General features: G+C 40.1%; 5 protein-coding genes across 6 annotated transcripts; 2 read left to right on the top strand and 3 right to left on the bottom strand.

The window, feature by feature from the left end:
* Nucleotides 1–433: 433 nt before the first annotated feature.
* On the bottom strand, nt 434–21279 carry LOC149309352 (ribose-5-phosphate isomerase-like). The gene is made up of 9 exons (XM_089532278.1): nt 20885–21279; nt 19606–19666; nt 17463–17518; nt 12964–13023; nt 9200–9264; nt 7385–7453; nt 5890–6031; nt 2919–3018; nt 434–1862 (listed from the first exon to the last, which is right to left on the bottom strand). The coding sequence occupies exons 1-9, from the start codon at nt 21080–21082 to the stop codon at nt 1765–1767; spliced, it is 849 nt and encodes a 282-aa protein (XP_089388404.1). The 5' UTR covers nt 21083–21279; the 3' UTR covers nt 434–1764.
* Nucleotides 21280–24931: 3652 nt separating this feature from the next.
* On the top strand, nt 24932–65372 carry EIF2AK3 (eukaryotic translation initiation factor 2 alpha kinase 3). Of its 2 annotated transcripts, XM_089532279.1 has the most exons (17): nt 24932–25267; nt 34726–34855; nt 42575–42769; nt 43660–43790; nt 44339–44573; nt 44786–44945; nt 47473–47610; nt 49076–49198; nt 49755–49975; nt 52395–52507; nt 54086–54208; nt 54959–55108; nt 55581–56355; nt 57750–57917; nt 59787–59888; nt 61558–61620; nt 64362–65372. In XM_089532279.1, exons 1-17 carry the CDS (start codon nt 25020–25022, stop codon nt 64524–64526), a joined length of 3240 nt encoding a protein of 1079 aa, XP_089388405.1. In that variant the 5' UTR covers nt 24932–25019; the 3' UTR covers nt 64527–65372. The 2 variants fall into 2 exon arrangements, with proteins under 2 accessions (XP_089388405.1, XP_089388406.1); XM_089532280.1 differs by lacking the exons at nt 24932–25267; nt 34726–34855 and adding an exon at nt 40850–40916.
* A 955-nt stretch (nt 65373–66327) lies between these two features.
* Nucleotides 66328–70712, bottom strand: LOC149309354 (histamine H2 receptor-like). Its single transcript, XM_089532225.1, has 3 exons — nt 70434–70712; nt 68207–68383; nt 66328–67000 (listed from the first exon to the last, which is right to left on the bottom strand). The coding sequence occupies exons 1-3, from the start codon at nt 70709–70711 to the stop codon at nt 66328–66330; spliced, it is 1128 nt and encodes a 375-aa protein (XP_089388351.1). The 5' UTR covers nt 70712.
* Nucleotides 70713–82732: 12020 nt separating this feature from the next.
* On the bottom strand, nt 82733–98338 carry LOC149309355 (uncharacterized). The gene is made up of 8 exons (XM_089531234.1): nt 98262–98338; nt 94289–94338; nt 91963–92061; nt 90925–91201; nt 87153–87299; nt 86650–86779; nt 85383–85588; nt 82733–82905 (listed from the first exon to the last, which is right to left on the bottom strand). Exons 1-7 carry the CDS (start codon nt 98296–98298, stop codon nt 85420–85422), a joined length of 909 nt encoding a protein of 302 aa, XP_089387360.1. The 5' UTR covers nt 98299–98338; the 3' UTR covers nt 82733–82905; nt 85383–85419.
* Nucleotides 98339–124435: 26097 nt separating this feature from the next.
* LOC149309356 (forkhead box protein I3-like) lies at nt 124436–137511 on the top strand. The gene is made up of 2 exons (XM_089531235.1): nt 124436–124684; nt 136118–137511. The coding sequence occupies exons 1-2, from the start codon at nt 124510–124512 to the stop codon at nt 136684–136686; spliced, it is 744 nt and encodes a 247-aa protein (XP_089387361.1). The 5' UTR covers nt 124436–124509; the 3' UTR covers nt 136687–137511.
* The last annotated feature ends 6668 nt before the right edge of the window (nt 137512–144179 follow it).

The following is a 144179-nucleotide window of genomic DNA, read 5'->3' on the forward strand; positions in this document are numbered from 1 at the left end:
TGTTTGGAAGAGGCCAGAACAACCACAGCCCAGGATGGGCCTGCAGTGTTTTGCAGTTTCTCGCTGATTCCACATCACACCAGGTTTGCTTTGGGTTGCCATAAAGGTTAGCAATTATGGCTAATCTCCAGAAGCACTGAATAGGGAACAGTAAAACATGGGGCTGAACAATTGCAATGCCCATTAATTCTTCACAGAAGTGTTTTTTTACGTTATCTGATATGGGAGAGCAGCAGCATTCCCACCACCACTATGTGCCAAGGACTGAATTATATTTGTACCTGTTGACTATAACTGCTTCTTTCTTTCCTGGAAACTTGCAACAGATTGGACCACCATTTTGAGCAAAGCTTTTTTATGCAACTTGTGACCTTCCAAAAGCCTCTGGCTGGCTGGTGTTAACACATGCCAATGGATGACACAGACCACAGGGTTGATTTGGCAAGGCAGGTTTTCTTTATTCTCAACTAGAAAGGCATATAACCACAAAACAGATACACAAAAAGCTGACATTACAGCTTTTATTTCCGCGCCTAAAACAAACGTGATGAGTCATTTCTGACATACAGTACCATGCAAAGCACTTTGAAATGGAATATGACATGTTTGACAAGTGCCTTGCTCTTGCTACATTAGAAGAATCTATCCAGGAACTTTAATTCTTGTTTGAGTCAGATATAACAGTCTAGGGCTCACCATCATGCAAAGAACCAGCAACTTTCAATGTTAAATAGGCCCAAAGTGTTGTGCCAGTTAAGGCAGTTTAGCCAAAAGGACATTGTGCAAATACCCTGGACCTGAATTTTCTCCTTTCCTCTATTGGGAAGGGCCAATTAAAAGTTTGAAACACTTAAGTTACATACCAAACTTTTGATCAATTCATGCATTATGCACAATTGCTTGGGGACACTGTGGTAGGGCCTCTTCCATGCCACTTTGGAAACATTTGAAAGTGTGGTTTATGCATATGGTATGGACACAATGGTTCATCCAATGTGAGTTGACTAGGGCCAATAACACGGTTATAGGGTGCAAAGCACAGTGATCCCCTTCCTTCAAACATTACCCATACAACATGGGAATATTAATAATGCTGTGCAAGATTACCAGTCATTTCTAAGAAGAACTTAATATTCCATTCCCACCACGGAGGTCAACTGCACAAGTAGCAGCTGCATTATAATGACACTAACTGGACATTCTCTGTTATTAAAAACAGTTTATGGTAAAAATCATTAGAAGGCATAAATTATAGAACCAAAAAGATTCCAGTAAGGCATCTGTGATTACCAACTACATACAGCTCTTTTGCATAAATGCATCTTCATCAACTGTGCCAACAAGAAATTACACACAGAATCAGTTGTGAACTGTGGGTCAACAATCCCACTGCTTCAGTGAGTATACTCTAGTTGAGATTACTAATAGGATTCAGGCCACTATCTTTCTCTCACCAGATACACTTCACACAGCCAGTTGGTTCAAGTATTGTATAAAGCATCCTTTTTGGTAAATGTTTCATATAAAAACCCAAGTGAAAAAAGCTTAAAATGTTGACTGACTATTTTAAAAACAAATCACATGAAAAAAGTAAAAAATAGATTTTAAGACAACATTCACTTTCATTATTTGTGAAATCTGCTGGACCTTCCATTTCATTCATCAAGATCCCGACAGACACGCTTTAAGGCAAGATGTCAGATTGGCACCATAATGATTATAACAGGATGAAGGCAGAGTAGATTTGGGGAAGCTGAATGGCAGTCAGTGGACCGGCTTTTCGCGTACACTGACAGAGCCATCTTCCATGCCAAAGTAAACTCGCTCTGCCATGTTGATGAAGAGACCAGTTTCCACCACACCTAGAACAGAAAAGCCAGTTACTCTTGATTACTATTAAAATACTCTGTATACGCACTGCAAGGCTATCTGATAGAACTAATATAAAATAAACCAAGTTCAAATGTCAAGAGCTTTGAGGGAAAAAACATTACACAAAAGTGTTTTATATTCCGTGAAGATCATCCTCCGTAAAGCGGGAAAAACTACTGTTGTGGACTATGATTTCCAGAACTCATCATCTAGCATGTCCAACATGAGCTGAGAGAGTTAAAAAAAGAAGGCTTTGCCCTCAAATTCGACTGAGGAAGCAGACAGGTAGAGGTTTTTAATGTACAAATGCAAGATTATAATCTAAAATGTCATTTGTACATAAAGTTCTATCAGTAACCAAAGCCCATCAATTTCCAAAATAAATAGAGAATGAATGAATGAGTGTGTGTGTGTGTATTTTAAAAAAACACCCAATAATATTTTAAATATGCATCTCATTTGTATTAAATGGCATCTGTACATTTTTGATTACAAATTCACATTAAAGAGAAAGGGAGGAGTGTTGGTACTTCTCAACTTGTGCCTTGTTCTTATACTTCCTGCTTTGAAGAAAATACCAACGCAAAACAATATTGCCATCTGCTGGTTCTTGTAATATTTGCAAAAGCAATATGCAATAATGACATTCTAACCTTCTCCCAAGTTTAAGAACTCATTGTATAATGATCACTTTACTAAGACTCTCTACAGCCATCAAAAAAGGCAAAATTAGATCTCTTTGCAAAAAGGGTATTAAAGGTTCCCCATCTTTCGAAAATGTCACTAGTGGCTTTTCTCTAATTTATCTATCTCAGACAAGTCCATCGGCTTCAACAGCCAATCTTCACTCGGTATTACTTAATTTTTCCTGGGCATATTAACCATATCCTCATATGTGAGGAAAATGATTGGACTTGATCACTCTAAAATTTTACTTAATATGCTTTGAACCCTATAATATGCCAATCTTTCCAAATATGTATGTCCTTCTTTTGGAATGTAACTGACGAGTCAGGGACAAAAAAAAAATGTCATATGGAGATTACCTGGTGTCATCTTGATTGCCATGTTTACTTCATTCCAGTCATGGACTTTGTCAAACTTCCAGTCTAATAAGAAGTTCCCATTGTCCGTCACCACTGGGCCCTAATGAGTAAAAAGACATCTCATGCTTTAAAACCATAACTCAAATTAGGCCCATGCACCCATTTACCTGCAAGTGAGAACTGACCAAAACTCAAGTCTGCACACAAACTATAAATACAATGCTGGAATAAAGGATGAAATGCAACCAGTATTCACATTAGTTAATGCCTTCATCATTTCATACACAGCAACACACACACACCTTAGTTCTGTTTGTATATCCTCAAGTAACACCAAACTGATTAAACACACTAACACCTGGAGTCATTTCTTGACAGCTATTTAGCAAAGCATGTGGCAAGTTGGCAGTCTGGTGTGAAAAGATCTGGAGTAACTTTTGGTTAGGATGAGTTAGGTAAACAAAGATCAAGTGGTTAATTAACCATATACCAAGGTCTCAATATGACAATCTACAGGCATAAATTCCCTTTCTGGTATGAGATATGCCACCTATCTACCCCCCCCCCCCCAATCAGACATCTCATGTTATATGTTTTACTTTAGATATTACAACTGCTCAAAGTTATGAACAGCTGTGCCATGCTACAGATATGTTAATAGCCATGACTATTTTATCCTGGTTATGTTTCAATGATCTTGTGGGAACACAGAAGATTACCTGATTGTGGTTGCACCACTGGTTCATCTAGCCAAGGATTTACTGACTAACTGTCAGCAATGGTTTACTGGGTTTCATGCAAGATTCTTTCCTGGTCTCCCATACAAGTACCAACCAGGCCCAACCCTGCTTAGTTTCTGAAATCAGAAAAGACTGGGTGTGTTTAAGGTGGGAAAGTGATTGTAAATCTGATAACTGTGAATTTCCCATAAACCATTGTAAATATTAATAAAAACCAGGGTGTGTAACATTACAATTTCCTGCATGAAGATACTGAAAAAGCAGCAGCTTTATATGAATGGTCCTTCAGTTTTCTGACTTTCATATAAACCGTGACCTATTAAAAATATTCATAATCCAAGCATTTACTGGATATATTCTTTAATAAGAGACCAAGAGATGTGACCTCTAGTTTTTAAAAAACTTCTGGTTAAATAATTTTGAAATTAGTCCAGCTATTGTAAATTATCACTTTGTACACACTGAGCTTTACATAGAGCTGCTACAGACTGCACTTTTTCTTCCAAAGCTTATGCATAAGTGATTTGTTAGTCTTTAAGGTAGCATAAGCTTTTCATTATCTATTATTTATTTATTTATTACCTGCCTCTCCCCATGAATCGAAGGGAGGAGGGAAACAATAGATTAATACACAACACACAGCATCAGTTAAAACACATAACGACAATTCAGAAGAACAAATAAGACAAATACATATTTTAATCCATATTTGTAAACTATTTGCAAATAATTTGGATAGACCTGCTGGGAAATACTCTTTAAAATTCAGACAGTGTATTACAACGTCAAATTTCTTCCATCAGGTTGTTTCACAGTATAGGGCCATGATAGCAAAGATGGCACACAATGCCATATCCCCTGGCCCATGGCGGGGGGAGGAGGAGGAAGGGGCACCTTTCCCGGCCTCCAACTGCCAGGTGCCTCTCTAGAAGCAGATGGAGCCAGGGGATGGCACAGGGGGGTGGAGGAAGAGTTGCACGCATGTTATTCCCCCTGCCCACCAGCCTTCAACTGTCTCTGGAGAGGCAGCTGGAGGCCCTGGAGGGCAGGGGAAGAAGTCCTGCCCTGGAAGGTGGAAGACAGAAGTCCTGCCCCCCAGAGGGCAGAATTCCTGCTCTAGAACCAAATTTACAACACCCAGTGCCACAAGATATTTTAGTTTGGACACTCAGCCCCTAAAAGGTTCACCATCACTGGTATAGGGACAGATGAAGAAAAAGATCTCTCTGGAAACTACCTGTTTCACAGCAACTTGTGTTCAAGTTATAGTTGCCCTTCATACCCACAGATTCTTTATCTACAGATTCAACCATCCACAGTTTGAAAATATTCGAAGAAAAAAATTCCAAAAGCCAATTTTGATTTTGCTATTTTATATAAGGAGCACCATTTCACTATGGCACTGTGTTTAATGCAACTTGAGCATCCACAAATTTTGGTATCCATGAAGGGTCCTGGAACCAAACCCCAGCAGATATATCCACTGTATTTTGAGAAGAAATAATGGCAACCACTAGTTGCCACAAGGAGTTCTGCTGGCAGCAGGTTCAGTGAGCAAGTTTAGCCATACTGCTTCACTAAAGAGGTCAATATTTCACCACCTACAAATTGGAGCCGGGGGGGGGGGGGGAATTATAATTGTAGTTAAAAACAGCACCTCAGTTGTAGTTTAAAACAGCACTTTGATTTAACACAGTGCAGCATTTCAAGAGTCACTAACATAGTTTAGTGCATGTATAATGACAGGAAATTATTATGGTATATTTATTTCTTGCTCAGGCAGTGAACACGGTCCTCTTTCCCATTTCTATTTTCACAACAGACTCTTGAGGTAAATTATATTGCAAAGCTGACTGGTGCAAGGACACTGAGTGAACTTTATGGAAAAACATTGTTTTGAACCCTGGTTTTCCCAGCCCTAGTCCAAGCCACACCACACTGGCAAATAGCCTTTACTAGCCTGAAGGATCTGAAGCATATCTTTGCAACCAGCTGCCTTGATGAATGAGCCAAGGACTAATAACCAGAAGAACAAGTTCCCTTCTGTGGAACCCCCTGAAATAAAACCCATATTGTAATCTCAAGATTGCAGGTTTAATATACTAATAGCAAAATTGTACACAGTAGTTGCTCGCACATTGGTATCGTTTAATTTATCAATCTTCCTCTGTACAGGACACAGAAGACTTTCAGAAAATGAAGATTTTCTCCACTTCATACTGTGTACTTACAGCTTTATTAACGGCCATCCTCAGTTCTGCAACACCTCCAAACCTCCTGGCCAGAGCTCTGGTGATTGGCACATAGGCCATCGGAATTACTTCAATTGGAATTCCTTTCTTCCATTGCTCTCCAAGGTTTTCAGACTTTTTCCTAAAGAAGCACATTTTTAAAAGTACATAAACATTATAGCAAACACAAATACACTGGCCTAAATTCAATTGTTAGTCTCAACCAGAGACCCATTTAATCAACAAGAATTTAGCAAGACAATACTTAAATAACTTTGACTGTTTCAATGAATCTGCTCTAGTTGGTGATAACAGGTAAATCTGATCTCACTGAGCTAGGAATATGCAAACTAACAGATAACCAAGGCAGGGTTATTTATTTTGACCCCAGTGACACATATTATTATTATTATTATTAACCTTTATTTATAAAGCGCTGTAAATTTACACAGCGCTGTACATACAATCATTTTAATTAGACGGTTCCCTGCCCTCAGGCTTACACACACAGTACTGAGCATCCACAGAGTGAAGCTTGACTGTAAATGCAGCATTTCATAGTTGTATGTCTGCCAATTCAATCTTTTGACAAGTGGGGGTTGATAACCTGCCAAAATGTCTATTCTGATTTGAGTGTATGGGCCCTTCATCCCAGGGCATGGAGATGAATATGCAAGGCAGTAAAGATTGCAAAAAGGATCAGGCAAGTTTTAAAATATGAAGGCAGCTGAACAAGCCACTCTGTGGAAAAAGGATGGACAAACTTCGGGAATCCAGGGGCCAATTTTCTACCTTGGGGCTGGCCAACCCCCCCACCACCATCACCACCACCAAGCCAAACTGGAAGTGGCCAGAAATTGTGTTCAGATTTGCCTTTCCCCATTATCTGCCTAATCTAGATCTGATGGAGAAGATTTAAGTCTATGAAAGTTTATGTTAGGAACTTCTTTCTCTTAGCTAATCTCAAAGGTGCTACAAGATCCCTTTGAATACTGATATTCCAGACTAAGGGGTAAAGCAGCCAGAGGGACTGTGGCAACCAGATGCCGCAGTCCCAAGGATGCCTGCTGCCACAGTTGTAAACGGGCTGCGAAAAAGAGCAGTAAGAAACTACTCTTTTTGCAGCTGGTTTTGGGCCACATTTGCCAGCCCTGGCTCGGCCTCCAAGCAATCTGGGGGCATGCATCATGTAAACATCCCTGCTCCTGGATCAGCCCGATGCTGGCCCTTTTGGGCCATCTGTTTGAGGCCAAACATGGCTATGTCTTTGAATTCCACAAATGATGGCAGCCAATCACAAAAAGCCACCCATTTTAAACAAGCATTTGCTGCGTGTTTAATTTTTAAAAAACAGATTACTGCTCAAATTTGTCACACTAGAATGATCCAGGGGAAGAGAGGCTACTGAAATGGACATGTGCAGCCTGTCCATCTTGATCTACAGTCCTCTTCCTCCACCCTTTGGGTGGAAACAACAGCTGCCAGGACGTTTTACCTGTAATCAGCAATGACTATGAAGCTTTTTGCATAGCCAGCAACAATCTTCTCCTGGGTCAGGCAGCCCCTGGTGGAAAGAGAGCAAGAGAGAGTTAGAGAGAAGATCGCAAGCCCAGTTATAGACTATTTGGATGGCTCAATCCACAGTAACCCCAATCCATGTCATTTTAATAATTTCTGTCCCCTGAAAAAATGCATGTTTAAACCACCTGCATATATTCAACTGCAATAATAAAGCAGGGAGGATGTCTGTCAGCTGCTTGTTAAAATGGTGATAATCCATGGTTTTATCACAGGAGTGATGAATGCAGGCATTTACAGAGCAGAATGATTTCGCCAGGCGGAAGAAATGACAGGACTTAATGAAGGCAAAGAGATCTGTATTCTTCTATGTGCTCCAAAGAACTCTGGCTACAATCCTGCCTGAATAGGGTATTTACATCACACTGAAGTCAAAGGCTGTGCACAGGATTGCAGCCAGTATTTCTAGGAGCTACAATGTGATATTTTCCATCCAGACTTACAAAATACTGCTGCAGCCCTATAAAACTACATGGTCTATGACCATAGTAAATATTGTTTATTTCTTTATAAATAAATTGCTTTTTATTCAGAAGCATGCATCTACACAGAGACACTCCATTTTGTGAATAAACCACTGATTTTAGAAGTAATGTAATAAAAAAAATATTTTGGTAGGAGCTCCAGCTATCATTTTCAAGTAAAAAAAGCAGTAATATTGTACACCAATTCCCATTTGGCACCAATGCAATAATTCAGATTTTGGTTTTGTTTTTTTTACAGAGTTTTGTAGAATAAGAAAGCATGGACATTTATTTTTATAATTATCAGAATGAAAATAGGGGAAAGTGATCAAAGACCAGCTATCACCTGCCAATTGGTTTCACTATTTCTGTAGGAAACAGGACAAAAACAACACACATAGAGTAGAATACAAAGGCTTAAATCCCACTAACTGTAGAGACTTGCCACAGGTCAGAATAGATTGAACAAGACTATGAATGGACAACTTTGCTGTATTCAGGGGCCAATTATTTACCTCAGGCTTGTATAGACTGTCAAAAATGCCAAACAAAACAAAAGTGGCCAAAAGCCTACTTCTGGTTTTGAAAAACTAGGTTTTGGCTAATGTTAAATTAAGTCAGACTGGGGCTGGAATATATTTAAAAGGTGAACTAAACCTGAAGGCTTCCACAAGAAAACAATTTGCATTCTCTCCCCCTTAAAAACAGGTAATTGAGGGGAATTGGAAGATGTCAAAAGCCACCAAACAGCATGTGGCAATACTTTGCTCTAGTGCACTCTAAAGTATCTAGGTGGAGCCATGACTCATATACATATGACTTATGGCTAGAACACCCCAGGCTTGATCCCAAATATCAGATGCTTTCCTATTTGATTGCCTGCCTTTTAACCAATGAAAGATTTTAAGTGTAAAGACACTGCTACGTTAACCAAAATTGCACCTTACAATTTAAGTGTGGAATATATACTTTTAGCCCATCTTCCTCCTTTTCTTCCTCATTCACTGATGCAAAAAACATGACAAAAGTGACATCAAAAGACAAAACAAAAAATTGCCCTTAACAATACTACCACCAAATAAATTTTTTCTCTCATCCATTTACCAACTAAATGCCTGACTTACAAGCCTACAGATTTTGTCTTGCAGCACTACAGCTGTTACCTCCCCTAGTTATCGGTGCAACTACAACACAAATCTGACTCTACCTAGCTTTTCCTTCATCATTTTGATCAAAACTATTACAACATGGAATTAATTATTTCTTACCCTCCTCCTTTGATTAGATTGAGGTCCATGTCAACTTCATCAGCCCCATCAATGGCAACATTCAACTATGCAAAAGGAAGACAGGATTTACAACAGTTACATTCCTAACTTTTAGAAGAAGGTACTGCCAGAGTCACAGTTACAAACCTATTGAATGTAATCTCACAGTAATACCCAAAAAGTGCAGTAAAAAAACAACAACAGCAACAACGTGTAGAAATTAGATAAGGCAATTCAACTCATGCTTCAAAAGCCATGGGGGGAAAACCAGAACTTACATTGGTGGTGTTGAAAAGACTAAGAGCTAGTACAGGCCAGCATTAAAAGCTTCCTTGCAGGTGTATGCATGATGCTGCCCGGAAGCCACCCGCCAGCCTAGCCACAGGCTGGCTTCACAGCAGTCTGGCGGCGTAGTGTTTAGATGCTGCACGAGAACCAAAAAGCCACAGAAGTGGCAGAAAGGGCAGCTTTTTTCCGCCTCCCCAAAGCAGCAGCATTTTGGGGAAGATGCAGGGCTGCTTAAACGTTTTAGTAATCCCATCTGCAAGCAACAAGGCCTGGTTGTGACCAGTATCTTCACAACAAGAACATATGCCAAAGTTGGTAGGAAGCATCACATACAAAAACACTATCTCAGCCTACAATGGTCCCAATCCTTTAGGAAAAAATCAACCCTGCTTGGAGCAAGTTGAGGGACAACTACCACAACTGATCAAACCACTTACCAATAGTACATTCATATTTATCAGGATTTAGTTCTCTCTTTCTATCTTTATCAAATCTACCACTGGTCCAAACAGGAGTTCAGCCATTTCTACTGCACCATCTGACCCATACGAAAATGAGAAACAGATCAGGAAGGTCATCACATCAGCATACTAAGGGCACTTCTCTCTAAATCACCAAAGACTGCTTCAAGGGATGGGCAACTTTGGTATGATGCCTTTGTATCAGAAGTGACTAAAAGACCCCACTTCCCTAATGAAGAAATATAGCTGAGTTCCTCACAACCAACCACTATGGAGGCTGGAAGGAAGGAAGGCCAAAACAATACTCATGCAGACTCAGGGCAGGCAGCCTCTTCTGCTGGTGGGGAGTTTGTGCTAAAAGGAGACTTTGATTAATTTCTCACAGAAAACTAGTTCTTCTCACCCAGCAAATCATTTTAGAATTACTATCACAAAGCACAAAAATGGCATGCTACACATCTTGAGTTTTAACAGGATGCCCATGAGACACACATTCTGCACAGGAAAATTCTAATTCTCTGATGCTACCCAACAAGATAGCCCATCCCTTCTGCTGCCCACAAAGCAGCCCTACAAGGCCTTTTGAGTCCAGTAAAGTTGTACTTAAAAGACTCTTCCAGAACTGAACCCTCCTGCTGTCACTTTCCAAAACCTTCTTTTAGCACATGAACTACCTACTTCAGCAAACAACTAATAAACCAAATCTAGATGATTCAAAACAGCCACTGGCTGGATACAAGTACATACAAGCTGGACCTGCACATGATGGCAAGGCAGCTAAAAAGCAACTCAGTAATCTGCCCACCTAAAAGGTTCCAGTGTCTTGAGATTAATCTCATTCATTCAGCTTTGGCTGCCTGAGTCACAGTCTTCAAGAGAAAACCCCAGCTCCTACAGAAGTGACATCAGCACCAATGCAGTACATATCCTTGACCACAGCCCAAGGACAAGGGGGTTAAGCACTCCTGGAGAGGGAGGAGTGGAATGGAAGTAAAGTGCTTCAGCTTCATGTCACCACAAGGCCAAGGAATTAATCCTAGGCTCTTAAGTAACTAATTGTGCTGCAGTACAGGACTACACCTACTTGTCTCTTTACCATGGTTATCCTACTACTTTACCAGAACTGACTCCCAAAGTTCCCTACTGTTCTCAGGACATTTTACTTGGCAGTGTTTGGCACGATGGAATGGTAACCAGTTCACCTTTTCCTTAAGACAATACATTGGGATTGTTCTAAGGCAGCCATCCCCAACCTAATCCAAAAACTACTAGAAGGGTTAGCCTATTACTCCTCTTACATAAACCAGCAAGATGGGATTATAGTCAAGAGGGACCCAGGCTGGGGACAGCTGCATTAAGGACTTTCCTCAAGATGTTTTAGTGCTTTGTACACCCCGAATTTCTATTAAAGGTTATTTCTGCATAAGTTTCATTATACTTGTTTAACTGGACTCAATGACACAACTGGATTTCCTGGCATCCTCTTCTCCTTTTCTTAATAACTATGCAATTATCTGTCACTAGAAACAACACAATTATGATTACTCCAGAGGTTCAAACTGTTACAGAAATGAAGTAGTGGAATTTGGGATCAGTTTCTTGGTTGCAGATTTTGGCATCAAGGGAGGACTTGCTTAGATGCACTGATATCACCTTAAGCCAGTTCAAACTCAATGTTTTACATGAAGGCAACCCACACACTGAGCTCAGTGCTACTGAGTACTGAAAGGATGGATGCTAATTTGATGTGTACTAAAGTGGGCAATTAACTCAGGTCTGAGTGTCTTACACCGCAGACCCAAAACTGTTTTGGAATTGTAAAATATACTCATAATAACCCACTGCACCTTCTTGTGGGGTATAGGGGAACAATTTTGTCATGACCTTCTTTTCCAGCTGTTTTAGGCTCAGGACGGACATTGTGCTAAACATAGAAGTGAACAAAACTGACTTCTGTTTATGAAAAGCAGCTCCTTGGGCCTAAAAAACTACAACTCTTGAGAATGAGGTTTGAATCCCGCTTGAGCATAAAAACCTAGTGGGCAACCTTGACCAAGTCACACTCTCTTAGCCTCAAAGGATGGCAATGGTAAACCCCTTCTGAAGAAACTTGCCAAGAAAACCCTATGACAGGTTCACCTTAGGGTCACTACAAGTAAAAAAAGTATTGGAGGCACACAGGAGGACAAAAGCAAGGCAAAATTGTTTCCATGTGCTCTAGAGGATGCTTGGAGGCATTCTGAGGGAAAACAATGTTGCAGCATTAGGGAAGGGTCCTTGGAGGCCATAGAAACAGTCTGGAGGGCTCTCATTGTCCCCACCATGAGATATATATATACCTGAACCAACTAGTAGGTGTTTACAATGTGAAAAGGCTACTATAATTACACATCTGAACCCAGACTATTGCCGTCTAAGAATCCATTATGCACTTGGAATTATCATTCTTCACTACCAATTAAACCAGGGATGAACTGAAAACAATGTCACACTATCACAGGGTTCAACATAAGTGCTTAATCACAAAGACTCAAAGACATGAAGCCCCCTCCAAAATATCCACATGGATTGCATGGATGGAAAGGACTGCAGCTCTAGTCGTTCACCATGTAAACCCATTGCAAACTGATCTTTACCTGACCATTACACAGCCAAAAGAGGCCTACACAGAAGCCTATACTGTCAGCAAAAGTGGTCTATGCATGATTGAGAGTCTTTGTTGTTGTGTTCAAATCGTTCCTAACCTATGGCGACTCTATCATGGTGTTTTCTTGGCAAGATTTGTTCAGAGTTTTGTCATTGCCTTCCCTGAGGCTGAGAGCATGTGATTTGCCAAAGGTCACCCAGTGGGTTTTGTGGCCTAGTTGGGAATTGGAACCGGATCTCCAGAATCATAGGCAATACTCAAACCACTATGCCACATAGGCTCACTTTAGTGGGAATAGCTAAAAGTACAGAATTGTCTGTGCACTGGACATATGGCAGCACACCTAAAACCCCCCAAAATTTCCTTACCTCAGGGTGTCTATCCAGGTCACTTAAAGTTAAGTCATTCTGCAGAATCAACTGACGTGCCTACAAGGAAATTAAAAAGCCAAATAATTTATCAGTCTTCAGGAAGGAGGGAGGATTTCATTTATTACTTCCAAACACTTACTGCATCAATACGATTTGCAAAAGTGCTGACTTACCATTCAGCAATACATTCAATGGGTTTAGTGGGTACCAGAAACTGGATTTAGGCTTTGTATCAGCAGTTGAACCTTGCAATACCCTATTTTTAATTAGTGCTGGAATGAGCACTAATCGTTCAAAAGCATGTGCTGCTTTTTTTTAATGAAAGGAAAGAAAAACATTAAGAAAAGGATTATCGGGGGGGGGGGGAATCTCAGTCAGAAAAATATTAGAAGTATTCAGCTTTTCATGCTTTAACTTCCATTAACTTCTGTTGGTACTGTATTACCATTACCTTGGCAGAAGAAAAACTAATGATTTATCTTTAATGTCACATTATTACATACATAGGAAGGGCTACAGCTCAACAGGTAAAGAATATACAGTCCGTTGATTTTTTCAAGGTTCAAAGTCCCAAGATCCCACCTTCAGCCTCTGCAACTAGTGCTGGGAAAGACATCTGTATGAAACTGTGGAGAGCAGCTGCCGCTCAATGCTGACAATACTAAGCTAAAGGGACCAACTTTTTATAAAGTTATTTCCTATGTTCTTGTAAAACATTTTCATCTTAACTTAAATTTGTCTTTCAGCAGAATTTTAAGAAATATGTACATAAAATGCTGTACAAATAAGCATGTGAATACATGTTTACTTAGAAGTGGATATAAAATAATCTGCTATGCAAGAAGTTAGTATTGCATGAAGATTAGTAAACAGTGGTATTTCTTTTCATGCACGGCTGGATTCCTATATAGGGTGTATTCAGATAATTGTATCTTTATGGATTAAGTTGAGATAGAAATATACTTCATGGCTCCACCCTCAACCAACACATTGCTCCTTTCACAACAGCAAGGGGGGGCAGGAAGTCTTCCATTAACTATAGCATCCCATTACATTTGAAGCAGAAAACTATAGTTGACAGATTCTGAATATACTTGACTGTGAAGTGAATGTTAATCCAGGGCTTCTTATCCCGACTTGTTCAGAAACCATTAATCAATTTTCTAGTTGAAATGATATGTCCTGGCCTGTTTCAGCTTGTGGAAAAGGAGGAGTGAAGTGGTTGAATGCCCACTCAGTGTCTCATTCAGATCTTGCCTTGTCATCTGACCAAGCCAAGTAATTGAGTAGGACACGCATGACTGCAACATTGCATGACAGTAGGGCAATGTGGACCACATAAGCAACTCATTTTCAAACACAATTTGCATCTCTGGAAACTCAATGAGAGACATGTTAGTGACAACTATACCATGCCTAAGAAAACAAATGTCAGCATCACCTAACCCAATAAATTCTCTATGCTCAAAGTGGGCTGCCAGCTGTTCTTGGTTGGTAACTTGGGAGATGGAACTCTGGTCCCAGAAGCCCTCTTGTAGGGTCAAGATGTAATAAGAAACAGAAAGCTGCACAGGCCACCTTTCCAGTAAGATGTTTTTAAACAGGGGCCTTTATCTGGGGATCAGGGTAGTTTCTTCTTCCAAGCAAATTCATAGATGCTTTAACATATAAAAATTAGTTACAATAATTATATCAAAAGACACAAACAACAATACATGCACAATGTTGTGTTGCAAAGTGTTCTGCAAATATTATTAATAATCAGTGTCATACAACTTGTTGTTGTGTGACTTCAAGTTATTTCCAACTTATGGTGACCCTAGAACCTATTGTGGGGTTTTCTTGGCAAGTTTCTTCAGAGGGAGTTTGCCCTTGCCATCCTCTTAAATAAATACAGGACATTTAAGAAGTTTTATTTGTTTATCATCTAAGTGGCAGAAAGCAGGCAACAAATAAGAATGGTGGGCCTTCTAGGGGAGGCCACTCAATAACAAAACCATTTCTCTTATTGAAGGTAAAGGAGCAAACCTTTGCCCAGTGACCTAAAGGGGGAAAAGCGGAAGCATGGGAACTTCAGAAAAGAGATGTGGACATGGGGATGCACACCATTTCAGAAGACACTTTCATTTTCATTTGATATTTGGAGCCAATGAAACTAACAAGAGTACTGTACTCATGCACAGGGACCTTTCAAATTCAACACAGCTGTCCAAGGGTTTTATTTATCTATGCCCATAGATTACACAAATGGGTCACCTGGTATCAACAATACCAAGTTCCACAAGTTTTACAAGGCAGTTTTCTGAGAACATAGCCACTCCTGTGCTGTTTGTATTATTCCTTCAATGTTTCATGCATGCAGATATTTTCTGTTGATTAAACCAACTGTTATGACACAGCATTCTGTACAGTTACACCACTGTTCAAAAGACAGTTAACTGCTCATGTTGTCATGTTACTCATTAAGGCTACAGAAATATACTCTTCAAAACCATGAATGCCTCCGCATAGGTGGTGAATTATGGAAACACACACATATACAGTTGGCCCTTCTTATACACGGATTTTTTATACACGGATTCAAGCATACATAGTTTGAAAAGTATAAATTTCAAATATCAAACCTTGATTTTCCATTTTTTATAAGGGACACCATTTTGCTAAGTCATTATATTTAATGGGACTTGAGCATACACGGATTTTGTTATACACAGGGGGGCTTGGAACCAAACCCCAGCATATAACAAGGGTCCACTATATATACACACATACACACACAACGTAGAAGGAGATATCCCTGCTTTTTATTATAACCACATTTTCATATTTCCATTGACTTTTGTTGTGCATCATTGCTGAGTAAATTGAGTAGGTTTGATCTAATTATAGAACTACTTTTGGAACTGTCTGAGCTTCCAGGACAGAGTTTGGAAAGTCAGTGCTAGTATTTTAAGAATCAATCTTCATAAAATTGTCAGACATAAATAACAACCCAAACTTTTATATGTGTGTAACAGAACTTTCACCATTTCGGAAAGCTAATGCTTTTAAGTGTCAGATTGACATCTGATAAGCCAAATGATCAAGTCTTCATTGACCACATAGAATCAATGTTCTCCAAATCTTTCCACACATGACCAAGATATAGCAAACATTCTCCCAGAATTATCTACTCTGAAATAAACTAAGATCAGAATGAACTGCATTCTGTTCTCCTTGCAAGTCCCCACACTTCCCTCAACAAGACAACTCCGTTAAGAGGACCTATGCTAGGTCCTTGGAGTAAACCAACAAAATTTATTTATTTATATCCCAAATTATTAATAATATCATTATCATTATTATTACATTTATTTATAACCCACTTTCCCCCCCAAAATGGAGATACAAAGTAGCTTACAAATTCAAAAACGTACAGTTAAAAACATACAAAAGTGGGCATTAAAATAGAATTAAACTAGTGTAGAACTAAAAACCCACCACTCGTTAAAATAATGAAATGCAATTTAAAAGATAAAAGCGTTTTAAAACACTACATATTAAAACAATTAAAAATCCTAAAACATTAAAACAATAAAAAATAAGACTATATACAGACCCTTAAAACCTCCAAATCCAGCTCCACAGAGCATTAATAGCCCAACCTCAACGATCTGTAACCATCTGCAGTGGCAGCACAGAAATGTTTTAACTTGCCACTAGAAGGACAGCAAGGATAAGGCCATTCTGGCCTCTCTGGTGAGGAAGTTCCAAAAACTCACAATATGGCTATACCAAGACTTTATGACTAGCTTAGTTGTTAACAAACAGTTGCTAGCTTGTGGCCACACATAGATTCTACCATTAGTACCGTCTTCTGAGCTCTGCTCTTTCTGAAATATGCTAAGATGTAGTATAACTTGCAGAATTAAGATTAGAAGAGAAACAGTTAAGGGAAAGAAGGCATGCACTCAAGGTGGTTCCTTTCCATCTATGCTGTATTTTTTCACAACTTAGGGCTCCCTCCAATGGTGATATCTGTCAAAGTGTAGTGTTAATGCAGGTTGAGTATCCCTTATCTGAAAAACTCAAAAAATCCAAAATCCTTTTCATGGGTAGCTGAGATACTGACACCTTTGCTTTCTGAGAAGCCAATATACACAAACTTTCTTTCATGCACAAGATTATTATAAATATTGTATAAAATTGCCTTCAGGCTATGTGTATAAGGTGCATGTGAAACACACATTAATTTCATGTTTAAACCTGGGTCCCATATCCAAGATCAGGTGCATGTGAAACACACATTAATTTCATGTTTAAACCTGGGTCCCATATCCAAGATCTCATTATGTATATTCACATATTCCAAAATCCTGAAAAATCAAAAACACTTCTGGTCCCAAGCACTTCAGATAAGGGATAATCAATCGGTACCTCTTTAATGATGTATGAATTTTCTTTGCCAAGTAATGGTTAAAAGATGGACAAGTAGGGATGTAAGGGGAAGATTTTACCTGAAAAGATGTAGGGATACAAACTATGTTGAGCTTTTCTTGCTTCACTCGCTCCGCTGTAGAGGGAAAATTATTGGGTTTAGTATCTTTTCAAATCAGTATGAACTGTGCATGAGCAATTCATATTAAAAATATTCTTGCTCAGAGTATTCCATTCAAAATATTACCTTTAAGCTTAATTCTGCTTATGAGGCAGGGAGACAATATTCTCTACAAAACCACTATATTTGTGTGCTTAGCATTTTACCATTTCCATTGGATCAAAACTGTTTCCCCACCCCAATCTTTGATGAAAAGTTTTATTACTTGTGCTACTTCCAGGCAACAAATGAAGCAAAAAGTATGTCATCTTAGCAAAGCAGCATTCATTCTTCAAAATTTCATAAGATGTACCAAAGTTAAGAGGGCACACTATGAACCATGATAAGTCAAATTATTTTTGTAACTGACATGTTCAACCTTCACTTACATGTTCAAGGCTGAAAAATCTACCACATCAAATAATTAGACAATCTGACAATCGTGATCAGAAGCCAATCTGGAAAGGCTAATGATGTCTTTAATATAGCACAGTGCTGTTTTGTTTGTACTAGCATTTCCCCTTAATTCTGTATTTTGTCAATATTAAAACTCATCACTTATCAGTTTAATGTACTGCTTACAAAGAGAACTATTGGGTGGAAAAATCAATAAAATAATAAATGATGAAAAGATGTATTTCATGAATTGTAATGACATTTGGAAAGTTCCATGTCATATTGGGTTTGGGCAAGATAGGAAGTTAACTGGGTGTAATACACATACAGAAAAGGTGCAAAAGAGGTTCCACAAATTATCAAACCTGGTACAGCAAGATGACCCCCTACTACTACAGCTTTAAGGGTGGAGGAAGAGGAGAGGAGCTGTCAATTGTGACTGTGTTTATGGAATCCTTTTAGTTTCTATTATCAATCAAGACTGGGTACTTTCTATTGGGCATTAAAAAAAATTCTCAACAAACTGTAACACAAAGAATAACTGTTTAACACGATCCAGAGGAGTAGAATTAAAAGATATAGCCGTGCTAGTCTGTAGAATCAGTATGTAGCGAGATCTTGTAGCACCTTTGAGACTAACTGAAGGAAAGAAATTGGCAGCTTGAGCTTTCATAGGCTTCACTCTACTTCCTCAGATGCATTTGAGGAAGTAGACCGAAGTCTACGAAAGCTCATGCTGCCAATTTCTTTCAGTTAGTCTCAAAGGTGCTACAAGATCTCCCTCCCTACAATCCAGAGGAGTTAGTGAACCGGATGGGATTAAACTCAGGGCAGAACTATTTCATTAGCAACTTAAAATTGCTTAAGGAGTTTTATAATAGACCTTGGCCTGTTACAGACTGCCAAAATAAAGCTGCTTCAGGTCTCTTTGGAAGTATGCTATTTAAATGATGCATGGGTCCTAAGAGTCCGGAGGTCGCACCAAAACCACACTCCATTCCTAAGCACTGGAGTGCAGCTTTGGTGCAGCTTCCGGATTCTTAGGGTGCATGCATCATTTAAACAGAATACCTCCAAAGAGACCCGAAGCAGCTTTATTTTGGCAGTCTGTGGCCCACCTAATTTATCAACAGTTGAGTTTTAATCCTTTATAACTAATGTTTCTGTGGAAGGAATGTCAGATAGGACTCAGGTTTTTAACTGTATATGCAGGTATTCAACATTTGTAATTAATATGCAATTCCAATTGGATTAGCTGTGGAAAGATTATGTGCGCTGGAGGAACACAAACAAGCATGCCCTTCTGTATCTATATATACTATATCATGCCCCAACCCAAATCTCCATAGACTCCATTCAAGTACATGTAACCAATACAAGAATGCCCCAAATGAACTTGTATTAGTTGAGACTGCAAAGCATTACCTACGGTACATAAAATCAGAGCGTTAATGGTATAGTTTGCGACTATGAGTGCTTGTTTAGGGTCCATGATATAAATTACCAGGTCTTAAACTGACCCATCATACAACTTCTACACTTACAGAGGTTGACCTACACTTGGGCTTGCTATCTGGCGGATAGATAGGGATACTTAAAAAGGGCAAAATGCCAAACACTGAGTAAATGCAACCATTTCTGGCATAGCGAACTGCAAAAATACATACCTAGCCTATGTACGGCATGAACGATTGTAGAGCCACTTCCAATTCCAAGGACATGGTTATTCTACAAACAAGGGAAACAGAAACATTTTGCTCCAATCAATATAAAAACTAAGCATTTGTTACTGGGCACATTTTTCATGTATCAGAACCCAAAATCCAGTGTCATCTCCCATCTAAAGAATGCAAACTTGCTGATAGTGCTTTAAGAAAAATGAAATGAATGCAACTGGATGTATTGCCTAAATCTATCTTCCCATAAAGACAGGTTAAAAGGTAAGCATGAAATTTCCACTCAGTGATACAGCATCAACGCATCTGGTTAAATACTGTACTTACTAAAGCAAGTTAAGTTAGTATGTTGCTTGTCCAATGAAGGAAGGAATGATATGCATTTCACAGTTACCTTTCATAATTTACTATATCCTTAGATATTATTAGATCTGTGCCTATGAATGGCTCAATCCGACATGATTCTGAGTGGAGCTCAACAAACTCCCAGAATTCCACAGCCTTGAACCGTGGAAGTTAAATGCCCAAAACACACAGCAGAAGTAATCCAGTTTGAGGCCGCTTTGAGTGCCCTGGCTCACTGCTAGGGAATTCTGGGAACTGTAGCTTTGAGAGACATTTAGCCTCCTCTGTCAATGAGCTCAGGTGATACAATAAACTACAACTCCCAGGATTCCCTAGCACTGACCCAGGGCAGATTAAAGCGGTCTCAAACTGGGTTATTTCCACAGTGTCTTTTGGACCCTAATAAGTGGGCTCAAACCGGGTTATTTTTGCACACACAGGTCCAAAACACACTGCAGAAATAACCCAGTTTGAGACCGCTTTGACTGCCCTGGTTCGGTGCTAGGGAATCCTGGGAGTTGTAGTTTATTGTGGCACCAGAGCAATCTGACAGAGAAGGCTAACTGTCTCGCAAAACTACAACTCCCAGGATTCCCTAGCACTGACCCAGGGCAGATTAAAGCGGTCTCAAACTGGGTTATTTCCACAGTGTCTTTTGGACCCTAAGTCAAATGAAACTACAGACACAAGTCTGAAACACACTGATGAATAAACTCAGTTTGAGACCGCTTTAACTGCCTTGGGTCAGTGCTAGGGAATCCTGGGAGTTGTAGTTTATTGTGGTCTCAGAGCCCCTCTAAGAGAGAAGGCTAAGTGTCTCACAAACACTACAGTTCCCAGAACTCCCCAGCATTGAGCCAGGGCAATTAAAGCGGGATGAAAGCGGGTTATTTCTCCCGTGTGGACGCAGCCCCCATGGCCTCACCTGCACATGGTTATCCACAGCCGCCCGAGCAGCCAGCTTCTTGGCCTCCTCGGTCATGATGGTGCCCTTGCTTCTGCTGCCGAGGTGCCTCCTCTTCTGGAGGTGGGCTCTCCCTGGGACCCCCGTCCCCCGGACCCTCCCTCCGCCTGAGGCCGCCCTGAAGACTAGGAGAGCCACTGGCTCCTTCCCCTGAGGCATGCCGATTAAGGCCCCGCCCGACAACCGGCCCCCTTTCCGCCTCAGGCAAAAGAGCAACCGCCCCGCAGAACCAGACTGGGGAACCTGCTAATAATGATTAACTAAACCCTCCTCTTCGCTCTGAAGGCTCGCCTTGCTCCCCGAGGCGCCTGGGAGTTGTAGTCCGGCGGGGCAGCCTCAGCGCATAGAAACGCATTGGCGCTGGTTGGCCTCAGGACTACAGTTCCCACAATGCACCGCGGCTGCTCTCAGGGCGGCCCTGGTAACCACCTGAGGGAGGCTTGACTTCTGTGGCCATAAAGGACGCTTATGTCGCCTCTTTGGGCGGCATCTGCACTGGAAAAATAACCCAGTTCGACACTGTTTTAACTGCCATGGCTGGATGGGAAAGAATCATGGGTTTTGTAGTTTTTTTGTGGCACCAGAGCTCTCTGACAGAGAAGGTTAAATGGCTCATAAAACTATAAATCCTGGAATTCCATGGCAGTTAAAGCGGTATCAAACCAGGTTATTTCTGCAGTGTACATACAGCCCAGTCCTTTAGAGCAGTGGTCCCCAAACTCTGCTCTTTTTAAGGGGATTTTGGACTTCAGCTCCCAGAATCCCACACTATTGGCCAACATGACTGAGGCTTCTGGGAGTTGAAGTCCAAAAACATCTCTTAAAGAGCACAGTTTGGGGACCACTGCTTTATTTTATTTATAGCCTTTATAACATACAAATAAAACATAGCTAATAGTATTATTGACATGCTAATCATTTCTAGTAAATAGTTATGTTTGTGACCACTGCTTTAGAAGCTACTTTGGGGGCATCTAATGGATAAGTGCCATCAAAAATGAGCACCCATAGAGTCCTATGCACTGTTTGGAAGCTTTTCTGTGGAAGACATTTTGGATTGTAGTTTGTGCATTGATTGTTTATAGATCATTAACAGAATCAGCTAATAGTTTGAGATTATAACTCTGCAGACCAGGGTTCGAATCTTGGGCAAGTCACACTCTCTCAGCCTCAGAGGAAGGCCAGGGCAAACCCCCTCTAAACAAACAAGTTGCCACAAAAACCCAGTGAGAGATTTGCCTTAGGGTTGCCATAAATCAAAAAGGACTTTAAAAGACACACACACACAAATCCCACAAAGCAGTAGGATAGAAGCAGCCAAGTTTTTTGCACATGGATAACTCCAAAACACTACTCTTCTCGTGGGAACAATATGACTGTAAATGAATAAATAAATGACGTCGACAATGACAACGCAACACTTTCTCTTCACTGAGCCCAGTGGTACGAAACGCATTGTTAGATTTACAGGTTTTGTGTTTCTTCCTCCATCGCACTGTTCTGGAAGGGTCCTGGAGAACACAAAATACTTCAGAAGCATCACTTTTGAAACGCTTTTGTGGCCCTAATAAAAATATTATCCATCTCTGCAGGGTTTTTCTGTTGGTTTTTTTTTTTTTTTGGCAATTATTATTGTTATTATTAAGCATCATACAGTTACTTTGCTCTTTATGAGTAGTCAGGAGGCGCTCAAGTGATACGTACATGAATGCATTATTGGGTTATTGGGTTACTTGGACCATATTAATCTGTAGGCTTCCAGAAAGAGTTCTGGCTTCTTCTGCTCTAGAACCCATTTATTTGTCTTTTTGGCTGTCCATGGGATCCTCAGTACTCTTTTCCAGCACATAATGCATTAATTTTCTTCCTATCAGCTTTTTTCACTGTCCAGCTCTCACAAGTGTGAATGTTTGGGAATACAATTTTGGCTTGGACTATCTTCACTTTAGTGCTCAGAGTTATGTCTTTATTATCTTACCCAGTTCTTTCATAGCTGCCCTTCCTAACCATAGTCTTCTTCTGATTTCTTGACTACAGTCTCCTTTTTGATCAATGTTTCAATTTATTTATTTCATGTTTACACCACTTTTTTCCCCAGAAAGGGACCCAAGGCAATATTAAAAGGTAGGGGATAAAAAGGTACGGAGCCAAGGTAACCTTAAAATTCCCTTTTGAGGACCAATATGGACTTCTATGCAGTTGTACACCCGGCTTAACATAATGCTTTAAACCTGATTAATGATTACAGCACTTTATCCTGTAAGATGGCAACAATAATAGAATTGCATATGGTAAACTGAAAATGGAAGGAAAGTGACTTGACCTAAGGGCCAAACGGATGGCCTAGGCACCCATGTTTCTCCGCTTGTTTATTATGTACTGTATTTTGAAAAGTTGTATGTAGCTGAGAAGAGTTTCCTTGGATCAGTTGACCTTCAGTGGCTGCACTTGCATGCCATGGCAATCTGTGGCTACCCTGGTTTACTATGGACAAGTAAAGTGTTAGCATACATTGCTCAGTCCCTCCTGTTTGCAGCAGGAATGAATGACTCAACTATCCACAAGCGGTGGTTGATCAGTGATTTTGTGAAACTGTGCCATCTGGACACAGGCCTGTTCCCTTCGTTCAAACAAACCACAGGAAGAATTCAGGGTTTGTGTTGGGTTTGTTTGTTGTAACTACAGGATCCTAATGGTCAAATATTTGTTGTTTCTGTGTGCCTTCAAGTAATTCCTGATTACTTGATAGGATCCTAAGGAGCCTATCAGATTTTCTTGGCAAGATTTGTCCAGAGGAGGTTTGCTATTGCCTTCCCTTGAGGCTGAGGGTATGTGACTTGGGTTCGAGGAGGGACTCGAACTCTGGTCTCACATAGAGTCCAACACTCAAACCACTGGCTCTCATGGTCAAAGAACCATGCAGCAAAATCTTGTTTTGTTAAGGTCACTTTCGCATTGGCATCAACTTTGTGACTCGCTTCTCCGACATCCGCAGCCTGTTGATCCAGAAGTTACGTTTTAATGAAGTGAATTGCGTTTAGGACTCAAACCTACACAGTCGCATTTGCATAAACGCATATTAATATGATTTGTTTCTAATTCCTTTTTAGACGTGTCCCAATTTTTGTGACAACTTGACTCACAAACTTTTAAACCAAGTTGTTACAATGCAGTATATGCTGATTTTTCAAGTACTGTACAAAGTCTTATGGTAATGAATGGGGCTTTTGTTCCTTCTGTGACAAATAGGGCTGTTGAAATCATAAACTCTGAGTCACACTTGACATCTTTACAGCTGCTGGAGAACAACCATTAAGGTGTTAATATAAACACACTAAGGCTGCATCCAGACTGGAGAAATAACCCGGTTTGGCAGCGCTTTAACTCTTTGTCTGGCCCTTTGCTATGGAATTCTGGGAGTTGGAGTTTGTTGTGGGCTCTGGGCCCACAACAAACTCCAACTCCCAGAATTCCATAGCCTTAAGCCACATAATGAGTTAAAGCGCTACCAAACCGGGTTATTTCTCCAGTCTGGATGCAGCCAAAAGTATGTCGCGGCCCCTTTAAGAAAGCCCCGCCCCCAACCCGCCTCGGAATGTTGTCGACACTCAAAAAACGGCCACGTCGGAAGGATCGGCGTCGCCCAATCAGGAAGGGGCGGGAAAAGGCAGCAGCCAATCGCCGCGCTCCACCCAGCCTCCTTCAATGCTTTTCAATCAAAGGCAGAGTCTCTGCTTCAAACCCAATCGCAGAGGGGCTTGGAAACGCAACCTTTGATTGAAAGTTGGAAGCCTCGTCGCCATTGGCTCAGAGGGGCGTGTTGACAAACATCACGCGTTGGGATAAGGGGGAGGGGCGGATTGGGCAGGGTAGGTTGAGAACGGGGCCGCCGGTACGTGGCCCCAAAGGGGGCGGGGTTAGTAAGTGAGGGACAAGTTAGGCTGCGGCGGGAGCATGCGCAGTGAGTGCCGAGCTGAGGCTGGAAGGGAGGGAAGGAGCAGAACGGTTTTGGGCGGCGGTGGGGCAGGTGCGGGGTTCGAGAGGCTCCCATGAATTAAGGGCCTGCGACCGGGGCGCGAGGGGGAAGGGCCGCCTCATGCCAGGGCCGCGTGGCCCCAGCCCTCGGCCCGCCCTGGTGCTCCTGGGGCTGCTGCTCCTGCCGCTCTGCCTTCCATTAAGGGAGCCAGAGGAAGCAGAGGGGAGCCTGGGGCTTGTTGGTGCTGCCGCCCTCCCGGTGCTGGCCGACGTGACCGTGGAGGACGATGAGGCCAGCGGGGTGCCGGAGGAAGGAGGAGGAGGAGGCGGAGGTGGGGAAGCTCCGGCCCGGAGCACCAGCAGCTGCAGGTGAGGACAGTACGACGCGGCGGCTCCTTTCCCTCCGCCTGGGTCTTTTCAGCTGCTGCTGAACTACAACTACGGAGGGCAGAAGGGGACACACTGCAGTCTAGCTCAGTGCTAGGGAATGCTGGGAACTGTAGTTCGTTATGGCACCAGAGACAGAAGGCTGAATATCTCCCAAAACTACAGCTCCCAGAATTCTCAACAGCTGCATTGTTTCTCTTCTGTGTGTTTTTGGACCAAAATTAATAAATTGGGGGAAAAAACAATAGCCAATATGTTTTATTTATTTATTTGTTTGTTGAGAGTGTGTATTGTTCCAGTATATTCATCTCGTGTGAGGTTGATTGCTGCAACAGAAAGGAAGGGTAGAAGAATAAAGTGTATTTATAATAATGTAATAATATAATAATATCCCACCTCTTCGTATGATTGAGGCGGCTTCCAACATAAAACCAAACATACACTCGTCCCTCCATATTTGTGGCTTTGATATTTGCAGATTTGATTGATATGTTCTCTCTAGGAATATCTAGGTCCTCCGGTGCAACTCTATGGTAAGCTTTAACTAAAGGTTGCACTGAAAGACCTAGAGAGAATACTCTACTAGGCCTTTGTAGCTCCTCCAGTGCAACTCAATGGTCAGTGTCTGTTGGATGTTGACAACAGAGTATCCCTGGAGGACCTAGAGGTTCCTAGAGAGGACACTCCACTAGGCCTTTGTAGCTCCTCCAGTGCAACTCAATGGTCAGTGTCTGTTGGATGTTGACCAGAGAGTTGCACTGGAGGACCTAGAGATACCTAGAGAGGACACTCCACTAGGCCTTTGTAGCTCCTCCAGTGCAACTCTATGGTCAGTGTCTGTTGGATGTTGACCACAGAGTATCCCTGGAGGACCTAGAGATACCTAAAGAGGACACTCCACTAGGCCTTTGTAGCTCCTCCAGTGCAACTCAATGGTCAGTGTCTGTTGGATGTTGACCACAGAGTATCCCTGGAGGACCTAGAGGTTCCTAGAGAGGTGTCCTCTCAGGTAAAAACATGGTGGTTTTGTTGTTTGCGGTTTTTCCATATTCACGGGGGTCTTGTGCCCCTAACCCTAGCAAATATGGAGGGACAAGTGTACAATAAAGTACAGTTGGCCCATCTTATACACAGATTTTTTATACACAGATTCAAGCATCTGCGGTTTGAAAATGTTCCAAAAAGTATACATTTCAAATATCAAACCTTGATTTTCCATTGTTTATAAGGGACACTATTTTGCTATGTCATTATATTTAATGGGACTTGAGCATCCACAGATTTTGTTATAGGCGGGGGATCTTGGAACCAAACCCCAGAGTACTGTATAACAAGGGTCCGCTGTAATCCCCCTAATCCTCTCCCCAGAATGAAATCCACAATTTACAATACATCACATTATAAACGCAATTAAAATCATCAATATCGATAAAACAATTAACAAAAGTCGGGAATCATAGGCAATCTTAGGACTGTCCAAATCAGTCCAAAATAGTGAAGGAGTGGACGAATGAATTAAGGGATAGCACTGTTTCTGTGACAGATAACAGAACGGGCCAAAGAGATATCTCTTCATGTGCCATGAAACCCACTTTGGGCAAATCACACTCTCTAAGCCCCAGAGGGTCCATCAGTGATACCTTTATTGGCCAACCGAAATGCACACAATATACTTGTTAGAAGCTTTCGAAGCTCCATGGGCTTCTTCATCAGGCAAGAAGATGTTACAAACCAAACAGGAGGAGGAAAAACAATTGGAGATAGCTTTTTGTGGGTTTTTCTGGCTGTGTGGCCATGTTCTAGAAGAGTCTATTCCTGATGTTTCGCCAGCATCTGTGGCTGGCATCTTCAGAGAATGGTGACTTGGAAGAGAGTAATACTGTTTGACCCTGGGTAGGGAGGAATGATTTCCATCTTAATCTGTGTATTGTTTTGTTATTGAATGGCACCTCCCACACTGAGGCCTTGCCATCTCTTAAAGGGCACTGGGGACTTCTGAGAGTCTAAACAAATCTTGGGGTTCGAGTCCCAACTCAGCCCTGAAAACCTACTGGGTGACCTGAGGCAAGTCACACTCTCAGCCTCGAGGGAAGGCAATGGTAAAAACCTCCTCTGAATAAATCTTGCCAAGAAAACCCCTGATAGGTTTACCTTAGGTTCACCATACATTGGAATTGACTAGAAGGCACACAGCCATTATTATCACTGAGGTTGTGGGGCTATTGAGAACCATCATGGCATAGTGGTTTGAGCTTTGGCTGCAACTCAGAGTCCAATTTTCTTCTCGGCCATGAGACCCACTTTGGGCAAGTCACACTCTCTCAGCCTCAGGGGAAGGCAATGGCAAACTGCCTCTGGACAAATCTTGCCAAGAAACCCCATGGTAGGGTTACCTTACAGTTGTCATAAGGCGGAAATGACTTGAAGGCACACAACAACAACAACGAAGTCCCATCCCATCCATTTTGGCACCTTTTTCTTTTCTTCATGATGGGGTTAATGCTCGTGTTTTGAAGGATTGCTCATGTTTTGAAGGACATCTCTGTTTTTCCACTTTGGATGTTGTAGTGTTACAAGAGGAAAGAGTTTAATTTTTATTTTATGTGTATCTTTCAAAATGCTCAACATACGTGCCGCCTCTTCCAATGTCCTGTTCTTCGGGGGCAGCGACTGTCCCAGTGTTGTCTATAAGCTTCCTGCAGCCCCCAGTTTGAATTTAGTCCAAGCCCAGGTTTCTAAAGCACTGCACCATATCAGTTAGGTTTTCACTTGGCAGTCTCTGTATTCGCAGAGTGTAAGGCAAGAACTGGGTTAATTTATAGGGTTGGATCCAGGTGTAGTCATATTTAAAGAGTAGACATGAGAAGTCAGAGTCAGTGATTCATTAGATCTTTAGCTATAACTGAATCTGAATCCAACCCATTATGCTGGCCTTTGGTGTAGAACTTGAAAACCTTACTTTCTAGACTACACTTCCCAGAATCCCCCAGCCAGCACCCTACTGGCTATGCCAAAAATCACTTTCCCCTGCTTTGGATACAATATTGGGGATGGGATATATGTTCACTCCCTCTTCTCTCACTCATTTGGTATTTTCCCAGTTGCATAATTTGGAAGTATAGGACAGTATTTTTCTTTTTAACAAATGTATTAAAATACCAGAATCAGGTAGACTGGAACATATTATACAGGTCGAGTCTCCCTTATCTGAAATGCTTGGGACCAGAGGTGGTTTGGATTTTGTTTTGTTTTGGAATACCAGTATTTGCATATACATCCATAATGAGATTTCTTGAAGAGGGAGCCCAAGTCTCAACACAACATTCAATTGATTCATATACACCTTATATCCATAGCCTGATGGTAATTTTATGCAATGTTGTGCATGAAATAAAGTTTATGCAGATTGAACCATCAGAAAACAAGGGTATAATTATCTCAGCCACCCATAAAAAAGTTTTGTTTTTGGAATATTTTGGAATTCTGGATAAAGGAGGCTCAACCTGTAAGAAATATTGTGGCCTGGTTAGCTTTGCTGCAGACTATGGTCAAGTTAGCTTTGCTGTATTCCTGCTACCCTGCAAGGATGTGACAGGGCAAAAAAGTTGTTTCATTTTCAGGCTTTTGGAGAACTTACCTGGTGTAATGCCTTTACGTCTTTTTTCTTCCCAGTAGCCTCTTCTGCGGTGCATTCTGATTTAATAAATTACATATTTGGTCATACATGGTCAGTAATAAAGTGCTGAGTTAGTTAATACTATGGTGATGGGTGTGTTGGGTGTGGCAGTGAAGCAAGAAAAAGCTGGAATCATTTTAGACATTACCTCCCTCACATGCAGTTTTAATGGCTAAACTACATTATATGTTTTTAATCATTTAGAACTATTGTTGTTATCCATTGTTTTAAATTGATTTTATTGGAAGCAGCCCTGGGATCTTTGGCTATAGGGCAGAATATAAATATTTAGTAGTAAATAATGCCAACTGAGTAGCTCATGCATGCTGAAGCTTCAAGAAACAGTATAATATTCAAGCTCTGATTGTAGTCCTTTGTGATTGTAGCTTTCACTTGCTTCCAGTAGTGGTGGTGGTGTGTAGATATTGCATATGCAAGACAGCAAACAACCTTAAGGAATATGCAGGGAGACATGCCCTGAGAATATATATGTATGGAAGAGCTGGGTATGAGCTCATGCTGATGCACTCAAGGAGTATAAGGATGTATTACTAAACAAGAGTCTTAGGCCTGTTACAGACTGCCAAAATAAAGCTGCTTCGGGTCTCTTTGGAGGTATGCTATTTAAATGATGCATGGATCCTAAGAGTCCGGAGGTCGTGCCAAAGCCACACTCCATTCCTAAGCACTGGAGTGCAGCTTTGGTGCAGCTTCCGGATTCTTAGGATGCACGCATCATTTAAACAGCATACCTCCAAAGAGACCCAAAGCAGCTTTATTTTGGCAGTCTGTAACAGGCCTTATTCTTTAAATGGGAGAAATTGAATTGTTTCTTAGGCTCCAGTCACTTTAAACATTATAATAATAATTAATAATAATAATTTGTTTTATTTATATACCGCTATTCCAAAGATCATAGCGGTGAACAGCAAGTAAGCTAATTTGCCCCCAACAGTCTGGGTACTCATTTCAGCGACCTCGGAAGGATGCAAGCCTGAGTCAAGCTTGGGCCCTTTTGCTGGTCTTGAACTTGCAACCTTGTGGTTTCGAGTGAATGGCTGCAGTACAGGCATTTAACCACTGCGCCACCAGGGCTCCTTTATAGATCAATACATATAATTTTAAGAACATTATTAGCTTTTTTATTATTGTGCTCCATTCTTTTAGATCAGTATTCCCAAAGTGGGTGGTATGCCCTGCCCCGGGGGCAATGGAAGATCCAGAGGGCAGTGAGGAGGGGTGGAAGGGGACAACAGAGGGCAGTGAGAAAAAAGGGGGCAGCATGGGGGGGGGGACTTCAATCAAAGTACTGGCCTGCAAGAAAGACAAGTGGAACCAGTGGCCTTTAGGACCATGATGGGGGTGAGGAGTTAGAGCACGTGGCGGCATGGAGAAGCGGTGGCAAAAAAGAGCTTTCACGTTTGGAACCCTGCCTAAGCTTTGTGAGCTTTGCTGAGACTTGGCTGGCAGGTTAGGGCTGGGCTGCTGCTCTGGCTTACTTTCATCGCAGGCTGAGAGAAGAGATAGAAGATCTAACATTTCTGTTGGAGAAGACAACTTGAAGCTCTGTGGGGAAGGTAGAGCTCTGGAGAAGGGGTATATGGGGGTCAATTCTTTTCACTGGGGAGAAAAATGTCAAGCTGGCTGTGGCCCTCTTTGTCCATACGAAGAAGGATTCAGAGTCCCTTCCTCACCAGGTAGAAGCTTCTGCCTTTGCTCCCAGTCACCTTGGGAGCAGCAATGGAGCAGTGCCTGAGAGGCCTCTCACCCGCACCAATGAGAGGCTTCTCAGTTGCTGTTCTATCGGCTGCTCAGTCATTTGACTGGCTGCTTGGTCACTACTCCCTTCAAACCCGGTTACCCTGGGAGCAGCAACTAACTGCTCCCAGCTATAACTGAATCTGGCCAGTTGGCTTTCTTTTTGCTGTAAGGCCAGCTCAGGCAAGATGGAGGAGCAGACCTGGGCCACTGCTGCTTCTGTTGCTGTAGTTGCAAATGAGAGGCTGAGGTAGAAAAGAAGGTGGTAGTGAGCTTTCCATGGCTGAGGTAGATGCCGCTGGTGGAGTGGCTGCTGACAAACAGAAGACTTAATATAAAGAAATAGGCATTGGGGGCTGCTAGGGTTGTTGCTCAAGATGAAAGGAGGCCATAGCCTGAAAAAGTTTGGGGACCACTACTTTAGAAAATACAAATGACAGTATTTTAGATGAAAAGGCTAGAGAAAGCTGATGCATTGTCTCAGAAGTGAAGTAATTACAAGGAGTGTGGAGTTGTATTGGCACCCTGCAGGAGTTTGGAGAGCTTCTCCTACCATGCCTTGGATTTTTTCCCCCAAACTGAAACCCCTAAGGGGGACAGTTTTGTCACTCCAGGCTGTTTAGGGCCCAAGGAAGACTTCTACTTAACAAGGTAGTAAACTGAAAGTCTGGAGGACTCAAACTTGTCTTGGATGCTGCATACACTCTTGGGTAGCCACTTTGCCCATCTCTATTGTGCATGTGTACCTTTAAGTTGCCTGTCAGTTTATGGCTTCTCCATTACATTCATATGGTTTTCTTAGGCAATGAATACTCGAGAGGTAGTTTTGCCAGTTCCTTCCTATACAGCACCTGATATCTGTTGGTGATCTCTTATCTAAGAACTAACCAGAGCTGATCCTGCTTAGCTTCCAAGGTAGATGCCGCTGGCGGAATCTGATGCCTTTAGCACATTTAGGCTGGAGCCGTTTTACTTGGATTCATACCTATGGCACCGTTAGACAACTTGCCATCTTAGAAGTACATACAGTCCTAGGGCAAATTCGAAAAACAAAAATAGCGTCCCTGGCTAATTTGTATTTGTGTTCATCAACCACGAGTTGCAACAGGTTATCCTAAAAGAAAATGGCCACTGACACAAAACTGGGTGGGGAGGACTCTTCAATTTTCTTGTTTATGGTTTCTGAATTCTACATTTATCAAGTGTCTGCATCTTTATCTGCTGCTTGTTTGACTATAAGAAGAGAATCTATTAGGATCTAATGGTAGGATAGTTTTCTTGGTCCCAGGAGTGCCTGGGTCTCAGCTGCTGGTGAGAGCCTCTCTTTCTAGATTCCAACTGGCGTTGCTCTGGTCCCTGAGGGAAAAGAAGAGCCACTAGTCACAGCTCAATTGTGCCTGTGCCCAAATGGCTGGTGAGAGTTTTCCCCTCTGAATTTCATCTGACATTGTTCTGGTCTCTCTGCGGGAGACAGAGAGTGACCAGCGTCTGATGAACGTAATCAACTCCCTCACTGCTTTCCCCCTTTCATTTGTGTTTTATGTTAGACAGACTGTAAGCCTAAGGGCAGGAAATTGTCAAATTAACTGTATGTAAGCCACCTTTAGACGTTTTTGGTTGAAGGGAGGGACTAGAAATACTTGAATAAGAAATAAATAATCTTCCTGACCTGAATCAAGTGGTACTCTCCTCAACAGGGATAGCAGTGTAAGTAAGGAGGGAAGGCAAGTTTAAAAGATGGGCTCTTAATGGTGTGTTGTGGCTTTTACGTTTTATGATCTGTATAATCTTTGAGTGGGCTCATTACCAGCCTACTTCTGACTTAGAAGTCCTCTGCTACCATTACCATGAATTGGTAATAATATAAACATGGGCCTAAATTCATAATAGCTCCAGCTGGCTGGTTGAAGATCTCTTCCTCCCTCAAGTGATTCTTCCTGTCTTTCCAACTCACCCTTCAGAGACCACTCATTCTTTCACTCTGGGAGTTGTGCGGTTTTCCATACGTTGTGCAGTAACTCACTACACTCTTAGCCAGCATAGCTAGACCTGACCAAAAAATTATGTGTATGAAAAAGTGAGAAACATAACTGTTCTGAAACTTTGAAAATGAATTCAATGGTTGGTAGTCACTGCAGTAGGTCTGGATGAAGCAAATATGGCCAGTCAGTACGATAACTGGTAGGATAATTCAGAAAGGTGCTAGCAGAAGGAAACTATGAGAAGTAGGAAGACAATCTTTCTTGTGGTTCTGATGGTTTGGGTTTTGCCAGTGTTGTAATCTGACTGTACGTTTAAGTGTGTGTGTGAGTGTGTGTGAGAGAGAGTGAGAGAGAAATCAGGGCCTCAGTCACCAATGTTCTCATGGAGCAGTAACTCTGATTCCTTAGCATACTCATCAGACTAAACTCTTGTACCCTTGGACTTTACTAATATCTTGGGTATTGTCAGCTGACACCGCCAGCTAATTGGGACCCCCCCCCCCCCCACAACCAGAAAAACCTAACACTGAACCGAGGATGGTATCCAGCCCATGCCAGTTTTGCAGTCACTAGTTTTATAGCATACCTCAATCTTGCGTAAAAGCACTGCATGAAAATGTATTTGTATTTTTATGTAACATGCATATTTTCTGCAGAATTTGAGCCAAGAACTTCATTGCAAACTTCAGATAAGGGAGAGATTTCAATAATAGCTGTGTTCCAGTATCTGGGAATTCTTTGGTCAATTTGTTTAAAAATGTGGAACAAACAAAATCTTTCTACCTCCACAAACCTTCATTCAAATCAGCCCCTCAGTCTCAGCTAGTTACCAAGAGTAGTGGCTGAATAGAGAATCCCATCTTACACTCTCCTTGTTTGTTTGCTTGCTGTTCAGTCCATCTTAGATCATATATTTTCTGTCCCTTATCTACTGTGTCCAGAACATAGACCCCAGTTGTAGTTTGTATCTTACCTTGACCAAGGTTAGACACATGAGACTTGTGTACATAATGAATTATTTAATAACAATTTGAGAGAGTAATGTTCTGCAATACCTAACTTATGTGTGAAATTGTCCACAAGAAAATTATGTACATTTAATATTTAACTTTTGGTCAAGGTAATTCTTTTGTTCCTGTCCTAAATACACGAGTCTTGGTCATGATATAGCTGGAGTTGTCTTGTGACTATAATTGTTCAAGCAAAATGTAGTACATTTTGACTCCAGAACTAGCTGTTTGCTATTGGTTTGAAACAAATTGCACTAATAATAGACTACTTACTGGGAGTTTTTCCCTAAAGAACAAATATTTCAAAGCTTCAGGAAGACTGGAAATGCTTTGCAATGTAGGAATAGAATTTTAAAATGTTGTCTAAAACTAGAAATGCTAGTCAGGACATAATAAATACTTTATTTTATAAGTAGAACAAATGTCTGGCCTGCTTATTGGAAGAACATGGCACAGCAGTGTGACCCAGATGGGTATTTTCTGGAGCTTTATCTGCATTAATGATGGGAACAATATTCAAAAGTATTGCACTATAAGTATGTAACACAGGAACATTTAGGAACATCCTTTGCTGTGCCCAGAATTTGGGGAGCATATGAGAATTCCAAGGCCAATACCAAATACACAGTGTGTAAGTGGAGAAGACAATAAAAGATACCTACAAAATAGTAATTTCATAAAATCATGCTGGATTTTACATACTTGCTAAATAAACATTTAGATGTTGCAGAATGATTTAGATTTAGTTTAGATCATCTTTTAGATTGGGGCGCCCAAGTTGGGTAGTGCTTTGATCTGGTCACACTGGTTCCACTGAAAGATAAAGAGGGGGGAAAACGGCTTGGGCAGCGATGCTGATAGAGCAGGAAAAATGCAGTTGTATAAAATAGTAAATTGAGAAGTTTGATGTACATTGACAAATTGAGAACTTGTTTTATGAACAAGATGGCCAGACCCAGAAGCTGAACATTGATGCAATGTCTTCTCATTTCTGGACTTTTTCTTTCTTTGCAGATCATTGGTAATTATAAGTACTTTGGATGGACGGATTGCTGCTCTAGACCCAGAAAATGGTGGTAGAAAACAATGGGACCTAGATGTGGGATCCGGTTCTCTTGTCTCATCTAGTCTCAGTAAACCAGAGGTAAGTTTACTAGTTGGCCCTCCACTTTTGCAGCTTTAACTCTTGCTGATTTGATTATTTGGGGTTTATTAATATGTTTTCTCTAGGAATCTCTTAAGTCCTCCAGCACAGTTCTTCTGGAAGATGAACATAGAGTTGTGCTGGAGAACCTAGAAGTTCAAAGATAAAACACTTCTCTAGGCATTTGTAGGTTCTCCAGCATGATTCTGTGACCAGCTTCTGGCAGATGTTGGCCATAGAGTTGCACTGGAGGAGCTGGGGATTCCTAGAGAGGTGTTCTCTTAGTTAAAAAGAATAGTGTTTTTTAATTTGCGGTTTTTCCACATTCAGGGGGTGTCCTTCACCCCTAACCCCAGTGAATGGAGGGACTGCTGTATATCCAGTCACTTGCTTCTGTGTAAGTTTATTAAATTGATTATTTGAAGATGACCATGGGAAGAAAGCTGATTCTTACAGCCCAAAGAGAAAATAGAACATGGTTTTTTTTAAAAAATCTAATATGTTACAAGAGTATTTATGCTAATAGCTTTATCCATAATAAGGTGGAATGTCTAGAACAAAAATTGAACTTTTTTATAGTTCAAAAGCACTCAGTAACATATCAGGTCTTTCAGTTTTCTTGAATTGCAAACATAGAGTTAATATTTTTTCAGCCACCTTAAAGGACTAGTACTGGATGGCAGTCCCAAAGATGTAATAGCTTTGTAAACCAGTGACCAGGGTGATATATAAAATGGCCATATATGTGCCTTCAGTAAATGAGGGTTTTTTGTTTTTGTTTTCCTCTGACATGGTTGCAGGCTAGGCTACTGAAATTATTGTTAATAAATGTCCAGCAAATATGGAAAACAAAGCAATGGATTGGAAACACTCTGTATACATTCCAGTCCTTAAGAAAGGGGACATTGGGAATTGCAAAAAGACACTATCTGCAGCCCAAACGAAAGAGATGCCTGTGGTGGATGACAGATGAAACTCTTCAGGCACATAAGGACAGACAAAGCAAAAGTAAAAAGTGACAGAAATAGAGTCAGAACCCTAAATTAAACTATTCAGTAACTTGTGCATAGGCACAAAGAGAACATCTACAATAATTATTATATAAAAAAGAGGAAAGAGAAATCAAAAAGAGAAATAGAACATGACAACAGAAAAGTGGAACAAGAGACCTCTTCCACAAGATCCAAGAATAATTTAAATCAAGCGAAGGGATGCTCTATGATCAGCAGGGGAACACATGCCATGACAAAGTAAAAATAAAAAGACAGTGGGAACAATACACTGAAGAACAATATAAAAGAGATGAAAGGATGATAGATTCATTCAAGGAAGAACTGTTTGAAGATGAACGTACAATTTTAGAAAGTGAAGTGGGAGAAAGGCAGGATATAAATCTAATAAATAATTTAAATAAATAAATAAAAGTGGAAACTGTACTCATGGCACTTGGGAGAAATAAATCACCAGGAACAGATGGCATATCAGGCTTCAAGCTACAGAGAGAGTGACTCATCTACACTTTCTAGAATACTCCAGAGTGTCGCCAGAGTATTCTGACCTTGGTTTTGCCCCTTAGCTAGCTTATCCTGTGTACTGTATACTGTGTACAGTACTGTGTACTATGAATGAGTATCATGCTAGTGCACATAGCTTTTCCCCTTTTTCAGTAAAAATAACCAGGAATGGATATTTTATTATGACTATTTCTTTGTTAAGTTATTTCGTAACTGCAGGTTCTAGTTTTTTTGTTCTTTGTTCTGCATCCATGTTAGATAGGTTTGGAAATCAACAATAGATCTGTTTCTGGTTCAAAATTTCTCTCTCGTTTGGGTGGAACAAATCAGGTTCCTTAATTAGGCATCAGCAATAACCCACCATATAGTATAGCTAAATACTTCCTTACTAGCACACAATGAAAACAGACGATTTGTTCCAGTGGGCAACTGTGACTAGCAAAATCCAGTGTCTGTTTACTTCCAGCTCTTCCTACCTGTCATCCCTGTTCTTATTGAAACACAAGTACAACCATTTTCAATATCCTCAATATCCACGGACGGGGGGGGGGGGGTCTATTCTGGACACCCCACCCCGACGGATACCAACATCTGTGTGAGATCACAGTAAAAGTGTTGGACAGTTCTGGGTGTTAATTCTTTTTTAAAAAGGTCTGATATTTATAGACTTATGTACAGACTATGTAGTAGAGAGCTCCCTTGTATTTATAAAATACTATATTTCTCTTCCACACTTGACTGCTTGAGTTGGTTAGGGGTTGTGGCAATTTTTGATCAGTGAAGTTGAGCAAATACTTGTTTACAGTGATAGTTCATGAGGAATGTGTAAATATCTCATGGTAACCTACTTTCTATTATCAAGATGATTACACACGACTTCCTAGATGACTCATTTTTGCATTAGGAGATGAGGTAATGCTTTAGTAGAAAGGGAAAGGGGAAGGTGATGTCATTTCTTTATCTAAGTTTCATGCTTCTTCTAATTCTTATTGCCTGCTTTGAAATCCTCTTCTACTTCCTCACAAAAGACATGATTTGTTCCTCCTAATACCTGTGGGAGCATATGTCTCCAAATCTTTGCAAAGCTTGTGTTGATCTCATTGATTTATGACTTATTTCTCTTCCTTTCTTTTCCTATGTGGAAAATCAAAGATGGGCAAGCCAGGTGAATTCTCTTAGGTTTTTTTGAATGAGAAAAGTCTGATTTTTTAAAAAAAATCTTTCTGGATTGGCTTCATGGCCACTGCTGTCACCTAACTAAGAGCAGTAGTATAATCATTCCATTTTACTGTCTGGGTTTTCCACTAAATACTCTGGATGAGCTTTTAGTTATTTATAACAGGAACATCCCCATTTTTAAAAATATTCTAAAGCGACATAATCAATTATTTCTTAGAAGAACACTTGATTTTTAAAAATGTTTTAAGAAGCTGCCTGCACTGATTAATTATCTTTTCTTTGTTGGCTTTCTCTTGCAAAATATAATTTTAAATTACGTTCTGGGTAAAGGATACCTAGCAGTGATATCCGTTCAGGCTTTTGTGTCAGCCACCTGGATGACATACCTTTCCATTTTCCACTAATGTGTGCCCCGGCAAATATGGGACATGAGTTACAGTGTAGAGTGCTGTCGTTGTGCGCAGATTGTGTTTTGTCAACCTAATGTGGAATATGCAGACTGTCAGGAATGTTGTCTAAAATGTTGCGCTGACGTTTTCCAGCTTTATCTTGGCTTTACTGTAGAAGTACATTTCTTCTTCATTGTCTTTGTAACTCTCCTATCTGAGTTGCTTGTACACTTCAGAATTGCATAAATTACAGAGCTGAGTGATTGTTTGCTGGGAATCCCACCTAGTCCAGCAGATCCACCCATTCACTCACACATATACAATACTAATCTTTCCCTCTTTTCCTTTCCATATGTTGCACCAGTTCCTTCATTAGGAGCATTCTCTTCTTTGATTTGAACGATTTTCCGTTTCAGTGAGCTTTTTGTTCAGCTTCTTATCCTTAAACTGTACTTAGCTTCAACTACAGTAAAGTCTTCCATTGGCCATCTGTCAATCAGTAAGCCCTGGTTCAAGGTCTTGGGTCAATCAAGTGATGTGTCTCATGTCAAGGGAAGATTCCCCATACTTACAGACATTTCTGCTACCTGCTTTGCTTAGTTCAGAGGCACAATGTAAAAAGCCTTAGTAATTGTCAAAATTTACCCCATAATACCATCTGAAGAAGGCCCCTCAGCTTAACCCGCTTTAGTGGGAAAGTGCAAATAAAGCGGCTGAGCTTGCTGATGAAAAGAGGCTTCTGAAACAGCCCCCAGTGCCTTTATTACAATTACTAATTTCAAAGCCTTCCACAGAACTGAAATCACATTTGTCATCAATGTCAAAGCCATTGAGGGGACAATTTACAGACCCAAAGACAGTTAATTCCTTTTCAATATTGATCCAGACTTTCAGTCTCTTACCAGTTGTCTTTCTACCTCCTCCCATGAGTCATAAGCAGATGGAGCTATCCGCTACAACTATATCACTGTAGCCATCAACTTTGACTTCCTAAAAGAAGAAGGTCACATACAAGGGCAAGGGTGAGCATCCTAGTCCTGCAGTCAGGGCAAATAGTAGCTAAACATAGCTTCTACTAGCTGCTTGTGATAATTGAAAAGAATAATAAGCAGGCATCAGTGATCAAAAGTTATACCTAGAGTTGCACATGATTCCAGTTTGCTTGCTTCAGGAACTTGGGGATGCCATCTCTGTATGATCTGGTAGTTTGTTTCATTAAAAATCGGTTAAAAAAACTAACTTTAATACTCGTTGCTGTACCTAAAATATTACTGTATGTTACCTTTTGAAGAACGGAGAGAAAGTCAATCATATGTTTGGAAGTATTTTATCTTTAAAGTACGTGAAGAATCAAATTTTGTGAACACTGTGCACTTAATAAGACATTTAGACAGGAAAAGGAAGTACTTGTTCAGTTCTTACAGTTAAAGACAGATCTGTGCAACTGAGTAGTAAGAAAAATAATATATGTATAAAAGTGAATTTTGTTTGGCTCCTTTGGCAAGTGAGAACTGTTAACAATGCCACACATGGCATTGTTGGTTTATTTAGCCACTCCCGCTTCCAACAGGGACAATTCAGCATAGTGTATGCTGTATACATAGACAAAAAGCCAAGTCTCACCAATATCTTTGCTCATCTTACCATGAGAGCTGGGCCACTATTTGTGCATAATTGAAAACCCTCACATTAGAGTCTGTTGTTTGAAAACTATTCTGTTGAAAACCTTTTGAGCAAGATGTGGCATATAGTATAGTCTTGTGACTTCCATATTGAACCAAAAGAACACTTGTGATGCGTGAAGGATATTTTACAATGAAAAAGTTACCAACCTTGTCAAGAAACTGTATTTGGAGAGATCTTGTAGCACCTTTGAGACTAACTAAAAGAAAGAAGTTGGCAGCATGAGCTTTCGTATGCTTCATTGTACTTCCTCAGATGCTTTTTGATGTCAGGAACTGCAAGGCTTGTGTGTATTTATAGCCCAAAAACTGTACCACGATAATGCAAAGAATTGTATTCCTCTTGCAGCCTGGTTACACTATCAAAGAATTTTCCAGCCTTGGGCCCATAGATTTTGTTGTGCAGCAACTCCAGTAATCTCTGACTATTGGCCAGACTAGCTGGACAGAATGAGAAATGTAATCTAGCAACATCTGATGATATGCTCAGTTGGGATCGGCTGTAATTTACGTGTTTATATTGCTACATGTCTGAAATGCAATCAGTCTAAGCAATCATCCATTTGGACGCATCAGAATACTGAATATCTCCACTGCTGAAAACTTCACCAGTGTTCATCACAACATAAAATTGAAAAATAATCTAGAAATTGAAAGTTGACTCACTATTCAGATGAAGAGAATGGAAATGCTGATGACTAATTTGAGGATGCAAGTAGAAACGGAGTAAAAGTTGACAGTGCTTTGAAAGCAGGCCTGCTGCTTAGTTGTTTCAACTGTCTTTAAAAACTGACTGTTTAAAATAGTTACAGTTACTTCGTATTTCCTTTCCAGTCTGTTTTTTTAATGATGTAATCACAGGCTGTGAAAGCCAAACAAGAATGGATTCATTCATGTTTATGGAAATCTTACTTAAGTGGATCTTTAAAAAAAAACACAACGTAATTTATTATAAGACATTACTTTGGAATAAGTAAACTGATGTTTCTTATTAGCCTGAGTCTTATAATCAGTCTGAATTTTATAATTCCAGCCTGCCATAATTTCAGTATTTTTTTCTTACACAGTTATTTTTTTAAAAAAATCCTGACAATATTTCTTTAATCAATTGTGAGATCTTATATACAGATAATTATATACTCGTTATACCATACTGTCTTTCTTTGTGTGTAAAGACCCTCAGGTTCTAAACCAGTGATGGGGAATCCGTGGGCTGCATGAACTCCATGTGAACAATTTGCATTGAGTGTTTTGAAAGTGTACATCTGGCACTATGGCATTGAGGAAGGGAGAAAAGGTAGTGGCTCTACATGAATTGTGAAATCATATAGTCTGTGCAGTTCAGAGGCAAAAATGACAGATGTCCTGGAGTCTAAGCCCAATCCTTTGGTGTGCCAGGAGATAATCTTTGTATCCCCGTTTATTTTATTTCTCTGTTGCCCTAATCATATTTGCTTCATTTTCCTTTACCATTGTCTTCCCATATAATTCCCAGATGATTTAGAAGTGGATGTTAATATTGGTTTCTGATCAAATGCAGTGATAGTTATAATCCAGCTCATTGAAGTGGTAGCAATGAAGTATAGTGTGCCCTTGTCTTACGCAGGAGATCCGTTCGGGATCTCCCCCCCCCCATAAGACAAATTCTGCGTATGCTTGATCCCCATTGAAACTAATGGGGCTCGTGTGTGGCGGCGAGCATGCGTGCACCACAGGTGTGTGCACCATTTTCTCCTTGTTGCGTGGCTTTCAGCATAAGCTGAAAGCCGCATATAGGGCGCCTGCATATGATGCAGGCACACTGTACATATATTTCATCACTGGCTTAGTTGTTATTAGATGCTTCCTAATATATGGAGCCCTGGTGGCGCAGTGGTTAAATGCCTGTACTGCAGCCATTCACTCGAAACCACAAGGTTGCGAGTTCAAGACCAGCAAAAGGGCCCAAGCTCGACTCAGGCTTGCATCCTTCCGAGGTCGCTAAAATGAGTACCCAGACTGTTGGGGGCAAATTAGCTTACTTGCTAATTAGCTTACTTGCTGTTCACCGCTATGATCTTTGGAATAGCGGTATATAAATAAAACAAATTATTATTATTATTAAATTATTTATAGGCAGTGACTAACACCTCTGAGTCGCATGGATGTTGTGTTCTTTATCTTCAGAATTAAATACAATGTTTTCAAAAGTTCTTACAAAATGCATTTTTAAAAATGGGAGACACACTACCTAAATAGAGACATTGCTGTATTTTATGTATACGTTACTAGCAGCCCAACTTACAGCACATTTTCACTTTCCTTGCTGCTGTTTGGTTCCTAGACGTTAATAAGTGGGAAGAGTGCATCATATACAGCGTGATCAATAAAGAGTAGTGCAAAACCGAACAAGAACAGCTTTACTTTTGCACTTTTATGTATTCATTTGGAAAATGGATATGGCTCAAAGCACTATTAATCTCCTTGTGCAATTCATCCCTTGGTATTTCTCTTTTGCTTAGAACTACATGGCAGTGTTCTTGTGAACTAAGTAAAAACGTCTCTCACACAGAGTGGTTTTGCCAACACATAAACAGGTGTTTTCATCCAAATCAGATCCAAAGTGGATTGGTAGCACACTACACATATAAATGGAGGGCATTTATGCTTTATTTTAAATATTAAGACATCTCTGGCATCTGTATGTTTCCCTTTTCACTTTGGCTGATGTGTACTAAACTTTTGTTTGCTAGATAAACTCTCTACATTAATATAAAGATTCACCAAGTCAAATTAGTATTCATGTTAAATCAATTGCTGAATGAGAAATACATATTTACATATTCCTATTGATGGTTTTGCTATACAGTAGTTGAGATTAGTAGTTGGATTTAGACCTTGTAACTCTGTTTGACATTATATCCCCCACATACATACATTTAAATGGTACTGTATTTGCTTATTAATGCTTTTTAGGTCTTTGGGAATAAAATGATAATACCTTCCTTGGATGGAGACCTTTTCCAGTGGGATCGTGATAGAGGAAGCATGGAAGCTGTTCCTTTCACTGTTGAATCTCTTCTTGAATCATCCTATAGATTTGGTGATGACGTTGTTCTGGTTGGTGGGAAGTCCTTGACAACATATGGGCTGAGTTCATATTCAGGAAAGGTAAAAACCTAACATATGACAGTAGATTTTTTTTCATGAAAATTAAAGGCTTACATTTCAGTGGAAACATCAAAGAACTGTAGATGCTTAGCATTAGATAAGGCAAAAGTATTTCACTTCTGGCCTTTATGTGTATTTTGCTGAAAAAAAGATGCATATATGGCTGTATACTGTACCTTTCAGTACACAGAAATACATACAACGTAGTCAGGAGTGATTTTTTTCCCCATTGCTGCTTCTCCTTCATAGTCTGTATGATTCACACTTACAGATTTTGCATCTGTGTCATGCCCTAGTTACTAGAACTGAGTAGAGTTTGGGGACAGGAGCCCTTTCCCCTCATTGAATGTTCTTCCCGGCTTTCAATTCTTACTGAATTTTTTATGTTACAGAGGAATGTTAGGAATGTTATTAATTTATTTATAACCACCTGTGTTGTTCATTTATTATTTGGAAAATAGGCGAGATATAAATGTTTAAAAATAAAGTATGCATATAAAAAGTAAAGTATGGAAATTTACAGATCACTCAAGAAACTTGAGCGCAGCCTGACGGAGCAGGTATAATTCAGTTTAATAACAGTAATAATTCTGAATGAGTTTGCCAAGTTGTATCTGGTTTAGGATATTTACCAAATATATTCCAAAACAACATAATATTATATTTAAAAGCTAAGTTATGTCTTAGGAGGTTTTTGTATTAGTTTGGAACCTTTTCTTAGCACCAAATTTTACTGTAAAATCTACTTTGACCCACCAGGTTACAAATATAGAAATGGGAGATAAGTGGTATGGAGAAAAGTCATGAATTGTGTGTAATTAGTAATGAAAAGGTTGTACCAAAAGGACTAAGGAGAAATTGTATAGAAGTAACCTTTCTTCTCACTGCAGGTGAAGTACATTTGCTCAGCGATGGGCTGTCGTCGCTGGGATGATGACGAGATAGAACAGGAAGATATTCTTCTTCTTCACCGAACCCAGAAAACAGTTCGTGCTGTTGGGCCCCGCAACGGCAATGAAAAGTATGTATCTTAAAATATTATGGTGTTTGTGAGGGATATCTGAATATGGTGTTTCTTCTCTATTTGGAACTAGATGGACACTGCACATGCTATTGTTTTGGTGTGGTATACTAGTATAAGATTTCCTAACATCCAAATGAATTCTGCAGGCAAAATATGGAGTGGATACTATTTGGCAACTCTCTGTATTTATTACCACAGATTAATGTGCAAGTGCTAGCAGTGCTTTGCAATTCCTAGAAATGTGTTTGCTTTTTGTATTAGTTTGTAATCTTTTCTTAGCACCATACTTTACTTTTCAAAAAAGATAACTGTTTTTAATTATTCTCTGGGATAACTACTAGGCTGTAGAAAAGTTCTTTGTGAACTCAGAATTTCTTGGTCAAAATAAATAAATGTCTTACTATCTTTTTAGTTCAGTTCTGATTAACAGGCTTGCATTACTTCAGAAATGTCAGTACATCTTCCATTACACAAATTAAAAATGGGATTAATTTGGAGGCACAGTCTTGAACTTTTGTTTGTTTCTTTGTTTTTAACTTTTAAAGGTGGAATTTTAGTGTTGGTCACTTTGAGCTGCGCTATGTTCCAGACGCAGAAACAGGAGTGGGATTTATTGAAGGCAATTTAAAATCAAATCTAAACAAAGATGATTCTAAAATTATTTCGGACGTGGAAGAACAGGAGGCTGTAATGGAGGATACAGTGATAAAGGTCTCAGTAGCGGACTGGAAGGTTATGGCATTTAATAAGCAGGGAGGACATCTGGAATGGGAATATCAGGTACTGAAGATGACACATGTTAATAATATTGCAGTACTGTCCCAGTTTTCCTTGCTTTTTTGCATTAGAGGTCTTTGTGACAATTAGGGTTTGCTGCTGTTCAGTAATAATAATAATCTAAAGAGAGCTCATAAAACGCTGTGCACTGAAAAGATTTGGTCACAGAAAAAATATATTGCGGTGATCTTAATATACCTTGTTTATATCTGCAGTTTTGTGCCCCAGTTGCTTCTGCATGGCTTGTTAAAGATGGCAAAGTAATTCCAATCAGTCTCTTTGATGATACAAGCTACACCTCTGGTAGTGATAACGTAGAAGATGAAGATCTTATGGAAGCTGCAAGAGGAGCTACTGAGTCCAGTGTCTATTTAGGTGTGATGTCTACTTATGTAATCCTTATTTATTTATATCTCATGTTTTACCCCGCAAGTGCAATTTAAAGTTGCAGACAATAAGACAAATAATTGGAAAAACATATAAGAGTGAATGAACACAAGTTTAAAGAAAATTAAAAACAAATCAACAAACAGCAACCACCCAGATTTGAACTCAGCTGTCAAAGGCTTGCTAAATACAGTCGCCCCTCCTTTCTTGCAGAGTTGAGATCCACTGTCTTGAATATTCATGGAGGGGTGACTTCGTTATTTTCAGTGGGTTGTGCGTTTGCTGGCACATGCTCCATTCAAGCCTCTGGGGCTTGTATATAGGCAAGTCTCCATTTTTGCGTGGGGTCTTCCAGAATGGATCCCCCGCAATAATGGAGGGCCAACTGTAAACAGATTTTTGTGCTCTGTATGCTACCTGTAAGCATCCACAGTCAGCAGTCTGGCTACAGAATTTTGCACCAGTTGGGAGTTTCTGAATGCTTTTCAAAAGCATCCCTATGCAAAGGTCAATAGATCCTTAATTACTGGAGAGAAAAATAATTGATGACTGTGTAGGTGCATAAGTAATAGAATAGAACAAATTCTTTACTATCAGCTATGCTGTGTGCTCGGTCATCAAATGAGGTAAACTTGCTTCAGATTTTCTGCAACCCAGGTTGCCATTCCACTTGATTCATCAGCATCAGTTCCCTGGAAAAAATGTGGGAACTCTACTTTGGCTCTGCTTAATGGAAGAGGACAGTCTGAAGAGATCATGTCTGATCCTGGGAGTTTTACCCATTCTAGAGGCCAGCTGGGGTTTCTGTAGAAATGCCTGCTCACATGGCAGGAATATTTTCCAAAAGCTGTCAACAGACCATCTGGGTCCATTAGCGTTCTGGGGTGGATCATCTTAATTAGCCTCCAGTCAATACAGAGCCAGGTCATATGACCAATAAAGAAGCGATTTGTCCAAGATATCAGGGTTAGAGAGTTCTCTGTACCCAGATCATCATCAGACTACCCAGGAAAGAGAAGCTTGTCTCTGCAGAATGAGTAGAGCTAGATGGCAAATATGACTGGTCTGTGTTTGCTATGGAGGCCATGATGTTCTGACCCATTCCCAGTAGGACAGCACTCAGCTGAATGTTGAAATTGCCCAAATACATTCTGATGGGTTTTTAGTACCACTCTGACTCAGTCAAGGAGGGTTATTAATGTCTAATTAGTTGGGTGGTACCCCTTTTTGGTCTTGGGTACCAACCTTCAGTTACAGAGAGAGCTAGCAGATTGTGGGACAGGGCAACTGTGGATGAAATGGAACCATGCTAGACCAGTGCAGCTCCACTTCCCTGCCACACATAGTCCACACTCACCCACACCCCAATCTTGCCTATTACATATTGAACATAGATCAGTAGATCAGAGGAGATTTGTGTCCATTACAGTCTCATCTAACCAAGTCTTTGTTTATTGAAAATTTGAAAATAAACTGTGGATTGGTTTAAGTTAATGGTGCATAAATTCAGCAGCAACAAAAAATCCTAGGTATGCCTTGTTGATATAATCTTTGCTGTTGTAGTACAAGCATCGTGCTTGTCAAAAAGTTTGTATTATTGTGAACAACGTTTTTATATCAGATGTCTTTAAAACAGGTGAACATGTTCATTGTGATAAAGTGTTTTAGATCAGAAATGTTGCATTCCATTTTGGGGGAGCCTGATGCTGAGGACTTCTTAGCCTAAATAAATTCATGGAAGGTTATTTGTAGAGGGATAAACCAAACTGGGTTCTTCCCTTTTGGTATTACCTCACCTTCTGGAATTTCTGTAAATGTAGGAACTTTCTATCTCAGTTTGATCAGATTTCTACACACTTCCAGTGGATCTAGGACAGTGATGGCAAACCTATGGCACGTGTGCCAGAGGTGGCACTCAGAGCCCTCTCTGTGGGCACATGTGCCATCACCCCAGCACAGAGTTTGCCAGGGTTTGTTACTAGAAAGCCAGAGGGACATGGCACTTTGCAATAAATGAGTTTTGGGTTGCAGTTTGGGCACTCGGCGTCTAAAAGGTTCTCCATCACTGATCTAGGATGTAGCAGCAGTTCTGCTGTAGGACAGCAAAATGAAGAGCCTTCATTCTTTTTAATTATCTAGCATTTGGGAATCCTTTCAGATACAGGTAGAGGAGGAGTTTCCCTGTGAAGAGAGAATTTCACTGCTTTCATTCATGGCACTGGTGAATGCCCTTCAATCATTAGGCTATCAGTGGTCTCCAGTATGGGTTGTCTTCCTTGAACTCTGCATGTTTTAGACCATTCAAACACTGCTGCTTCCTCCCAAGATTCAGCTAGACAGTAGATTACAGTGTCTGTCCTTGATAAAGTCACCAGTTTTTGCATGAATTTTAAAGGTGATCTGACATGCCACTTTTCTCTTGGGAATATGTTGAGCCCCTGTAATGCCTTTATGAATGTTAGAGAAGGCAACGCTTAAATGCTAAGACAAGTATGGTATTTGATTTATTATGCAGGTATGTACGGAGGTCAACTGTACCTTCAGTCATCAGTCAGAATTTCTGACAAGTTCCCAACCAATCCTAAGGCTTTGGAGTCCAGGAATGATAAGGCAGTCATTCCTTTGCCCATAATCAAGTGGAAACCCTTGATTCGTAAGTAATTGTTCCTTGAATTCTTTTTTCCTCCCCATACTGGAAGGGGATAAAACATACCTTCATAGGAAAATGTATTTACCAAATTACTATATTGATATTTTGTCCATTTTGTATTTCTCACAAATTTGCATTATGAATTGGCTATTTTATCACATTTTCAAAGTGGAGTAGTGTTCTTTTTGTCAAAAGAAGAGATGAGTTGCATGCCATTTATTGTTGAGAAGTAACATGACATGGAGTTACTACACTCCAATAGTAACCAGTTTCTTTAATAAATGCATTTTCCGTGAAGCATTGAGTTGGAAAATTTACTGGTTTGATAACCTTTGATAGTCTCTTACATTTCTTAAAGATTTCTGTAAAATATTTTTTTTTTCTGCAGAAGTACATCACTACTAATAGACTTTTCCCATTTGGAGCCATTTGGCTATTTGTTCATTATAATATTAGTGAACGTGGACTAAATGAAAGGACAGAAGTATGTTTTAAAGCTCTTAGTCACTGAGGCTGTATCTGCATGGCAAACATAACCTAGTTTGATACCACTTTAACTACCATGGGTCATGCTGTAGAATTCTGGGATTTGTAGTTTGTTGCACCAGAGCAAAGCTCTGGCTCAGCAGCAAACTACAGTTTCCAGACTTGACCAGCTAAAATCTATTCTAAACTGATCAGCTTCTATTAATTCTAAATAGCTTATTCCTCTCTGAACAAGGTATTTAGAATTACTGAATAAGGTATATGTACATATATGGAGAACATTTTTAAACACTTTTATTCAAATGTAGTTAGTTAAATAGAACAAGACAAATGGCTAAATTATAAATAAGACGTCAGGGAATGATGTGAGCTTTAGGGTGCAAGAGGGCATGAGAAAATTTTGACCTGATGCAATCATATACAGTAGGCCCCCATCATTCACTGATGCAAGCCCCCTGTGAAAGTGCAAATAAAAAGACTTTAAAAAAGAAAAAAAGAACTTCTAAAAGAATTTCTCTAAGAATCTCTAGGTCCTCCAGTGCAACTCTTGTGGTTAGCGTCTGCTAGAAGCTAACCATACTGTTGTGCTGGAGGACCTATAAATGCCTAGAGAAGTATTTCTCTGGAAATCTCTAGTTCCTCCAGCACAACCTTTTGCAGATGGTGACAATAGAGTTGTACTGGAGGACCTAGGGATTTCTGGAGAGAACATATTAATAAAATCCATGAATAATCAAATCTGCAAAAGTCAAAGATGCACCTGTGGAGGGCCAACTGTAATCTAACAGTTTAAATAAATTAGAATTTAAATGATCAATGCTTGGGTGCTTCTCTCTCTTCTGGAAATTCCTACTTTAGTGGTTCTTTTTTCTTGGAAAAACAAGCAAAAGTACCGTAACATTATTTTTTTGCAGTGCTGTCCACAATCCGTGGATTAATAGTTTTAATATTTCAGCATGGAAAACTTGACTTTCTTTTCTAGACTCTCCATCTAGAACTCCTGTGCTTGTAGGATCTGATGAGTTTGACAAATGCCTCAGCAATGACAAGTTTTCTCATGAAGAGTACAGTAATGGTGCCCTTTCAGTCCTGCAGTATCCATATGGTGAGTCTTAATCATGCTTTGGTGTCAGTAGTAGCTTGAAATGGTTACAGAGACACTCAGAGCTAGGGACCTATTTATTTATTTATTTTTTACAAAAAGCAGATTTATGCATTAATCTGTGAAAACTTGATTACTGTAATAATGACTTAACTCGGTGGAATCCTAATTATGTTTTGAAGAATCTGTCTTCTGAATATTGGAAAATCTTGTCTGTCCTGAATAGAACTTGGGTCAAAGAGGCATACTGGGAAGTTCCTACTCAGAGCCAACCCATGTCATGTGACAAAAGTAGTATTGAAAAAGAGGGAGGTTGTCAACATTTATTTCTGGGATGATATACAAGTCTGCATTTCAGGGAGAGGAATGAATAAAACATCTCACTGAACGTCCCTAAAGCTAGACAAATTCTTTTGATTCCTGTCTTTGTTTGCCACATGTTGTTCTGACATTTAGCAACTTCAGAAGGACAGTTTTATTTATTAAGAAATTAGAGTTTGTAGATTTTAAAAGCACTTAAATTATTATTACTATTTTGTGGGATTTTTTCAAAACCTAGATAATGGCTATTTCTTGCCCTACTACTCAAGAGAGAGGAATAAGCGAAGCACTCAGATCACAGTCAGGTTTTCTGAGGGCATGAACTACAAGAATATCCGTAAAAAAGATCCCATTCTGCTTCTGCATTGGTGGAAAGAAATTGTTTGCACCATCTTATTCTGCATTGTGGCAACTACCGTCATTGTGCGTAGGCTGTTCCATCCCCATTCTCGCAACCGAGTAAGTAGAATTATTTGATTTTGAAGTTTAATTGTGAAAATCTTTGGAAGCTTTTTGTGTCTGAGTATGATAAACAGGAAATCAATTTAAGTTTAATGGCTGCTAAAATACATAATTTTTGAAGCTTGAAGATTATCACTTTTAACATGCCAAATATACATAGTCCAATTAAGTGTACAGAAGAATTTCCACTTTGGATTGTGCTTCCATACTGCAGATGAGTAGAAGTGGGTTTGAGGGGAAGCATAGTCTATACACAGCAGTGGATGTACTGCACTGTTTAGCATCTTTCTGTGTAATTACCGTTTTTAAAAAAAATATCAGTGAATGGTTAAGGTAGAAAGGATAAGGTTTGAAACACTTTGGAAAAGGAGAAAAGATACATACCGTATAATGTTGTTACCTGAAAAATACCCTTCCAGATGTAATGCACCAACTGCTACATAAAATCATCATGGTGATTTATTGAATCCCTTTTAAACAAGTGAGTGGTGACACCATTCCCTTTCTTAATGCTCATATTATCTTTCAACTTAATAAAGTTGTTTTTCATGTTTCCAAAGCTGAGCAGAAAGTCTTTTGCTGGGATCACTTGAGGGAGGGAGAATTCAACTAGTAAAATGCTGATAACACTCAGCTCCACTTCTCCTTGCCATTGGAATTAGCTGGGGCTGTGCAGATGCTGGACCAATGCCTGCATGCTGTAATGAGCTAAATGAAGGCTGGTAAACTGAAGTTGAATTCCAGCGAGTGAATGTCTCTAAGGGGGGTGCAGGGAGTGTGGACCACACAGGTGATACCCTAATGGAGAGGTGACACCACTGCTCCTCAGACATCTGCCTCTGGGCAGAACTGGGCTGTAGCATTCGCCTGTGTCTCTTTAAAATGCTGAAGAGATGGTGTGAGTGGGGTACGGCTCAGTGGGAGGGGAAAGAAGAGGCCCCAGGTTTGTTTTTAATTAAACATTTAATTTTTAAAAAAAATATTTTAAATTAATTTTTTATTCTTTTAAACTTTTATTTAAAAACACCATCTTTTACCAAATTTTCACTTTAACCACATGAAACTCTGTATATGTAAATACATTTAGGCTGTGTGTATGCTATTGTATTTTAAAGTTATAATTTTAATTTTGCTAGTTGTTTTATGTCACAACTATTGCCATTACATTCAGATATGCAGGAATTACAATTTATGAGTAACATTAGTACAAAAAAACCTTACTAAGGATTTTGTATGGTGTAGTATGGGAGGAAGTCCATGGAGGGAGTGACACTATGAGTTAGGGTTGGCGACACCAACCCTAGTAACACTACTGATTCAAGTAACACTGGATTGATGGTTCTCAGGTTTAAAAATTGGGTAAACAGTCTGTACTAGATGGAGTTTCACTTCCAAGATCCATCTTTGTTTCTTATGGTCCAAGTGGAACATGACTTGAATTTCTTGGACTCACCTTCAGCTGGTCTATCAACTGTGTCCTTTCCTGGGCAGCGATAACATAGCCACAGTAGTTCACAGGGTTGAACTTGATGATATGTAACCTGCAGCTGCTACAAAACATAACCGCTAGACTGCTAGACGTCATAGAATACCAATCTTAAAAGAGTTGCACTAAGTACAGATATGCTTTGGTTCTAAATTTAAGGTGCTTGTGATTAAGCCCTAAAGAACTTGGGATGTTGATATTTGAAGGAGCATCCCTCCATGTATTTACTTCCCAGAGAATTGAGGCCTAGCCATTACAGCAGTGTGTGAGGATGTAAGAAGCAAGCCTTCCAAGTTATGGCACCCCAGTTTTGGTGTGCTGTCTATTTGGAGGGCACCCTACATTTTGTTGCTAAATAAAAACATTGCTGTTTGTTAAAAAGCTTTTTAAGGCCAAACTTGTTTGCTCCAAACTGTCTTTAAAGTTTGAACACTTTTAACTTGTTTTTAACTTGCTAAATTAATTAACATGTTTTAGTCTGCTTGCATTATTTTTGTATTAAGTTGTTTTAAATTGATTTTATGTATATGCTTCTCAGAAATTTCATTATATAGGGAGAGATATAAATGTTATAATAAAAAATAAATGAATAATAGAAACTGGTAACAATTGACATTTGCAAGACTATTTTCTCCAAAGCATTGTTGTGCCTTGTGAACTTTTTGCTTTAAAAATAAAAATCTGAAAGTCATGTCCTTTCTCAATCCTCCTATTTTCACTCCCAATCTTTTGTGTAGTGCTTGCTAGGCATAGCCTTGTTGCTCGAGAATAGCAGTTATGGGGCAACCCCAAAGACTGAGATGTAGCTGTAAGTCACATTCACTTACTGTATATAAATCAATGGATTTATGAAAATGGCTTTTTAAAACTAATTAATACATGTTAGTCTCAATCTTGCTTGGTTGTGAATGATGTTTTCTTATCCATCAGCAGCGAAAGGAGTCTGAAACCCAATGTCAGACAGACACGAAATATGAAATTGCTGCAGGACAGGCTAAAGATAACACCTGGGCTGACTTTAACAACTCTGGCTATGTATCAAGGTAAAAGCAAGCATTTGAGTTTGGTAAAAAGCATACATTGCCCAAGCTTTAATGGGAGGAGAGGGTGCTATTTAATCAGCTTTCAATTTCATTAACTGTAGTATGCATTTTCTCTTGAGGAGAGAGCTGTCATTTTTTTCTGAGTAGATTACTGCACTACACTTTTATAGTGCTGCTATTCCACTTTTACTGCTCTGGCTGCCTCCTGTTGCATTCTGTGATTTGCAGTTGAGGGAGAGGCATTTAGAATTCTCAGCCAGAGAACTCTTAGGCCTCACTCAACTACAAGCCTCAGAATGCAACAGGAGGTAGCCAGAGCTGTAAAAGTGGAATAGCAGTACTATTAGAGTGTAGTGAAGTAATGTGGAAAGTCCCCTCTTTCCAAAACTGATGTGCTATGCTACACAACAAGCCATTCCCAAGTTTCACAGGAACTTCAGAAGTGATATCTTACAGAGCTTAGGAAACTGTTGTTGAAAAAATAATAAATGGAAAATAATGTTTTAATGCATCACATTGACATCTGAATAGTGGTGCTTAAATCTAGAGGTGGTAACTAAAATATTAAGGTGATAATAACAATAAATGAGATTAAGAGTTAAAAGTACCATTTCCAATAAATAAGGGATCATAGCCAAGATTTGAGTATTGCTTTTATGAGAAGCATTTTTTTCTTCATGAAAAACTACCTTAATTGCAAGAAGTTACAGTGCAAAGTAATGAATGGCCATATTCCATTGTTAGAGTGTATGGTCTTTATTCAAAAGGTCTCAATATCAATCTCCTACTGGGACTCAGACAGACTGTTCTCTGAAACAGCTTCCTTGGGTCCTATGTCAAGAGAAATGCAGACGTGTCCCCCCCCCCCCCCCCCAGTTTATCCCATTATGGAAATACAAGCTAATTCTTCAACAGCCTAGTTTTAAAAAGCCTTCTACCAAGGGGATTGGCAGAGGAAGCACACTTCTGTCAGGCTTTCATTTTTGTGTAGAAGCAAATCACTCTCCTTTGGAGCTAGCACAAAAAGGAAGAAAATTGGCAGAGGAAACAGAAAGTGATCTGTTGCTGCTCCATCAGTATGTTCAATCATCTGCACTGAATTTCTGTTCACCTGGACCTAGCAGGTGCATTGTTCAGCATAATGTGTTGCATACCTCAACTATAAGTCGACCTCATGTATAAGTCGAGGGCAAGTTTTGGGACCAAAATTTTGATATGACCCATGGATAAGTCGAGGGTAAAATGTAGGGCCACGTAACAAAGGATTTAAAGGATGAAGCAAATGAAAACAGTGTCAAAGAACTTACAATATTCCAGCAAGCATAACTGTGGATGAGAGAATAGAGGTGGGTCAATGCTTCCGGAACAGAGTATAATCTTGCTTTTCACCAGAGGCTGGTTCCTTTTTTAAAATAAGAGTCAAAGTACAGTACTAACATTAACTCATGGATAAGTCGGGTTTTGGGGTCAATTTTTGACTAAAATTTCTAGACTTATACATGAATATATACAATAAGTGAACAACAAACATTTCTTTAAAAAGATAGTCAGATGTTGATTATGTGTGATTTCTTGCAGATATCTAACAGATTTTGAACCAATTCAGTGTTTGGGTCGTGGGGGATTTGGAGTAGTTTTTGAAGCCAGAAACAAAGTAGATGATTGTAACTATGCTATTAAAAGAATCCGTCTACCAAATAGGTAAATATTTTGTTTTAGTTATGTTTATGTAATATGCCACTAGATGGCACAGTTGTTCCCTTAACGGTAGTCATCTTTTCTTTTTATTCTCAATTTATCCAGCAGATCAAAGTGGCTTTTAAAATTGTAAAAATTACATCATCAAATATAGTAAGGGTTAAAATTGCTAACATGAGTGTTTTCTGTGTGCATACTTGAAAAGTTCAGTGGTCACCAGGAGTGGAGGAGGAACTTTTCCCCCCCCTATACATTGTAGCCCAATATGGGATGCTTCTGATTTTAGGAGGAATTGAGAAGAGTACAGTGCGTCCTCGCCTTACGCGGGGATCCGTTCCGGATCCCGATGCGTAAGGCAAATTCCGCCTATGCTCGAGCCCCATTGTTTCCAATGGGGCTTGTGCACGGCGGCCGTGGCAACGCGGTGGGGCGCAACAGGCGCGCGCGCCCATTCAATTAAATGGGACGCTCCGCCCCGCGTGCACGCCCTGCGGCTTGGTGCGGGCGCGCTGTATGTGTGTTTGAGAGAGACTTGAGTGCTTGTGTCACAACTGGTGATTTGGTTTCCCAGCCTTTAAAATGGTAATACCTACAGCTGGCAGTACTCCTTTTCAGCCAGTTCATATAAATTATTTCTTGGACCTACTATTGCATTTGGATCCTTTTACTATGACCATGCCAGGTAGTAGTTGTCCCAGCTTAATCACTACTGAACCTTTTTTTGACTTGCAATTTTACTTTCTAAAATTTTAGGGAACAGGCTCGTGAGAAGGTGATGCGTGAAGTTAAAGCCTTAGCAAAGCTTGAACATCCTTGTATTGTTCGTTATTTCAATGCTTGGCTAGAAGCACCACCTGAAAGCTGGCAAGAAAAAATGGACAAACTGTGGCTAAAAGATGAAAGGTATCTCTTTTGGTTCTTGGAAAGTGTCTTCATTTATGAAAACGTTCTGTAGATAATGTATTGTGTTCTAGATGACAAAGACAGGACAGAACTCTGCATTTACTCTGCATTTAATGTTACCAGTGCCTTGGAGTACAATATTTGACTCTGGCTATTTATTGATATCAGATTTTGGGAATATGGTCACAAGAGTGCTATTTCACAGGAAGCCCTGACACATTCCTATAGAAGTGCTCAAAGGATATTCCTTGCATGCGGTTATGTGTACTTTTAAAGTCGGAAAAATAATAGGGGGGGAAGTACTTGGTGATGATTTGTAATAAAAAAAGATAATTTACTTTACGTTAAACTTATTTGTGAGTTTTTCATAAGAAAATACAAAGCTGTGCTCCTCTTTTTATTTAGCCAGTGCATTTTAAGATGAACTAAACATTTGTATTTTTTCATTCCCTCTCTGTGTTCTTTTTAAAAGTATTGATTGGCCACTCAGTTCTCCCAGTCCAATGGAAGTGCCAACATTTAAAATTAGAACTGAGCCATTTTCTGCAAAGGAGCAGATTGAAGTTATTGCTACACCTATAGAAAGGAAGACCTTACTCTCTGTTGGGATACCTTGTGGCCAATCAGATTCATCAGAGAGCCAATTTTCCCCCCTGGAGTTCTCTTCTGTTGATAACAGAGACTTGAGCCAGATGGCAGATGCTTTGTCAAACATGAAAGACAGCCTCCTCACTGACTGTGATATAGAGCATAGTACAGTTGATGAAAATGATCCTGGACATTCCTTTGAACTTTGTCTTCCAGCTGCACCAAAAGTAAGGGTGAGGGAAAGGACCTCTTCATCTATTGTTTTTGAAGATTCTGGTTGTGACAATGCTTCTAGTAAAAAGGAAAACACTGGTGATTTACTTGAGGATAGCCATTCTGGAGATAAAGAACCAAGCACAAAAGGATGTAGTAATAGGATGTCATCATCAGCAAGTCCTTTGTCTATTTCTCCACCAAGACCAACAACATTAAGTTTGGACCTCTCTAAGAACTCTGTACGAAAACCCATGCCTACTATGCCAAAAGTGTACCTTTACATCCAGATGCAACTCTGTAGGAAGGAAAACCTCAAAGACTGGATGAACACAAGATATACCATAGAGGAAAGGGAACGGACAGAGTGCCTGCTGATATTCTTACAGATAGCAGAAGCTGTTCAGTTCTTGCATAGCAAAGGATTAATGCATCGGGACCTCAAGGTTTGTATTGAAAACAACACTCTATGACAATATTTTTTCTGACCCCAGCACAAGCTGCCAGGTTGCCTTGTGTCTACTTGGAACCACTATGTATTTCTCATTGGGGGGGGGGGGGGGGCATTGCTATTTGTCCTTAATTTGATAGATGCGTAAAAAATCCAGATGGAAGACGTGAAAGATACCAAGCATCCCACATGCAGGCCTTGAGTGGATGATCCAAAATATGAATGGGCAGTTGCAGCAGAATACTCCCATGCTAACTGATACTTCTTCCTTGTGGAATTTCACCACATTGGTTTTTAAAGAGAACTGTGCTTTTGACACAGCTTTGAGAAGACATTTGAAATGTTCTGCATAGGATGATACAATAAATTGTACAGCACTAAATTTTATGCTGCTTTACAACTGTTCCTTCTAGCATAGTTCACTGTATCACGGCATTGATCATTAAAATGCTATGATTGTTAAAATTCCAAAATTTTGCCTCCCTTGATTGTCTGTGTGAGGCATGCTTATCTTCTAAAAAGAACTTGAATATTAATAGGAAATGGGGCAGAATGAAATAATAGGAAGCGTGTTAAGAAGAACACAGTTGTATGTTATTTTTATTGGGCTTTATAATGTTTGCTTTTTTTTTTAGACTTGTTGATGTGGCTATGATTAGGATAATCTAAGGGTAGTTGTATCTTAGACTATGAAACTCCTTCCCAAGGAAGGCCCAGTTGGCCCTCTCCCTGCTCTCTTTTTGCTAATAGGCAAAGACCTTTTTATTTGAATAGATCTTCAGTTTATAACTAATCAGAGCAGAAGGGACTTTTTAATGAGGTGTGGTCTAATGTTTCTGTGGTTTGAATGTGTTTTAAACTTTTAATTTAATGTTTTAATTTGATACTTTTTAATAGCTTAAATGATATAACAGAGAGAGCATGCTGTATTTGTTTTTAAATTCCATCGTAGGGTACTTTGGGTCCCATATTGGGAGGAAGGCGGAATGTAAATTAAATAAATATTGGTTGCCTCTTGTTCTCTTAAGGTAGGATGTTTATATATAGGTTTGTTGGTTTTTTTTATGGAGGAGAAACACCCCCAAGGGCCTGGTTGCAGTTGTGCTTGCTTTACAACAGATGTGATCTGGCCAGTTAGGCTGAAGAATAGGAGTTATAGCCACCATAGAGAAGTCTCATTCAGGAGAGGAAGTGTGAAAAACACAAATTTTCTCTCCCTCTCTTTTTGGTCTTTGCTAGTTGTGATATATTTCGCCTTTTGGAAAAGAGAGGAAACAAAGAGTGGTAGACCTTCACACATGGGGAAAAGGTAATGAGCTAAGTAGACATAGGAAATGAGGATAATATGCTATTTTAATCTCTTTGTGTGTTTACTTGTTAATTTTTTAGCCCTCCAACATATTTTTCACAATGGATGATATAGTAAAAGTTGGGGATTTTGGGCTAGTGACTGCAATGGACCAAGATGAGGAGGAACAGTCTGTTCTAACACCAATGCCAGCTTATGATAGGCACACTGGACAAGTTGGGACCAAGCTTTACATGAGTCCAGAACAGGTGCGTTCTGTGCCTCACTCTTCAGCTCTCATAAAAGAATATTTTATAATGTCTTTTTTGGCTATGACTATGACAGTGTGGTGTAGTGGTTTGAACATTGGGCTACAACTCTGGAGATCAGGGTTTGATTCCCAACTTGAGCATAAAAACCCAGTAGGTGACCATGGGCAAGTCACACTCTCTCAGTTTCAAATGGCAATGGCAAATCCCTCTGAAGGAACTTGCCAAAAAAACTCCATGTCAGGATCGTCTTAAGGTCCCCATAATTCAAAAATTACTTGAGACCACACATCCAGAACAAATGACATATCAGCCTGTTTTGAATCTTTTAAGATGTTTGTGGCTTTGGTTGTGTTGAAACAATATAGTCTTGAGTCCTGTTAATTAATTAGAGCAGATCCATTGAGTTAATTGTTGACTACTGCACCAGTACATAGTTAGATCCCATTGAAATAGTAGATCTTTTCTAACTGAGATTCACACCAAAGTCTGAAGAACAAGAGGGTTCCACAACATATGAACAATGTTGCTGGGAGAAAGGCAGGATATTTAATAAATAAATAAATAAATAAATGGGGCATATGTCAACCAGCTGGCTTAGTACTTGTTCAGGATACACCATTGTTCCCTCCCTACCCTGGTTTTCAAATACATAGAATTGACCCATAACTCTGTGGCTGTTTAACATGCATAGTCTTTGACATGTTAGCTTGCTTGGGAATTTTATAAACAGAGGGGATAAAACAATAGCATTTACATTTCTATACTGATTCATACTGAACTAAGCAGTCTAAGTGGTTTACAACATGTAAGCCAGTTGCCCCCAACAAACTCTGGATACTCATTGGATTGTTTTCATTAAAGTATTCTGTATTTTTGAGCGATTCCTCAGTGGCCTTCTTTTGGCTAAAATTGCATCAGCACTCCCATCTGAGGTTGATATTCAGTTCAGTTATCTTTATTTGCACTTAATATACCATAAAATCAAGAAAAGCATGTTTTATATTAGAAGGAGTGATTCACTTTAATACAGTGGTAAAAGTAAGCTGTGTGGGCTAAATAGCCCACATACCCCCATCATTTTTTGTTATTGAAAAACGCCTATTGAGCCTTCTAGTGGCAATTTTTCTGCATTTTACTCCCCACCCACTGTCTTTAAGCTTGATGAAGGGAGGAGAAGGCTTTTTCAAAACCATAAGTAACTTCAGTTCGTATTTGGTGTGGGGGGAAAGGTTCCTCCTGAGTATAAATCAAAGCAGTAGGGCCTGAAATGGTGGCCACTCTCTGCCTCTTGCAGGTGCAAGGACCTTTTTCCAGGAATCAATGGAAGACATAGGAGGAGGAGGAGTGGGAGGGCTGTTATTTGCCCTTGGGAAGTTGTATCCCTTATTTTAACACGAAATACAAGCACTACTCTCCCTGATTATTAAACTGATTGAAATGCCAAGAGAAAAGTGGGTTATAAATTGGACAGATATGTGGAAGGAATATGCCCTATATCTTCATTTTGTCACTTGATGTATTGCTGTTTTAAGGGGTAAATAGTTGAGTTAGAGAGTTAAGCACGTTACATTTTTAGAACATTCAGAACTATTTTCTTGTAATGGATACTTCCAGATGGGAGGTCTTGTATCTTTACTGTAATTCATTTCTTTTAATATTCATGTTCCAAACAATTTACTTTGTGCCTATGAAGTTTCAGATACTATTATTGGATCTATTTAAAGTATTTTGTTAATCTTAGTTGAAACAGGGCTCTCTAGTCCTGTATGATGTGGTTTTTGATAACAGATAAGAATAAGGAGTAAATGTGGCTTATTTAATTTCTGAAGCTTGCTTTATTGCTGATTTTTATCTTGAATTTTACAGGTCTATGGAAATGCTTATTCACACAAAGTGGATATCTTCTCTTTGGGTCTGATTCTGTTTGAACTCCTTTACCCTTTCAGCACTCAAATGGAGAGAGTCAGGGTAGGTGTGCTCCTGCTAGAAGCTATACTTTCTATCTCACTTAAATAATGTTTTCTAGTTTAGCAGCAAAATGACACTTGGTGATGGAATTGTGTGCTTCCATGAAGCAAGAGGCTATGCTTACAGCAGCAGTGCTACTGATAAGGTCTCCCATGTCAGGCAGACTTTTGTTGAGGAGCCAGAGTAAATGTACCAAACAGCTACTGGAAAGCAGCAGTAGTTGGTAGAGTGAGGTACTAGCAGAGGAGGTCTCTCAGAGAAAACAGCAGCGGCACTATATCTAACACTTGTTAGTACTGTACTGCTCCGAAGAAGACACAGTGACCCCCTTTTTAATGTCTTACCACAAAAATTATGTGAGAGAATTCAAAACAAAAAAATGATAGTGCCAGAAGATGAGACTCCCACATCAGAAGGCACTCAGTGAGCTACTGGGGTACAGTAGGTATCATAAGTACTTCTGTGGCTAATGTCACAACTGGACTTAAGCTGAAAAGACGATCATCTATTGACATGGTGAAAGGAAAGTTCAAAGCTGCACAGCACATATTATAAAACCATGGAATGTGAGAAGCATGAGTCAGGGGAAGCTAGACATAGAAAGCAAGACATGGAATGTTTAAACACTGCAATACTTGGGTTGAGCAAACTAAAGTGGTCAGGAATGGGACATTTTGAGTCAATCCTAGGCAATTGAAATAATGCAAAAGTAGGAAACAACAGAATCACCAATTGTAGGGAAATTTGGCCTAAGATCAAAAAATACAGCAGGCGAGCATGAGCTTTGTGAAGCCAACAGTTTGTTCATGGCAAACACATTCTTCAAGTGATCAAAGAGGGTCATGGAGTCACTATAAACTGAAGTTTTCTTGATAGCAGCTAACAACAGGTAAAATGATAGAGGGCTATATACTGCTGAAATGCAAAAAGCGCATAAGCAGAAGGTTACGTAATAGTTGTCATAAACACTGGCATGGGCTTCTATTCCATAAAGCTGCTAAAGAAACTGTAGATGATAACTAAGTACTTCTGAAGAGTTCTGGGGAACCTGTGGCTTGATTTGTAAAATTATATTCCCATATAATTTGCAAGCAGTTCCAGATTATTATCATGTGCTAACATGGGATACAGATTAGACTGGGGGAGAGTTTGCCTGTCGAAACTTGTACTTTTTAAAGCCTGTATAATGTAATATCATGTAATGTAAGAGATACCCATCTAGTCCCTAGAAACATGTTGTGAAGCATTCTTATAAATTAGATATTTATTCAGTTATTTTCACATCACATTATCAATACTTTTGCAGTATTTATAATGCAGTGTGGTAGGATAGACCCTGTTAGGTAAAGTGTTATGAAGTTCAAACTGACAGTCCCTATTATTACTAATGGTGTACAATCTAAAATGTTAAAATGTGCAGAGTAAATTACAGAGCTGAGACTAGGAGTGTGGGCAGCTTGTACAGTATAGGTTGTGTGTAGTTAGTAGAAGAAACTGGATCTTGTTATTAATGATGGGCTTGAAAAATATTCTATATATTGTGGAAAACGTTAGTTCAGTCCTGTTATCTGAAGTACAGTTTAGGACTTAAAGCTGGAGCATGTATGTGATTAATGGAGAACACTGTTTTAAGTAACAGTACAAATACCTTTTAAACCTGTTGTTACAGACATTGAGTGAAGTAAGGCACTTGACTTTTCCTACCCTATTCATTCAGAAGTATCCACAAGAGGTAAGTACACATTTAAATTCTAAGTCTTCATGTATCTGTTAGTGTGGAGCTTTTCTTGGACTCCTTTTCCTTCACAGGACTGCTCAATTTCACATTTCATAATTTTAAATTGCCGGTCATTACTTGCTAGGTCGTGTAGAAGAGAATGATGATGATTTTTTTTATATATCCCACTTTTGCATCCCTTAATTCAAGATGACTTACAAAAGATAAAGCAGATCAGCTCAACATTCACATTGTATGAATTTAAAATACAGTACATCCATGCCAACTGCAAACTTGGCATCAGCAGATTTGAGCTCATGGATAGCAAACCCCAGTTTTTTAAATGGGCATGTGTACACACCCATTGAAAACAATGTATTTGAGCATCCACGTTTTTTGCTATCCGAGGGTAGCAAGGGCCCAACTGTATACTTAAAACTATCAACAGAATTAAAACCATACTGGATAAAAAAGGAAACCAACAAATCTGGATAATATATCACATTAATCCATATACCACCAACCTTGTCTTTCCCTTTTTCAAAGAATCTGCTCAGTAAAGAAAATCCAGAATTCTAATTAAATATGGTGAGGACCAGTGTAGTGCAGTGGTTTGAGTATTGGACTACAACCCCCAAGACCAGGATTCAAATCCCTGCTCAGGCATGGAAACCCACTGGATGACTTTGGGCAAATCACATTATCTCAGCCTCAAGGGAAGCCAAAGATAAGCCATATCTGAAAAAGATCTTGCTTAAAAAAAACACCATGATAGGATTGCCATAAATTGGGGGGGGGGGGGGGGCAAAACACACAGCAACAAGAATAAGTAGATGTAGCTGTGAAAAATTATTTCCAGCCTGCAAAAGGCTGAACCTTGGTGGATTAAATTGATATACATAATGAATGATGCATAACTTAGAAAAGTTGACGTAGTGGTTGTCATTTCAAAGGGGATTTTGTCATATGTTTAGTCTGTTTTTGTCATATGTAATGTGATGCCAATGACATAAACTGAAACTGAAGTTAAGAATAAATTTTATTTCATATTCCATTTGTTTTTATTTATTTGCAATGTCCATATCATTGATTGGCGTGTTGTAGCAGTACTAGGTAGACTAGAGTATGAACTCCATTCTGGGAGAAAAGCAGGATATAAATGCAGTATTCAAATTTATTCAAAATAAATAAACGTTAACATTATTTTTAATAAGTATATTTACAACTTTCCTATTTGCAAATTTGTGTACCACACAAATGTATAAACAATAATTAAGCAGAAATATCACGGTATAGTCTTAAAGGTTCAGTGCCATAAAATTTAGCAGTACTGTATTAAAACTGCTCCATCCACTGCATCTATGCTATAGAATCCACAAGTTTTTTTTTTTTTTTTTTTTTGCAACCTGGTTCTTCTGATCATGTTAAGGTGTTCTCAGATACAGTGATCTATACTTGCAAAATGCTTGAAAGCATTTTATATTCTTTATATTCACCTCATCCTTTATATCCTTTGTATTTACCTCATTGTGAATATGTCTGTTTTTCATTTCAATCTGTGATTGTGTTCAGAACACCATCTATGGTAGATTGTCTTGTTGGATTTCATCGTGGTCCTGTGACTTAAAAACATGGGGAAGCTTGATCCAGTTGTGACCACCAGTTGTGAACCAGTTCTTGTGTCCTTGATATTTGTCCTTCATAGCTCGCAACCTAGAGTGAGGAAAGGACTCACTATTTGAGGCCAAGAGCTACCTTGACTGTTTAATACTACAAGATCATGTAGATGGATATTTGAGCATATTTCACCCAGAATTAGATTTAAATGGGCTCCCACACGCACAAACACAACAGAGTTTGTAGATCTAACTCAGGGGCTCTACAGATCGCCCCTAAGGGGCAGCCTGTAGGCACCTCCATTTTCACCAGATAAGGGCCATGGCAACTGCATGCCATGGCTCTGATCCAGCTTTTTCAGGGTGCAGTAGCCATGGTGTTGCAGCTATATGAGGCTCCTTCGGTGTTGCATCATGCAGATGCAGTGCTGGAGGAGCGCTATGATGTCACGCGCTGTGTGGGGTGGCACCACGGTGCCCTGGGGGCAAGGGCAGGGCATGCATCATGGAGATGCTATGGCCCAACTCTGCCCCCAGGCTGGGCCAAAGTGCCGGTCTGAAGGGCCCCTCAGTTACTAAAATCCCAAGTGGCTTCTAAAGTGGGAAGCTTTTTACCAACTGAGAGGCTGCAGAAACCCCTATTCAAGAGAGCTTAGAGTCCTCTGTGTTATCCTTTTGACGTGACAAAGACTATTTAATGGTTGTATCCTGTTGGTGACACTTTCTGTGTCCTAGTGTGTCTAATTCCCCCCCCCCCCCGCCCCAATGTGACTGAAATACTAAATTTATTGCACAGTTACAGCTTAGCTTCACAGAGTAAGCAAAGAATCTATCTCTCTGTAGGCATTCTTATCCTTTATCTTTTATTTCTATCTCTGATTCTGCTCCCCCCCCCCCTTTTGCTGTTTATCTAATCTACCTTCTTGATTGTTTCTTTCTGTCCCCTTTTTTCTTTTTCTGCATGAGGAGCCACAGTGAAGCAAAATCTCTGCCCTCACCTGCTATGCCACAAAATATTTTGCAAATGGCTGAGAAGTATCTGTGCATTTTCTTTGTAGTGAGATGATAGTGTCTAGGCACTGATGGTAACTGAATGCTTTTCACTTTCTGAAATCACATAGTGTATTATTTTCTGTTTAGTATGCAATGGTAAAGCACATGCTCTCTCCAAGTCCTACGGAAAGACCGGAAGCTGCAGACATTATAGAAAATTCTGTATTTGAAGACTTGGAATTCCCAGCAAAACCTGTGCTGAGACAGAGATCACGGACAATGAGTACCTCTGGAATGAAGCATTCAAGATAGTTGACTAAATAATCTGGAATAAGTACGACGAATCAACCTTATTGTGGTCAGTTCAGCAGGAGGATTCAGTGTCAAGCAGTATCCCTGGAACATTCACATTCTCAGCTTTATTTTCTCATGTCATATTTATGCCAGCTATCTTTGGATGGAGCTAAGAATTTGTTTAATATTTTCAATTGTCTTGAAGCAAATGACTTTCACTTCATAAGATGGCGTATTTCAGTTCTGATACGCTCTTTAGTGTGTTGACTTTGTAAATATTGTCTAGGAAATTGAGAAGGATAACTATTATGTAAATAGAATTAAATTCTGTATTTTTATAGAACCAGTTGGTCTCTAACCCTGACATATAGTCTTGATTACATTAAGACATGATGATGATCTTAAAGTAAACTAAAATATAAAAACCTCTATTTTGTCCCTGGAGGATGACATGCACAATGAAAATAGGTCTACTGTGATTAGCCAGTTGTAGAGCAATTGTGATTTGTTTCTATTCAGTAGAGATTGTTAAAGTTTTTTAGATGATGATGGAAAAAGATTTGGCAGGCTTGAAATGCCACAGTAACAAATGATGCATTTATTCAAATTTTTGTAATTCCTAGAACATAGTGTCCAATGTTACCTTGCAAGCTTGTAATAATCGGGTCTTAACATATTTCTTAAATAAGATGATCTTGCTTGATAACATCTTTTCACTGTAAATATGTTAATTTTTATTTATAAAATGGCAAATCAATCCTTTTGGGTTGGTGGTGTACAGTATGCACTTGGAACAATTGTTAGGTGCATTTAATTACTGCGACTTCTTTCAAGTCTGATTTAATAAAATCTTTTTTATTTAAATGTGGTTGTCTTGTCTTGAAATTATAAATTGAATAATTTGATTTCAGCACTGTGTGAAAATCTGACCCCAAAGAGCCATCATTCTGTATATGGGCAGGCAACGTGCAATCCATGAGCAACCTATGGCACTTGGAACCTTACTGTGTGGTTCTGTGGTACCCTGACTGCTCCTCACTGTCCCTATTCCAGAAAAACCAGATTCCTCACAGCTCACCAAGCTGTGGGCCAAGGCATGTAAGGGGATCTATGCCCACATGCTGGTTCTCAGGAGTACTGCGAGAGAGAAGGCTAGCTTAAACCTTCTGCTGTTAGCAAGCCTGATTAACAATGCCATTTCCCTGAAGTAGCGGAAGAAAGCAGCCATCCTGATAACTGCAGGAAAGTCAGGTGAAAGTCTTGTGTCTCCCTTCTCCTGGAAAACTTTGTGGATGTGATGTTTGTGGATTATGGAATCTCCCAGCCAGTGGTACAGCTCCCAAAGGGATCTGAGGGAGTTTATACACATAAGTGTGCTCATGTTGTAGCCCTGTGAGTGCAGTGCACATGGTTGGCAATGCAAAGAACAGTAGCAAAGAGAATTTAGTTTTCCAGTGCACACATGGCCCTTTGGTTGCTAGCTAGCATACTTTGATTCTTACTGTCATATACTAAGTGCAATTATATTTTTTTCTGCTGAAAAACATATGGAATAAATAAAGGAAATGCGTCCATTAAAACTGAATGGACAAGTCTTCAACTTGTGCCTAATCCTAGACTAGTGATTCTCAGAATGTATTGCACATCTTCTTTAAATGTATGGACAGATGCATGAGTATGTGTGTATATATTTGGATGACAACACGTATGCTGTTTTCATTCATCTGCCTTCCACCTCTGCCTGTTTAAGTGCTCACTTACTTAGCAATACTTAAATACTTAGCAAGGATAGTAGTAGAAATAATAATGAAGTTCATATTCATCTGTGCTCTTCAGAGCTGCAGAAGACAGCTGTTTTTTCACAGTGTACTCTTGGGTCTTGAGCTGTCTTTGTAAAAGTGGCTATAGATACAATGTCCTCATGAATGTCTATCTGAGACCTGCGCCTACAGGTAAGCAGTTTCTTCAGAGCTCGCTGAAAGTCCCGATTAAGGAAAGCATAGAGCATGGGGTTGATTGTAGAATTGCAATAGCCTAACCACGTAATAATCTTGAAAGTATCAGAAAGAACTTTGCTGGTGGCATTAGTACTTCTAGTGGCTAACCATACATTGAAGACAAAATATGGTAGCCAACACAAAATGAACACAGATATAAGGATGCTTATTGTGCGAGTTGCCTTGTTCTCCAGCTGCAGGTTGTTCTGGCGTTTACTGTGTGGATGGTAATGAAGATCAAGGGTCTGAGAAACAATGCGAGAGGCTTTGAGCCGTGATGCACGATAGATGAAGAAGTACATGCTGCACATGACTGTAAAGGGGACGAAAAATGCTAGAGCTGAAGCTATAATGGCAAAAATCCAGTTGGTGACAAAGATGCATTCTTTGGTAGCATCAAAGTCTACACCAGGTATCTCATTCCAGCCTTTCATGACAGGTAAAAAAGAGATCAGGGAGGAGTATACCCACACGATACAAGTCATAATGATACACCTGAAAATGAAAAGAGAAAATTGCTAGTATATTCCCATGTGATCCAATCACTGTACGTATTGAGCATTAAAGGTGTGCCATTTCTTTTGATCCGTACGACAGATGGAAAATAGAAGGAGTCCAGGGATGGTCTAAATATTTTGGTTCTTTATATTTTGGGGTTCACGCTTTAACTCCAGAACAAACTATGCCACAAAATCAGATTACTAAAAAGAATGTGTTTTATAATAATAAAGTTCAGCACATACTTGGACCTAAATTCAGTTGCTAATCCTCACTATAGAGTCACTGAGTCAGTTACTGACTGCTAAGTCAAGGCTTAAATCAACTGATTCAGTGGATTTACATTAGTTGAGACTAATAATTGGATTTAGGCCATAATACTTTAGAATGTTCAAAGCATTTCATATTATCCCTGATGGCACAGTGGTTAAATGCCTATACTGCAGCCACTCACTGACAAACCACAAACGTATGAGTTCAATACCAGCCAGGGGATCTGGGTCGACTCAGCCTGGCATATTCCCGTAGGTTGCTAAAATGAGTACCTAGCTTGGGGGCAATTAGCTTATACTTTGTAAACAGCGCTTAGTACATCAGTAAGCGATATAGAAATGTACTTGCTATGTTATCCTAGTGAATCTGCTGTTATAAAGGACCTGTATTAATGTTCTCATACTGCAAATAGGAGATGGAAGCAAATCAGCTTGCCCAAAGCCTTCTGTTTTGTTTTGTTTTTTGAAGAAATGGGATTTCAAACAGAAGCTTCCTGGGTTACAAGAAGTCCTTTAGACCTTGTACATTACCCTTACAATTTAGATGCTTTGCTAAGCTTTTACACCAGTTTTGTTTGTGACATGCAGCCCCTTAGTCTCAATCACGAAACACTTTTGACAAATTAACTGAATAACTATACCCACTTTCAAGTAGGCTTGTAGCAAAAGGAAAATGTATTCAATTCACCTTCAAATGCAAGAACATAGTTTTTAGTGAAAGTTCCAGCAGTTAGTTTATACTTTGTGGTTGAACAGTATATTAAGGAAACAGCTTTTAGCTTTAAACCTCTATTTGGGTGGCACGATCATAGTAACATCAAGTGTTTGTTAACCTTGTTTTAAAAATTCTAAAGCGGGGGTTTTCATGGGAGATCTACCAATGTTGTGATGGGGCTTGCACAACTCTGTTCAGAGGGCATTATCTACTTGCCTTTGCCGTGACATCCTCTTTGAATAGTGATAGGGAGTAACAACGGAGCAGTATCTGTCAAGGCTGATAAAACACAAGGTGACAATGGAGGCAGTGCAAAACATGACATCAAATGAGATCCAGACTTTGCAGAACTCTCTCCCAAACAGCCACCTGCCTGTTACTTCATAAACGATACTGAAAGAGGAGACCAAAAAATGCAATGTGAGCCGACAAGAAGACTGTTTCATTAGGTTTTTCCCTCTGCAGAGCCAGTTCATTCATACTCATCCTATGGGGGAGGTTCATAGTCTAGAGCAGGGATGGGAATAATGTACCTCCTATATGTTGGATGGAAGCTTTCATCATTCCTCCCCATTGTCTAAAGCAGTCAGGCAAATGAGAGTTACACTCCATCAACATCTAGAGGACTGCATGATTCACATCCCTGCTGTAGACAGAAATAGCAATACTATGGATTTTTATTGGCACCCGTTTTTCTTAGCCATTCCAGTCTATTACCACCAATTTTCTCATGCCCAGTTTCTTATGTTTTCTGCTGAGGTAATTTACTGAGGTGATCTTTCTAAAGATTACTGTCAAGTTTCCTATCTTGAAGAAACACAGTGATTCCTTGCTGACTTTTCTCCTAAAAATAATGCCTGTCTGCAACAGAAAATTTTAGGGATATGTTCCATGGTACTGAGTTGCAGCTAGAAATGGAAAATAATTAATTTGTGATTGACAGTCTTGGAAAAAATTGCTTTTTTGCACCTCGCTGCAAGAAGAAAGGCACCTTGCCTCAAGGATTCATATATTTGCAAGGCATTCTGGTTATTCTGGAGCAATAAAGTACACATACAGAAAGTATGCATTTCTAAAAATGCAAGCATCTAAAAATGTGTATAGTTTGACAAATGCACAAATACACTTTGGTTAAGAGAGGAGGGATGCCTAGGTAAAATGCATAAATAGAAGGGCATGGTAGGCAAAATGCATAAAAACGAATTCAAAAATAGGTGGTTCTAAACCAGTTTCTGGAATAAATAATGGACTGGATGAGGACCAAGTATCTGAAACTTAATCCCGAGATGGTTCTTAGTTGGAAGACAGATCAGGGTATGGGGTTATATTTTCCCTGAAAATATAAGTTACCTGTTTGAGGGACACCTGTGGATTCAGCCTTCAGGTTTCTGCAGTGACCAGGAGTACATTTGCATAGTTAAAGCTAGTGTGTCAACTCCTTCCATTCCTGGAGGTTATGGTGATACACATCTTAGTCACAGTCCATTTGGATGATTGTAGCATACTCTATATGTTGCTGCCTTTAAAGAGTATTAGCTGGCCTAAAAAGCCACAACCAGGTTGTTAATTCAGATTGGTTTTAGGGAGCACACAACTTCCTTGTTAACATCAGTTTCACTGGCTACTAGTCTTTCTGGGAGCAATGCAAAATGCAGGTTTTGATGCATAAAGCCCAATATGACAGAGCTCCACACTGTCTCCTGGATCATACCTTCCCCTCCCACACACACACACACGTGCCTACACATGACCTGAGATCTTCGGGCCCAACTACCTTTAAGGACAAGCTTTGCCTTCTTATGACTGAGAGTTCCTGCATGGCAGGGGGTTGGACTGGATGGCCCTTGTGGTCTCTTCCAACTCTACGATTCTATGGAGAGTGACTTCCCCAAGATCAACCAGTGGGCTTCCATGCCCAAGTGTGAATTTGAATCAGAGTCTTATTCAACTAATATTGCCAGAGGATGTCCCTTATTTGAAGGCCATAAAGCGTGTCCCTTATTCTAAAGGGATGTTCCTTTTTTGAAGATTGGAAAGTTTTTCCTTTTAAATAGACTGAATTAGATGCCAAAAAGACAAACGTGTGCATGATGTATATTATAAATGAGAACAGTAGGTCATTTTTACAGAGAAATACATGGCCAAGTAAAGTGAATCAATACTTTCATTTGGTATTTAGGCAGAACATAAGCTTGTGTATAGCTACTTCTATGTTATTAAGAATTTCTATTGTCTCTTATTGCTATTTTGCAAGCCTGGCCAGAATATAGGCAGCACTCAAGCCACTATGTTATACTGATTGATTTCTTAGCAATCTTTATTTTCTTCTTTATTATCTATCGCAAAGGTGGTATCTTTCCAGCAACAGCACCCATTAGTTGACTAGAGATGGGGGGAAACCTTATGTCAACAGGAAGCATTTTTTCTTTAGCAGATTTCTTACCTGAATGGCATCACTAGACAGGCCACAAGAAGATCCGCCATAGCCAAGGACATGATAAACATGTAGGTGATGGTCCGGAGCCTCTTTTCCATCAATGGGCAGATAAAGACCACAGTATTTCCCAGAAGAGTCAGCAAATCAATAAAAGTGAGTATCATTCCAACTGCTATTTCCTTGAATCCAATCCCTGCTTCTGTTTGGTTTCTACTTCCTTTCACCAAACAGAAGGTTGCAGTACAAGCATTGCGTAGCAAAGATATATTGATATTCATAGTCATCTTCTCCACGATTATGGCTTAAGGCAGAGGAAATAAAGCAAATTTACCCAAGTTGTGGAAAGAAAAATAGAAGACACTGTTGCTTTATTCACTAACTGGGGTGACTCACTTGACTGAGTAGCCTGTCATCATTAAGTCATTATTATCTATTCATAGCAACTGACTGCAATACTGGGGATATAAGTGCTCAGAGATATTCCTTGTAAGTGAAGTATTTCATTCATTAGGCAAAGAGAGGGGTGAGAGAACACTAAAAACCAACACATGGAATAGATGTTTCCAGTGACTCCACTCTGTAACTATGATGCTCATCATCTCCTCCTCTCATCTGCTGGGCACTTCTCTCCTCAAGGTGGATGAATTCCTAATGCGCTTATGCTGCCTGCCCAATGTTCCTGGACTGTACATCCCATCAGCAATAGCCAGCATAGCCAATGGTGAGGAATGCTAGATGTTGCAGCCTAACAACTTCTTAGGGGCCATACTCTGTCTACCCCTGCTCTGGCATGATATTCCAAAGGACAGAAGAAGGAGAATGGGCACAGTGTTCAAGAAAGCAATAATGCTTAGAAATTAGAGATACACTGCAGAAGCAAGATGCTCCCCCACACATAACTTATTATGGTTACCAGAGGAAATACACTCTAGACAGAGACAATTTCAAGGCAGCAATGTGGCAAAATCCCAGCCCCAAAGTCCACAACTGCTTCATTGCTGGGCATCTTTTGTACATACTGAAAGTTGTGTGATAGGTGGTTTCAGTAATAACTTTTCCCCTCTGGCATTGGCATTATTTGTTCACTCTTTTGTTACCATTTGAGAAATTCACCCATCATACATTCTGCTGAATAATCCTGTGATCCACATATCCATGCATTAGCCCAGAAACATGTAGTTCCAGTATGTGGAATTGAGCTCCAAAATATGAAGGTTTAAATGAGAAATAAATATATAATTCAGTCTATAGGATAAAATGCCTGTGGCTCCATTAGCATTAAGAGACCCATGCCAATAAAACCAAACCAAAATCCTTTGGTATGAATAACTTGGCTTTTATTTGTAAAAAATATTATTTCATGTATTCCTAACATGATCAGTACATAACTCTATACTGGTATTATATACCTGCCTTGCTGTACAATATTCCTGCTGTAAACTCTTCTTTTGATTTCTTTTTTGCAATTTAGGGACACAGTAAAAACCAAATAGAATTGGAAAGGAATGCTAAATTAAATCAATATAATATCAAGATAAAATCACAACAGAACAAAATTGCAAGGGCATGGTGGCAACAGAGGAGCGCAATGCAAGGTCACTTACCTTTCTTGTGCTTTCTTTGCTATTTATCAATATTTTTCCTTTTTTCAGCACCAGACTGCCCCTGAACTTGCCAGTGAAACCAGAATCTCCGTCAAATTTGTGAGTCTGCTGGATTAAACCACCTCCTCCCTTCCATGAAGGAGTTCTCATCTGATATCTTTTTTCATAGCCCTTGTTTCTCATTAAAAGAGAGCAAGCGAGAGAGGAGCAGCTTCCTCAGCCTACACATCCTCTTCTGGCAGAAGGATCCCAGAGACCAAGAACAGGATGTCTGGTAGATATAAATGTAGGCATCTCTTGAATAGAAGGCATAGCACCTTGCATCAAATCACCTTGTGAGGAGCTGCTTCCCTTAAAGGAATGAGAGGGAAATTTCCCTGACTGCATTCTCACTTGCTATCTACAGGGCAGCTAGGGTATTAGTAAATACCAGGTCACACTGAAACGAAACTTTCCCCGTGTGCTTTGTTATCCTTGTGGTGGTGGCAGTGAGCATGATTCATGGTATTCTGGACATCTGAAGCCACCATCATCCCCTCTCCCCCAGAAATAGCAATAGCAGCTTCATTTATATACCTCTTCATACTGAACTACGCAGTCTCTAAACCAGTTTACAACTGTAAGCTAATTGCCCCCAACAAGCTGGGTATTCATTTTAGCCACCTCAGAAGGATGCAAGCCTGAATTGAGCTTGAGTCCTAGCTGGTATTGAACTCGCAACCTTATGGTTTGCGAGTGAGTGGCTGCGGTACAGGCATTGAACCTTTGCATCACCATAAATCCCTGGGATGATGATAGGAATAGTTGCTCTCACTCTGGTTGTCTTAAGGATACTGCTGTTTGATAACCTAGGGCCCAAACACACAGGCCAAAATAAAGCTGTTTCAAGTCACTTTGGAGGAATGCTGTTTAAATGCTGCATGCGTCCTAAGAGGCCGGAAGCCACGCCAAAGTCACGCTCCACTCCTAAGGACTGGAGTGCAGCTTTGGCGCAGCTTCTGGCCTCTTAAGATGCATGTGTCATTTAAACAGCATACCTCCAAAGTGAACAGAAGCAGCTTTATTTTGGCCTGTCTGTTCCGGCATCTACAGAGTTTATACAGAAGTCTCCCTTATCTGGAATTCCAAAATTCAAAATTGCCCACATGGGTAGCTGACAAAATTATTAAAATATTGTGTATAAAATTATCTTCAGGCTATGTGCATAAGGTGTATACAAAACATAAATTAATTTCATGTAAACTTGGCTCCCATTTTCAAGATATCTCATTATTTTATACAAATATTCCAATATCTGAAAAATTCCAAAATCCAAAACACTTCAGGTCCCAAGCATTTTGGATAAGGGAGACACAAGCTGTAATCAAAATTTAAAAAAAACTAAAGCAAGGAATGTCATAAAGGAAGAGAAGTATTTCTGTTTATTCTGCCTCTCTCTCAAAGCAGGCAATTCCTGAAGATTTAAAATAATGGTTCATATTCCACAAAGGAGTGGGGGAGAATAAAGACATGCAGGAATGAACTTTTCAGAATTGCTTCCCCAAACTTCTCCTCGAGGCCATATCACTTTCACTCCATCAGGCACTGGACTCAGTGGACTGCATCAATGGTGGACTTCCATTCACACAAGATCTGAATAGAGCATACATAGGGGTTCATCTCATGCCCACTGTAGGCCCAAGCACCCTGCAAAAGAAAACTCAAACATATGGGAACAACTCTGAGGGTACATAAAACCTGACATTAGCTCCAGCATTATGCTGGATTTTGTCCAGAACCTGGAGCAGGTTGGCTGCTTCATAGTCTTCCCCATCTACTCATACATGTCAAAGGCATGGAGCCAGAGCAGACTTGCAAGCATCAAGAGAAGCTTAGGTGCGTTAAAGACCGCCGAAAAGCGGTGGCCTGTACCCGCCCCTTTCCCCAGGGTATCGGGGCCACAGTGGCGAGACTGGCAGCCGCTGAGGCCCCGATCTGCCGCTTTCCAGGCTGCTGGGAAGCGGCAAAAGGCCGCTTCCCCGCGACCCAGAAAGGGGTGTCCTTGGGGCTTCAAGCGGCGGCGGGGAGGAGGAGAAAGCCCCTTTCTCCCTTGTGTCGCTGGGCGCAGCCATCTAAAGGCTGCGCCCAGCAACGCAAACCAGGAAGGAGCTCCGAAACAGAGCTCCTTCCTGCTCCGTGCAAAGGGCGCACTAAGCGCCCTGGCGCGAAGCGACAACGTCACATCCACACCGCCCCATATAGAAGCGGCGCGGTCGTGACGTCGTCATGGCGGCCCCCATGTAGATGGGGTGCCGCTATCTTGTACGGACTCAGTCCGTACTAGGGTTAGGAGTGTGCAGAAGCACCGCCCCTTCCTAACCCTAGTACAGACTGAGTCCGTAGTTTCATGGCGGTCTGTAACCCGCCATACTCTCCAACTGTTCCAGTTTGGTATTGTGGGCACTGGCCAATGCGCTGCAGTCCTGTTTTCTCAGCTTCTTTTTAAATGACCTGGTTTCTCTTTCCGCCTCTCATTTTCTTATTGCATCCTCAGTTTATTTCATTTGCCGAGTTCAAAGTGAAAAAGAAGTTTTCAGTTAACTCAGCAGGAGATGGAATCTTTCCCTTCCCAGAAGGCTAATTTGGTGTAATTTTGTTTTCAGGCTTTCCTCAACTCAATGCATAAATCCAAGGGATGTCTCTACTTAAATTAGCAATTTTATATGTTCTTCCTCGTTAATAACTTTTGTTCTTTTGTTTCCTAGACACACCCTTTTGACCACACTCTGCTGTTGCTCAGCCACAAGTGTCCTGGTTTTCATCTATAAAATGTTAGAAGCTGTGGGAAAAGGTAGTGGAATACTGAGTGGATTGCCAATAGGCAGACTTTATCCAACTTCTAAGGGGATGCTTGCACTGCCTTTAGCAGCTCTGGAGTGCTTTCCCTGCAGCAGATCTAGCCCAGGCAGTATACCTCTCAAGACCAAGCATGCTACACACTGAGGTCCCACAGAGGCATTCCAGGAGCTGAGGTTTCAAGAACATTAATAGTGATTGCAGATAGTTATCTTGTTCAGATCACAGTACATAATGTGTTTATATAAAGATATAGATATAGATGATGGATAGCTTTTAGAATATGAACTAGTCACTCCCCTGTACCCCTTGTCCAAATTGCATGGAAGAACTGCCTTTACTTCCCTCCACCATTTTTTCCAATCTAGACATTCATTACAAAATATGGATTATTATACTCTAAAGGCACCGATCCCATCAGGCTTTGGAAACTAATCAAAATCAGGCTTGGTTAGTACTTGAATGGGAGACCACCAATAAATACCAGGTGCTGTAGGCTATATTTCAGAGGAAGAATCTGGCAAAACCACCTCTGATTCCTAGTTGCCTAAGAAAACCCTATGAAATGGATTGCTATTGACAGGTGACTTGAAGGCGCACACACACACATTAACAAGCTGTAATGTTTCTAGTCCTATGGACAGTTACCTAGAAGCAAGCTCCATTGTACATGGGATATACATATGAGGAAACATGGATAGGATTTGGCAAGATACTGAGAATGTAAGAAGGAATAAATTAGATGGGGAACTATACAAATTGGAGCAGTATTCAAAGAGACAATCCAGTAGTACTTTTGAGACTAACTGGGGAAAAGCAATAAATATTTTTTATAGTACAGTTACGTCTGATGAAGTGGACTGGAGATCACAAAAATGTATGCTAGAAATGTTTAGGAGAACAAATGTACATATGTCTTTTTGTAATATAATAAATGAAGATTGGACTCAGCCTTGAGCCTGGAGACACAACTCTCAGCAGTGGCCTGGAGTGTGTTTGTAAAGTTAAAGTTAGCACATCAATTGAACCCATTTCTTGAGATGTCAAATTAGCTATGTCCCAGTAGCTAGATTTGACATCCCATTTGGATTACTCTAACACTGTACTACATTCTACATGAGGCTGCCTCAGGGAGTCCAAAATGCTGCAGGCACATTGCTGACTGTGGCTGCTTACAGGTAACAGGTAACTTCCCTATTGAACCAGCTTCAGTAGCTACCGGTTTATTTCCAGGCACAATTTTACGTGCTGGTTATGACCTATAAAGCCCTGTATGACTTGGGTCCTGACTATCTGGAAGACCATTACTTTTTAATATGAGCCTATCCAAGTTTGGCTTAAATACCCTAAAGATACCAGATCCCACCTAATTTTGAAAGTTAATCAGGATCAGCTGTGGTTAGTACTTGGATAGGAGACAACCAATGAATACCAGGTGCTGTAGGCTATATTTCAGAGGAAAAAACTGGCAAGAACACCTCTTAATATTTCTTGCCTAAGAAAACACTATGATATGCATAGGGTCACCATAAGTCTACAGGAGACATGGGGCCCACTACCACTTACCGGAAAATCCGTTTCCTCAACCGATTCCTGAAACCAGTTCTGAAAAAAACTGTGAATAGGGGCCATTTTGCCTGAATTCCATCCAATTCTACCAATAATTAAAATATAGACATTTGCTAATGGCTCCATTACAGTCAGTGGACAGATTATATCTATCTATCTATCTATCTATCTATCTATCTATCTATCTATCTACCTACCTACCTACCTACCTACCTACCTACCTACCTAATTTTGAAGACTGTACTTCACACATAACTGAAGTTAGATGTCAGTCCAGAGCACTGATCCCAAAAGACCTGTCGTCCAAAGTGGTTTCTGAAGGGATTTCACCCTCTGCAGTGGTTGTCCCTGTCCATTTATGGTGGAGAGGTCCAACAATATTCTCTACCCTTATAAAGCTAAGGTACTGTAAATCAAGATTTGGTGGAATGAAATCTGTATGGTGAGCACTATATTGCCAGCTGAGCGAATGAGTGTGATAATGTCAGGATACCAAATTTGCATAACCTTCAACAGTCCTGATTTGGAAGGGAGAGTCCCAATTAAATCTCTGTTGTCCCACTTTTACAGCTGTTTTAAAAATGTTCTTGTTTCAATGTCCTCCTCCCACTTTCTCCCTTTGTCCTCAGCTTACTCCTATTGCTGCAAACTGAGTCCAGGGTTTGCACTTAAACCAGTGGTTCCCTTTGGGGGTCGAATGACCATTTCATGGGGGTCGCATAAGACCATTGGAAAACACCTATTTAATTACAGTTGTGAAGTAGCAATGAAAATAATTTCATGGGTTTGGGTCACCACAACATGAGGAACTGTATTAAAGGGTCACGGCATTAGGAAGGTTGGGAACCACTGACTTAAACCCTCTCCAGTCTTCTCCTCCATCTTACTTAACTCAGCAAGGGAGAGAGAACTGGAGGAGGTTAATCTTGTCCTTTCCAGTAGGCTCAGGCAAAAGCAAACTGCTGCAGCCTGTTGTAGCTTGTGTGTTCTTCCTTATTAATAACTTTTGCCATCTTGACAACATTTTGGTGTTAAGTAGCCATATGTGTCCCAATGTCCATCTGTGAAATGTTGGGGGCAATAGATAACACCAGAAATGCCAGTACTGTATATTTGAACACTACTTAGTGAAGCACACTTCGGTAGAATGTACTGGAAAGCAAAAGCTATCAATAGAGGCAGATAGGAAGCTGGAGAAAATAAGCAAGATAGAGTCTAGATTGAGGGAAGTAATAGTCCCATTCTCTTCTTTTTTGGCAAGCCCTCACTTGAAATACTGTGTAGATTTCTGGGCGCCACTAATCCAAAAAGATACTGAAAAATGGGAATGTGTCCAGAGGAATATAATAAAATGGAATGGCTATGGAGCAATGTCTGTTTAGCATGGAGAAGAGAAAACTGAAATGTAATGCGGTTGCTATTTTTAAATACCTGAAGGGTTATCATGTAGAAGATTAAGACAATTTGTTTTTGCTGCCTCAGAGACTAGATAAGAACATGAACCACTAGATTCAAATTGCAAGAAAGAAATGCCACCTAAACGTTAGGGGAAAAAATTGACTGTAAGAGCTGTTTGAAAGTAGGACAGATTGCCTCAGGGAGGGATGGACTCTCTTTCTTTGGGGGGTCTTTAAACAGATGTAGGATGGCCATCTTTGGGACTGATTTATTTGCATGATGGAGGACAGGACCAGGTGGCCCTCCTGGCTCCTTTCATCTTTATGGTTCTACAGTTCCAGGTCAACATCCCTTCAAAAAGTGAATTCTTTTTAGATTTGTGATTAGGATGGGAGGATCTCCTTTTGCAACAGTGCAAATCAAACATCAAGATGTAGTACAGGTGTTGGAAACTTGTGGTCTTCCTCCAGGTGGTATTATCCCTAGTCAGAATAGCTAAAGGTGAGGAATGCTGGATTTTGCAGTTTAGCAATATCTGGAGGACCTCATTCTCCAAGTCTTTCTATAGAAGCCATTGTGAGTTTCAAAATGCACACTATCCATCTCTACAATGGGCATCCTTACCTTACTAAGTGAAGCACACTTCGGCAAGCTGCAAATTCCAGTGAATATAAAGGACTTTCTATCTGGATAAATATGGGTAAGATTTTATTGTGTATCAGTGTTGCCTGTAGCTGCTTTACCTTTTTTCTCTTTCAGATCAGTAAAATTAAATCATAGAGTTCCTTATGATGTTGGGGGCTGAGTATGACTCAAATGGAATCTAAAAATAGCCTCATTTTAAAAATGATAAAATTGATGTACTGAAACTGATGCTGTATTAAGATAATGTGCTGGGTTGAAAACAGAGTTAAAGTTGTTCCTAGTGTAGCTGGACCTGATGACAAAGTGCCAGCTAAATGTCATTCCAGGAGAAAGCAGGGCCCTCTGACGTAGAAGTGCTCTGTATCATGTTCCCTGCCATTATACAGGCAATTTTAATTGACAAATTTTAAATGTAATGTGTTTAATTGTGTAGTCTTCAGTTTCTCTCTCTCTCTCCATGTGTGAGGAATATATGTTACAGATGCTCTCAGTATGAGATAATACGAAACCTTTAGTACAGATGAGAGTCCATTTGTATTGTCCCCATTTTACAATATTTCAAATGTATAATATTTCTCCAGGAATAAACCAAATTCTCATCTACCATGCATATCTTTCCCAGATCACCTGTGCAGTTGAGCAAGGAAGGAGAGGAGGAGGAAGAAGCAAGAGAAGGAAGAGGGTGAGGTGAGAGGCTATTTAAAGTTTTGGCATGGAGTTTTGAACAGTTAGAAAAGGCAACTGGATTGGTTTCCTTTTGCTAGCCTAGACAAGGGTGAAATGAAACTGCAGTCTTGTCATTTCTGCTGCAGAAAACAGGTGGAGACTTGCTATCTCTCAGTCACCTGATGTGCTTTCTCTACCTGGGAAATCTGCTAGAGAAGGCACCCAGTTTTCACAGATATCTCTTTGGCCATGTTCCTCTCTGAAGAGGAACTGTTGTTTAATGGTATACCAACTCATAGCTCACTACAGATAAGGGTTACCCTAAACAAGCCCCCTTGGGATCAGCAGTTGCTGTGCCTCTTCTGTCCCTCTGGAGAGTATCTACACACTTAACTAGCCTGGAAAAGGTCTGATATTGTATGCTTTAAATCTTATTAAATCTTATTAAAATTAGTGGTGAGTCGGCCAAAATGGCTACAACTAAACTTACTGGTGACCTCAGCATCCACCTAATCACCAAATGGCTCCCCAATGGAATTTACATCACAAGTCCAGAACAAACCTCAATGTAAGTTGAGAACTAACCATATTTGTATATAAATCTACTTTATACACTTTTACCAAAGAAGACTTGCTGTTAGCTGATGTCAAGTCGACTTCAACTGCACTGTGATCAATAGCCCTGCTCAGCTCTTACAGATTCAGAGCCATGGCTTCCTTGATTGAGTCTGTCCATCTAAAATGTGGTCTTCCTCTTTTCCTGCTGCCTTTTGCCTTACTAAGCATTATTGTATTTTCTAGTGAGTCATGTCTTCTATGATATGGCCAAAGTATAACAGTCTCAGTTTAGTCATCTTGACTTCTACAACTCTTGTAAGGTTCAGATTTGATTTGCTCTAGGACCTATTTATTAGTCATTTATCTGTCCACGTTATCTGTAGTTCTCCAGTGCCACATCCTAAATGAATTAATTATCTTCTTATCCACTTGCTTCACTGTCCTTTCATCTCTTTTACAAGTGGGCCCTTGGTTTCAGGACCCCCTGTGGATAACAAAATCTGTGGATGCTCAAATCCAGTTAAATACAGCAGCATAGTAAAATGTTGTCCCTTATATAAAATGGCAAAATCAAGGTTTGCTATTTGGAATTTATACTTTTTAAAAAAAATATTTTCAAGCTGTGGATGCTTAAATCCGTGGATAAAAAAATCCATGGATAAGGAGAGCCAACTGTATATAGTTCTTCTGTATTGTTTCCATCTTCTTTTTATTTCTGCTCTGTCACATAATGTGTTCCCCTGCCTGGTCGTAGAGCATCTCCATTCTTAGTTTAAATTTCCCCTTGATTTCTTGGATGATGTAGAAGTGATCTCTTGTTCTTTTTTGTTGTCACCTTCTATTACTCTGTATTGATTATTATACTAATTCTCCTTGTTTTGGGGCACAAGTCATGGAACAGTTGCATTCAGGGTTCTGACACTATTTCTGTCACCTTTTATTTTTGCTTCTCGTCTGTCCCTAACTGCTTGAAGAGTTTCATCTGTGATTCATTAACACTTCCCTTTCTTTTTAGCAACTGATAGTGTCTTTTTGCATTCTTCCCTGATCACGTCCCCAGCTTCACTCCAGAATTTGTCTCGCTCCTGTTCAGTTAAGCTTAATAGAGCAAATTTCTTTTTTAGCTTTAGCTCAGCTTCTGCTGAGTTTTTCCATCTTCTAGAAGCAGAAGTTTGATTTCTATATTGGCCCTCAGATGATGTCCATGTAGAGTTTGAACAAACTGTTGGCCTTGCAGAATTCAGTCAGCCAGTTTCCTGCTTCTTTCCTTTAACCTAGGCCAAATTTTCCTACAGTCTTTGATTCTGCCCTGTTTCTTACATTTGCATTCCAGTTGCCTGTGAGAAACAGGTCTTGTTTGGATGTGTGATCAGTTTCCTCTTGGACCCCTGCATAGACTCTTTCGGTGTCTTATTCTTCTGCTTCTGTAGCCTAAGAAGACTAAGGCGGGTTACACACCACCAAAAAATACGTATTCCATACGTATTAGGGTTAGGAAGGGGCGGTGCTTCCGCACCCCCCTAACCCTAGTACGTATGGAATACGTACAATATGGCAGCGCCCCTTCCACATGGGGGCCGCCATATTGACGTAGCGGACGCTGTGCATCCGCACGTCGCGCGGCGGTTATGACGTCGCGAGTGCGCCACTGGCGCCTTGCAGCATCATAAGAGAGCCGCAGGAAGAAGCTCCATTTTGGGGCTTCTTTTTTGCTCCGTGAGGGAGTCGTGCGGTGTGGCTGCTGCAGCTCCCTCACGGAGCAGGCGGCGGCGGCAGCGGCAGACCGCCACAAAGCAGCGGTCTGTAACCCACCTAAGTCTGCTTTATTTCTTTGCTAGATCCTCTGTGTGTAGAGTTGTGGGGGACTGGTTGTTCCTCACATTCTGCTTGCAAATACTAATTGCTCTGCTTGTGAGATACGCTCCCATCTCTCACATTCTCCAACAGTTTACAGGCTTATGCATAAATAGCTAAAGTTCAGGATTTATTTCCTTTTGTATATTTTTGAAAGCATACCCCACATAGATCTAAATGCACACAAAATAGCAAGAGTGTTGTTGTTGTTTTTCATTTTGGCCTAGTTCAGCCTGTTTTGCTTCCAGCCAATTAAAGTAGTGATTTTATCTCTAAATAGTAATTTGCTGGAGGCCACCTGATGGGCTTTGGCTAGTATGAAATTGGAAGCAAAGACTTCCTGTTTCTTAGCTCCTTCTCCTGACCTGTTGTGTTAGCTTCAGCTTTCTGCAGGACAGTCCTTCTTGTCTCCTTTAAAACCGAGAGATTCCTTGTGACTCAACAGTTGCCATATGGCACCACTTGGCCATCTCAAAGCAAGAGAGTGTGGAGGTGGCTTCTGAGTGAATCAAGAGCTGCAACACATGGGAAAAACAGGTGGCCTGCTCACAGCCTGTGCACACTTGCATCCTGATATTTCCCATTTTCCAGCTTGTGATTTGATTTTAAACCAAACTGCACATGACATGGGAGGTCAAAAATTGAATTTCTTTTTTTTAAAGAATTGCAGGGCTGTGGTTTTAAGACTGACTCCCCCAAAGTATACCTTACAGGCCATTTAGTCTTCAACTCTCATGATTTCTTACCATTGTTCATGTGAACTTGGTTTGATTAAAGTTGTAGTCTGAAAAATCTGAAGGGGAAGGCTGTTCTAGGAAATGAGAGGCAGGATAAACCTTTTCACTATTCTGATTCCCAGGTATATACCTCTCTCTCCTTTTCTCTCTCTTGCTATTGACTGAAGATGGGAGTGGGGGAACTATACACACACCTATACAGCTAGCATAGAACAGAAAATTAAAGCACACAGGAGTAGCACATGTGTGTGGAGTTGGGGATTGTCAAACTATGGAGCTAATTTAATGCTAAATAAAATGGAACATTCCTGTTTCTTGTTACAATATTTTATTTAAAAGACACAACACCTTGAAAAATCCAATCTGGATTAATTGATTCTAAAATATACATATTGCACAGTAACACTGTTAATTTCCATATACAGTTCAAAGTGGGGCACAGGTTTGCTTTGTTACATAGGCATATAATCAAAACTTACCTAAGGCTCATATAAAAATATAAATACAAGAAAAAAACAGTTGTACAGTATATGGTATATACAAGATGTTCAGACACGATGTTCAGTCCCATACGAATACCTCCATGGCTGATATCTTATGTTGCTTGTAGCACTATTGGAAAGAAAAATTCAAAAGAAAAGAAATATAGACATTACATAGAAGGCATTTTAGTAATGAATGGAAATGAATGTCAAGAAGGGGAAACATGCGGATGTAGACAAACAAGGCATTTCAGTAACGGGCATTTTCAGGAGCTGAAATAACAGCTTCTGTGATGGAAATGAATGCCATACTATAAAGAAAGGAGCCACATAGTACATGAATAACATATGGAATCCCCTGCCACATCATAGGATGGCCAGAGCTTTAAAATGATCAAATTTACCAAGAGTATTAGCCAAGATAGCTAACTAGAACAAGGATGGATAAATCCATCTATTTGAGGCAGGGCCCATTCACTTCTGGTTCAAACAGATATTTCTTTGAACCAGCAAAGGCATAAGTTTTCAAACATCAAAAGATCTGCTTCCTGTGTTTCTCCTTCCTCATAAAATGACAACCTTTAGTGCAGCTGAAAAAACTCTACTGAAAATATGTCTGTTTGTTGATTCCTTTGCTTTTTTATCCTTTAGGATTTGCTCTCTGCTGAGACTTCTTGGCCCATGATGGTACCTTCTGTACTTTCTAAGCTAGTTCAGGGAAAACATCTCTAGGTGGGAACTGATCATAACTAGTTTTTATTGGGAAAGCCACACTTAGATGAAGGGAACATGCACAAAAGCACAATTCCACCAATTTCAATGGTTCAGTGAGAACCTCCAGCTAGATACAGAATACATCACTTTGGAGTGCTCCTCTAAAGTCTAGAATAAAACCCAATGAGGATTCATTGCACCCCTAACAGAATTGGTAGTCTAGATCAATAGGCATTTCCCCATGAAATGCAGTCAGAACCTAAAAGGAAATATCTACAAAGTCTGTGTAGTCTGTCATGGCAACGTTTAGGATTTGTATAGCTTTATTGTATACTTTTGTGGCCCACTAAAAATATTTGTGCATCTTTACTGTGTTGAATTTGTCTGTACATAAAGTGGTAATAATACGAATTAAATCCATGTTTCAGGTTGTAGCACAACAAAATGTAGCAGGTGAATACTTCTGCAAGGCACTGGAGAATACTTTCAGGATTCAAAGCACTTGCACATTTTATCACGGCAATAGTAGCACAACCCTATTAGGTGGCTGAGTATTATTTACCCACAGATTTCAGAATGGGTGGACTTAGGGGTTCAGGGAGAAATAACAGGTTTGACAAAGGCCCACCCAGTGAGTTCTTGGCTACAGTGAGAGTTGAACCAAATGGATAAATGAGGGCAGAATTTCCTTCTACGTTCCTTACCATCCTTAATATAGAAGGGGGGCGGGAGATGTACATTTCACTTTCCTACATTTAAAAAAAAAAAAAGACAAGCAGGTGTCCCCAAGGTTTTGGATGCCTCCAGTGCAGCTCCAAGTGTTAAAATCTCTTCTCCAATATCAAAAGCAGGTTATTAGGTGGCAGGTGTGTTGGGTGGTCCTGTCATCCTCTTACAAACACAAGCCCAAATCACACGAGTTGCAAAAGGGTGTAAGAACAGCTCTGTTGAATTTGATCAAGAGTCTGCCTCGCACTATCCTCTCCTCCACTGTGGTTAGCTTGACACTTTAGAACCTCACAAATCTTGATTTTTTTTTTTTAAGTAAAGGTAATTTGTTCCCATTTTTCATTCTAGTGTTTAAGAAGTAACCTCTTGCTGTAGTTCATTATGCTTTCAAAAATGACTCATTGCATTATTTCTTACTTATCCATTGTTCCTTTGTTGAAGAATGAGGTTTTTAAGATTGGTAAGAGAATGGCATTCAAATGGGGGCAGGGAGTGAAATCTTATTGTAAGCTTCCAAAAAGGCCTTTCAAAGTAAAATTCAAAAGTAATTAGGGGCTTGTCCACTTTGGGAAGATCCAGGATGGTGAGGTGTTGGAGTGTTGGGACAGGACTCTGGGAGACCAGAATGCAATCCTCTCTTAGCCATAGAAACCCAAGCAAGTCACATTCTCTCAGCCGCATAGGAAAGCAATGGGATACTTCGGAGATTATCGCACATCTTAATCATGCGACTTACCTCTCCCAAATTGAAGTCTAATTCAGGCTGCATCCGGGTCCTATCGCATGGGTTTTGTCATCCAAGTACAGCCCGGCTGCAGCCTGTGTCTCTTAATGCGCTTCGGCAGCCATTTTTCAAAGTCGGGAGCTTTCCAGCTTTGAAAAATGGCCACTGAAGCGCATTAAGGGACCTGGGCTGCAGCCGGGCTGTACTCGGATGGCGGTTTTGGTGACAAAAGACATGCAATAGGAGCCAGATGCAGCTCAAACTAGACTTCAATTCAGGAGAGATAAGTCACGTTTTTAAGATGTGTGATAACTTCCCTCTTCTGAATAAATCATGCCAAGAAAACCTTACAACTGCATCACCATAAAGTGGAATTACGTGTATCTCCAAAATTTTCTTGGCAATCTTAATCATGCTAGGAGGCCAGTTTTAGTGCATACCATAATCACTGTGGCTGCCAGGTGCCTGTGCTCCTTTTCAGAGGGCTGTGTTCACTGCTATTGGAGTCTGTGAGGGCATCCCATGGGAGAGATGGGGTATAGGCTTCACTGCAGAGCAGAAAGACGACACAGGATTCCGAGCAGACCATTGTAACTTCTTCAGGAAAATATTATAGTTGTCCATATATTCTGACATCCAAGGGTGGCTACAAAAGAAAGCAGAGGGAAAGGTAATGACCCGATCAGGAAAAGACAAATGTGGGCAGTACCCTCTTATCTGTACTATCTACGTGGCCAAATCAGAGAACTGTACTCCTTTGTTCTCAGTGATGCCACTTATTTTCATGAAAAGACAACAAGGTCCTTCTAAGGACAATTGCTAGAAGTACTGTATTTGATTTTGATGGCTGAGATTAAGATTCTGTGAGGCTTAAGGTTTAATATTGGCTCAGCTTTTTTTAAACTAACATTTCCTTTCCTCATTTCCATAACGCTACCACAAAAGAATATAAATCCAGTAAATGAAATAAAGAAGCTCTTATTAGTTGTGAGGAGGAAGTCGGTTGGCTTTTAAAAAGCACTGTGTGTAGTCAGCTGTGGCCTCCTTGCTTCTTTTTTGCTAGAGACTATCATTAATTTGGTCTGAGGAATCTTCAACTTACTTTAGGCTGTGCCCAAGGCTATTTAGGAGAACTGGGAAGAATTTAGAAAGTTACTTTTAAAAGGGAAGCTAGTTCCACAGCCTACTGAAGTGGTTAGTTATCAGTGTACTAGCAATTTTCATTAACAACCTCTGTCTGAATGGTAACTAGATGGTAACTTAAATAAGATCTACTTGAAAGTAGCAGCAAAAGGCATGATCCAAGTCAGCATCTGAACTATTTGATAGTCCTACATAATTTAGTGAGGCCACATGTCTCTAGATGTAAACATAACTAAAAAGATGCAGTTACAAAAGAAGTACTAGTATCCCTTTTTAAGTTAAAGTGGCAATATAAATGTATGCATGTATGTATGTATGTATGTATGTATGTATTTATTTCCCTTCTCTTCAGCCAAAAGGCTATTAGAGCAGCTTACAAATTGTTCATTAGACATTTCCCTGCCGCCCTCAGGCTTACAATCCAAAAAGACGAGACACAAAAGTTCTGTCTTCACTAATTTGGAAAGGAAATCAATTGCAACTAACTTGTGTTTGCAGTGAATTGCATTCAGCTCTGAATATGAACGTAAATTCATGAAAAGATCCTGCTTTAGTCTTTCTTACCCTTTGTAGTAGGAATCTTCAAGGAAAAGGCTGGAGAAATTCCGATTTGCTCGAGAATATCCACTGCGGTCTCTAGGCCAGTATTTGTAATCCCTTTGGTAAGTACTTGCCTCTGTACTGCCAATGTAATCTAATAAAAGATCAAATATTAAACCGTTAAATGCAGTGTCACAACGTATATGTTATTGTTATACGTTTATATGTTTTTCATTACTTCTTTATCTTGATTTATACGTTTTTCAGTGCAGGGACGTAGCCAGGATTTTAGGAAGGGGGGGGGGGGTCCAGACTAAGTGCCACCATTATATTGGGGCTTGGGTGCGGCGGCGCAGCAGCACACACCATTCATTTTTCTAACGGAAGGGGGGGTCCGGACCCCAAGAACACCCCCCCTTGGCTACATCCCTGTTCAGTGTGTTTTTAGTGGCACTCCAAATGTGGGCTGTGAGGAGTCAAAATACTCTAAGGATCCTACCAGCTTTGTGTGCTTAATTTTAACTGACCTTTTGGAAATACAGATGTTTCCCGGTTCAATTTCTTAATTTCTTTAACTTGTGCTTGACTAGATCGCCGTGATTCCAAGAGAAATTGTTGATAATCACTCCAGTTCTGGCCCTGTTCTTGCTTGAAGCAGGGTCCATCTATGTTAGCTGGAAAAGATGAAGTCTCTATTACAACATTTTCCAATAAAAATACCTATGTTCTATTGATTGATTGATTTTGATTGGTTTGGGGGAAGGACATTCTTTACTATTTGTCTGTTTTTCCTCCCACAATGTGATTTTCATAGAGATATGTGTCTGTTAAAACCTGTGTCCCTCCAATAACCAATTACAAAACGTATCATGCTAAATACAAATAGCAGAGTTATTTGTGACAAACAGATGTCATTTGAGGAAACATCTTTTCTAAATATATACTAAGCATGCTATCTGATTTGACCCTTTTGGGCCATATTGTGACAATACCTTTATCAGGACCACCGAAAAGGCACAGAAACCATCAAGAACATCAGATCCCTGGTATTGCAAAAAACAGGCAGAGAAAAAAGAGGAGGGAAAGTGGCTTGATTTTCAAGTCGTCTAGGCTGTAGACACATTGCAGAAATACAGCAGTTTGATGCCACTTTAACTGCCATTACTCTATCCTGTGGGATCCTGGGGTTTGTAGTTTGGTTAGGCACTAGAACTCTGTGACAGGCCAGTGTGAAAACCTCACCAAACTACTAATCCCAGGATTCCAGAGGATAAAGTCATGGCAAGTTCAAGTGGTGCCCAACTGCTTTATTCCTGCAGTGTGGCTACAGACATGGTCTGCATGTTGTATCAAAATATTACGGTAGAAAGGGGTTGCATGGTCTCAACAAGGCTCTCAAATATGGCCTTTACACTTGCTGGGAACAGGAAAACTGAGTTTTCAAAGTGGGCTATTTATGTTTTCAAAATGGAGAGTCAAATGTTATCACCTCCTCTAGGTTTTTCTGTTCCTACAAACAGGGCCGTTCAGAAATGCAGCTGGGCCATTCGAGTAAAACACAGTGCAGGCATACCTCTGTTAATAAAGCTTTTTTAAGTGAAGCTCCACTTATGGAGACTTTATAGGTACCATCTCCTTTTCTTCCTCATCCTCTATCTAGCTGGAACTTTTGTAGCAGCACTGGCACTGGGAGGAGGATTATGGCAGGCTAGAGAAACATAGACTTTAACTGTTGGGTTGCAGCAGCACATTTGCAGTACACAATGCAAACAATGCAATAAACAAAGCATGAGTTGGGTAAAAATGGGACTGTAATCTAGGCAACCCTACTGTCACTATGTGTACTTACTTACAACAGAATCCCTTGCTGAGTGTGCATGAACAGCAAACAGAAACAAAAAGGGAGAGCAGATAAGCCTGCTTCAGAAGCTACCAACAGCATGTTGTTGTTTTCAAAAAGGCATAGATCTCTAGCTTTGGCCACTATAAGAAGAATGGAAGTTGATGAAAGAAAAAATCATCCCTAGATATTTTTTGGAAGAAGTGTTCAAGTAGTCTCTATGAGGTTCAAAATGTTTTTGTTTACTTATGTAAGGCTTACCTAACCTGGATGCTTCATTTCACATGTGCATTTTCCTAATTTTGAATAAAAGTTTGCTGAAACATGTTGAATGGCTTTCCCCTTTTTGGGTTGTGGGAATCTACCCCTCTTCTGTTATTTGTGTTGTTGACACCATATTGTGTGTTAAAGGAGTAGTGTCCAAAAACATATCTGCTTTGTCCGTTCTCATCTCGGTGTCTGTATCTTGGTGCCGAGTTCTCATTTTGGTATCTGTTATGGAAGATGTTCCTCCCACAACATCTCAATACAAGCAGAGATCATAACCTTAAGATAAGGTCATTCCTACCCCTTTTCCTGCATATATTTTAATATCTTTATCTGACTAAGAGACTTGATTGTCTTGAAAGCTTAAACAGCTTTTTAAAAAGTTGCCTTTTTGATTGCCTCAATAGAGGTATTCCCTTTGCATGGGGTTTGAAATTTCTTTTATGGCCAGCACGATTGCTCCTGCATTTTAATGATCAATTGAGTTTCTCATTTCAAGTAAGAGGATCAGCTCTACCTTCCAATGGATTCACTCAGGCTGAAGCACCACACTCTGCCAAATTATCTGGCAAGCATATTGTACTGACTCATAAGCAGACCCAATGTTCTTATGAAGACCCCTAAATACGTCACATGGAGAATTATGGGGGCTTTTAAGAAGGAACATGTTGTGGAGGAAGGCTTGAGAAAATAAATGTCTCACTTTAGGGGGAAAAATCCACAATTTCTTACAGAATTATTTATCTCTTTTTTTAGCAAATAATTTTTCTCTCATTGCTCAAGTGTCTGCCGGATACAAGGAGGAAATTTTGTACTTAATCTCTGGGCAGGGTTTCAAAATGAGGGTATGCCTCCCAAATAAAAATACTGCCCCGCAATGAAATGTTGTACAGTCCCCATGCTTCTAGCATTGCAGTAACTTAAAAAAAACAATTGAGGAGTTAAAAGCACAGTTTAGGCATTCAAGGAAAAGAGAGAGGCATAGGCCTGTTACAGACTGCCAAAATAAAGCTGCTTCGGGTCTCTTTGGATGTATGCTGTTTAAATGATGCATGCATCCTAGGAATCCGGAAACTGCACCAAAGCTGCACTCCAGTGCTTAGGAATGGAGTGTGGCTTTGGCACAACCTCCGGACTCTTAGGACCCATGCATCATTTAAATAGCATACCTCCATAGAGACCTGAAGCAGCTTTATTTTGGCAGTCTGTAACAGGCCAAAGTTATCAATGGAACATGAACACAGCAAATATGAGTTCTAGGTAGGTACTATATTTCATGTCTCACTCGTTGGAAAGTTAGAAATTTGGAGACTGAAGGAAGATGCAATGGGGGGGGGGCAGAATTCTTATTGGAGAGCATAGTATTAATTTTGCCCAATCCTTATGGTGCCCTGGTGGCGCAGTGGTTAAATGCCAGTACTGCAGCCACAAGGTTGTGAGTTCAATCCCAGGGCTCCAAGGTTGACTCAGCCTTCCATCCTTTTGTAGGTCAGTAAAACAAGTACCCAGCTTGTTGCATAATTGGCTTACAGATTGCAAACTTCTTAGAGAGTGCTGAGTTCATTGATAAGTGGTATAGAAATGTAAATGCTATTGCTTACAGCTGCACTCATGCTGCAAATAATGACGCTTATGTTTAGCAAGTTAGTTTTGCATTTCTGTTTAGAATTGTCTGATTTAGCTTACTATACACTTTTAACCTGGAAATAAACCGCACTGAAGGTTAGGGAACTTGTGTTAGAATCAGCATGCATGGGATTATGCTGTTACATAATAAACTATTTTTCTTTCTTCTTCTTCTTTTTTAAAAAGCTACCTGTCTGATATTTTCAACATCAAAATGTCTTGGTGGTTTTACCCTGCTTGTCATAATGCACATGTTTAGGAAGGAGAGGTGAAGAAAGGAATGGATTGAACTAATTCACTGGTGATTGACAAGTTTATTATTAGTTGGTAGTTCCAAACCCTCAAGGGAAAATGCAGATCTTGGTGTGTCTTTATTCCAATTTATAGTAGGGTTGGTGCAACAGATACTCTAGCAATGGAGAATTCTAGCAAACAGGCTCTCCACACATTTCCCTAATACCTCATAATGTTGAACTCCAAACTACATATAAATGAAGGGCTCACTAGTCCAATCCAAAGGGCAAAGAATTTGCTAAGAATTTTGTAAAGAACAACAGATTCTCTACCTTGCAGGATGCATCCATCTGTTTGCTGATCTAGTATCTCGCCTTCTTTTGGGTGGATTGCACTTGACTCAGCAGGAAGAGTGTCATTCCTTTGATCGTCTTGGATCTCTTGGAACACTAGTGGAGCTCCTTGGACTTTTGACACCCTCGGATCCATTCTTATAGGATAAGGTGGAACAACCTCCTGACAAATAGGTTCTTCAACATATTTTACAGGCTCCTTTTCAACAGGCTTTGCAAATTCCTTTTGCTTCAGTTGGGCTTCCAGTTTCAGCTTCTGTATAAGCAAGACATGAAAACAGTAATGTTACAAAGGGGGTGCAGACACTACAGAAGAGGGATGACACTTGTTGAGCACCCCAACATCCCTGATGGCAGGGAGGGAGAGGATCCGGCTCTCCCTATCTGTATACTGCACAGTTTTACTCAGGAGTAAAGCCATGTGGGACAGGGAGTTGGCCTTTTGGCTCTGCCCCAAAGCCCCACTCCCCACAGCAGGTGATACCCTAGTGTGGAACGCCACTGCATATAAATAGTGGATAGTGGGTGATAAGATTCCTTATGATCTCATATACTATAAATGCAAGGTCCTTTGGCAACAGTGAATATTTATTTTAAAAGTAGTGTTGTATACTAGACTGGGTTATGTACACACTGGAGCTCGACAGACTGCCCCAAAAGGGCAGGCTGGAGCTGCCTGCTTTTCCTCCTGAGGGATGCCGCAGCAACCAAACCATGCGGCCTCCCTCCGCAACAAAAAGAACCCACTGAAAATGTGCAGCAGGCACCATGAGTGTGCCACTGGCGCACTGTAGTGCATTGATGATGCAACTGCGGCACCATGACATGCGGACGATGCGCCATGCTCGCATCATCATGGTGGCCCCCATGTGGGCAGGAGGCTGCCATGATGGTGTTACCGCCGCGCACTAGGACTCGGAACCATGTGGTCGCTCCACAATCCCAAGCCCTAAAATTGGCCCCAGACTGCCACTTTCCGGCAGCAACAACAGCAAGTTGAAAAAATACTCTGCATACCTGTGAGCGGTCCATGACAGGTAGATGCTGGTAGTATTCAGAATATGGCTTATAGTCTGATATGTACAATGAACTGTACATACCCTGGTCCACAGGTGGCTAGATACAGGGAGTGGGAGTGGAGAAACATAGCATTCACATTAGTAAGATTCTCTTTTTCAGGTTGCACACTAAAATAGTAGAATGAAGAAATGCTTTAAGTTCTTAAGAAGGATACACAAAGGATACACAAAAATGCTTCATGAAGAGAAAAAACAGACTGGAGCACGTCTTTGGTGCAGCATCCGACCTCTTAGGACACATGCATTGTTTAAACAGCATACCTCCAAAGTGACCGAAGCAGCTTTATTTTGGCCTGTCTGTATGGGGCCATTATTAAACAGTAAATTATAAATTATAAAATTATAAATGGACTTACAATGGATTAAAACACTATATTAATAAAGAAATTAAAATGGTAAGTGTCTAGCATGTCCACTTAGACTCAGTTATTTAATAATAAATATTTAAATATTTATTAAATTAAAATAAAATATTTAAGAATAAAAAGGCCAATCCACAACTGCATTTTGATTTTTCATTTAAATACTACTGAATCAATATGTGACTTCTTTTTTAACTTTAGACATTTGAAGATGCTGCTTGTAACTCTGTATGATTTAAAGTCCACTTGCAATGGGCAAATGAAAGATTCCCGTTGACAAGAAAGTTTAATTTGTTTAGCATTTTACTGCAAAACATTTCAAGTGGGCATGACCTATGCCGCATTTATACATGAAAAGCTCATAAAGAATTTGAACCAGTTTGGTAGTGAGAGAGCAAATTGGAAATTAAAGAATTCTTTAATTTTAACTTGTTGGTTACCATCCAAGTAGCCAAAGCAGAGCCACTACTTTCTCCCATTTGGTGAGAAGAAAACAAATTTTCAAAAACAATCTTTTACGCATCCCTTTCCTGGTGTGGCTGCCACTACCTCCACAGTTGGTCCTGTATCAGCCTAGCTACATGTTGCTGTTTCCATCTAACTTTCTTTGTGTGTTTACATAACTTGCCAATGATACCCAGCCCCTCAGGAGATGTGCCACTTGCATGGTATATAAACATGCAAAGAAAACAAACCATCTGGCTAGAAACATCTTCATAGAATGATATTGGTGGGTGATATTCATGGAGGGAAATTCAGTGGAAACAGCAGACCTGCCCATTGAAGTGTATATTAAGGAAATAGTAATTATTTGGAACAACTTATTTTTAGATAGTTTTTTGTGGTTTTTCAAGCTATGTGGCCATGTTCTAGAAGAGTTTCTTCCTGACGTTTCACCAGCATCTGTCAGCCACAGATGCTGGCAAAACGTCAGGAATAAATTGTTCTAGAACATGGCCACATAGCTTGAAAAACCCACAAAAAACTATGGATGCCGGCCATGAAAGCCTTCAACTTCACAACTTATTTTTTCTTACCTATTACATTAAGGTAAACAATTATTTTATTAAGGCAAAGATAAGCCAATGAAGAAAGTTTGTGTTGAAAAGTCAGCAGCATAAGTCACTTTATTTTTAAAAAACATGCATATTAATTTTACATTTCTATTGCAATTCACTGCCATGCACGTTTTTTTTAAAAGAGCTGCTTGTTTTGTCCTAGATTTAAAAGCAAAGATGTCTAATAGAAGGTCTTTCATATACCCTGCAGTACAACTTCCATACCCCACAAAATTACAGGGCCCGAACAAACAGGCCAAAATAAAGCTGCTTCGGGCCACTTTGGAAGTGTGCTGTTTAAATGAAGCATGTGTCCTAAGAGGCCGGAAGCTGCACCAAAACCACATTCCAGTCCTAAGGACTGAAAAGCGGCGTTGGCCTCTTAAGATGCATGTGTCATTTAAACAGCATACTTCCAAAGTGGCCCGAAGCAGCTTTATTTTGGCCTGTCTGTTCAGGCCCACTGAGACACTTTCAGGCTAGAAGCCAAGTGTCCTTTTTGGATCAGCCTTTTCCTCTGATATTCCTTTATATTTCCATGTGTGATCAAATTGTGGGTGACAATTTGCATGGAAAGTATACAGCAAAATAGTGATAGCGGAGAAATTCAGTAAATTCAATTTTTGAGTGTGTGTGCATGCATGAAATGTTTGGGTGAGCCTCCAAGGTATCTGCTGGTTGGGGAAATGTATCCATTCAAATCTGAGTAGCACACTTTATTTCAAATAACATTTTTTTAAAAATTGCCTTCAGCTCTTCAAATAGGTTTGAAGGCCAGTGGCCTATATAATAATGGCATGCAAGATTTGAAAAAGAAGATTATTGAAACAAACCTGGGCCTCACCTTGGAAAGGGAAATTCTCTGCATTATGTCTGTCATGTTGCATTGATTGCCTGGCATAAAGAAAGATGGCAGTTTAGTCATTAACAGATTATCTTTGAGGTACAACGTACTACAGGTGTTTTGGTGCTTTCCATCATTGATGTCTAAACATTTATTTACTTTCATCATGAAGAGAATCCTTTGTAAAATATATGGTTTCTACAGAAAAATGGCAGAGACCAATGGCATCATTGGGTCGGTGCGGGGGGGGGGGGGTTGAGACTGCACCAGGTGACACCCAGAAAAGGGTGACACCAGGTTGGGCCTTCCTCCCCCTTTGGCTTAGGAGGGACACAAACATGCCCTTGAAGGCTGCTCCATTCCAGGCTTCCTATCCAGAGAGAAAGCTTGGGGACGGAGGAGGAAGGCCTTCCGAGTCCAGCGTGGATCTGAGTCCAGCGTGGACTCAGAAGGCATGGGGGAGGAGGAAGTCTGCCTTCCAAGTCCAGCGGTGACTTGGAAGGCATGAGGGATGACTATCCTTTTAGCCCCACTCCTGGAAGTTCCACTCCCCACATTAGGTGATGCCCCCGGCAGAGACACCACTGGCAGACGCATCCTTGCTTGCTGATACTAGTGGGTCCCTAGCATTGGTGTCACCCAGTGCAATCACTCATATTGCCACCCCCCCCCCCCACATTGACCTCCTCCTCCCTTTTCACACCATATAGACTTCTTATCAATGCTTTTTTGTACTGTTATTCATAAATCATAATTTCCATGTACCACTGAATGTCATGTGAATAGTTATGACATAAACAGCTAGCAAAATTAAAATTATATCTTCAAATTACAATATCATATGCATAACCTAAACGTATCTACATACACATAGTGAAGATTTGGTTAAAATGTAATATATTTAAAGAAAACTTTAAAAGAATATTTTTTTAAAAAAAATTAAAAATGTTGAAATTTTAATTTTAAAAAAATTCAGGGAGGGGGCTCCTCACTCCCACCATCTCTTAAAGCATTTTTAAAAAAATAAACAAAGCATTTTTCTGTATCTCTTTATAAAGCATTTTAAAGAAATACAGTCAAATGCTACAATGTTTTTGCCAAAATACAGGTGGTTGCGGAGAACTGGAACAAAATTTTTAATAATATCTACAACATCATGATTTGAGATGTGTGTGTGTGTGGGGGGGAGTTTTGATTGATCAGTTGACACAGCCCCCAAATCTTATAGCACTCAAAATGTAGCCTTTCCCACACAGTGAACAGTATCTAATGCATAACCGGTGGGTGGTGGAGACTATAGTAATACATTCTTACTGTTGGATAACTTTCACCACATGGTGGAGCACTCCCTCCAAATTCAGGCTCAACGTCACATCTGTTTTGTTTCTCATTGTTCGTTTCTCACTGTTTCGTTTCACTTTATCCACATTCTTTATCCACAGATTCAGCCATCCACAGCAAATTTCAGAAATCAAACCTTGATTTTGCCATTTTATATAAGGGACATCATTTAACTATGCCATTGTATTTAATGGGATTTGAACATCCATGAAGAGGGTGTCCTGGAACCAAGCCCAGCAGATACCAAGGGCCCACTGTACTTCCTTTATCCATTTCCTATAGAACATTCCATAGTTTACCACCAAATTTCGGCAGCAAACTATGATGCCGTTGGTTTAGAAAATAATAATTCTGGGGAGACTTAAGGCCCCAACTGGAAAAAAGACCTTGGGGTCAGATGTGGCCCATAGGCCACACTTTGCCCACTCCTGGTTTGTAGGTGTGCCAGCAACCTTGCTGAACTAAGTGCATGAATGATCGCTTCTTTGATCACTGCACTTCTTTGTAGATAGAATCTAGTAGACTGAGAAGAGTTTAGTCATTGTTCAGAATTGCAGACCTTGCTCTTCCAATAATTAATAATTTTCCAGAGCTGGAAGTTGGTGGCAGATCAGCAAGAGAACTTCAAGTGCAGCAAACCTCCGTCCAGCAAATTTTATTTCACTCTTTAGATATTTATTTGAAATATTCAGATATGTTGCCCTCCAGTGCAGCACTCTCACCAGATACTTTCTGCATTTTACACATCTCTCTGATAGGGCATCTGTTTTCCTAAAATGTAGTAGAAAGTTTTCCAACCTTGCAATTCTTTTTTTTGTTTTCAGTTTTAATCTTGGGACTTTACCACACAAGAAAAGAAAAGTGAAACCAGTCAGAAGCATAGCAGCTTTCTCCATGGCACTATACATGCCCTCATAGCACTTCCGTTCTCTTCCCAAGGGGAGACAGTTATCAAAGCAGGCCTTTTGCTGAACTGATTTTTCTAAATTCTAATTTAGAAAAGGTCTTGGGCCAGTTTTCTATCTGAGGGTGGGGCTTAGGGCACGTTGAACCTAACGTCCCAAGATTAAAAACAAAAACAGCTCAGTTCTATATAACAACTTTCCTGCTTGCAAAGCACAGCTTAGTCTATGCAATAGTGTTCATCCATGAAAAGCCTGACTTGGTTCTATGCGTGGTTTTTACAGATTACTGTAACTTTGACGGGGTGCAGACCGCCCCTTTGGGGGGCCTGCAGCCGCTCCATTGAAGCACAGATTGGGGCCAGAGCAGCCACAGCGGCAGCCCAAAGGCCCCAATTTGGCATTTTTTGGGACCAAGGAGAAGCAGCAAAATGCCACTCCTCCCTGGTCCCGAAAAGGGGTCTCCTTGGGGCATCATGCCCCAGGACACCCCAGGAGCCGTCCGGGAGCCACAGCCAGGAGAGAAAGGGGCTGTTCGGACCCTTTCTCCTGGCTTCGTTCCCGCAGTCGTTTGGTGGCTGCGGGAACGAAGTGCTCCCCCAGAAGGAGCTCGGTTTTGGAGCTCCTTCCAGTGCTGTGCTTAGGTCATCGTAAGTGGCCTGGGATGGCGCAATGACATCACACATGCGCCACTCCATTTGGAGGCGGCACGCGTGTGACATAATCATGGAGGCCCCCGTGTGGACGGGAGGCCACCATGACTGAGTCCTCATCACATGCTAGAATTAGGCCTCATGTAGGTGGAGCGCCCCGAGGCAACCCTAGGATGTGACGAGGATGTCACATAAGGCCTGTCTGGAAAGGGCCATTGGGCTGAACAGACAGGCCAAAATAAAGCTGTTTTGGGTCATTTTGGAGGTATGCTGTTTAAATGACACATGCATCTTAAGAGGCCAGACACTGCACCAAAGCTGCATTTCAGTCCTTAGGACTGGAGTGTGGCTTTGGCATGGCTTCTGGCCTCTTAGGACGCATGCATCATTTAAACAGCATACCTCCAAAATGACCTTGAGCAGTTTTATTTTGGTCTGTCTGTTTGGGCCCTATGTTATCCTGTTAACTGGGCTAACAACAGAACAACATGTGGGCCAGATGTGGGCCATTCAAACTTCCCAGTACTTGCACAACATCTATTGGGCATTTCTTCTGCTACTCCAATGCCCTCTAATAACAATACAGTGGATGCCTGTTATATGCTGGGGTTTGGTTCCAAGATCCCCTGTGTATAACAAAATCCCTGGATGCTGAAGTCCCATTAAATATAATGACATAGCAAAATGGTGTCCCTTATAAAAAATGGAAAATCAAGGTTTGATATTTGAAATTTATATTTTTTAAAAACATTTTCAAACCGTGGATGCTTGAATCCATGTATAAAAATTTTGTGTTTGAGAAGGGCTGAGTGTAGTAAGAAAAAAAATTCCCCACATTTTCATGGTATTACTGCTTTATAAACACAAATATGTTCTATAAACATAAATAATTTCTTGTCTGTTGGTAGTGAAATTAGTGCTTTTTACCTTATTGGAATAGCCCTCTCTAAATCTACAAATGTCTAACAGGACAAAGTCCTGCAAAGTTATGGAAGCAAATGAAACTATTGGCAAGTAAATTTAATGTGTGCTTCAGCACCTAATTATTCTATACTAGTAAAACTAAATAGTTCTTACCTCTGAGCTGGAGTCCTGACTGTTGCTGTTCTGGCATTTTGGCAGTGTTGCTTGAACCAGGTTAGAGTAGGCCTAGATTATGAAGTTGGAGTGTTTCCAAGGAAGCATAAGAACATTCTACCCTGTATGCAGCATTGGAACCTCAAGTTAACTGATTTCAGGGATATGATTCTAAATCTCCCCTTCAATGGTTTCTCAGCATATTGTTTAAGAAAAATATAATTCAATATGGAAAACCGATCTCATATCAATGTGAAGCTTCTGCTGTGAATATTTGAAGGAATTCGATGAGGATTGCATTTGATAAGGACTGCATTTAAGCAATTCAGAGTCACAGTGCTTTATCACACTAGCGGGCAAATGGGATTTAAACGAGAGTTAAACTAGAGAAAACCAGGGAACGTTGTGTGATAAACTTCAGGCATTTCCTGGTTTTCTCTAATTTAACTCTAATTTAAATCCTGTTTGCATGCTAGTGTGATAAAGCAGATAGCCATGTTAGTCTGGAACATCAGTATGCAAAGGGATTTTGTAGCACCTTTGAAACTAACTGTGCAAAAGATATTGTAGCATCAGCTTTTGTAGACTTGGTCTCCTTCTTCAAATGCAAGTGTTTAAGACAGTTTGAAGCAAGTGTTTGGTACATATTATTAATGGGTGGGATTTAAAACAGCTACTTTAAGTATACCTGAGAGCTTGGATAAGCCCAATAGCATTTCTCCTTGGAACATTAGCCCTCTATGTTGTAGTACCTTTGGCTTTTGAAATGTTTCTCATATTTCAAAATAATTTTGCCATGAAATAAAAGGAGAAATAGTTCAAGAAACATTAGGCTACAGGTGGGAAATATATGCCTCTCCAAATATAATTAGACTGCAAATTCCAGTAGTTCTACCAATGGCAGTCAGTGGTGAGGAATGCTATGAACTGCAGTCCAACAACATCTGGAGGGCCTCATGATTCCCACCCTTCCATTACTGAAATACTCCATTGTGTCTATGGAACCAGTTGTGTAATTCCTTGGGTTGCTGTTGTTGTGTGCCTTCAAGTTGTTTCCAACTAAAGTGAACATGAGGGTTTGTTGGCAAGATTCCTTCAAAGGGGTTTTTGCCTTTGCTTCCCTCTGGGGATGAGATAGGGTTTCTTGCCTAAGGTCATCCAGTGGGTTTCCATGGCCACACAGAAATTTGAATCCTGTTTTCCAGAGTTGTAGTTCAGTGCTCTGACCACTACACCATGGTGACTCTCATTGTTCTTTGGATGCATGTATATATATGATGGTCCAGTAATCAGGAAAAAATAGCAAACAAATAGAAAAGGAGAATGCAGGAAAAAGAAAAACCTGGATATTTATCTCAGATATATTTCTTTGGAAAGAGTCAGACCTTTTTTTGGAAAGAGCAGTATATATTGGTCAGAAGAGGAGCAATGTAACACACTGTGTCTGTAATTCAATATGGCTCACTGCAACATGTTCTGCATGTGGACCTATGCTAGGCTGATCTTCTTACCTTAAGCCCACACCCCATAGCCATTCGGTGCTTCGTGGGGCTTGGGCAGGATCAAAGATGTGACGATGTCCCTATAGCCAGATGTAAAATTATTGTAGTGGTGCTGTGATCTGCTGGGGTCCTCCAGATATCTAAAAGCTGATGCAGTCATTTCATGTCTGGCTAAAGGGATGTAGCTAGAGGTGTCTCTGATCCTGCCTGCTCCCCAAGATGAAGGGTGTGGAAGGGGCGTTTCGGAGGCTGTATGATACACTGGGGTCAGGCTTTGGGCTCTGCAGAAGGATGCTGGGAATACCAACTTCCACAGTGCTCAAAAAAGAACATGTACACTGTAAGGGAAACTTAAGTTGACAGGTTTTCAGCCACTATGTAACATCAGTGATATTAGTGAAAAGAAATCTAGTACCTATTTTGTTATTTGTTACTGTACAATGTGCATACAGATTGCCTGTACCGAGTGGCATCACTAGGGTTGACGTCACCCGGTGCGGTAACTGATGGTGTCACCTTCCATTGACCTCTTCCCATTCGACACCCATGCAGAATCCTTAGTAATGTTTTGTTGCTGTTTTTTTGCACTAATGTTGCTCGTAAATCACAATTCCTGTATATCACTGAATGTAATGGTAATAGTTGTTACATCAACAACTAGAAAAATTAAAACTGTACTTTTAAATTACAGTATGATATATACAACCTAAATGTATTTACGTATACATCGTTTCATGTGGGTGAAGTGAAGATTTGGTAAAATGTTGTTTTTAAAGAAAATTTAAAAAGAACAATTTTTTTTAAAAAAATAAACTTCTGAAATTTGAAATTAGGTTTTTTTAAAATAATAATAATCCTGGGGTCTCTCCTTTCTCCTCCTTCACAGCTTTACCCCACCCACATCATCTCTTAAAGCATTTTAAAGGGAAGCAGGTGAATGCCACAGCCCATGTCTCAGAAGCAGTGGTGTCACCCCTCTTAGGGTGTCACCTGTTATGGTCCACACACCCCTGGTGACACCCCTGCCTTTACCCAAAACTCCCTACATTATCTATCTACAGTCAGCCCTTCTTATACATGGATTTCTTATACACGGATTCAAGCATCCACGGTTTGAAAATGTTAAAAAAAAGTATAAATTTCAAATATCAAACCTTGATTTTCCATTTTTTATAAGGGACACCATTTTGCTCTGTCATTATATTTAATGGGACCAGAGCATCCACGGATTTTGTTATCCACAGGGGATCCTGGAACCAAACCCCAGCGTATAACAAAGGTCCACTGTACTTCATTTGAAAAATCCCCTCGAAGCACAATGAAAGTTTCTCTTCCTCCACTGTGCATGGATTTCAAAAAATGTAAGCTGCAAGGATAGGGATATGTCTGGTTTCCATCAATGAGGTCTTCCTGCTCAGATGTGGCGTTTTATAAGCAAAGATATAGGAACATTTCCAAGCAGAACATTTCCTCGGCAATTCAGTCCTCCTTAGAGGGCTTTTCTAAAGCTTGCTTGATAGAATACCTTTCAGGTATACTTCTCATTATCTTCATGGAGAATTAGCTTATGATGTGAAAGGAGAGGCCCTGTTCTCTTATTCATCTCATTTGGAAGTGCTGTCAAAGGTGGATGATTTTTGTGAGTGCAAGTGAAAAAGATTTAGTACTAGCTGGCTTCTTTAATAAGATTTGCTTTCTCCACAGGTAACATCCATGGCAAATAAAGAAAACACAGGGAGGAGAGAAAGCAGATCTAAAAGCTGAACTAGGAGAGAAATCAATGGGAGGGCAACAGATAACTGCCCACCATTTTGTTCTGTTCAGATTTACTGGGCAATAGCAGCTTGGGAACTAGTTGGGCCAAGAAGCAAAAGACAAGGAAAGAGCTGATGACCCTCTTTCTTGCTTCCATTTGAAAAATCCATCCCGACATTGCTTTGCTTTATTGATTTATTTACTTATTCATTTACTATATCTCCTGCCTTTCTCCCAATCAGGGGATTCAAAGAGGCTTTCCCATCACTGTCAATGTGAATATACCCTCCAACTGTCCCAGTTTGGCTGGGATAATCCTCATGGATCCTTTACCATCCCATTTTTTCAGCTGCTTTTCACATGTCCCAGGTATTCAGCCCCGAGTTACTTGCGGGAACACCTCTCCCTACACAATCTACCCCACACACTTAGAATATCTGGGAAGAATTTAATAAAACACTATAACACCAGGTTAATAATAACTTTCCATGGAGCATTTAAAGATGCAGCCCCTAAATTGTGGAACAGTCTACCGGAGGAGATTCGTCTTATTACTACCTTAGATACCTTTAAAATGGCACTTAAGACGGCTCTCTGCCAGCGGGTGTACCCACCTGATTCTGTATAAGACCATGATAAGTGCTTCACCCTGAAGACGATTATAGGATTCTTGATGATTAGATATTTTAAGGAACTAATAGGAATGTTGTAATTCAGTATTAGTATTTTATAGATTGTATCTGTATTAATATTGTATTTTTAATGATGTAATCCTGCTTCGATCCTTGGGAGAAGCGGGAAATATAAATAAAATTATTATTATTATTATTATTACAGTGGGGCCTCTGCATACACAGACTTTTTATAAATGGCTTTGAGCGTATGCTCTCAAGCTGCTGGGCGCGCACGGGGCGGAAGGGGCAGTGCGTCCCATTCAGTTGAATGGGCGCGCGCCTGTTGCATCCTGCGCACCTCCGCACCGCTGTGCATGAGCCCCATTGTTTACAATGGGGCTCGAGCATAGGTGGAAATCGCCATACGCGGTGGGATCCGGAACGGATCCCCCGCGTATGGCGAGGTTCCACTGTATTATTATCCCATCCTCCCACTCTCCCCCCTTTGCCTTCAGCTTCAAATGCTGCAAACTGAGTTCAACGAGAAAACGTAATTTGCACTCCATTAACTTGGGAGGGAGGGCAAGGAGGGGCAGAATCTATCCCTTCCCAGGTGGAAACAAACTGTTTCAGACTCTCTTAGCTTGTCTGATCTTCCCTATGAATAACTTTTGCCTTCTTGACCACACTTGGATGTTGCTTGGCCACACATGTCCCAGTTTTCATCTGCAAAATGATGGGAAGGGTGCATGTGAAGCAGCAGACAGGTGGACCAGTTGATCAAAGAATCTTTATTATGTTTTAGGACATTCTTATCAACATGGTTTGCTTTTTCATTCTCCCAGAGAAAAGGAGAAGCCTAAAGAACTTCTTTCACATTAAAGGGATTACAATCTACTTCCTTCTTAATCTGGCGCATTCTCATGGTGGGAAACCCTCAGGCCTAGGATTTAAGTGCTCACTCAGTTAATTAGGAGCAATCCTCTGCCTTGAACCAAAAACACCCAGTGAGGAAACAGCTTCGCCTCTTCCTGACTTCAAGGGAACTCTCTGAATTCTCCCAGATTTCTTTTCTTTCTTTCTTCAGATTCCTGGAGGAGCACCAATTCACTCAGAAGTCAAAGCAGCCATGAGTTCAGAGCTTCTTAAAATGAAGCACAGGTATGGAGACTACAAACATCAGTAGAGAAGAGCCTTTGGCTGTTTCTGGTCAAGCATATATCTAGATGTGTGGTGGTTTTGAGGGCGACGGGCACTTTGGGCATAGCAGTGTGGTATCAAAAGCAAGCCAGCAGGCCTAGTGAATCAGTAGTTCACTGTCCCCTTCAGAATATCCCAAACTTCTGTTCTCCCCTCTCTTCTCTTTGCAACAAGGACCTTATATCAAAAGGAACCCACCCTGGAAGTTGCATTAGATTACCAAGCATTTGTTTGTACTCTGAATCAGTAGTCAGTTCAAAATATGGTGGGGTGGGGGCAATGTCATACTGTGTCAATGGAGGAGGAGTAATAAAAATGTAAATGCACGCATTAAACTTAATTTATCTAATAGCATAATTGGAATTGGAACTTAATAAGTATTAAATACTTGATGCTCATCCAAATGACTTTGCAGTCATTTGGCAGAACACTGAAATGTAGAGGCAAGTTTGCTAAGTAATTGGGTAGAATCCTACCTGTGTGTTTCCCCTTAAGAAAAATAAAAAATAAAGGATAACTTTTAGATAAATGTACAATTTCAGGTTGGTTATCTACCCTTTCAATATTGTTATCCTTTTTTCAACCTCATTGCCTAAGAAAACCTTATGAAATTCATGAGATAGGTGTAAGTCAACAGGTGACTTGCACACCCATACACACATATGCAGGCCTGTATGTGTATTCATTCATTCATTCATTCATTCATTCATTCATTCATTCATTCATGTGTATTAAAGTGTTATGGGTAGTGAATACAAGGAGATGTAGTCTAAGTTCAGGACTGTAAGGAAGAAGGAAAAAATGATAATGTAAGGAAAAGTCCTAGAATATTATTGAAAAGCTAAGTTCAGTGTTAATCCAATAGTCAACATTTACCTAAATTGCCCTGAATTTAGTCCTAGTCTGTATCCCACTTTCCACCATGCGGCTATGGCTCTTTTAAACATTTCAGAGTTTAACTTTATCTCAATTAAATTTACCTCAGTAATTTTGTTAGGCTAAAGAATGAAGGACAATGGCATCTGTGCATAGTACTGCCTCTGCTGCACACATTGAAGTGGCTACCATTGGTACTTTGTGTTGCTGCATAGGTCCGCCTGGGAATTCAGCTCAATATAGATAGAAGAACGCCCCACTCTGAGTGCTAATTCAACTGATAGGTCAAGGGGACATGGCAGGCAGGGTTGGCTTTTCTGTGACAGTGTCACAAGTCTAGATTGCTCTTTTGATCGAAATTAGACAGGCTGGAAAAAGATGGGATGCCAATCAGCTATGGAAATAAATGAATAAATTCATTTTTCACACTTCTTCTTTCAGAAATAGCAACACTTTTTTCTACAGGTGTGCCATCTGGTTTTATTGCTGCTGGTTTTAATGTATAATACCTTTTAACCTTGCTCCTTATCACCTCTCCTCTCCTCTCCTCTCCTTTCTCCTCTTTTTCCTTTGCTGATGATATTACAATGTTAGTTTATTTTTTATTATTATATTGTATGGTTTTATAGTTATATGATAAAACACTTCAGATGAATTTACTAGAAACATATTAACTGCTGTCAAGTTGACTTCGGGCACATCTATGCTGGCCACTTAATCCAAAGCCGGTGTGGAGCATTATACCCTGAACAGGCCCCAGACCAACCATGACAGTGACCACACAAACCAGACCAATAACAGTGTGATGTCATGTCTTTGTGCACATGGGCCAGATATACCAACTCTGCAACATCCCCACTGACGTGTCCCCGTGTGCTCATGCCACCAATGTAGCCTTGTCAGCCAAACAGCTCCTTGTAAGAGTCTACCCAGCACACTATCACTTCTGTTGAGTTCAGAATGGGGTGCCCCACCATGCGATCAACAAGTAAACCAACCCCCCTCCTTATTGATCATTGAGGGCGATGGGCACTTTGGTCATAGCAGTGTGGTATCACTGGGCAGGCTTTCACAGGGAGCTCCTTCCCATAAGGAAGTGGCAGCACTAGTGGTGTGTTTTTGGAGCAGGTGCTGATGCTACCTCATGAGCAGGAGCTCCATGTAAAGCCTGCCTGGCACACCACTGCTGAGGACAGAAATGGGTGCCCAAGCACCTTGTTGATCGATGTCTGGGCACCTGTTTCTGTGCTCAGCAGCGGCAGCAGCACATCAGGCAGGTTATACATGGAGCTTCTGTTTGTGAGGGAGCAGCGGCAGCAGCTCTGAAAACAAGCCATCCCCATTCCCTACTCTGCATGGGAAGGGAATGGTACAGATCTTGGCATGTGGACAACTGGGTCAGGCCCAATTGAATTTGATCCAGCTGTCTGCATGCCAAAAGAACCTGAGGTCACACTGGTGTTTCTGGGAAACACTGGGTTTTCCCCCAACTTTGCTTAGTTCAGAGCAAACTTGGGTTACATTACAGGCCAAAACTTGTAGTTTCTCTCACTTCATGAGGATTGCCAGCACTGGCTTTGGGGAGAATCTATCATTTTTTCCTCATTATAGACAAACTCTCACATTTCTGGCAACCGTATGAAAGGAGACCTTCAGGTCACACCATCATCAACACTCCTGTTCAGGTCTTGTAGTCTCGGGGCCATGACTTCCTTCATTGAATCTATCCATCTGTAATGTTTAATGTGGACTTCCTCATTTCTTACTGCCTTATTATTGTCTTTCCTAGTGAGTCATGTTTTCTCACGATATGTCCAAAGTATGACAGCTCAGGGGTTGTCTACGTTATTTAAAAAAACCTCACTCCCTTTGAATAGGTGTTGATCCGGACACATGATGTTCTGACCAATTTGTGGTGGGTGCAGAGCTTTTAGGTGCCTGAGGGCTTTAATTCTCAGAGCCTTGGGCTATGAAGCTCAAGCTCCCATTTTGCCTAATATTCCTAATTTCCTATGCAGTGAACACTCTCCCACTTCTGAAAGAGCAATAAAGAGCATTGAGTTCTTATGTGATCTTTTGCTGACCATGCATCTACGCAGAGACATAGGAGTTTTTTGCATAGCTAAAAAATCCGATTTACCTTTCCCAGTTTGACTCCTCTTCTGGAATGCAGATGGATATTATCGCTTACATTTTGCCACCAATGCTGCCTCTTGCCTAAAACCCGGCTAGAACCCAGCTAGGAGCCATGCTCAGCTGGCCGATTTGCAAAGTCGGGAGCTTCCCAGCTGTGCAAATCAACCAGCTGAGCTTGGATTCTGGCCGAGTTTTGGGCTGGTTTTAGGTGGGAGGTGGCATTGGTGGCAAAATGCAAGCGATAATATCCGGCTGTAGTTTTATGTGGGTTTTTCGGGCTATGTGGCCACATTCTAGAAGAGTTTATTCCTGACGTTTCGCCAGCATCTGTGGCTGGCATCCAGCCACAGATGCTGGCGAAACGTCAGGAATAAACTCTTCTAGAACGTGGCCACATAGCCCGAAAAACCCACAAAAAACTATGGATGCTGGCCATGAAAGCCTTTAACTTCACAATATCTGGCTGCATTCCAGAAGAGGATTTAAACTGAGAAAGATAAGTTGGATTTTTTTAGCTGTGCAAAACACCCATAAACACAAGAGACAAATCAATCATTTTTTCCCCTTCTAAAGGCCCCTTTGAGCGGAGGCCCTGGTTTTTGCTTAAGTCTATCATTGGTCTTCAAACCCTGAACTTGGTGTGTTTTGGGGTCTTATTGGTATCCATGGTGTCTCAATCACTCCCTGATACTCCAGGGACACTACTACAAGTCAGGAATTATGGGAGCTAAAATCCAAATACCTGAAAGGTGCCAAATTGTGGGAAGCTATCACTGGGAAACATCTTCTTTGTGATTACTGTGCTCTGCCAAGAGCCTGTGGCTTTAAGAAAGTTTTGCTTTGTTTTAAATGTGAAGTTAATCTTTCCTCACATATTCTCTGATAATCTCATGCAAATTGCTCCACTTTTCCATACTTCATCAACAGAATATTTTTTGAACTATTATCTCTTGATGCCAAGGCAATGCACATTTCCTTAGCATTATTAGTCCACAAAGCCGACTTTCATCCTCTGTCTTGTTACCCTTGTTGGGGAAGAGCAGAAAGTAGGAGTCAACTTCTTCAGGATAACCTGTCTGATGAAACCTGTCAACAGTTGATTGGAAACCACTAAAAAGACTGTAGAAAGACTGGATGACACAACTCTTCAACAACCTCAGAGCAAGAGCGATTGTCGCTTGAGTATTGCTCATAACATCTCCAGATACGCCACGTATACCAAACCTAATATATACAATGTACTTTGCAAACACATGTATCAGGTAGGCTATGGCTCCTGATTAAATGTAGTTTCGGTGGTAAGTCTGGGCTTGCTGCCAGATAATGTATAAAACCCATAGCAAGAAAATGAATTGGGCAATCTTCAAGAGCGCTCAGTCAGAATGTAGCAGCTCACCTCAGCAATTGTCTTGCATACTTCTTGATGCTAAGAAACAAACAAAATACAGCTATCCAAAAGTATTTAGGCAGAAACCATCACCGTGAGCACATCTGAAAGAGTTTCGTTTACCGTTATAACAGGAGCTTGATCTTCGACTAGCCAAATAATCTGCCAATATTTAACACTGATTCTTTCTCTCTGAGTTGATAATACAGAGATTATTCCATGGATGATGTGTGCTGTATGATGGGAAACAGCGTTATAGGGTCAGGGGCCAGGTTGGTCAAGGGCTGTACTTTTAGAATTTTTTCATTTTTAAAGGGTTTTTTATTTTATTTTATGATGCATCAAAATTAACTATGATACATACATATAAAATGCATTTAAATCTACCTTATTGAATTCATTAAAATTCCCTCCCATTTGTTAAAATCCTCAACTACTTTCTTCTTCCTCTTCTTCTATTTATGTTTATATATACATTAATCTTAAAGGTGCTTAGCTATACTTGGATTAATATGATTTTAATTGATTTTAATTGCCCCGAGTACAGGTTATGCATCAGAATAATCAAATGCTGTGGCACACCCATTTCTTTAAGAGCAATTCATAGAATTTTGGAAAATTTGGAGCATTTCTCTGCTTTCATGGGAAATTAATTCAGTACTCCTGTGCTTACAGCAATCCCTGGTATTCCCCTTTCTTGAGGAACGAAATATATATTGAAGAACTTCCTGACAGTAAGGGCTGTTCGACAGTGGAATACACTTCCTAGGAGTGTAGTGGAGTCTCCCTCCTTGGAGGTCTTCAAACGGAGGCTGGATGGCCATCTGTCGGGGATGCTTTGATTGTGATTTCCTGCATGGCAGGGGGTTGGACTGGATGGCCCTTGCGGTCTCTTCCAACTCTATGATTCTATGATTCTATGATTCTAATCTATGGGCCATTGTTTACTATTGGCAATAAAGATTTCTCAAGACGTTTGCTAATTTTGCATTTTCTTTATAATTGGGTGTAGTGGTATAACTTGAAATTGGAAGAATGTGAACTGTTGCTGTCCTGAAGTTATTCATTTACATGACGAGTACTCCAGCTTGAAAGCCTGGTGGATAATAAAATCACTAAGTAACAAAATGACAGAAAGAAAATGCAGAATAACAATCTTGAATCAAAATTCTCTGTCAAATATCCTTGCTACATGGCAAAAAATAAATAAAAAAATCAGGCAGAAGCACATGTTCTTCCATGTTAATTGTAAGCAAATATATGTGAGTATTTGTTTATGTTTGGTTGCTTTTATGAAATGTGTTATTTAAGAGTGCTTGTAAATCAAATATAAATGTATATTAAGTAATATACATAATAATAATAAATCATTTAGGCAGAGCTTGGGAAGAATAAATATAAGCACATTAATATGCTGTAGTCATCCAAAACTGAACAGCGGTAAGATGATGCTCTGGATTCCAGACTGTCATCCTACCACTGCTCCATTATGGATTACTTTGGCACATCATTATATTCATTCTACCCTTAAAAAAATCTCCCAAGCTCTAAATTTAAGGAGACTGTAAAGTCTGCCTTTATCTTGCCTCCTCTCAGTATGCTGGACGGGAAACAGATATTCTTAAAAGGCATTCAGTCACTCAGTCTAAGATAAACATACCTGTGTGGATCAATGCTTCTCTGTATCAAGTATCCAAGGCTTTGTTAAAAATGGGGTGAAGATTTGAGGTTTCTATTCTGTCATGGTTAACTTTTGGGGTGATGACGACTGAAAGACATGATCTCATATCTGTATGGGAGAAGCTGGAAAAGAAGGAATTGAAGTACAAAGACCTGAACACTGTATATATTATTAGCTACTCTTCTGTTCTCCTTCCAGGTTGCTTTTTCCTCCATATTTTCCCTTAGCATCTTGGAATGTCTAATCTATTGATCTGTTTCTGGTACACTTCAAAATTCTGGTTATGACCAATAAAGCCCTAAACAGATTGAGTCCAGGCTAATTGAAGGATGTATTTTGGCAAGGTTTTTTTTTTTTGTGGGATTTTCAGGCTATGCGGCCATGTCCTAGAAGAGTTTATTCCTGCCATCTGTGAATGGCATCTTCAGAGAATGCTGGCAGAGAAGAGAGTGAGGTATATATATACTATGTGACCCTGGGTAGGGAGGACTGATTTCAATGTTAATCTGTTTATTGTTCTGTTGTAGAATGGCAAGGCCTCAGGGTGGGAGGATATGCAAAGAGGATTTGTGTCTGTTTAATTAGTGATCATTGTCTGCTAGGAAAACCCTTGACCCTGGGACATTTTCATTTGCATTTTGTTGAGTTTTGATTTTAGTGTTTTTCAGGACTGGTAGCCTGGCTTTGCTAACTTTAAGGGTGTCTTCTTTCCTGTTGAAGTTGTTCAGGTGTTAGTGGATTTCAATGACTTCTCTGTGCATGCTTACCTGATAGCTGTTGGCAGGGTCCAGAATTTCAGTCTTTCCAAATAACATTTTATGCCCAGGATGGATTATAACATGTTCTGCTAGCACTGATTTTTCTGGCTGATCCAGTCTGCGGTGTCTCTCATTTCCCCTGATTCAGCATTTCATTATACACACATAACATATGTGTGTCCTCACATACGTTATACACACATGTTCATGTCCTTTCTGAGCAGAGCATTTCATCCATGGCATAATGTCTTTTTTGTTATCATATTTCATTCACTCCTAAGGTAACAAGACTGCTATTTTAACCATCTAACAGACAGTATCATATCATTTGAAGGTCTTCGCTTTGATCTCCTCTTCAGAGTGATGGCTACTTTGTGAGGTATACAGTTATTAAAAATAAGGGAATCAGATAAACCACACATCATAGGATTCTGTTCTTCTGTAAATTCAGAAATGTTTGTCTTTTCCAGGTGATTTACTTGCCTATCTTCCTCATATGCAAACCCAATTGAGCCAGTTTCCTTACAATGCCTTAAAGATTTTTGTTCATCAGCCTGAGCATTTCTCTGACAGTTGTTGTTATGTGTGTTCAAGTCAACTCCAGCTTATGCTAACAGTCTCCTAGGCTTTTACTAGCAAGGCCTTCTCAAAGGAGGTTTGCCATTGCTTTCCTCTTAGGCTGAGAGAATGACTTGCCCAAGGTAACCCAGCTGTTTTTTTTATGGTTGAGCAGGGGTTTGAACCCTGGACTTCCAGGGTCCTAGGAGTCAGAAACAAACTTTACAAGTTTGTTTGATTCCGGTTTGTTTTCTGGCAAGCAGGGTTTTTGTTGGGAGTTTGTTTTGTTTTCAGTATGCAGGCCTCAAGATCAGGTTGAATGACACCTTTCTGGACAGAAAAATCACCTGCTTCCATCTTGCCAAGAGTGAGTCTAGGCATATTGGCCTTCATCATGTTTGAGTGCCTTGCCCAAGAAGGAGAGATTTACAGCGCTTTATAAATAAAGGTTAATAATAATAATAATAATAACAACAACCCGCACTATGAGGACTGCTTCATCTCACAGTAGGTCATTTATCACCTTCTTGACCTGCCAGTCACTCATGTTGTAAACCAAAAGTGAGTGTGAGTCAAACAAGGTGATGACAAAGAACTACATTTTATAAAGTGGCTAATATGAAATAATAAGCTATATTCAAATTAAGTATGCACTTCAGCAAAGTTGCTTGGGACTTCAATTTTAGAGACAGGAATTTTTCTCTGTAATGTATGTGCCCACCATTCAGACTTACAATTAATTTACACACTTGACTTACTTAATCCCTGGAAGCATGTCAGTTTGTGTGCATTGGCAAAACATTTAGTAAACGAGTAACTATTGCGCCAAGCAAACATAATATGGTTTCTGACATATGTTTCCCATCAGTTTTGAAATAAGCCTAATATGTCAGATGTTGTGTGCCATATTGCCAATATTAACCAAGTTTCTCCAGATATTTGTTTCAAATATATTCTCAGATTTTGGGAAGAAAGGGTCAGTGTGATTGCTACTTTGAGCTTTACTTTTTGTGTGAACAAGAAAAGACAACATGGGGAACTAAGAAAACACCTCTCAGGTTACCCTTCCAAAATGATGGAGGCTTCTGAGAGGATTACAGGCCATGAGTCTTCCTAAGTACTGGGATGCTGTTACACCTAAATCAAAGGTAACCTGACAGGCAACTGTCAACAGGTAAAGAAAGAAGCAGGCAAAAGAGAGAGTTATGCATCAAGATTAAATTCAGACTTATTTCAGTTGAAGGGATCCGCTTTTTAAATGTATCCTCACTGATTTGTTTACAGTTTTTGATGGGACACTTGATGAAAAATTTAGAAAAAGAAGGATGAGGCACTTTGGGCTTTTGAGGTGCAGAATGTCCCTCTTGATGACAGATTGATATGGTTGAAATTTCACCAGGAAACGGAAAGATGATGAGCTAGCAGTTAGCAGTTACACCTAGCTGTAAGCTACAACCTTAAAAGCGGAACCACTTTCTACCAATCTAGTTCAAAGAGCATTCTTTCTTTTACCTTTAAGTAAATGAACAGAAGACTGTCCTCAAACTGGCAGAATGTCACCTATATTGTAATTCACCGATTTTAAAAACTGCCTTTTAAAGATCACAGTTAATGTTGAGTTAGGCTACACAAGACCAGAAAAATAATTCCTTTGTGATTGGGTCCCAGAGTCAGGAATGATGGTGTGCAATGTTACAAACTATGGGTCCAAACAGACAGGCCAAAATAAAGCTGCTTCGGGTCACTTTGGAGGTATGCTGTTTAAATGATGCATGCGTCCTAAGAGGCCAGAAGTCGTGCCAAAGCCACGCTCCAGTCCTAAGGACTGGAGCATAGCTATGGTGCAGCTTCTGGCCTCTTAAGATGTGTGCGTCATTTAAACAGCATACCTCCAAGTGACCTGAAGCAGCTTTATTTTGGCCTGTCTGTTCAGGCCCTATGTTTGCTTACAACTTACTCTGCATTCACTCATATCTTGCTCTTTCAGACCCAAATTGAGATGGGAAGGACAGAGTGCCTGGGAGTGGGAAACGTGGGGCACTAGACTTAATTACCTGTTAAAATCTTACTAACTTCAAGTTATTCACAGTCATCTTCAGCATAAGGATGATGTTCCATCCTTATGCTGAAGTTCCAGCAAATATGTCTCGAACAGCCTTCTCCACCCGGGCCCCATGTCAAAAATAACTTGAAGGGACACAAAATCATCTGTCATATCCAAATGGATCAGCTTTCAGTGAACTGACATCTGAGTTTGTTCAGTGCAGTAGGACTCTTTTGATGATGCTGCGACTCTAGTCATATCATTTGATGGCAGTGCCCTTACAGCCAAGCAAGACATTCAGTTGACTTTTCAGCTATTCCTGGTAAACCTTGCTGAAATTTGTGTGGGTGGATATATCCCTCAAGGGTTCAGTGCGGTGGCCTGTTCCATTTCACCAGAGAATTTCTCACAGTGTCTCCAGTTCAGTGTTCCCACTCCTTATCCAAACTGAGTGCCCCCCCCCATTAGATTCCATGTCTCAGTCATCCTGAATCTATGCTTGATGTTCCTCATGCTGATGCCAGGCAAGTTCGGGGATCATTTCTTTGATTCAGGGCAAGCACACCAGGAGCAGAGTTGGGGGTAACGTTTATTTTTCATATGCAGGTATTGTCTGCTGTTGGTCAGAAGCTTTTCAAACTTATACCTGTCTGGTTCTGGGATTTTCATGTTAGTATCTTGTCTTTCTAGTTGCAGCCCCATGAAGAAAAACAGCCTGAATATTTTGTCACAGAATCATGCACTGAACCAAGGAGTATACTGTGGCATTTGGATGTGGGGAGAATATCTGGAGGATCACACCCAAATTATGTTTCTTGGTGGGTAGGAAAGCTGTAAGAAAGCTTCTTGCCAATGATCCTGCAGCTGGCCAAAAAACAAGGGCCTCTAGATGCTTTGGTCATCCAGCTTGGAGATAATAAGTTCATTACCAGCAGCGTACTAGATCTGATAGTAGTTCAAACAGATTTGGTGATTTTCATGCCCAGTTCCTTAAACACTACAATTATATGGTTGTATCTACTCGAGTGACAAAGTTGATGAGGCTGCAAATTTGGAAACGGCTCATGTGGCTGGGAGGAAGGTCAGCAAAGCCATGAGGGGCTTTGTGATGTGAGGGGTGAGGTATCTGAATCAGCAACCAGAAATTTCATTCCACGTGGCGGTGTGGTTTCAACCTAATGCTGTTCACTGTTGAACTGGTGATGGAAAATTGGCTATACAGTATGTACTTTACCATGAACTCTAGCTCTCATGATAACTGCAGTAGGTTTGGTAGGAGATGGACAGTTTCCATCTGCTTCCTGTAATGGTTGTGGCATGGGGGACACATCCAGTTGGTCCCATCGTATCCAATATGGGCATCTCCTTGGGTTGAGGGAACATGCTCAGATTGGTACCTATAAACCTGCATGTGAACCTGCCAGGGGAACCATGTTGAAGCATTTGTTATTCCAGGTCCCTATCAGAAATTCACTGGTAGGGATGGGGTTCCTAGATCAGCAGGTAGTCATGCAGTCCTGTCCCAGTTAGGCCGAGCCATTTTGGCTGTTGCTAATAAAACTTGTGTCATTTTGTCTTCCAACAGTGGTTATGCTGTGTGCTTCATTGCTTTGCTGTGGCATGATTTAAAGCAGAAGTTGCAAAGATGCTCTGCGTTACCCTTCTCTTGTGTTGCCTTATGCAGCATCCAATGCAAGGTCCTGAACCTACGGTGGGGAAAGGGTTCAGCACCTTAACCATCTTCTTTAACAATCAAACGAAAACCTGGAGGCCACCTCACCATGACACAGAACCCAGGGACGTAGCCAGGATTTTAGGAAGGGGGGGTCCAGACTAAGTACCACCATTATAATGGGGCTTGGGTGCGGCGGTGCAGCAGCACGCACCATTCATTTTTCTAATGGAAGGGGGGGTCCGGACCCCAAGGACACCACCACCCCCCGGCTACGTCCCTGCAAAAGTATACTGTATTGATCACACCTGCTACAGGATATTATAATGAATGAAAACTAAGGCAATTTTGCACCTTGCTCATTTGGTATCAGAGTTGCTGAAAGTGAAATAGGCCATGTTGACTGGGTGATTCTCCAGCAGAGATCCTATATACTGTCAAGTGTCAGGTAAGAATTCCCCAGTCATTACCCAATTTTGCTGTGATAAATGACCACACTGGATGTTCCATTGCTGATTGAGAGTGAGAGGTGGAAGAAGCATCTGGATATACAGTATTTCCATAGCCAAACAAAGACCAAGACATTTTCCACTGAGATCTGCCAGAATCCTTCAGAGGTGCCAGTGGATGATGGCATTGGTCTATGTCTGGCTGTGGCAACATACATGCTTCTCCAATCCCCTTTGCTCTCCACTAGCAATGAAATGGCCATTGAGAGTGGTGTGACAGGGAACCACTGCAGCAAAATAATGATCCCTGGAGTGACTTTGGACATTGCAGAGGGATGAAGAAAATACCAACCTCTGCAACACCCCACCCAAAAATACATATCCAAACGTAAGGGTGACTTACACTTGTGTATGCCACCAACAGGAAGTCAGTGACTGCTAACTCCAGTGATAGACTATACACATGTAGTTCAGGGCTGTGAATGGAGGTGTTCCATCTGTGATCTGTTTATTTGTTAGCATTGCTCCTGTATCAGGACCAGCCTGATATATTTATTAAGTTCAATGTTTTCTTCATATATAGAAAAAATAGTGGGAAAAGCTTTGTGTGAGGAGAGAGCATCACGTTATTTGTGGTGGACGACGTTCTGAATATATGCATGATATAATTATGAAGGCTGTCATTGGAGCTAGAGATAACTGGGGTAGACAGGCTATATATATACATGTCTGATACCTGTTTGAAATTGCCTTCTCTGAAAAAGAAAGAAAAAACTGTATTAGTACACATAAACACACACCCATACACTTTGCCTATAAAGGCACCATCTGAAAGGAGAAGGAGAAAACTCAGTAAATTGTTGAAATTATTAGGGCTAACAAGCTCTGGTTGAAACTGGAGACCGGCAAATCTTTGGGAGTCCCAAGGTAATCTCTCAAGCTAATCTTTTCTTCTGGGGATGTGTTCACCCTTCAGAAAAGAGCCAATTAGGATATCAGTGATCACCATCGGCTGATATGGGAAGGCTGCAGTGAGTGCTTGGGGTGAAGACGCAATTGCAAGTTTTTCAATTAAAGCATGGCCTAAATTCTGGTTCAGTAGCTCCGTAGTAGGAGAGCCCCTTGTTTGATCTTCTAGAAATGATCCATTTTAACAGATTAAGGGATTTGCTTCTCTTTTTCCCCACCTACACAGGAACTGGGTGGTGGTCCAGTTCTTAAGGGATAGGAGTGGGATATAGCGCAGCATCTAATTAAAAAGAAATAACCTTACAGAGTGAAACAAACGGAGGCATCTTAGGAAAATTCATTTTGATGGTTCGCTTTGATGCGGTTCAGCTGCTTTACCTCTTTCTCCCCTTTACACCCTAAATCAAATCAGCTCTCACCTTTCAGCCTCTGAATATGAAAGAGAATCAGCCCAAACCTTTAGCCTGAGAAACTGTAAATGTAAGTTCTGCCAAAATCATGAGGGTACAGATGATGCCCAACACCCGCCTATGATATGGCTCACTTCTTTGAACCTTCTTCCTAGACCATAGCTAGTTGGCCAGCATAGGGCTATGGTTGTTCATACATGAAAATAATCAGAGTGACTCAAAAGAGGGCATTGTCTTTTTTATTATTCCTCCTGGGCAATATTAGTTGATTGATTAGTTCACTGACACTGTCAGTCCCCTGATTTGGGGAGAAATCAAACCAAATGACTAAGGTAGGCATGGCCTTCACATACAGTGAGATAAGAAACCATGGGGGGAAATTAGAAAGGCTAGGTATAATTTGGGAAAATATGTGATGTTGGCACAGTTCAAGTTCTTAAGAAGCAACATAGAAACCTGACTGAGGAAGGGCAACCTGGAACAGGCTAGTTTTCTGAAAGATTGTTCGAAGGCCTGCAGTGAAGAGCACCCAAGCAAGTGATTTATTTATTTATTTCCTTATTATGCTGCCTTTCTCCTAGAAAGGGACCCAAAGCGAGCAAGATAAAAACACATTAAAAAAACACCCCATTTTCCCTTTGAATAACAGCACCCAAGACAGATGATTATATTATATTATATTATATTATATTATATTATATTATATTATATTATATTATATGAATAACTGCACCCAAGGCAGGTTGGTTATTTATTTATTTATTTATTTATTTATTTATTTATTTATTTCCTTATTAAAGGGACCCAAGGCGGCTCAGAAGATTAAGACTTTTTAAAAATATATATATTGCTTTATTAACCCATTTTCCTTTTGAATAACAGCACCCAAGACAGATGATTATATTATATTATATTATATTATATTATATTATATTATATTATATTATATGAATAACTGCACCCAAGGCAGGTTGGTTGGTTATTTATTTATTTATTTATTTATTTATTTGTTTATTTGTTTATTTCCTTATTAAAGGGACCCAAGGCGGCTCAGAAGATTAAGACTTTTTAAAAATATATATATTGCTTTATTAACCCATTTTCCTTTTGAATAACAGCACCCAAGACAGATGATTATATTATATTATATTATATTATATTATATTATATTATATTATATTATATGAATAACTGCACCCAAGGCAGGTTGGTTGGTTATTTATTTATTTATTTATTTATTTGTTTATTTGTTTATTTCCTTATTAAAGGGACCCAAGGCGGCTCAGAAGATTAAGACTTTTTAAAAATATATATATTGCTTTATTAACCCATTTTCCTTTTGAATAACAGCACCCAAGACAGATGATTATATTATATTATATTATATTATATTATATTATATTATATGAATAACTGCACCCAAGGCTGGTTGGTTATTTATTTATTTATTTATTTATTTATTTGTTTGTTTATTTCCTTCCTTCCTTATTAAAGGGACCCAAGGTGGCTCAGAAGATTCTTTTTAAAAATATATATATTGCTTTATTAACCCATTTTCCTTTTGAATAACAGCACCCAAGACAAGAGATCACTAAAAAATAAATACATTTAAATGCTAAAGCAATTTAAAAAAAACAGTTTAAGCAGTAACTATAAGAATCCTCTCAATGCTTCAAAACATTTTAATTGCAGGTTGGGAAACACCAAGCCTCTCCTTTCTTGGAGCTCTAAGTTGCAATGAGCCAAGAGTGCCTGCAGGGGGCGCAGAGCTGCAGCTTCTTACCTTGACAGCGAATGTCCTCTAGGTCCCTGCTTTCCAAGACTAATTTGCATTTAAAGCCAAATTAAACCCTTTTTTTTCCTCCTCTCCATTTAACCTCTCGTTGTTCCATTTTTATGCCGCCTTTCTCCCAGAAAGGGACCCAAGGCGGCTCACAAGATTTAAAAAAAAAAAAATTAAAGAAAAAAAACTACCTTGATTCATCCCTCTAAAAAATGTTTCAGTGCATATATATATATATATATATATATATATGCACTGAAACATTATATATATATATATATATATATATATATATATATATATATATATATATATATGAATGATATATTTATGGGTATTATCACCATCCCATCTAGGAAAGTGATAATATATAAATGTTTTTAATTGGTATTATCACCATCCCATCTATATCTATATCTATATATTGGCTTTAAAAAAGATACTGTAAAGTTTTAAATACGTTGTTAATTGGTATTATCACTATACTATCCAGGATGGTGATTTAGATATATCTATCTTTTTTTAAGTATCTTTTTTAAAGCCAATATATAGATATAGATATAGATGGGATGGTGATAATACCAATTAAATACCAATTAAAAACATTTATATATTATCACTTTCCTAGATGGGATGGTGATAATACCCATAAATATAGCATTCCCATATATATATATATATATATATATATATATATATAATGTTTCAGTACATATATATATATATATGGAAATATAATTTCATATATATTGTCTCTAAAAATACTGTAAAGTTTTTAAAACGTTTTTATGGGTATTATCACCATCCTTAAATATATGATGTCATTATATAAAACAAAGAAATGTCTTCTAATATCTTCCCTTTTTAATTTTAAGGTGGAGACTTAAACCTTGACCGACCATCTCTGGCTGCATCCGCGCTGAAGAAAGAACCCGCTTTGATCCCGCTTTAACTGCTTTGGGGGAAATCTGGAGCGGGGCTCTGGTGCCACACCGAAGGACCATCCCTAGAATTATCCAGCATTGTAGTTAAAGCGGGATCAGAACGGATTCTTTCTACAGTGCGGATGCAACCACTCTCTCTCTCTTTACAAGTCCTTCTTGTAAACCATTTGAAGGTCTCAGTTTTGAAATCCGCCTTGGGCTTATACTAGAGACACATCCAGATAAGGAGACTTCTTGGGAGGGATGTTTATTGGAAAGCTCCCTTGGATTGCCATTGATGAGCTTTGCAGTTTATTAAGAAAGCCTGCAGGACCATGAGTCAGAAAGTCATTTCTATTTAAATCGGCGGCTCCTTTTCAAAAGGAACAGTCTGTGTTTGTGTGTGTGTGTGTGTTATTTTCCCCTGTTGTAGTTCTTAAAAGCATCTGCAGCGCAACATCTCTGGATGCGATGGCGATGATACTTAGCAAAAAGGATATTTAAAACTTTACACTCATTTTTTAAAAACCCAATATATATATGTGTGTGTGTGCGTGTGTATAATCCCTATAAAATCACCATACACACACACACACACAAAATCACCATATATATATGTGTGTGTGTGTGTGATTATATGTATATATATATATATATATGGTGATATATGGTGATGATATATATATCATCACCCTCCTAGATTGGATAGTGATAATACCAATAAATATATCTCATCAACATCCTAGATTATAGATACATATATCTAGAATATATATATATATATATATATATATGATCACCATCCTAGATTAGATGGTGATAATACCAATAAATGTATCTCATCAACATCCTAGATTATAGATACATATATCTAGAATATATATATATATATATATATATGATCACCATCCTAGATTAGATGGTGATAATACCAATAAATGTATCTCATCAACATCCTAGATTATAGATACATATATCTAGAATATATATATATATATATATATATATATATCATCACTATCCTAGATTAGATGGTGATAATACCAATAAATATATCTCATCAACATCCTAGATTATAGATACATATATCTAGAATATATATATATATATATATATATATATATCATCACTATCCTAGATTAGATGGTGATAATACCAATAAATGTATCTCATCAACATCCTAGATTATAGATACATATATCTAGAATATATATATATATATATATATATATATATCATCACTATCCTAGATTAGATGGTGATAATACCAATAAATATATCTCATCAACATCCTAGATTATAGATACATATATCTAGAATATATATATATATATATATATCTCATCACCATCCTAGATTAGATGGTGATAATACCAATAAATATATCTCATCAACATCCTAGATTATAGATACATATATCTGGAATATATATATATATATATATATATATATATATCATCACCATCCTAGATTAGATGGTGATAATACCAATAAATATATCATTCCCATATATATATATATATATATATATGCACTGAAACATTTTCTAGAGGGATGAATCAAGGTAGGTTTTTTTTTTCTTTTCTTTTCTTTTTTTTTTTTAAATCTTGTGAGCCGCCTTGGGTCCCTTTCTGGGAGAAAGGCGGCATAAAAATGGAACAACGATTCGGGTTAAATGGAGAGGAGGAAAAAAGGCTTGGTTTTGGCTTTGAATGCACACGGTTAAAATAGTCTTTGGAAAGCAGAGATCTATAAGACGTTGGCTGTGAAGGCAAGAAGCTGCATTTCTGAGTTTAAACAAAGGAATAAATGGAGAGAGTATTTCCATTCATTCATTCATTCATTCATTCGTTTCTTGGGCAGAAATTGCCCTTGCATCGAAGAATAGCCGGAGCGTTGTGTCGGTCTCTCTCACTTTACATAATTAATCTCTTTCCAGGGAATATAGTCCTTCCTTCTTTATGAATAATTTTGCTATTGTCCCCAAAGTTTTTAACTTAAAAGAGAAGAAACCCAGCAAATCCAGAGTGAAGGCGTTTTTATTTACAAATACAGTAGTTAAGTGAATAAAGGATACTGAAAGGATAAATTTGCTTTTAATTTAATTTTTAGGAAAGCATTCCAAGGGGAGAATAATTTGGATCCCTCTCCTCCTCGTTCAGTAAAATTTATTTGTTTGTTTGTTTCATTTCATTTCATTTTTATGCCGCCTTTATCTCCCAGGAAGGGACCCAAGGCTGCTCGCAAGATTAAGAAGCTTTACAGTAAAAAAGCAATTAAAATGAGCAATAGAAAATTAACATAAAAATATGCAAAAGCTTTAAAAACTGCTTTTTTCAATTTTCAGACTTTTTTTGTAATGCAAAACAAAAACAAAAACAACTAAAGGTAAAAGCTTTTAAAAACAAACCAAAAACAGATGAATATCCTGGACCTTCATCTACCAATAAATTATCATTATCATTATAAATGATTAAAATTTTTATTTTGGGAATTAATAAGAAAGGACAGGTTTCTGCTTCTTCATTCACGAATTCTGATGAAAAATAATAGTCTTTATCTATTTTTCTCCTCTTTAAGATCTGGCTTTTATTTCCATTTTATAACTGCGTACATTAACTAAAAAGATCAAAATTTCTTGGGGGGAAAAAGAACTGAAGAATGAATGATCTGAAGGCGATTCCTCTCTCTTAGAGAAAGGACACGAAAGGAGGAAATAGGAAGTATAATAAAATTATAAAATTATAATAAGAATTATAATAAAATATAAAAAGTAAGAATTATAATAAAAATAAGAATCATAATAAAAATTTAAAAATTATAATGCAAAATAAAATTATAATAAAATAAGAATCATAATAAAAAATAAAAATTATATACAAAATAATTATAATAAAAATAAGAATCATAATAAAAATAAAAATTATAATACAAAATAAAATTATAATAAAAATAAGAATCATAATAAAAAATAAAAATTGTAATAAAAATAAGAATTAGAATAAAAATAAGAATCATAATAAAAAATAAAAATTATAATACAAAATAAAATTATAATAAAATTAGAATAAAAATAAGAATCATAATAAAAAAAAATAAAAATTATAGTACAAAATAAAATTAGAATAAAATTAGAATAAAAATAAGAATCATAATTAAAAAATAAAAATTATAATACAAAATAAAATTATAATAAAATTAGAATAAAAATAAGAATCATAATAAAAAAATAAAAATTATAATACAAAATAAAATTATAATAAAATTAGAATAAAAATAAGAATCATAATAAAAAATTATAATACAAAATAAAATTATAATAAAAATAAGAATCATAATAAAAGATAAAAATTATATACAAAATAAGAATTATAATAAAAATAAGAATGATAACAAAAATAAGAATTATTATAAAAATAAGAATCATAATAAAAATAAAGCTATAATAAAATAAGAATAATAAAATAATAATTATAATAAAAATAGAATTATAACAAAAATTAAAATTATAATATAACATCCTCTTCATGCAATTTTTATATTAAAAAATCGATGCTAAAATTAAATCTGTTGCAGACTCTTTCGAAGGCAGTTGGTGAAAACTTGTTGGAAAGAGAAACGGATCTGGTTTGGTTTCTCTGGTCTCAGCCAAAATGATGATGTCCAGTGCAAATATATCACCTGGAGCCATGGCAGTCAAAGCGGGATCAAACCGGGTTCTTTCTCCCGTGCGGATGCAGCCCACAATCTGCATCTCATCCCTCGACGAGCCAAGGTAGTAGTTTGAGCCTTGGACTAACTAAACTCTCGAGACCTGGGTTCGAATCCTGCCCATTGGTGGAGTCACACTCTCTCAGCCTCAGAGGAAGGCAAGGGCACTCAAAGCCCCCTCGGAAGGAACATGCCAGAGAGAGGACGCCTGCATAGAACTGCAAAGCCAGTCCTCTTCCAAATGGAGGACTGTTTAGGAATGCCTCCTGGGCAGAAAAGGTGGGGATGGAGGACGTGCCCTGGAAAAAGGAGGACGCCTGGTCACCCTGCAGAGAACTGTGAATTCAGCCCTGCTCCAAATGCAGGAGGGCATCTGAAATAGAAACCCATGCTTCTTAGTCCTGCTCCATTTGGATGTTCCTCCTGGACGGAAGGTGGGAATGGAGGACATGCCCTGGAAAAGGAGGACGCTTGGTCCCCCTGCCTAGGAATAGCAATCCACGCCTCTGTGTCCTGCTCCAAAAGGAGGACATTGGGGCCTTCCTCCTGGAGATCAAGTGGCATGTCCTGGAAAAGGAGGACGCCTGGTTACTCTGCACAGAACTGTCAATTCAGTCCTGCTCCAAATGGAGGACGCTTTGGAATCCCTCATCAACCAAAGATGGACAAGGAAGGCATCATTGTCACCTTGCATCGAAATAGAAATCCGTGCTTCTTAGTCCTGCTCCAAACGGAGGAACTTTTGGCCTTCCTCCTGGGCCCATTCTTCTGCCATGCAGGAACTCTCCATCGAAGCATCCTCACTGACAGATAGCCATCCAGCCTCTGTTCCAAGACCCCCCCCCCCTTTTAGTCGCTGCTTATACAGGGCATGTCTCCCAGACCCTTCCCCATTTCACTTCCCAGTTTCTCCACACCCTTCTTGCACTGGACCCAACAACACAAGAGCCTTCCAAGTGGGGCCTGATCCAAGCAGAACAGAGGGGCGCCATGGCTTCCCTTGACGATCCCTAGGCTTCTATTGAGGTGGGATCTCCTCCTTTGGAGGCGTTTAAGCAGAGGCTGGAGGGCCACCTGTCAAGGGGGATGCTTTGGTGGAGAGTTCCTGCACGGCAGGAGGGGGGGTTGGACTGGATGGTCTTTGGGGTCCCTTCCAACTCTAGGGTTCTATGAATTGCTTAGAAGGGGAGGCAGGGTGTGTCCCGGACAAGGAGGAGGACTCCGAAGAGGAGGAGGAGGAGGAGGAGGCAAGGCTGAGGGTCCCTAAGAAGGAGGAGGAGGAGGAAAAGGAGGTGGAAAAGGAGGAGGGGATGCTGTGGGCCGCCCCTTCGGAGCCCAAGGCGGCCTCCTCCTTCCCTTCCTCCCTTCCTTCTTCCCTGCGAGGCAGCGCTTGATCCGCACTCAGCGCCATGGCCGTCTATTGCAGCGAAGCCTTCGCCGTCTACCCTCCTCCTCCTCCTCCTCCTCCGTCCGCTCCGTCGGGGCAAAGGCCTCCCAGCTTCGGCGACTACGGAGCATCCTCGTCCTCCAGCCCCACTGCCGGCTACTTGTGGGGGGTGCCTTCCTCCTCCTCCTCCTCCTCCTCCTCCTCTTACGTCCAAAGCAGCAGCAGCGGAGGCACAGGGGGGTCCTTCCTTCCCTACGGACCCTGCCCTCCAGTGGTGCCCAGAGGCGTGGGGGCTGCTCCGTCCTCCTGCTCCTCTAGTCCCGCCGCATCCTCTCCGGGGTCGGAACTGGGCTGGCTGAGCCTGGCGGCGGCCAGCCAAGAAGAGCTGCTGCGTCTGGTGCGCCCTCCCTACTCCTACTCAGCCCTGATCGCCATGGCCATCCAGAGCGCCCCCGAGCGCAAGCTGACCCTCAGCCACATCTACCAGTACGTGGCCCACCACTTCCCCTTCTACAAGCGCAGCAAGGCCGGCTGGCAGAACTCCATCAGGCACAACCTCTCCCTCAACGACTGCTTCAGGAAGGTGCCCCGCGACGAGGACGACCCCGGTGGGTCCAGGATGGGGGGCAGGGCAGGGCAGGATGGAGGGGCCACAGGCAGGACTCCATCAGGGAGGAGGAGGAGGAGGAGGAGGGTACTATGATTCTGCAGGGAGACCTTCCTAGACTCAAGTTTACTCCCTAAGATGCTATTACTATTATTACTATTACTATTAGAGAGATCTTGTAGCACCTGTGGGAAGAAAGGAGGCATTGAGTATTCTGATGATGATGAGGATGATACTATGATTCTGTACTTGTAGCCCCTGTGGAGCCTTCCCAGACTCAAGTCTGCTCCCTCGGATGCTATTATTATTACTATTACTATTACTATTAGAGAGATCTTGTAGCACCTGTGGGAAGAAAGGAGGCATTGAGTATTCTGATGATGATGATGAGGATGATACTATGATTCTGTACTTGTAGCCCCTGTGGAGCCTTCCCAGACTCAAGTCTGCTCCCTCGGATGCTATTATTATTACTATTACTATTACTATTAGAGAGATCTTGTAGCACCTGTGGGAAGAAAGGAGGCACTGAGTATTCTGATGATGAGGAGGATGATACTATGATTCTGTACTTGTAGCCCCTGTGGAGCCTTCCCAGACTCAAGTCTGCTCCCTCGGATGCTATTATTATTACTATTACTATTACTATTAGAGAGATCTTGTAGCACCTGTGGGAAGAAAGGAGGCATTGAGTATTCTGATGATGATGATGAGGATGATACTATGATTCTGTACTTGTAGCCCCTGTGGAGCCTTCCCAGACTCAAGTCTGCTCCCTCGGATGCTATTATTATTACTATTACTATTACTATTAGAGAGATCTTGTAGCACCTGTGGGAAGAAAGGAGGCACTGAGTATTCTGATGAGGAGGAGGATGATACTATGATTCTGTACTTGTAGCCCCTGTGGAGCCTTCCCAGACTCAAGTCTGCTCCCTCGGATGCTATTATTATTACTATTACTATTACTATTAGAGAGATCTTGTAGCACCTGTGGGAAGAAAGGAGGCATTGAGTATTCTGATGATGATGATACTTGGAGCCTTCCTAGACTCAAGTCTGAATCCTCAGATGCATTTAGTACTACTACTACTACTATTTAGAGAGACCTTGTAGCACCTGTGGGAAGAAAGGATGCATTGAGTATTCTTATGATGATGATACTATGATTCTGTACTTGTAGCCCCTGTGGAGCCTTCCTAGACTCAAGTCTGCTCCCTCAGATGCTATTATTATTATTATTATTATTATTATTATTTAGAGAGATCTTGTAGCACTTGAGGGACTCACTGGAAGGAAGAAATTGGCAGCAGGAGCGTTCCTAGACTCACATCTATTTCCTCAGATGCATTTAGGATTCTTATTCTTATTATGTCAAGAGATTTTGTAGCACTTTTGAGACACACTGAAAGGAAGAAGTGGGCAGCAGGAACTTTCCTAGACTCAAGTCTATTTCCTCAGATGCATTTAGCAGTAGAAGTAGTACTACTAGTAGTAGGATGATGATGATGATGATGTAGAGAGATCCTGTAGTACCTTTGAGACAAACTGTAGTACCTTTAGCAGAGGAACTAGACTGAAGTCTAGAAAAGCAGCCAACTTCTTTCTTTCAGTTAGTCTCAGTGCTGCAACAAGGTCTCTCTACATATTGAATCCACAGACAAACACAGCCCTATCTTTGAAATCAGCCTTATAGTGAGAGCCAATGGTGGGAATTGCAGTCCAACCACATCTAGAGGGCCACCGTCTGCCTAGCATTGCCGCAGTGGTCCCCAGACTGTGCTCTTGAAGGGAATTGTGGACTCCAGCTCCCAGAATCCCAGACTATTGGCCAACATGGCTGAGGCTTCTGGGAGCTGTAGTCCAAAAGCTCTTAAAGGACATAGTTTAGGGACAAAGAAGGGGAGACCTGGAAGGCAGGCGCATGGGCTCCCATGGAGGGGGCTCAGGGAGGGGTGCGTGGATGATGTTACCGTTGTGGGGAAGCCAATCCCATTCATAGAATCACAGAGTTGAAAGAGATTCCAAGGGTCATCCAGTCCAACCCCCTGCCATGCAGGAACTCTCAATCAAAGCATCCCCGACAGATGGCCATCCAGCCTCTGTTTAAAGACTTCCAAAGAAGGAGACTCCACCACTCTCCGAGGGAGTGTGTTCCACTGTCGAACAGCTCTTACTGTTAGGAATTTCCTCCTAATGTTGAAGTAGAATCTCTTTTCCTGTAGTTTGCATCCATTGTTCGGGGACCTGTTCTCTGGAGCAGCAGGAAAAAAGCTTGCTCCATCCTCAACATGACACCCCTTCAAATACTTACATCCTATCACCTCTTCTCCAGGCTAAACATCCCCAGCTCCCTAAGTCTTTCCTCATAAGGCATGGTTGCCAGACCCTTCACCATTTTGGTGGCCGTCCTCTGGACATGCGTCAACTTATATGCAAAGGGATCTTGTAGCACCTTGGGCTCATTCCCACTCAGCATTTAAACCGGTTGGTGATGCAAGTTCGCTCCGGATCGAGGAATCGATTCTCTGGAGTCATTGTTCCCACTACAAAGTGTATCTTTTCCTAATCCCAATCCATCGGGGGTTTTCAGTCCTAGGTCCAAGGGGTATTTTGAATCTTTTTTTTTAAACAAGCAGTCAATAGCACAAAGGGATCTTGTAGCAAAGAGATCTTGTGGTACTTTTGAGACTAACTGAAAGAAAGAAGTTGGTAGCATGAGCTTTTGTAGACTTGAGCTTGTTTCCTGAGATGCTCTCTGCTCCACCTCAAGCATCTGAGGAAGCAGGCTCAAGTCTACAAAAGCTCATGCTACCAACTTCTTTCGTTCAGTTAGTCTCAAAGGCACCACAAGATCCCTTTATACTGATTTTCGAGACCAACGTGTCTTTGAATTCTACCACCATTCACTCATATAGTGGGATTGTGAACTGTCACATCATGCCTAAACAGGTTGGCTAAGAAGTACAGATAAAGGCTCCTTATTTCATCCTCTAATCCTATCACTGCTTTGCTGCAAACCACTTTAGACTAGTTGGACCATAGTCCCAACTAAACAAGCAAAGGTACACCCATACAGTGTCATCTTCTGCCCTTTTCCTTAGAAGCAAGTTCCACTGTGTTTATTGGGGCTTACTGTTAGGCAAGGGCCTTAAACTAGTTTGTATGTTTGTGACTGGTCTTTGGGTAAAGTTCAGTTTATGGCAACCAGTTCTTTGGGGTTTCTTGGCAGATTTGTTCCAAGAAAGTTCTCCATTACCTTCCTCTAAGGCTGAGAGAGAGTTGTGCAGTGAGTTTCCATGACCGATCAGGGATTTGAACCCTGGTCCTCTTGAGTTCAACATTCAAACCACTACATCATGCTGTCTTTCTTTAAGCTATTAAATAATTTATCTGGCAGCAAATTCCTTTGAACTCAGTGAGGCTGACTCAGAAAGTCATAGGACTGAGCTGTTCATGATTTTTAGATGAAATGCTGGCTCCTTTGATGGTCTCATACTAAATATTGTAACATATATATATGGTTTTCCAGTAAAATTAAAAAGATATATCCTAAACATTTTTACAGTCACTGTTTTTTGTGGGTTTTTGGTGCTCTGTGGCCATGTTCTAGAAGAGTTTATTCCTGACGTTTCGCCAAGAAGAATAAACTCTTCTAGAACATGGCCACATAGCCCGAAAAACCCACATAAAACTATGGATGCCGGCCATGAAAGCTTTTGACTTCACATTTTTACAGCCAATCCATTCACATTAACATATAACTTCAATCTTAGTTACTTAAGTTACAAATCTTTCTAAAAACTAGTCAGGCCGACAGATCATAGAAAAAGAGTCTGGCTGTAAACGTATTTGTTCACTTTGTTTTGTTTTTGCCTGGATGCATGAATATTTGGCAATGTTGATTGTAAGTAAATGCAGCAACTTAAAGTAGACACCTTTTCCTTTCACCGTTCCTAGTTGTTCCACCATATTTGCAAGTAGACTTCTCTGCTTTTTATTGGAAGCGAGGCTTCTAATTTATGACAGTGGTAGGTAGAGGTAATTCTAGGTTAATTAACTGTGTGTGGCATATATTCAACTCTCTGATCCTCTGTGCCTTGGAGCTATGCGCTAGTTGACTGAAACAGATTATTTCAGGCTTGGAAGGGGACTTCCTTTCAGATCAGATCAGATGTACGTACGCTCTATTGCAAGCTGTTTAAACCACAGTAACTATCTAGTCTTATACACGAATGTGGTTATATGTATGTGTAGAATTGTACCGAATATCTTTTAGAGGGTGAGCAACCTCTGTTAAGGGGTCTTAACAGAAGGCAGGCTAGTTTGTACACCGAAACGGAGGCTGAGAAGGAAATACAAATCTTTAAGACGCAAGCATCTTATCCTTCATTATCCAGTCGTTAAATGGCTTCTCTGAATCTCCGCTGTGTCAGGGTGCCAAAGGAAGCCATACGATGTTATATTATTTAGCATTTGGATTTATATCCCGCTATTTCATTTTAAATCGAAACAAATCCTCCAAAGTAGCATGAAGTACGTATTTCAACAACCGTTGGATGGATGGAGCACTAGTTGCTTTCTCAACTCAGCCCCTCTTTGCAATAATAGGGATAATACTACTGGCCTGCCTTACAGGTTTGCAGTGAGGAGATGAAGTATATTGTATATTCTGTGAACAACCTGGATAATTTGTGTGCCTCAAAAAGGAGCAACATAAAGACGGAGTTCTCCCCAGCGATTTCAAAAGATACCAAAATATCTGCCAGTCCACAGAGAGTGGAGTGAAGTAGTGCCTAACTTTGTCTGTACAACCCCTAGAAGTTAAGGATGTGCTGCTTATTTATCTGTTTATGTGCCTAGTCAGCAACATGACCAAAGTGGCATCCACAGATGACAAATGGATAGGCTTCCCAGAGGACCATCTTGCTTTCAAAAGTGGCCTGTTTCTTCTTCTTCTTGTGCGCCTTTAACTTGTTTCTCCGTATAGCAACCCTATCATAGAGTTTTCTTGACAAGACTTATGGCACCTTTGAGACTAACTGAAAGAAAGAAAGAAATTGATAGCATGACTCTCCGCTTCACCCCATGCATCTGAGGAAGTAGCCTCAAGTCCTATGAACCCAGCTATATGGAATGGTCACATTCATCATTTCGTCTTCTTTTGTACTCTTTTTACCTACAAAATGGGGGAGTGATTTTAAAACGAATAAAAGTATAAAGGGGACATGTGTTTTAGGAGAATTGGATTCTTCCTTGCGTAGTGGTGTTCTAATGCTCCAGGCACTTGTATGTCAACCTGACTTACTTCTGGTATTACATTTGGTATTACTGCCTTATGTCTGGACCCATGGAAGAAAAATACACCTGGAAGCACAGGGAGGAAGTAAGGGGAGGTGGAAGAGTCCGATTTGCCACATTTTATATTGGAAAGGACAGACATGAATACCAAACATGACTGTCCCACCACTTCTACTTTGATTTTTGATTTGCAGCTTTATGATCTTTTAAACTTTTAGTTTATTTTTCTTTAGATGTGTAAAGCTGCTCTCGGATATACTTTATGCAGAAATAAATCAATAAAGGAGCCAGTAGTACTGTAGGGAAGAGGGAAGCCTGGCCAGCCAGTGATATATGGGAAATGAAGGTGCCTTCTAAAATGTGTACAGTTTTGCCGCACACAGAGCTCTGGAGTTTCTTGACAATGAACTCAGCTTTCAAAAAACACAGTTTTAATGTGAATCCTGTTTCACTAACAGAGCAGGAGAAAGAGACATACTACCAGGCCAAAAGGCCTATAGACAAAAAATGGGATAGGCTTACTAAAGCTAAGTTGGATGTTTCAGACAAGTAATACCGAGGTGTTTTTGCTTCTGAGGAGCATTGCTATTGCAGGGCTGTTACATGACAGAGAGAGACAGGGAAACTGACATGGAAATAGAAGGAGAAAGATGCTGTGGTGCGTAGTCTTGCTCTCCATCTGATACTTCACGTTGTGGTGAGGCCTGTAGCAGTGAAGGGAAAGCATAGTACTCAACAGCTATTTCTCACTGATTATTTTATATCTTTCAGATATAAATATGTAATTGAAAAACCTGGGGGTGAAGTTGTGGCTTACATTTCGCTCCGTTAGAGTCATTTTCATACCTTACAACATTGCATAGATGAAACTGGGACACATGTGGCCAAGCAATACCAGAAAGTGATCAAAATGGTGATAGTTATAAATGAAGAAGAACACACAAGCAAGGAGAGGTTACAGCAATTTGTTTTTTCCTTAGTCTACAGGGAAAGCCAACATTCTGCACTTCCTCTCCTCTTCCCCCTTACTGAGTAAGAGGAGTGAAAACTACTTGTATTTTGAACTTGCTTTGCAGCAACTGAAGTAAGTTGAGGACAAAGGGGGGGAATGAAAGGAGAAACTAGGATATTTTAAAAGCTGTTGAAAAAGTGGGACAACAGAGGATTAATTGGCACTGTCCCTACCAAATTGGGACAGTTGTAGGATATGTATTCTGCCATGGTGGAAATCAAAGCCACTCACATCATCTGGCCCTTTTCTGAAAGAGGTGGTCTATTAATTTTTTAAACTCACACCACCCATCCCCAGCTTCAGGGATGGGCAAAGTGTAATAATGCACAGGCCACATCCAGCACAACCTCCCCGCAGTTCACAGATGTTCATAGGCTGTGACATGCTCACTTTGCTTTACACTAAAAATAAATAAATAAAAGTCAAATGGTTGCTTCTCAATTTTCTCCATATCAGTGCCATTCCTGTCAGAGGCCTTGTGAATGCTCGGATGCAGTAGAAGTGGGCATTTAGTGACAAGTGGGAGAAAGGCATTATTTGCAGCAGAAAAACGTGTATGTGTTTGTCTGCGGTTTTGTGTTCTTAATCTTTTCCCAGTGAGATTCTCTGTCAAAACCACTAAACCTCCAAGGCTTTTCTCAACTTTGGAGACCTGGGCTGGAATCCTGTTGGTTAGTCCTAGCCAATATAGACCCAGGAGATCTAGCATAGTGTAGTGGTTTGAGTGTTGGACTAGGACTCTGGGAGATCTGGGTTTGAATCTCTCCATTTGGCTGTGGAAATCCACGAGGTGATCTTGGGCAAGTCACACTCTCTTAGCCTCAGAGGAGAGCCATGGCAAACCTCCTCTGAACCAGTATTGCCAAGAATAAAACATTGCTTTAGATTAGAGTCACCATATATCAGAAATAACTTGAAGACACGCAACAACAAGACTTAGACCTATTGAATGTTGAGTCCATATGCAGCTAAATCCAGTTGATTCAGTGACTCTACTCTAGTCAGGACTAACAACAGGATTTAGGTTCCGGTTTTGATTACAAGAAATGCAGTGGGTGTGGGATGGGTTAAACATTCCCTTTGGCTGTTTTTCCCCACACACACATTCCACCCATGCACCCCTTTGCATGCTAGAAACAAATATGGGACCGAAGATCCTATTTTTGCTGCCAAGAATGTTTTGCAACTTGCTCACCATGGCTTGAACTGTACAATTATAAGCCTGTGTGATCAAGGATGTTAATCTTCATAAACTTGTAAATATTTGTGCATCACGGCAAGTGAAAACAGTTGTTTAAATCCTGTGGTAGATGTGACTGCATTTTTGAATCCCAAAGAAAACATGCAGATTGAGTAGTTTGTTTCATTTGTAATAAAAGTATTTGGCTACCTTTCCTCAAAGGATATTCAGTTTTATGAGTATGACAACAAGCACATGTTAGAGCAAGGATGAGAACAGCGTGGCCCTCTAGATTTTTGAACTGCAGCTCCCAACAGCCTTAGTCAACATAGCCGATAGTAAGGAATGTTGGGATTTGCAGTTTGACAACATTGGAGGAGAGGGCATGATGCAATTCTTACCCTATGTTTCAGACTGTGTTAGAGAGCCAGCATGGTATACAGGTTTGAGTGTTGGACTAGGACTCTTGGAGACCAGGGTTCAAATTTCTGCCTGGCCATGGAAACCCATTGGGCAAAGCACACTCTTTCATACTTAAAAGACATTAATGGCAATATTCTTCTCAATAAATCTGGCCAAGAAAATCCTGGGATAGGGCCATGAATTGGAGTCAACTTGAAAGCGTATCACAGCCACAAGAATTAGAGGCTAAAAATTAATTACGCAGAAGGTATATATTGGGTGTGTGTGTGTGTGTGGGGGGGTGGCATCCAGAAGGTGAAACCCATTCTGGAAGGCCAAGAGGCCTCCAAGCTACTGCATTCGGGTGGGTACAGTTGAAAGTCAAAGCTATAGAAACTACATATATGTGCCGCATATACACACATAACTTTTATGATCCTGTGCAGTCACAGGAATTAAGAAATTGTCTTGCATTTACTAACGGGCTATTCACAGTTACTTCACACAGCTATTAAAATTCTCCAGTACAACAAAAAAAGGGTGTCTGGACATGATTTGTGAAGTACTTATGACTTGTGAAGTACTTTTTGATAAGCTCGTTTTGTCATGGCCTTTGGCTAGTACAATAAACATTAACTTATATCAGGGACATAGCCAGGATTTTAGGAAGGGGGGGGGGGGTCCAGACTAAGTGCCACCATTATATTGGGGCTTGAGTGCGGCAGCGCAGCAGCACACACCATTCATTTTTCTAATGGAAGGGGGGGTCTGGACCCCAAGAACCCCCCCCCCCCTTGGCTACATCCCTGCTTATATGAAATAAACGTGCCCTGAAATCAAAAGGCTCATATTCTCCTGATGAAGAATTTTGAATGTAGAACTCTGATTTCACGTCTCTGTATTACTGCTTGGTTGAGACGCTGGAATTTTTAGCACGTGAAGCTCCTTTTTGTAAGGGTGAATGTGGCCATAGTGGTTGCAGGCAGAAAGGTGAAAGAAAAAGAAAGTTCAGTTCTTGTTGTTTGAATGGTGACTCCAAACTATGGCACAACTTTACACCTGTGTAGCAGTGTATCAGATGCTGGCCTTCTTTTTATCCAAATGCCATAAAGAAATGAATTCATGCTTTTGGTTGGTATCCTAATACAGGAACATAAAGACAGATAACTTGGAAGAATGAGCAGTTAAAAAAAAGCACGTTAAACAATAGGGAATATTATAATCCACAAACAAGAACATATTGTGGTATTCCATTTAAACCAAGAAAGAGCAAATTGTTTAATATGTTGATATGTTTTAAAATACTCGATTGCTTTAATTTCAATATTGTTTCAAACTGCTTAAATTAATTTTATCTATATACCTCCCTGAGATCTCATGGGAAAGCATGGAATATTTCTTTAAATAAATAAATCTGTTACATGGGAGCTTCCTGAAGATAGTTTCAAGTCCTACATATGGCTCTGAGGAAATAAATGGCTTGGTGTGAAGCTAATTGTTTACACCTTTTAATTTGTTTTATTTAAAAACATATCTCCCAGAAACCAAGAGCCATGTGAACTTTGTCATATGTCATAGGCCTATATTTACTGGGTATCTTAGTATTGATTGCTGTTGCTTACAACACACTTAGATAAACTTAGATAAACTTGGTTTATGGACATTCATCCTCAACATGGGGAGTTTGAAAGATTTTTTAGTTTTCCTTCTTTTTATCTCCCTCCACCTCCAACTAAGCAGGAACAGTGCTTGCAAAACATTGTAATGCGCCTTGACTTATCACAGGAGATTCAGGGACGTAGCCAAGGGGGGGTTCTTGGGGTCCGGACCCCCCTTCCGTTAGATAAAATGAATGGTGTGTGCTGCCGTGCCGCCGCACCCAAACCCCATTATAATGGTGGCACTTAGTCTGGAACCCCCCCCCCCTTCCCAAAATCCTGGCTACGTCCCTGGGAGATTCATGCACTCCTCCCATATTTGGATGCATTATCCTTTCCACCTCTCCCTAGGACAGTGGTTCCCAATCTTCCTAATGCCGCGACCCTTTAATACAGTTCCTTATGTTGTGGTGACCCCCAACCATGAAATTATTTTCGTTGCTACTTCATAACTGTAATTAAAAAGGTGTCTTCCAATGGTCTTAGGCGACCCCCATGAAAGGGTCCTTCGACCCCCAAAGGGGTCCCGACCCACAGGTTGGGAAACACTGCCCTAGGACCATGCATAAACTTTTTTTCCCAATGAGTCCTGCAGGGTTGTGGATATACATAATGTCATGGAAGCTGAGTAAACAAATGCGGCACCCTGATTTTAATTTCTTTTGAGCAATATGTGGGTTCTTCAGCAATCTTCTTGCATAACAGAAACTTACTCTGAGAGCCATTCTTTCTGGCTTTAACTGAATTCCAGGTTTTCATATGTGATTAGTGGATTCATTTTTATATATAATGGAATGGGACTCCATTGCTTAATCAATGGTTAGTTAATTTTAAGGGTGCATGGATTGAATTTTTGAGAGTATTTGGTTGATACTTGATGGTAATATGAAAAGTATTAGAAATGGCCTTTATTTCAAGCAAAGATTGCCAAGTATTTATTGTGTTTACTCCCCACAACATGTCCTCAGAGGATCTGTATTAAAAGTTTTGTGACATGCATGTTTCAAAACTTGTCCAGTTAACTGGTTAAGAGACAGTTTAACTCTGATACCTTGGTTGACTGACAGCCCAAACAGGATATTTTAATTCCGTATGTCTATTCTTTTTTTCTAATTCATGGTTTAAAGGAGTAGCTTCTCTTCTCTCTTTCTATATGTATGCTTTTCTGATCTGGATACACAAACGGGGCTCAATTTTTATTTAAAATCTTTTGGCCTACTACACAACCATCTTGGAACATAAGAGATTTTGACATGATCAATGTAATATAAGATACATGGTGTAAGCATGTCAGCTAGAATCCTTTTGGCTAGTTCTAGCAGACTTTGAATCAATTGTTGAATGTTGAGTCAACATACAAGGATACTGCCTAGGATTTAGGCAGTATTCTCCAGCTCTGTGTTAGTACTGCCATGTAATTGCTGTATATCTATATGTAAACTTTGTTTCTGTAGAATTCAACGTGAGTTTATATGACAGTTTATGACTAGTCAGATAGTTAGTCCCTATTAAGTACTATGCATATGAAGTTATAAAGACGGAAAAGTAACAGTCATCGTTTTAAATTGTTGTTTCTTTCTCTTTTTCTTTTAAAAAATAACAGATTTAATTCCTGGTTAAAGCTTATCTTGGTAACGTCTAAAAACTATTATTTCTGCATGTAGAGAGATCTTGAAGCACCTTTGTGCTCTCTCAAAGGCGGTACAAAATCTCTCTACATACTGATTCTGCGGACTAACACAGCTATATCTTTGAATTCTATTATTTCCGGCTGACATGGCTAAGATTATGTGTGCTGTGCGAGAGATTCCCTGCTATTTGCAGGGAAAGATCCTTTTTGTTTTGTTGTGTTTTCAACATCGGTTCTCTGTCATCCTTCAGGGAAGGGAAACTACTGGACCTTGGACCCAAACTGTGAGAAAATGTTTGACAACGGGAATTTCCGTCGCAAGCGCAAGAGGCGTTCCGACCCCAACGCCTCTACTGTGACCTCCACCGTTTCCACCTTGGGGACTCTGAAGACGGAGGAAGGGCACTCTATTTCTTCAGCTCCAGGAAAGCCAAGTGCCGAGAGTCCCTCCTCAGAGCTGGAGCCGGTGGCTTCCATGCGGGACCATTCAAAGAGCACCTCTCCGCCTGTGATTGTTTCACCTACTCCCAACTGCCTCAGCAGCTTTTTCAGTGGTATGAACTCGCTCAGCAATGGAGGCCGTCTTCCAGGGAGCTTCAGCAGTGATCTACATCATAGAAACCTTCCAGCTGGGCCTCTGAGTGGGAGCAGTTTTGCCCAAGAGGTCCCCTCTGCGGAGCAACTCCAACGGGTTTCTGGGCCTGCAGGGGCCTACTACAGCCCGTTCCATCCTGGCAGTGGTCAGTCAGGCCAATACAACCACTTATACAACTTCACAGTCAATAGCCTTATCTATGCACGGGAGGGCACTGAAGTGTAAACCTGTTGTGTAGTTAGACCGTGGTACTACCAGGCCCAGACGAAGGAGGCCATCTTTATTGTTCTGTGTCCAAGAACACTATATCTCCCCTCCCACTTTTTTGTTTTTGTTTTTAGTTTCTTTATTGTTCTTAAAATTGACTCCATTCAGGACAACTTCCTGGCCCAGGAACAAAAGATGTTTGAAACATAGGGGGAAATTTTACAACGCAATCTGGACTTGAAATATTTCTTTGCTTATTGCAAGAGTGCCACCAGGTTTTGCAGATGAGGACCATCTAGACCGAGTGATTTAAAGTATTTTCAGTGTTGACATTAAATCTATTTTTTAAAAGCTAAAAAGAGGACCAAATATAGAAAAGTAGCCTTGGAGGTATATTGTTCGTTGGCGGCTTGTTGTTGGGGTGGGGTTTGGTGTGTATTTTGGGGCCTCTGTTTACAAATGCTATGGTACAAAAGAAATGGATGAAGAGGTTTAATGAAGTGCCTTGATCAGTGTAAAAAAAAATCTAGATGCCTTTGCTGAGAATTATCTGTTTGAAACTGAATTTGTTAGCCAACTTTTCACTGCCATAAACATTTTTTCCTCCAGTTCACAGCAATGCACCAAGCAGAGATGTCTTGGGCCCCGGCATGGTGATGGTGACTAACATGATTTGCATTTGGCTTGGTCAGGGCTGGCCCTACCATTTGACAGAGTGAGGCAACAACATGAAGTGGTACATACTGGGATGCACCTGTACCACTCTCAGTCCTGCACCCTCTAAGTTTTCTTCTCACTTCCCCAATACTGCTATGGTTGAAGTAACATTTCGCTGTTGCTTAATTTCCCCCCCCCCCCCCCCTGTATATGGGATGGAATGGTACCATCTTATCCATTGCCTCAAGCTGCAGAATGTTACAAGTCACAGAGAGCCACAAGTGCAGGTTATCCAGAAACCAGCAAGTCCACTAGTGCCACAGTTTATTTAAGAAAAGCACTATGCATTTTTGTAGGGCTTTGTGGAACTGTATCAGGCAGCTTAATCTTTTGCTGCTCATTGCAGTCAAGACTATGGGCACACTTGTACGTGGAAATAAATTCCAACAAAGGCAGTGTGTGCAGAATTGATAGAAAAAACCATGCAATATAGCCTTCCTGGAACTGGTTTTTACCATGAAAAAAGTTCCTGGGATAGAGAAAATATGTATATTCCAGTGCAGTCTTCCCTGCTGTGTGCAGGCTTGTATTTTGTCAGGCAACATGGAAGCTTAATACTTTCACGGTAGCATTCTAAGTCAGTGCAGTCCTAGGGCTGTGGGACTTTGTGCCTCTAACAATGAGAATGATCCCATGTTTTGAGGTGACCCAAATGCCAGCACCGGTACTTGTTTTCTGGAGCAATCATTTTTACGTAGCTTTGTACCAAAGATGGGTGTATTTTTTCAGCCTTCAGTTTTTGCTGAAGCAATTTGCCGTGTATTTTTTATATATACATGCTACTTTGTCACATCCCACTCTGTAAATTGATTTTTACATGAGTCTTAATTTGTAAATTATGACCTGGAAACTACTTATTTATAATGTTCTGGGAAAGTTTTATGTTTCTTTTCTCCATTAGTACATAGGGAATAAATTTTGTTTAAAGTTGTTACACAGTTATACATTCCTTCACCTTCCATTGTTGAGTGTTTTTGCAATGTGTACACAGCCTGGTTTGGGGAAAACTTTCTTAATTCACTGTTGTATATTTTTTTTTATACCACAGTCCATTTTGAAGTTCTCTTGCACAAATTCTAAGTTATGCTTACTGTTCTCTTTATTTCAATAGGCCTTGTTTTAGAAAATTGTGCCCCTTTTATCAGTAATTTCAGTTTAGTAGTCTGGGCTGGGTAAAAATGCTTTTCATGAACATTCAGAGTTTACTGGTTAACCACAGTTTCCTCATTCATTTCATTGGAGGAAACAGATCGCGGACTCATTAATTTGTATGAACAGATTTTCCCTTTTGTTGATGCAAACAAGTGATTTAAGAACACACAGATCCTTGGATCAAGTTAGATGTTGCTAGTAACTATTTCTATTCAGTAAAAGTGAACTCTGGGGCAACTTATTTAAATAAAGTTGAAACTAATGACCAAACTACATGTTTTATTCAACATGCTTATGAAAAACTGTATGTAATGCAGCCACTTTTATTTTTAAGAAAGGCAGTCTCATTTATGTTTTGCCCACAGAGCTATCAGCTGCTATTTTCCTGCAAATGTTTGCAGTACAATGTATTAGGGCAGTGATGGCGAACCTATGGCACGCGTGCCAGAGGTGGCACTCAGAGCCCTCTCTGTGGGCACATGTGCCATCACCCCAGCACAGAGTTTGTTACTAGAAAGCCAGAGGGACATGGCACTTGGCAATATATAAGTGGGTTTTGAGTTGCAGTTTGGGCACTCGGCCTCTAAAAGGTTCACCATCACTGTATTAGGGGAATGTGGCAGAAGACTTGGGTTCTACCAGACAGCTTTTTATTCAAAATACAAGTGGCAGTATTAAACAGAAGTTTGAAAACCGTATCTATGCAACATGTCCTTTGGCTATAAATTCCCACCTCTGATGAGATATGGAACAGATTCAGCAATTCTATGGTTTGCATCTGATGGAAAAGATGATAGAAAATCAGTTTGAGTAAAGGCTACATCAGGATTTATTAATCTGAGTTTCTTGGGGGGTGGCTTGGGGGGGAGGGCAAAATAAGGACATTGCCCCTCCAAATTATAATTCTGCCTTTCCAAATGAAATCTTCTTTCAAGTCTCCAAATTTCTAGCACTGCGCAGAGTGGGACACTGAAAATGTTTCCGGCCCTAGAATCTTAGATTGGCATCATTTGTATTCCCTTGGTAATTTTGTCTGCCCTTTTTCTTTGGATGCTTAAACTGTATTTCTATAAACCAACTGAAATTTTACGTTACCACAATGCTTGGATTTTTTTTTGCGTGGCAGGGAGAAGAAAATGTCTTTTGGAGGGCAGAATTCCTATTTGCCCTCATTTTGCCCCTTCCTCATAACTACACCCCTGCTATGACTCAGTCGCAAAAAGCAACAAAAAAGATTTTGAAAAAGGCTTCTGAACGAAGCTGCAGAAACAATGGGGTTGGGGGAGAAAAGACTAGGTTTTGATGAGCAAGGACTGCAAGCTGAGTTTTGGTGCCAAAAAGAGCTGCCAGAGCTACCCATTTCCTTAATGCTTAAGAGTCTGTCTGCTCATCTCATGATGCACCACTGTTTTGTACCTGGCTTTGATTGGATCTTGGAGTTCTTTATTTAAGAACATTATATATTACTTTTCATTTAAAAAAAAGATTACAATGGTTTACATAAAAATAGATACAATCAAACTAATTGCTAAAAGAAATAAAGTAATAAAATAATAATAATTTTATTTAACAACAACAACAACAACCACTAGACCGTATTGTTGATATTGCTGATAAGGATTGCTGACGTCAGGCAAATAATTGGGAAAATACCTAGTGAGATATACTTAAAAACAAGGCTTCTCCCTTCCAAATCTCTTGAAAGACTTGCATGATAAAGTGAAAAGTTTAAGTCAACAATTATCTTCAGCAGAAGAAGCAACAACAACAATAAGAAGCAGCAACAACAAAAGTGTACAATACATACTCGAACACGTGCTCTTGAAGGCTTGGGCTATTTCTCAAAAAGTAGCTGTACATACTGGAAGGCAAACTATTTTTGAAAGTAAGGGGACTTCTAAACCTTTCAATGAAAGGATAAAGAACCTACCATTTGAGGCCATTAAAAAATTGGTATTCTTACTCTGGCTCTTAAAATCCTAGCCACTATTTCAGTGCAATCCTTTGCACTGCAACACACAACATAACTCCAGTGAACTCAGTGGGACTAAAGTCCCAGCAAAATGTGCACAGGATTGCAGCCTAAACCTCTAAGCTAGTCATACAAGCACTGACCTTCTGAATCATACTGAAGGTCCATCTGGTTCTCATGGTGCTTCCAATACAGACTAAAGAGAAGCATGGCTCAGCCATATGGCAGCTGATGGCTTCCATGTTGTTGTTGTTGTTGTTGTTGTTGTTGTTGTGTGCTTTCATTGGTCCTGAGTTATGGGGTTTTCTTGGCAAGTTTCTTCAGAGGGCAGTTGGCATCACCATCCTCTGAGGCTGAGGCACTTTAACTTGCCCAAGGTAATTCAGTGGGTTTGCATGACTGAGCCAGGATTAGAACCCTGGTCTCCAGAGTTGTAGTCCAAGTTTCAAACCATTACGTCATGCTGGGTGAGTGGGAAAATCCACTTTGGTTTATAAGCAGAACATTAAAGCAGCTATCCAATATGTTGAACCTATTTGGAGTTTAATGTCTTAGATGAGTCTTTTAACATTTGGACTTAAATCCAGAGTGAATCCACCATTAAAATTTTGGTCAGGAGAACATGCAGAAATTTGGTGCTCATGTTGAGGGTCAGGGTGCCACAGCCCATCATTACCAAACAGATGCCAGAGGAGACAATGGCAACTGATGAGGGTGGAAGTGGCAGGAAAGAGGTACTGCATCAGCACCCCAGACAAATGTACCAGATCTTAAGCCTGTCACCGCACACTGTCCTTATTTCCCCTTTATCAGTTGGACAAGTACTGTGCTGCACCCATAATGCGCTATTCTCCAGAATGGTAGACATGATTGGATCCTTGGCAGTGGGCACATTATTACGCTGCATGTTCTCCTGACCAAAATTTAAAAAGAACAAAAGGGACCACTTTCCATCCTTGCCCTGATAAACTGGAGGAGAAGGGGAAGAGGCAGGGGGCTGGACTGGGTGGCCCTTGTGGTCTCTTCCAACTCTATGATTCCATGATTCTAGGGAAAGAGGATTGCTAAGGTGGCATCAAGAAGAGGGGCATCAAATGAGAGCAGAAAGCCAAAGTGAATCCAGCTTGTTTCCTTAATTCTGCCCACTAACCTTCATTCCTATCCCTGTGGCTTCTTGAAAAGAGGTTAAAAATGTGAAACTATAGGTTACTGCTTGTAACGGCTCTCAGCCTCTGTCAAGAACATTGCCTGTACAGAGCCATTGGCTCCTCATTTCTTCTCATTATTTACTTCTCTTTTCCACACATGTGGGTCAGGGCACTTGCTGGGAACTGCTATTCACTAGTCCAGGAGTCCTTGTGAGGTGAGCTGCCTACCAGATCCACTGCTGTAATGCTATTGTTGCAATGATACAATTACTGCTTTCCCAGTCTTTATTGGGAAATAAAAATTGGGTATAAATTGGAGCAACAGAAGAATGCATGAATTGCGGGAGAGGGGAATGAAATGATAGGAATGGATTAGGTACATGGGGATGGGCTGAACTGGGTGGCAGTTGCAGATCACTGGGGGGAGAATAAAACTATAAAGGACCCCCAACATTTCTTGGGCCAGTATATCAAACCTCATAGAGTGACAACATGACTGTGTTTTAAAAAGTATTTTGTGACAGTTGATCCTGATACTATTTGACACAGGAATGCTCTTTCTCAAGGGAGATGCTAAAATAACATTTTACATAGTGTGTACCATGTACATACAACAACAACAACAACAACAATAATAATAGGATTTATTTATATGCCGCCTAATCACTGGGAATCCGGGCGGCTTACAACAGAGGGGATAATAGACGGTTCCCTGCCCTCAGGCTTACAATCTAAACAGACACTACACAAAAGGAGAAGGGAATGATGAGGGGGGGGAACAATATGAACAATACACAATATTGCTATGAACAGGAGAAAAAATCCAAATGTCTCAAAAGAAAGTAATGTTTAGCCGAAGGCTTTCATGACCAGCATCCATAGTTTTTTGTGGGTTTTTCGGGCTATGTGGCCATATTCTAGAAGAGTTTATTCCTTCTAGGAATAAGAATAAGAGGAATAAACTCTTCTACAACATGGCCACATAGCCCAAAAAGTCCACAAAGAAGTAAAATAATGTTTATTTAGAGTTAGTCCAAATGAATATCAATACAATCCTGGAAGCATATAAAGCCAGCTGTATAAGAAATAACAGCATAATTTACACCTTGATTACTAAAAAAATCTTATAAGATACTAAGCACAATGTTGTTCCCAGAAGGTCAAGTGTCCAGTTTTCATAAAACAAGAAATACATTAAATTGTGCCCTTAATGAGGCATTGCTATTTTATGTAATCCAAAGTAATGTGACTTAAAACTGGTTCAAGGCCTAATCTTTTAATAATTCACTCTTAGTACATGATGAAGGTGGATAATTGCTCATACCTGAAGGACCATTCTAAGAATGGTTCCCAAGTAAAGTTTTTTGGGGCCGAAACTGGCCAGCCATAGCCATAGAATTTTAGAGAGTGTGCTATCATTCATAAGTTCCTGAGTTTTCAGACAGCTTTTCTGATTTTTTCTCACCACACATAAGAAATAAACAAATTAAAGAGGGGAAAATGGGATTGCTCCATAAGGAACCATTTTGATTGATTGCACTAGGTGCCATCCATTCCTAAGCATCCTGAGTGGCAAATATATATTCTCTTTACATACGCCTTATTTCAAATTCAACCAATCGAAGCTGTTTCCAAGATTTCATTTAAATTTGGGGGGAAACTGCAGTTATAGAGTCCTTATGGGGACATAAGAAGAGCCTTCCATGTTGGATCAGACCAAGGACCTTGTATTTAGTCCAACATTCTGCTTGTGAAGTCCACAAACAGCCTACGAGTGCAACTGCATGTTCCATCTTTATTTCCTCTGGGGTGATATTAATAAGCCTGACTAATACTGTGTCTAATTTCTTTTTATCCTGAATTCTCCACCATTTAGCTTCAGCAGATGAACTTTGGAAAAGTGTCTCCCTATTTACCTTCTGTACTCCATGCTTAATTTTAAACACATCGGTCATGGTTTGCATAACTTGCTGTGATGCAGAATCCTATCCTGAGGGCAGGCTGAAATACATTCCCACCACCAGTCCAGTTAGCTTACATACATGCAATGGTAGGGACCATGATGTCCTTTGCCTCAATTTCTTAAAGCTAATGCCATGCAGAAGGTGTGTGCGTGAATTTCATAAGGATCATTGCTGCAACAACAACAACGATCAACAATTCAACTACAATGGGGTAAGGTGGAAAGAATGACATTATTCTAGCTGTACTGCAGCCCCTGGGGAAATCATTCCCTCCTGTGCTTAATGTTACTTGATATTGAAAAAAGCAACCAAGATAATTGCTTGTCATGTATTCAAATTAGTAGCTAATTTGGCTCTTTGCATATGGTTGGATGCACAGATGTGCAGATATATGTTAAATATTAAAGGAGGCGTGATTTGCATTCAGATCAACTGTAACTGATATCAGCTGTTATCAGACATGGGAATCGAAGAAAATAGGCTCAAGTCTATGAAAGCTCATGCTACCAACATCTCTCTTTCAGTCTCAAAGGTGCTACAAGATCCCTTTGAGTATAA

Source organism: Sceloporus occidentalis, unplaced genomic scaffold (genome assembly GCF_023333645.1).
Source record: "Sceloporus occidentalis isolate IW3139 unplaced genomic scaffold, rSceOcc1.0.p SCAF_7, whole genome shotgun sequence".
NCBI classification, from domain to species: Eukaryota; Metazoa; Chordata; class Lepidosauria; order Squamata; family Phrynosomatidae; genus Sceloporus; species Sceloporus occidentalis.

Excerpts from the sequence above, each read along its gene's own strand:
- LOC149309352 (XM_089532278.1), bottom strand. The coding sequence starts at position 21,082 with ATGCCTCAGGGGAAGGAGCCAGTGGCTCTCCTAGTCTTCAGGGCGGCC. Across the intron at positions 6,032-7,384 it reads ATAGTCATTGCTGATTACAG|GAAAAAGTCTGAAAACCTTG; the intron begins GTAAAACGTCCT and ends GTGCTTCTTTAG. Across the intron at positions 1,863-2,918 it reads GGCAATCAAGATGACACCAG|GTGTGGTGGAAACTGGTCTC; the intron begins GTAATCTCCATA and ends TTTCTGTTCTAG.
- EIF2AK3 (XM_089532279.1), top strand. The coding sequence starts at position 25,020 with ATGCCAGGGCCGCGTGGCCCCAGCCCTCGGCCCGCCCTGGTGCTCCTG. Across the intron at positions 49,199-49,754 it reads AGTCCTGCAGTATCCATATG|ATAATGGCTATTTCTTGCCC; the intron begins GTGAGTCTTAAT and ends TTCAAAACCTAG. Across the intron at positions 59,889-61,557 it reads CTCAAATGGAGAGAGTCAGG|ACATTGAGTGAAGTAAGGCA; the intron begins GTAGGTGTGCTC and ends CTGTTGTTACAG.
- LOC149309354 (XM_089532225.1), bottom strand. The coding sequence starts at position 70,711 with ATGACTATGAATATCAATATATCTTTGCTACGCAATGCTTGTACTGCA. Across the intron at positions 68,384-70,433 it reads TGTCTAGTGATGCCATTCAG|TATCGTTTATGAAGTAACAG; the intron begins GTAAGAAATCTG and ends CTCCTCTTTCAG. Across the intron at positions 67,001-68,206 it reads AAGAGGATGTCACGGCAAAG|GTGTATCATTATGACTTGTA; the intron begins GCAAGTAGATAA and ends TTTCATTTTCAG.
- LOC149309355 (XM_089531234.1), bottom strand. The coding sequence starts at position 98,298 with ATGCCAGAACAGCAACAGTCAGGACTCCAGCTCAGAG. Across the intron at positions 92,062-94,288 it reads AGAGAATTTCCCTTTCCAAG|CCACCTGTGGACCAGGGTAT; the intron begins GTGAGGCCCAGG and ends CCCTGTATCTAG. Across the intron at positions 91,202-91,962 it reads CTGTCATGGACCGCTCACAG|AAGCTGAAACTGGAAGCCCA; the intron begins GTATGCAGAGTA and ends TTGCTTATACAG.
- LOC149309356 (XM_089531235.1), top strand. The coding sequence starts at position 124,510 with ATGGCCATCCAGAGCGCCCCCGAGCGCAAGCTGACCCTCAGCCACATC. Across the intron at positions 124,685-136,117 it reads CCGCGACGAGGACGACCCCG|GGAAGGGAAACTACTGGACC; the intron begins GTGGGTCCAGGA and ends GTCATCCTTCAG.